At 44.9% G+C, this 120,307-nt stretch overlaps 2 protein-coding genes and 2 non-coding genes across 5 annotated transcripts; all 4 read right to left on the bottom strand.

Annotated features, from left to right (window-relative positions):
* Positions 1 to 26,202: 26,202 nt before the first annotated feature.
* On the bottom strand, positions 26,203 to 42,666 carry RABGGTB (Rab geranylgeranyltransferase subunit beta). Of its 2 annotated transcripts, XM_006130410.5 has the most exons (9): positions 42,397 to 42,663; positions 40,507 to 40,614; positions 37,988 to 38,185; positions 33,562 to 33,667; positions 32,097 to 32,149; positions 31,852 to 31,962; positions 30,854 to 30,979; positions 29,933 to 30,082; positions 26,203 to 27,637 (listed from the first exon to the last, which is right to left on the bottom strand). In XM_006130410.5, exons 1-9 carry the CDS (start codon positions 42,397 to 42,399, stop codon positions 27,497 to 27,499), a joined length of 996 nt encoding a protein of 331 aa, XP_006130472.1. In that variant the 5' UTR covers positions 42,400 to 42,663; the 3' UTR covers positions 26,203 to 27,496. The 2 variants fall into 2 exon arrangements, with proteins under 2 accessions (XP_006130472.1, XP_089636592.1); XM_089780466.1 differs by lacking the exon at positions 30,854 to 30,979 and having other exon boundaries at positions 42,397 to 42,666.
* On the bottom strand, positions 35,993 to 36,075 carry LOC112546978 (small nucleolar RNA SNORD45). Its single transcript, XR_003090714.1, has one exon. It is a non-coding gene; the product is annotated as a small nucleolar RNA SNORD45 (small nucleolar RNA).
* LOC112546979 (small nucleolar RNA SNORD45) lies at positions 40,249 to 40,329 on the bottom strand. The gene has a single exon (XR_003090715.1). It is a non-coding gene; the product is annotated as a small nucleolar RNA SNORD45 (small nucleolar RNA).
* An 8,171-nt stretch (positions 42,667 to 50,837) lies between the features above and the next one.
* On the bottom strand, positions 50,838 to 104,095 carry ACADM (acyl-CoA dehydrogenase medium chain). Its single transcript, XM_075936274.2, has 12 exons — positions 103,940 to 104,095; positions 96,576 to 96,675; positions 87,719 to 87,816; positions 87,545 to 87,614; positions 82,161 to 82,261; positions 81,995 to 82,075; positions 77,743 to 77,873; positions 74,923 to 75,031; positions 74,043 to 74,183; positions 73,844 to 73,939; positions 71,316 to 71,564; positions 50,838 to 51,458 (listed from the first exon to the last, which is right to left on the bottom strand). The coding sequence occupies exons 1-12, from the start codon at positions 103,961 to 103,963 to the stop codon at positions 51,387 to 51,389; spliced, it is 1,272 nt and encodes a 423-aa protein (XP_075792389.2). The 5' UTR covers positions 103,964 to 104,095; the 3' UTR covers positions 50,838 to 51,386.
* Positions 104,096 to 120,307: the final 16,212 nt, after the last annotated feature.

Here is a 120,307-nt window from a genome sequence, read left to right as displayed (position 1 = left end):
GGTTGAGGTGAGTGAAACTAATGTAGCAACTTTCATTGAAATACTCTAATGGTGGCCATAGGCTCGAATGGTGTATGGATTAGGGCTCGTAGTACATTTTTAGATCCCAGGCTGGGACTTGTATTTTAAGAGGCAGAAACGTGTTCTGGATGCCCTTTAGGAATCATTTAGTTGTGAGGTGGAGCAAAGACTGATTTGTCCTCGACAGGTTGGTAAAATGCAGTTATGGCTGTGAAGTGTACTGTTAAGAGGGATTTAACAGTGGTAGAAATGTACTGCACGGACTGACATTCAAAATGGAGTTCAGGTGCATGCTGGGACTTTCAAAATGGAATCCAACAGACTGTAAATACTTTTGCCACCAAAACTCCATTTTGCACACGGCACCTGTCTCTGCACCCCGCACCACACCTCTGCACACTGCACCATGCCCTGCTTTGCACACGAGACCAAAAGAAGTTCTGCCTTGATTTCTATAAAGCATCAAAGCTTGAGGAACTCTGGTCGGCAGTTTTCCCCTACCATCTGGAGAAGGAGGAGTCGAGACACAGAGGTGACTGTGGCGAAGGCCCCATCCAACTTATCCTGTCCGGTTCCCCGCCTGCCTGCCGTCCTCAGGGTGCTCTGGCCCACACTGTGGTGAAAGCCCAGTTAGTGAGCCTTAGCTACCTGTGTTCCTGACCAACACCACTGGGATCACCTGAGATCACACAGAGCCGTCATCATCATCTGTGGCGAAAGCCCTCCTGATCTTCAGTTGAACCGCTCGTACCACCACTCAGTTGTGCAAGCAGAGGCCAACACCATCGGATGCCTCATCTTCACAGAGGACGCTTCAGTGTTCCTCCCGACAGCTATTGCAGCTGAAGGGGTCGTAGGTCCTGAACTTCAGCTGCCTCTGACAGACTGAGTATTTCCATCACTCATTATTATCTCTGTCTTTTCTTTTACTTTCAGAGGGTGAGGGGTTGGTTATTCTTTTAAGTGTTGTGTTCTGTGCTTTATTATCTGTTGTATACAATACAGTTTAGTGATTTTTCAAACTTACAATCAGAGTCTGTGTTTATTAACATCTGAGAGATCCGCTGGTGACAGATACAGTGGATTCCAGGCTGGATCTACTTCTGGGACAAAGGCATTTACCACTTAGTCAGAAGGCCCCAGTCTAAATTGTTTACTAGTGTGCCTTTGCTGATAACAGTACCTTTAACGAGTTAAGGGAAAAGCCCGTATGTTTTAGATGTAAGAGGTACTCTAGTATATCAGCCAGAGGAATTGTGAATGGATCTGCCAATCTCTGGTTCACCCAGGAAGAGAATCTTCGTCACTTATATGGGTAAGATTTTCTCGTTGTGACTTATTAAGATCTGTCTGACCTGATCCATAAATGTTGATTCTATTGAGGAGAACCAGTGAGGAGCCAAGCTCAGAGGCGAAGAATGTGGGGAGAAGGGTGCTGGACGAGACCCTGTTGCTGAGTCAGGAGATGAGAGACTATCGGAAGCTGCCATGGAGACGTGAAGTAGGTAAGTATACCATGTCTGACAAGGCCACGCTGGAGCAATGAGAATTACTGATGCAGTCCCCACACTTATTTTGTAGACCACTTGGTGAAGTAGGGTTGGCTGGAATGCATAGAGGAGGGGTGCATTCCAAGATATTGTAAATGCGTCCCCCAGAGAGTGTAGTCCAATGCCCACACGAGAACAGTATTTGTTTGAAGAAGTTGCAAACAAGTCGATCTTTGGGAATCCCCAGTGTGAGAAAATCGTGTGGAGTATGCCATCGTCCAATTCCCATTTATGGTTGAAAGTGAATTTCCTGCTGAGGGTGTCTACCGTAATATTGTCCTTGCCCAGTAGATAAGAGGCTTTTATGCGGACATTGTGATCTATGCACCTTTGCATAGGTGGAAGGATCTGGCTCCCACTTGCCTGTTTATGTAGTACATTGTGGTTTGATTGTCCATAAAAATTTGTACTGTTTTGCCCTGTATCTGTTGCAGTAAGTTCTAGCAGGCAAACCGTACAGCCCTGCGTTCCAACACATTGATGTGGAGGGAGTGCTTATGGGACTGCCATCATCCTTGGACTGTGAGCGGGGCTGAATGCACTTCCCACCCTAAGAGGGAAGCGTCCATTATGATTGCAATCGTCAGGGGACTTCCTGCGGAAGGGTACCCCAGCACTCACGTTTTTTTGATCTGCCCATCACTGTAATGAGCTCTTGATCCTGTATGGGAGCGATATCAGCTTGCTTATACTGGTGTAATGGGTTCTGTACATCGTTCTGAGCCATTGCTGCATCAGTCTCATATGCAGTCTGGTGTGCGACACCACTGCTGTGGCCGCTGCTATGTGACCTAGAAGCTGTGGGCAAGTTCTTACAGGAACTTGAGGGCTGGATTGCAGCACTTCAGTGAGGTGCTTGATCATTTGAAAGCGGTGGTACGAGAGAGAGGCCGTTGCCTGGGTGCAGTCGAGATAGGCTCCTATAAACTCTATGGTCTGAGCTGGTTGGAGCTTGCATTTGGCTAGGTTGATTTGGAGTCCCAGAGTCTGGAATAAGGACATGGCCTGGGAGACTGCCTTGAGGGCCTTCTGGCAGGTGGGCATTCTGATGAGGCAGTCATCAAGGTAGGGGAATATAGGTAGGCCTCGGTCACAGAGGTGGGCTACCACTACTGTGTGAGTTTTGAGAAGACCCTTGGGGCTGTGGCAAGTCCAAAGGGCAGCACTGTGTATTGGAAATGTGCTGTGCCCAGTGTAAACCTCAGGTATTTGCGATGCGCAGGATGCATGGATACGTGAAAATAAATGTCCTGGAGGTCGAGCGTCGATAGCTATTCCCCTTCAGTTAGGGCTGGTATTATGGTATCTAAAGTCACCATCTTGAAGTACTGAATGTGGAGGTTGAGTTTCCTGAAATCGAGAATTGCTTCCTGAGTTTTTTGTTGTGAGGAAATAGCAGGAGGAACTGAGGTACCAGTTCTGTGGCACAAAGGTGGAGAAGATGGTTGATCTCATGGAGTAGAACGCTCTCGTGAGATGGATCCCTGAAGAGGAACTGGGAGAGAGGGTAGGTGGAAGGAATATTGGTAAAAGGAACACAGTATCCTGCTCTTATGACTTCTGGCACCCACTTGTCGGTCATGATGACTGATCATTGGTGGAAGAAGGGTAGGAGACGTTGGCAGAAAAGTAGGTAGGCCTGGGGTTTTCCATGCAAAGGGGTGTTATCGGACTCTCGACTTGACCTTCAAAATATTTGCCTGGAGGTAGATGGCTGAGACGTGGCTGACTGGTCCACGGTCTATCTGCATTTGGTTTGATGTTGTCTCCTCCTGTTGTCAAAGTGCCTCTGAGGCTGATTGAAAGGAGAGGATTTGTATCTCTGATTAAAGTATCTGTTTTATTTGTGCTTTGCTGCATGCACATGGATCCCAAGGGTTTTCAACATTGTTCTGGAATCATTGAGCAAATGGAGGAATGCATCGGTTGTGTCCATAAACAGCTTAGATCCCTGGAAGGGGAGATCCTCTATTGTGGCCTGTACCTCCTATAGAGAACCTGACAGATGAAGCCAGGAGGACCTGCTCATCACAATAGCTGTCGCAATGGACCGTGAGGCTGTGTCAGATGTGTCGCGGGCAATTTGAAGGGCCATGCAGGAGATCAACATTCCCTCATTTATATTAGCAGAGAACTGTTGTTTCTTATCCTCTGACAAGTTATCAGTAAAAAGCGATAGCTGTTCAAAGATGTGGTGGGCTTATTTAGTCAACCTGTCTGTATAATTCAATATATGAAGTTGAAAGAGAAGCTGAGAAATAAGCCTTTCTTCCATAAGATCTAACCACTTCCACTCTTTGTTATACTGGGTAGTGCGTGTTGAGCTGTTTGCCCTTTTGGAATTGACAGTGTCCTTCACTATAGAGTTGGGGGAAGAATGAGAAAAGAGAAAGTCTGCATCTTGCCGCACCACATAATATTTGTGGTCATATCTCTTGCAGACTGGTAGAAACATGACTGGCATCTGCCATATAAACTTGGCAGGATTCATAAGGACAGGCTCCATGGGCAAAGCCAATTTGGAGGTTGGTGTGCCTTGGAGTATGCTGGTCAGTTTGTGTTGGGTCTCGGGGAGGCTGACCAGGGAGACCTCAATGACATCAGCTACTCATTTAAAGAGTTCTTGAAAAGAACAGAAATCATCACCCACCGTAGAAAGCGGAGGCGTAAGGGTGTAGTCAGGAGAGGAGGAGGATATGTGGATTGAAGGGTGAAAGGAGCCTGATGGTTCCTCATCACTGGAAGCCATCTCCTTCTCCTCTTGGTAGAGCAACCTATCAATGGGTGGCAGGGATGATGCTCTGGAAGCAGGGGCCGTTGTCATGAGCTGTTGACCCTGTAACTGGTGTTGAACCTGATATGGTGCCCAGGGGTCCCAATAAGGCCAGTTATGGGTAAGAGGCATGGGAGAGGGTAGCTATTGTAGAAGTTTTTGCTGAGACCCTGGCAGTGTTGGTGGTTGAGGCTGTTTCAGGGAAGAATGTTTTGGAGAATGGGTACCGACCACAGAGTCTTCTTCATCATCACTCAACAAAGGCGGTGCCAAATGTGGAGTAAGCGAGCATAGGAAGCTGCCCGGTGCAGGGGTGTCGTCGGTGCCGAATAATGGTGTTGTGGGCACCAAGGATATCCTGAGCTCTTCCTCCATGGAGAATGGTGCTGGCCCTGGTGTATGCGGTGCCGGGGAAAGCGAGGGTGGAACTATGGCTACAGTCTGCAGCGCCGATGGTACCAAGTGAGAGAGTGTCGGTACTGCATGCTTGTGGCTCCTTGGTGCCAGAGGTGGCATGGGTGCTGACAGTACTGTGTGCGACTTCGCCTTCTTTGGTGCCAGTGGTGCCACGGTTGTAGCTGGCTTGATTTTTTCCTTTCTTGGTGCTGACATATGCAACGGCGGTGCTGATGGCGCAGATTTTGCCTTGGCCTTGCCTGAAGGCTTGGAAGGCTCATGTAGGTCCTTTGATCCTCTGGAACCATTGGTACCTGCCAGTCCAGGAGCCTCCATGTCTGGAACCCTGGTAGGCATTGGAGCAGAGGACAGTTTAGGCACTTGCTCCCGTTTTTTTGAGGGAGAGTCATCTTTGCTGGAGGAATGGGATCTTTTCCTATTTGGACCAGAGGAGTAGTCTCCTTAAGGAGACTCTGACCAACATTGACTTTTCAGACATGGTGTTAGAGGGACTCTAATGTTATAATGTTGATCTGTTCATAATGGTTATAATGAAATTGTTGTGTACAGTATTTGGGCAAGGTGCACACTTAAAATGGCGATTGTCATCAGTGACTGGAAAACAAAATTGAGATTATCATCAGAACTCTGTGGAAAGATTTGGACTTGTTTCCTGCCTGAAGTCTGCGCTCATTACCAACTTATGCACATGGCACGCAAAAGCTGTGCACAAGGCACAAAGAGGCTTGCACCAGGCATGCAGATCCTACAAAAGCACTGCACCCCAAAGGAGGGTGTGGTCAGTGTTCTGTCTGTGTCTGTGAGGACAGTGTGTGTCAGAGAGGGAGCGTCTACGCCATTGAGGGCCCACTTCCCTGTATCAAAGGATCAGGATCGAATGATGGTTACCCTTCAAGAGTAGCGTTCCAGCCTGACTGCACCACAGAGGGAAAAGGCATAGGGATCATTCACAACTGCGGTGGGTTCCCACACCACGCTGCGTCAAAGGCTCGGCACTGGTGATCTGGGGTACACCAAGCAGAAGTGTTTGATCTCTCCCTGCCTTGCACCATAACATTGACATCATCCCTGGAACTCCGTTGTGGTGAAGGCCCAACAAGAATCGTACCAGAACTGTACCACCATTCACCATCAGCCTTGGCTCCTGTGGCAACAGCCTAGGATTCCACTGAAGGCAATTGATCCATCTGCGAGGGATCACTTGTGGTTCCTCTCTGAGGGCTAACTTGAGCCCAAGGTTGCAAGCACCAATACGACCCTCGGTGACACAGAGACTTTTGTAACATATAAATACCTTACCTGTATTGGGGATCTTTCTATCTTTCTTCTCTTCTGTTTTGGGGTGGGAGTTGTATTTGTTGGTTGTTCTTATTCTTGTTCATGCACTTGTCAATTTAAATTCTTACAATATATTATTTAACTTTAATCTGGACTCTAAGCGTGTTTCTTTTGGGGAAAAATCACCAGTGATCAGATACGGTATCAGGGGCCTCCCTTCTGGTAACCAGAGCATTTAACATCATCAATCAGATCCCTTATCCTAAATTCTAAATTAATTCAAAAGATTCTGCTTCTTACTGAGACTCTGGGGTAACAATGGCCAGGGGTGACGGTTGGCGTGGGGGAGATGAATGCAATGGATTTGAAGCCAGTCTCACCCTGTTTGCTAGTGAGAGAAGTTTCAGTTGGAGCTCCCATGCCTTCCTTGTGTGAGCTGTCTGCAGTGCTCGCACTGTGCTGTGCCTGACTGAGGCAGTGCATGCACTTGAAGTGACCATCGGAGACAGGGATAGAAAGCCTGCAGGAGAGGAAGCGTTTGAAACCTGGGGAGCCAGGCATCCCAAGGATAGTAGGACTGTTAGACAAAAACATCGTGGTCTAACATTTTTTAAAAATACGTATAGAAAAAGAAAAGAAATCTTAATTCTAACGGTAACTACCAACAGAACTAACTGTAACTGGAACAATATTGAAATAGTAAGCAAATAAGGAGAGCACTGCAGTTCTGACTCACGTCGACGGCAGTAGAAAAGAAACTGAAGAGATGGCTGCCGCACATACGTGGCACACCGGAGAGCACTGCTACTGTCTAGATGCGTAATGGCGCCGCAAGACCTAAGGTGGAGCACCCATAGGGACACTCTTTGAAGAAGAACAGCTATTTAACATGCAGCTCTTTAGTTTAGGCTTCAGTGAGTATATAGTGAGGAAACCAAAGAAAGGCGCACTCAGTGATTGTGATAACTAGCATGCGAATCACACTTGTATCTGTGCCAAGCAAGACATTTTCTAAGATCATAGTCTAGCGTATATCAGAGGCTGTTAATAGTGTTTTTGTAAAAGAGCAAGCTGGTCTGCAGAAAGGGTGTGGATGCACAGACCATATTTTTATATTTGGTTAATACCACCAGCCACGACAAACGGAACAGAATCAGTAAAACCAGGAATACCTTCATGTGTTTAAATACAGTCTGGAAATCATAAACATAAAACACTAAAACTAAAGATTTAACAGAGCTGTGTACTTTCAGCATTAGAATGTATGATATATCCAAACTGTTTTCATTCCATACAATGAAATCCTCTGTATCTTTTGACGCAAAACAATTTCAGACCAAGATCTATTGACAGAGTGCAGCCAAGAAGATAGAGCACCATCATTGTCAGGAGATGTATTGGCCTTTGAATAGAAACTGATTCCATCACCAAAGCTGCAATAAGATGGACATCTGAAGGCGATAAAAAATGAGGCCACCAAAAAACACGGTGAAAAGCTGTGGACGCTGAGCCAAAAAACTTGGAGTACAGCTGAACCATTGAAACACTTGACAGAAAAAAACAGGAGTCAAGGAGTTTAATTGCTGCTCTAAATGCCAGAAGTATAATTTGAACATGATGATGATTATGATGATCTTCAATCTAGCTGACAAAGGTATAACACCACCCAATGGCAGAAAATTAAAGCTAGGCAAAATTAGATTGGATATAAGGTGTAAACTATGGACAGTGAGAATAATTAACAACTGGAACAATTTACCAAGAGCCATGGTGGATCATCCGTCAATAACAATTTTTAAATCAAGACTAGCTGTTTTTGTGAAAGGTACACTTTAGGAGTTATTCTGGGGAAGTTCAGTGTCCTGTGCTATACAGAAGGTTAGACTAAATTATTACAGAAGGCCCTTCTGACCTTGAATTCTGTCTGACATTCCTGCCTTGCTGCCACAGCTCTTCTCCCATGGTGTCTGTGCCCCCAGGCTTCGTTATTGACCTCCGAGGAGGGAAATGGCCTTTTCCCCTCTCAGCCTCCCATTTGCAGACTTCTGGGGTCAACCAGCTAGCCTGTTCCCCATCTGCTTTCTACAACAGGCCCTAAGGAGAGGCTACTGCTGCCCCAGTGAAACTAGTCCATCTGATTCTCACAGTGAATGAGGGACTCACTTGAGACAGGCAGTCTGTACTCCAGGAGATCTCTTTATGCCCAAGGAAATTCTGTGCCAAAAAATTGAAAATCCCCCTCCCCTCCAGTAGTTTAAACCCCTGCAAATTTTAATTATGGAGACTCAAGCATGACAGTAGGAGCAGAGGCCACTGGCTGCATGCAGGGGAGATATCATCCTGCATCCCCCATCCCCTACTTGAGACAGGGATTTGGCAGTAAGCTTGCACCCAGTCCTAACACATAACTGGGGGCTCTGTCCCTCTTATTATAAGGGGATCCAGATGTGAGGTGAGATGGTTCTGTGTGGGGCAATCTGAGTGCTGGAAGTTCTGTGGGGGATCTAGATGGACAGGGGCTCATTAGTGGGGTGGGTGATAATTACTGGGACAATGGGACTCTGCAGTGGGATCCAGGTGAAGGTGCTTTGGGCTCAGCAGTGGAGGTTTAGTGTGGGGAGGATGAGACTCAGGGAGGAGACTGGCTCAGTGGTAGGTCTGGGTGTGTCTGGTTCAAGATCAGAGAGGCAGCAGCATGGGCTAGCAGGGGGCTCCACGGGACTGGGGCTGGAAGTGCAGTTCCACCCCCGGGGACTATTGAATAGTCATGTAACCGCTAAAACTTGATGTGGTTACATGACTATTCAGTTACATGCTGTCTAACATCCCTAGAGTTAAGGACCCAAGCAACACTGGGTAAATCTTCTAGTTATTTACCAAGTAAAGAAATTAGGAGTGTTGCTTTAAGCACAGTATTACATCATGGGTTGCACAGTAGTACCTCTAATGGGGTAGTACCTCTAAAGGAGGACTTGTTGCACTTCTTCAGGAGTGGCCCATCCTTTATTGATTTTTACTGGCACACAGCTTTCACCTGTGGCTCCACGTAGTTGCTTTGCATGTGGCAATGGCCACGCCCCGGGCAACAGCGTTGACAGGCCAGCTAAACCAGGTGAGGGTAGCCAATGAGTCTGAAACCCTTGGTGAGTTAGGGACTTGCTTATCCCAACATGCGAAAACTTCTTTGGTGGATCAGATGGAGAAAATCCTTATGATTCAACGGCTGAGAAGGCATTGCAGCAGCGCACTATGGAGTGCATAGGGCATGCCAGAGCATTTAAGGTTACATGACCATCCAATGTAGCCGAGGTAGTTTCCAGAAGTAGCGATTTTTTCGTGCCACTGGATTCCAACTTCTGAGGCCGAGAGAGTGGGATCGTCTCTGTGCAAAGGCTTTCCCACTATAATATTTTTCATGCACAGGTTATGTTGTGCAAAAAAAAAAAAAAGAAGAAGTTGGTGATGGGAACATCCGTACGCTCATGGACAGTGAGGACACAGTAAGACCTCATCGGAGAACAGCCCTAATTGCTAAAGAGCTTTCACGCTATGGTATTATTATCGCTGCCTTGAGTGAAACCAGGCTTGCTAAAGAAGGATTTCTCATTGAACTAGCTAGTGGTTATATCTTCTTCTGGAAAGGGAAAGCGCAGAATGAGGATAGAATCCATGGAGTCGGCCTGGCTGTCAAGACTAGTCTGATGAAACAACTTTCAGACCTGCCTGTCGGTATCAATGAGAGGCTCATGAAGCTACGCCTAACCCTTAGTCACAAGCGGTATGCAATAGTCATCAGTGCATACGCTTCCACCATGAACAGCACAGAGGAGACAATTGAGCAGTTTTACATCGACCTCAGTTCCATTCTGTGCTCAGTGCCAGCCAACGACAAGTTAATCTTGTTGGGAGACTTCAATGCCCGAGTTGGCTGCGACCACAGTCGATGGGAGGGAGTGTTAGGCAAACATGGCATTGGCAAGATGAACAGCAACGGCTTATTGCTGCTGAGCTAATGTGCAGAACATGACCTCCTCATCACGAACACAGTGTTCAGGATGGCAAACAAATACAAGACTACCTGGATGCACCCTAGATCTAAACAATGGCACATGATAGATTATGTCATTGTTTGTCAGCATAATATTCGGGATGTCCTTATCACCAGAGCCATGCGAGGAGCAGAGTACTGGACTGACCATAGGCTTGTCCGCACCATTTTCAAAATACACATCGCTCAGCATCACCCAAAGCGCCCAAAGCTCATCCGAACAGCCTTTAACATTGCCAGACTCCAGCAGCCTTCTCATCTGCACAAGTTCCAGTCAAGCCTTGATGAAAAGTTGACTGCCAAGGGACCATTGACTAGAGGTCCAATTCAGAAGTGGAGCCAGTTTAGAGAAATGGTGTTGGAAACTGCGAAGTCAGTGCTTGGTCCCAAGAAATGCAGTCATCAAGACTGGTTTGATGAGAACAACAGAGCTATTGAGGACCTGCTTGCCAAGAAGAACAAGGCATTTATGGAGTGGCAGAATGACCCAGGCTCCATCTTTAAGAAAGTCAGGTTTAAGTTCCTCCAGGCCCAGGCTCAGCAAGAAATCCGCAAAATGCACAATCAGTGATGGGAGAAGAAAGCTGAAGAGGTACAACACTGCTGACTTAAACAACCCAAGGGAGTTCTTCAGCTCCATCAACTCAGTCTTTGGTCCTTCCAAGTCTGGCTCTGCCCTCTTATTGTCTGCAGATAGAGCCACGTTGATCTATTAATGCCAGGGATAAGGTCTCAGACACTTCGCCAAAGGATTAATGCCCACAAAACAGATATCAGACAAGATCACAAAGAAAAAACAGTTTCTTGCCATTTTAACCAGAAAGGACACTCTCTCAATGACTTAACCACCTGCATTCTGCTACAAAGACCTTTTACATCTGCACTTGAAAGGGAATCCTCTGAACTGTCATTCATGTTAAAATTCGACACTCTCCAAAGAGGATTGAACAAACACTTGAACTATCTTACACATTATCAAGATAGCTTTCCCAATTATCACCTCTAACACCATTAACTCACAAACATCCCACTCTCCCCACCTCTAATATCGTCAATTCACAGACACTTATCTTCCTTCCTCCCCCCCCTGCATCTCCCTCCTGTTCTGAAATGTGATTTGTCCTTTTCATATGTGTTCATTTTTTTAATTGTATCCTTTGGTATATATGGTTGTGACTATTTTCTTCCACTATTTGATCTGAGGAAGTGGGTCTGGCCCACGAAAGCTCATCATCTAATAAACCATCTTGTTAGTCTTTAAAGTGCTACATTGTCCTGCATTTTGCTTCAGGGATAAGGCTGGCATTAATAACCGATGGAAAGAGTATTTCAGTCAACTTCTGAATCGTGCATCATCAGTCGATCAGTCAGCACTGGAACAGATCCCTCAGAAGCCAGCTCTTGAAGATGTGGGAGGTCCTCCATTTATTGATGAAGTTATAACAGCCATCAGGCAGATGAGTTGCGGCAAGGCATCCGGCAAGGATGGAATTCCCACAGAACTGTTCAAGGCATTTAATGAGGAGTCACTTAAGGTTTTTCATAATGTCTTGACCAGTATTTGGAAAGAGGAAGAAATGCCATCTGACCTCCATGATGCCATGATAGTTGCTCTGTACAAGAATAAGGGTGCAAGAGCCAACTGTGGGAAGTACAGAGGTATCTCGCTGCTTTCCCTTGCTGGGAAAATCTTCACCTGCATTATCCTGAACAGGCTGATTTCGACAGTTTCAGAAGTGATTCTTCCTGAGTCACAACGTAGCTTCCACCCTATTCACAGTAATGTCAATATGATCTTCGTAATGAGACAAGTGCAAGAGAAGTACCTTGAGCAGAATATGACCCTCTACTCTGTCTTCATTGATCTGACTAAGGTATTTAACACCGTTAACAGAGATGCATTGTGGATCATCCTAGGGAAGCTGGGTTGCCCACCAAAGTTCATCCTCACTCATCAAGCTGTTTCACGACAATATGACAGGAGAGGTACTCTTGGATGATGTGCCATCTGAGAAATTTAACATCTCCAATGGTATGAAACAGGGTTGCGTACTCACCCTGGTGCTTTTTAACCTGTTCCTTACTCAAGTCCTCATGCATACTGTCAGAGTTCTAGATCTTGGTATTTACATCAGATACCGTTCGGATGGTTCACTGTTTGATTTGAGATGCCTTACTGCAAAGACCAAGACACTGGCGAGGCTTATCACCGAAACACTGTTTGCTGATGACTGTGCCCTTATGGCACACCAAGAGAACCATCTGTAGACCATCATTGACAGGTTCTCTGAAGCATCCAAACTGTTCGGTCTTGCACTTAGCCTCGGAAAGACAGAAGTCCTCTTCTAGCCTGCACCAAACAGTGATCCTCCATCACCAAACAGTGATCCTCCATCACCAAACAGTGATCCTTACTATCAATGGCACACAACTGAAGGTAGTGGACAGCTTTAAGTACCTGGGCAGCACAATATCAAGTGATGGATCACTTGACAAAGAGATTACAGCTAGGATCCAGAAAGCCAGTCAGGCACTTGGGAGACTGCGTGTTAAAGTTCTCCAGCACAAAGATATTCGCCTTTCAACTAAACTCAAGGTATATAATGCCATGGTCCTCACCTCTCTCCTGTATGGCTATGAAACATGGACCCTGTACTGTAGGCAGATGGAGCAATTTCACAAGTGGATGGAGCAGTTTCACATGCGCTCCCTACAATCAATCATGCGAGCACGCTGGCAGGACCGAATTACTAACCAAGAAGTGCTTGATAGAGCTATTTCCACTAACATCGAAGCCAAGATCCTACAGACCCAGCTTAGATGGTCTGGCCATGTTTTCCGCATGGACAAAAGCAGGATCCCGAGACAGCTGTTCTACGGGGAGCTGGTACATGGCAGTCGCAAACAGAGATGCCCAAAGAAGAGATATAAGGACAACCCAAAGACCAACTTGCAGTGGACAGGCCTTCAACCTCAACAATTTGAACTAGCTGCTGCAGCTGGGATTAATTGGCATTCCCTTACGAGGAAAGCAGTGACAAAGTTTGAGGACAACCGTCGCCAGCGCCTCACAGCTGCATGTGAAAGACGACATAGACCTACGTTCTCTCCTGTTCTGACAATCGGCATCCCATGCCCTATGTGTACCGCATGTGTGCTTCGACCTTTGGGATCCAGAGCCACATGCGTTTCCACAAATGAAATGCATAGCATGTCTTCCTCAGCTCCCAAGAGACAACCAACAACAACATCATTACCATTAAAATGTTTCATCCTTTTTAAATGTTTTCCTCTATTCACCTCCAATATAAAGTGTAATAACAAGGAACAATATCAAGATTACATTAGCCTTCTAAAGATTATAATTTGATGAGGCAAGGTTCTCTGAACTCTAATTATGTATTACCTAGTATCCTCTGAGGAATTAAAAATACTATTTTATGGGACTTTAAAAAGATGTGAGCTCCCCCTGCTGTCTTTACAGCAACAAATAACTTAAAGAACTGTGTGTTGGCATACACAAACAAGTAAATCTATGCTATTATCTACTTGTAAATGAAAATTATATAGTGGAAAACAAAAAATAAATTCAAACAAAACACTTGTCATTTTACTTTAGTTAAAAGAGTAGAATGATTTCTAACACTATATTTGTGCAATTGCTTATCTGAAATAAATTAACTGCAATTCATATTGCTGTTATGAATTAGTTTTGTTTTATGACAGGGGCACAGTGTAGCCCAAATATATAAAAAATGCTTTTTCTCTTACCTGCAACACCCACAACCCTGTTGGCACTCAGAACAACAGTGACCTGAAATGAAGTCTGAATTATTTGTACCCTTAGCACCATTTTATATATATATATATATATATATATATATATATATATATATATATATATATATATATATATTATAGTAGCACTCACAAATTTGATCAGAATTAAGGTCCCCTTGTACTATGTACATCCTATGCCCCGATCCTGCAATTCTGCAAAGACTTTCATATAATGTATACTTAACTTCAAGCATTGCTATAATGTTCAACTGAAATCAGTGGAGCTACTACCAGTACATATAAAGTATGCAAGAAAAATCTGTGAAAGCAGTGGGGAGAAGGAGACAAAGTCATGGCCACTACCCTGAAAAAATTACAATTTAAGGTAACAACCAGTTTATGAAGAACAGAGGTGTGTGTATAAATACTCACACCTCTGTTCTTCATAAACTGCTTGTCACCTTAAATACACACTCAGTTTTCATATACCATTTGCTATGTAGTTTTAGTTTTGAAAATGTCGCTTCCTCCAATTTCTCTCACCCTATCTCCCAGTCTAGTTATTGATGTTGGCTAATCTTTCTCAAAAGTTGTCTCTCATGCTCAAGTCTGAAGCAATGGGTAGGGTAATAGATATTACTGCACATACCTTCTCCCACCATGAATGTCCTGTCTTTCACCCTTCCCAAAAATTACATTTACATTAGAAATAATGGACTGTGGATGATTTGGAAGAAAAAGCTTAGTAGCTTTGTTTGGTGTGGAGTGGCAGTGTTGGCAAATAGCCAGCAAGGCACAAGTCTGCTGTAGTACATGTTTATAGCCAACTATTATTCAAAGTAAAAATCAACTCAAAATTCAGAGGTAACCTTTTATAAGAACCATTTTGATAAGCAACGTTTCTGCTACATTTTTTATTGCCTAAACTTAGCTTTGTGTCTTTTATAAGAGACAAATATATTTTATATCTTGTACAGTGACCAAAGTATCCCTGTAAAGGAGGGCTATGTAGCTATTAAGATGGCATAATAGAGCACTGTCATAGGAAATGCTGATAGGGACTGATGGAAGTGAATAAAGGCATAGTGGTCCATTTTAGAGGAAATATTGTAATTTTGAAGACAATAAAAATCAGATATTATAGGAAATAAATCATAAAAGAAAAACATTTATCCACTCATCTTTGTCATCTTCTAACCAAAGTGCAAGCATACAGAGCTTTATTACTGGTAATTGTCACCTACGTACCTTCCATACTGTGACGGGGCATCCCCGTCCTGCACGATGCCTCCGGCCGAGCAGGTGCTGTTCGGCACTGAAGGGGGAGCAGTCCGGCGGTGCGCGGCATGCTCCGGGGCCGCGCCGTGGAGAGCTGAGCCGGCCGGCGCACTGGCGGCAGTCAGGGAGCGGCGGAGCAAGTGCGGGGACAGCGCGGAAAGGTCCCGCCCTCCCCCGAACATCCGGCGCGCTGAAGATCGGCGGAAGGACGTTGGCCCCGCCCCCTCCCGACAGGTGACATGCAAGGGCGGTGGGACGTTTTAAAACGCCGCCGCCATAGTTGGGGAGGGGAGGGGAGAGAAGGAAGGGGGGAGGCTCGGAGAAAGGAGCTCCCCGCAGACGGCCGAGCCGGGAGGGCCGTTGTAGGACCGGGGGATTGTGGCGTGCTATTCCTCTGGCTGGAGGTGAGCCCGTCGGCAGTCTGGCCGTGAAAGGGAAGGTGAGCCTCCCCGCGGCAGGATACCGGGGTGGGGTAAAGGAAGCAGCCCAGGGCAGAACCCTCGCGGGTTGGTGGTCTGACGCGTTACAGCAGGAAGCCCCGTCAGCCGGGGCGGGTCTGAACCGACTCATACCCTTAGGGCCCTGGGCTGGGGCCCGTGAGTGAGGGCGGGTCCGGGCCCCGCTTTTCCCCCGCCCCACCGGCTTGACGGGGGAATCCTGGTGGTAGTTGGGTAACTGGGGGCCGCTGATGACCCCGAGGCGTACTTGACAGCCTTTGAGCGGGTCGTCACCGCAGCCAGGTGGCCGGAGACCCATTGGGCCACGATCTTGGCCCCTTATCTGACCGGACCAGCACTATTAGCGTACCGAAGATGAGTGACCGGGATGCACTACATTATTACAAACTGAAAGAGGCAATCTTAGACTAGATGGGCATTACGCCTGACACATACCGGCAGAAGTTTAGAGCTGAGCACTATAGCTCGGGTACCCGGCCACGGGTCATCGCCCAGTGGTTGAAGGAGGCGGCCTAGAGGTGGTTAGATCCTGAACAACGTACCGGACCGCAGGTGGCCGAGTTAGTGGTGCTGGAGCAGTTCATGAACATCTTGCCCAGCGCTGGGTACGTCGGCATCACCCCTCCACACTGAGTGAGGCGGTCGAACTCATGAATGATTATGAAGCCGCCGAGGGGGTAGAGATGGTGAGCTGGATGAACAGACCACCCCCTCCCAAGAAAGGAGAGTTGGGGAGAAGCCCTCACGCTAAGGGAAGTCCAGAAAAAGGTGACAGATGGGGGCCTGGAAGAGGGGCAACACAGAGACCCTTAGCACCTGCCTGGTTCCTCCCATCCAGGGAGGTACCTCGAGACGCACCGGGCCGCCTACCTGACACCGGGCACAACCCCCTTAAGGCTGGGCCGCCCCGGGGACCCTGCTTTCAGTGTGGACAAGAGGGTCATCTCATTAAGGACTGCCCCTTCATGGATTGTTCCTACGCTCAGGCGTTATTGGGGGCCGGGGAGTAAACTGAAGAGGCCGAAGGTAAGATAATGCGGCCCGTAGTGATCGGAGGCAAGCAGGTGGTGGCACTCCTTGACTCGGGGTGTAGCCAGACCATAGTACGGGTGGACTTGATCCCCCCGTGCAAGTGCAGTGCGTCCATGGAGACCTGCACCAATATGCCACCACCTGGGTCCAGATCAAGGAGGACGACCGAGACAGTTGGTGCTATGTAGTAATAGCCCCCCAGCTCGTGTATCCAGCTTTGCTGGGCCGCGACTGGACGGGGTTCCGTAGGGCCGTAGGCGATTGGCAAGCCAGGGGGCCCACCCAGGGGATGGGTGACCAGTTAGGAGCATTAGGAGAACCTCCAAGGGGTGTAGCCCCACCGATCCCCCAAGGCGAAGATCCTGGCTTAGGGGAACGCCTCCCCCTGGAACTAGAGGATGGTGACTTTCTCCAGGAGCAAAGGGAAGACCCCACGCTGAGGCATGCCTGGCGCATGGCGTGGGAGGGCGGCGAGCAGGAGGGGACTCCAGTGGGAGGCCCCGCAGGCCCTCGCTTTGAGGTACATTCCGACCACCTATATAGGATTGATAAGGGAGGGGAGGAACGAACGGAGACCCGACAGCTCCTCATACCACGGCGGTACCATCGCCGCCTTATGGAGGTGGCACATGCCAACCCCTGGTCAGGACACTTAAGATATGAAAAGACGGTAAAGCGGTTGTTACAACGCTTTTATTGGCCCGGGGTGTACCAGGAGGTGCAAGACTTTTGCAGGTCATGTCCAGACTGTCAGAAGGCAGCGCCACGCGGTATACCCATAGCCCCCCTCATTCCCCTACTGATAATAGAGGTGCCGTTCGAACGAATAGCAATGGACATAATAGGGCCGCTAGAAAAATCAAGAACAGGCTACCGGTACATTTTGGTTGTATTAGATTATGCCACCCGTTATCCGGAGGCGGTTCCCCTCCGGAACACGAACGCCTCCTCCATAGCGACAGAGCTCGTGAAAATGTTTGCCCCCGTCGGCCTGCCGAAGGAAATACTCACCGACCTAGGTACGAACTTTACGTCCCGTTTAATGGGGGAACTGTGCCGTCTATTGCGGATCAAAAGGTTGCAAACTTCAGTGTACCATCCGCAAACCGACGGACTAGTCAAACGATTTAATCGGACACTTAAGGGCATGATACGGCAGTTCACAGAACAAGACCCCGGGGAGTGGGATGCCCTTTTACCAGCACTATTGTTCCAGTACAAGAAGCCCCCCAAGCATCTACGGGGTTCTCGCCTTTTGAACTATTATATGGGCGACAGCCCCGGGGAATCCTGGACGTGATCAAGGAGAGTTGGGAGGCTCAAGAGACCAGGGTAAGGGGCTTGGTGCAGTACATACTGAGATTACGGCAGAGGCTACGCACACTGGCAGACGTGGCTAAGGCCAACCTAGAAATGGCCCAGGAATCCCAGGCGCAATATTATAATTGAGGAGCGCGCCTGAGGGTTTTCGAACTAGGGCAGCGGGTATTATTGTTACTCCCAACTCCGGGTTCGAAACTGTTAGCGAAGTGGCAGGGGCCCTTCGAGGTGGTGAAGCGCGTAGGGGAAGTGGATTATGAAGTATAACTGTCGGGACGAGCTAGATACACTAAAATATATCATGTCAACTTACTGAAGGCCTGGAAGGAACATGAAGCATTATTTGTAAACCCTCTTCCCCCCGACCCCAAGCTGGGCCCAGGGGAGGAAAGCCGACCCACCCCGGGGACCTTGCAGATGGGAATCGACCTATCCCAGGAGCAGTGCACAGAGCTAGAGGACATACTACGACGCTTTCCTGATGAGTTGACGGAAGAGCCGGGACGGACCATGTTGGCCTATCACCACATCGAATCTGAACCTCGAAGGAAGGTACATGACCCGGTTCGGCCCCTTCCCCGTAAAATGTGGGAAACAGTGCAAGAAGAATTGCAGAAAATGATACACTGGGGGGTAGGGGAGGAATCATACAGTGAATGGCGAAGCCCTATAGTCCTGGTGCCGAAACCAGATGGCTCGATGTGGTTTTGTATCGATTTTCGTAAAGTAAATGCACTTTCTCGATTTGATGCTTATCCAATGCCGAGGGTGGACGAGTTTCTAGATCGATTGGGCAGGGCACGCTATCTGTCCACCCTAGACCTGACGCGCAGTTACTGGCAGATCCCCTTGTCACCAACGTCCCGGGAGAAGACAGCCTTTATCCGTATGCCATTCGGTCTCCATGGAGCCGCTGCCACCTTCCAGATACTGATGGACCAGGTGCTGAAAGACCACGGCCAATACGCCGCAGCATATATCGATGACATCGTCATCTACAGCAGGTCCTGGGCCAAGCACCTGCAGCACATTTCCACCATACTGCAGGAACTACGGGAGTCAGGGCTTACAGCGAACCCCAGGAAGTGCCATTTTGGGGAAAAGGAAGTGACTTACTTGGGCTACACCGTGGGCCGAGGCCAGCTTCGACCCCTTGTAGAGAAAGTTGAAGCACTGAGGAAATACCAACCGCTCAGGACCAAGAGGCAGGTCCGCCAGTTCTTGGGACTAGCCGGCAACTATCGCCGTCTTGTCCCCAACTTTGCAGCAATAGCAGCTCCCTTAACGGACTTAACTCGGGCAGCCATGCCCCAGAAGGTAAGGTGGACCCCCGAATGCGAGGAGGCCTTTCAACGGTTAAAAGACTGTCTGAGTCAGGCCCCAATACTAGCACAGCCCGACTTTGATCGCCCCTTCTCTGTCCACACGGACGCCTCTGAGAGTGGAATAGGGGCCGTCCTATCACAGGGAGACGGGGTGGAGGAACACCCGGTCGTGTATGTTAGCCGCAAGTTATTCCCACGAGAACGCCGATACTCAACAACAGAAAAAGAGGCATTGGCCGTAAAATGGGCTATTGACCTGCTGCGATATTATCTTTTAGGTAATCGTTTCAGGGTGATAACAGACCATGCCCTGCTGCGATGGCTACAGACGATGAAAGACTCAAACGCAAGGGTAATGCGCTGGTACTTAGCCTTGCAGCCCTACGCGTTTGACATAGCCCACAGGGCCGGCACAAACCACCAAAATGCAGACTTTTTCTCAAGGCAGTATGAAGGAAAGGAAAACAAGGAACAAAGAGAGGTGACTGATTTAAAGGGGGGTGTGTGACGGGGCATCCCCGCCCCACACGATGCCTCCTGCCAAGCAGGTGGTGTTCGGCGCCGAGGGGGGAGCAGTCCGGCGGTGCGTGGCATGCTGAGCCGGCCGGCGCACGGGCGGCAGTCAGGGAGCGGCGGGGCAAGCGAAGATAGGTCCCACCCTACCCCGAACGTCCAGCGCGCAGAGGATCGGCGGAAGGACGTCGGCCCCACCCCCTCCCGACAGGTGACGTGCAAGGGTGGCGGGACGTTTTAAAATGCTGCCGCCATAGTTGGGTAGGGGAGGGGAGAGAAGGAAGGGGGGAGGCTTGGAGAGAGTTCCCCGCAGATGGCCAAGCAGGACCAGGGGATTGTGGAGTGCTATTCCTCTGGCTGGAAGTAAGCCTGTTGGCAGTCTGGCCGCAAAAGGGAAGGTGAGCCTCCCCGCAGCAGGATGCCGGGGCGGGGTAAAGGAAGCAGCCCAGGGCAGAACCCTCGCAGGTTGGTGGGCTGACGCGTTACGGCAGGAAACCCCGTCAGCCAGGGCGGGTCTGAACCGACCCGTACCCTTAGGGCCCTGGGCTGGGGCCCATGAGTGAGGGCGGTTCTGGGCCCCACTTTTCCCCCGCCCCGCCGTCTTGACAGGGGACTCCTGGTGGTAGTTGAGTAACTGGTCGCAATAGAACTTTCGCTGCGTCAGAGCGGGGGTCTGTATAGCCGCCAGAACGGCCCACGGTTAAGAACTTATAGGACACGGGTGTAGGGTGGTGACTTTGGGGGCAGGCAACCCCGATGATGATGGGGCTGTAACCCTGAGGGGGAGCCCGCACCCTGACACATTCACAGAACTCCATTGATTTCATTAGCAGTTTACAATACCAAAATAAAGCAGGAAAAAGCTCATAAAATTTCTCAATGTACATGGAGGTTTATATGTACACTTCCATTGATTCTATCTGACCCCCAAAAGGTAAATTCTTTATTCTGCTTTATAAAATGTGTTTAAATGTTGATTGGATTGTCATTCAAATACAGAAACTATCTTAATGCTGCTTTGAGCTAGTCAGTGCAATTTTGAACATTAGCATATTTTACAGCATGTAACTATAGCTTTGTACAATACCTGGTATAGTAGGCTCCTGGTCCTCAGCTGGGATCCTAGTGTTACCAAAGGAAATGAAGGAGGAAGAGAATGAAAGGCTTATAAGCTTATCACCCTTTGGTGAGCAGACCCAAACCCATTCTCCTCTATTCACGGTCTATTACTTGTGGATTGCTTAATGTAGTCCCTCTCCTCTATATGCATTTGAAATAATGAGACACAAGCAACAGGGTAAAACACGTAGTCTTATTGAAGGGTTAGTTACAACAATAGGAGTAAAGGGAAACTAAACCAAATGTTACAGTAACAGTAGTCATGTGGAACAGTGACAGACAATGCGGTGTGAAGCTGAGACCCCATGCACTTCAGTCCCTACCAACATAACAGTAAGTTACCCCAATACAGAAACTGAGGAGTCTCACACTGTCTAATCTGGACACAGAACCTCATAGTTACAGATGCAGATAAGTGGCTGGTGATGACGGTTTTGTTGATTAAATGGATACAGACCCACACACTGCTTTCTCTAGGGTGGACACCATAATAGTGTACTGCCTGGCATCCTTATAAAGCCTCTGAGGCTTTAAAACCTGGGGCGATGGAATGTTTGTGTAGTAAAGACAGGAAAATCTATCCTGAACCACGTTCCCAACTGCCAGTTGCAGAGAGTGTTCTAAGATGGAGTTCATGGTCAGTTCAGGGACTCCATGTAGGGGAAGTACAGTTTTGACTATTACCGGTAATAAACATACTAACACTGACTAAACACATTTCTTAACCATACATACTAGTTAACCATATTAAAAACAAACATCAGGCACCATACAAAGTAAGTGCAGTATTTTTCAAGTAAATAGAACAAAGACATGTATTTTTCAAAAAATTTCTTTGCTTATTCAACATTTGTTTCCTTTTCTCTCATATCCTTATATCTTTTTCATTAAGGACCCATTCTAGATAAAATTAACCTCTAGACAAGTTCTTTAGAGAAAAGTTGCTACAGTAAAACGCCAATAGTCCAGCATCTGATGGTCCGGCACCATCAGGAACCCGGAAGTGCTCTGGGCAGCCGGACCATTGGAGCTGCTCTGCCCCCAGGTTCCCCGATTCAGCCACTGCTAAAACTGACCAGCGGCTGAATTGGGGACACCTAGGGCAGAGCAGCTGGGGCACTGCCGGGTTGGTCCCATAGCGCTGCCCCTCGGGGCTGCAGGACCCAACCCGGCAGCACCCCAGGTGTCCGATTCAGCAGCTACTGAAACTGACCAGCGGCTGACTCCAGGAAGCCCGAGGCAGAATTGCTCTTCCCTTGGCTTCCTGGAATCAGCCCCTGATCAGTTTCAGCAGCGGCTGACTTGGGTACACCTGGGACAGAGCAGCTGGGGCGCTGCTGGGTTGGTCTGGTAGTTTTGGCACTACCAGACCAACCCAGCAGTGCCCCAGCTGCTCTGCCCCAGGTGTCCTGATTCAGCCGCTGCTGAAACTGACTAGCGGCTGACTCCAGGAATCCCTGGGCAGAGCAGCTCTGCCTCGGGCTTCCTGGAGTCAGCCCCTGATCAGTATCAGCAGCGGCTGACTTGGGGACACCTGGGGCAGAGCAGTTGGGGTGCTGCCGGGTTGGTCCAGTAGCGCCGAGAAGTGGTGCTGCGGGACCAACCTGGCAGCACCCCAGCTGCTCTGTCCCAGGTGTCCCCAAGAGCAGCTGGGGGGTGCTGCCGGGTTGGTCTCGCCGTGCCAAGGGTGGGCGCTACCGGACCAACCCGGCAGCACTCCAGCTGCTCAGCTGCAGGCATCCCAGATTCAGCTGCTGCAGAAACTGACCAGCAGCAGCTGAATCAGGGACGCCTGGGGCAGAGCCGGACTATCGGAAGGGGGGGGGCTATGAGGGGCTGGGGTGTCACCCCCCCCACCCCAGACTTCTCATAGCCCCCCCCCTTCTGATATTCTGGCACCCCCTGGGTCCTAAAGATGCCAGATTATCTGAAGTTTACTGTATTTGTCCTGGTAGACACACTAGGTTATCATAAAAGCATTCCACTGTCACTCCCTTTTAGAGTCAGATTATGTGCCATATATCATATATGGACCAAGCTCTTAGGATGACACCTAAAAACTCTAAGGCTATGTCTACACTGCCCCTCTTATGCTAAAACATATGCAAATGAGGTGAAGCATGGAATATCATACCTCATTTGCATAATTAATGAGGCTCCACTTTTGCACCAAAAGGAGCCATCTACATAGCTTCTTTTTGCCCAAAAAACCCCTTGAACAAGAGCCTTTATTCCAGAAAAAAATTCAAAACGGTTCTTGCGCAAGAGAGGAGTTTTGCACAAAAATGGAGCCTAATTATGCAAATGAGGCAGAATGATAGTCCATGCTTCCTCATTTGCATATGTTTTTGCACAAGATAGGGGCAGCGTAGAAATAATCCACATTCTAACGGGTACATTTTTCAATGACACACAAACAGCCAACAGCACATGGCTTTAAATACCCGGGCTATGTCTACACTCGCAGCATCTTGCACAAGTGTTCTTGTGCAAGAAGTCTTGCTCAAGAAAATGTCCACACTGCCATGTGCGATCTGTGCTTTTGCACAAGCGCGCCCATGGCAGTGTGGACACTTTCTTATGCAAGAAAGCTCTGATGGCCATTTTAGCCATAGGGGTTTCTTGCACAAGAAATCCCTGCTGAGCGTCCACACTGCCCTCTTGCTCAAGAGCTCCTGCGCAAGAGGGCTTACACCTGTCAAAAAAGAATGTAGCTCTAGTGCAAGGAGCCCTCTCTTACCACACCGTACTGTAAATTTACTTGCACAAGAGCAGGCAGGCAGTGTGGATGCTCTGCAGATTCTTGCGCAAGAACGTAGACATAGCAGATATCAGCATCACTGCAGTGAGGACCGAAGAAAAGTGAATCACAACAAGTGCTGGTCTTTCTGCAATTGTGTGTAAGACTGTGCTCTTCCTTCCAAGGAAAACCAAGGGAAGAGGGCCCTACCTCTCATGTGAGCTTAAAAACTGACACACTCAATTCACATTTAAGCAGGACAAGAAACAGACAGTTCATTGCTAGACATCAACTGTAGGAAATTAGGAAATGAAAACAACTGAATGCCTGATTTTTCCTCTTCTTGGCCAGCAATATCTCTGCATTGGGGAACGATACTCCTGGAGAGGTCTCTAGCTTCAGAGGGAACAAAAGGGGCACTCAAGTCATCCATCCTATCATTTACCCCCAGCATTTGGCAGACAAATGCTAAGTCAGTGAGTGATCTCCAACCTTTTTAAATTCAAAAAAGTGATCTCGTGCTTAAGTGCAATCCAGGATCTACCTCAAACCCAAAAAACCTTGCCCTACCTCCTTTGTGCCCCTTGTCCAAGGCCCTGTACCTGCTTACTCCTTCCTCCCTTTCATCATGCAGGAGCACAGTTGGAGATGCAGGCTCTGGTCTTGGGTTAAGGGATTTGGAGTGTGAGGGGCTCTGAGCTGAACCTGGGATTGGGGTGCAGGAAGTTCAGGGTATAGGCTCTGTAAGGGAGTTTGGGTCTGGGGGGGACTAAGGGCTAGGGCAGGGGCTTTGGAGTGCAGGAAGGGATTTATGACTGGGGCAGGGGTTCCAGATGCAGGCTCCAGCTAGACATTGTTTACCACAGGTGGTGCAGTGGGGCTAAGGCAGGCTCACCCCTGCTCTGGCCCTGCACCACTCTCAAAAGCAGCCAGTAAACTCTCTCCATCCAAAGCCCTGTTGTGCTCCCTTCCATTCTATGGAGATAGACTGCAGGGTAAGAGAGGGGGCACCCTGACATCAGCAACACCCCCTTTTCCCTGCCCAGCAAGCAGGGGTAGGAGGAACAGCTCCAAGGCAAAGGGCAGATGGTACAAAGCAGTCAGGGGAGGGGCAGCTGAAGTGCCAGCATTTGATAGCCTCTGGGCCAAACCAGTCAGGATCACCTGTCCAGAGGCTCCAAAAACTACCAGTGGATCCTAATCTACTAGTTAGTGACTGCTGTGCCAAGAACACTCTTTACATGGGGTTGTATCCTCATCCGTCTTGGGTAATAACCATCAATCTAGCTATCTTACATGAACATGTTGAATTATCTTTTTGAATTCCATTATAGTTTGTCTTCACAACATCTCCTATGGGGAGATATTCAAATAGCCCATCTGAAAAATTAGTCCAGAGAGCAACAGGTTGTCTATATAAAGCAAAGCCCCTAATATCAGGATGTTCCTGATAATATCTGACCACCTTTATCCCTAGGCAATGGGTTTCACAGATTGACTGTGTTGTAGGACTGCCTATTAATTTCATTTAGTGACTCTTAGTTCTTGCATTATAAATACTTTCTCCACACCAGTCATGTTATAGAGCTATCATAGCACTGAACTATAATCCCAGTCTTTTTAATCTTCTCATAATGAAGCTGTTCCATAATCATTTTTGCCCTTTAATTCCAATACTCCTTTTTTGAGATGGGGCAACTGGTATTCAAAGCATAGACATTTTTCTGTGTTATCCTTTGCCTAGCACTGACTGTCACTGCAGATGTTTTGAGAGAACAATTCACAATGACTCCAAGATAATTTTGACAGGTAACAGCTACTTAGCTTCCATTTTGTATCCATAGCCATTTATTAACCTTTAATTCCATTTGTCTGTTTTGGCTCAGTCACCCACTTCTATGAAATTTATAGCTCCTCAGCTTTATATTCCACTATCTTGAGCAATTTTCACCAGTTTATCCTTATTTTCTAAATCATTTATCAATACATTGATCACTACTGGTCCCAGTACAGGAACACCACTGTTGACCATTCATTCTTATCCTGTATTTCCCATTTTCAATAATTACCAATCCACAGGGCTCGACAAATTAGTCAATCTACTTGCCCGGGGCAAGTAGATTTTAAGGCGGCACCGCACCGCAATCAGCACATGCGCAGCGCTCCAAACTGCACAGCTAGCGAGCAGGGCTCGCCCCCGCTTGTAAAGCCCTGCCGATCCATAAGAGGACCTTATCACAAAATTGTTACTACAATTTTATGACATTACTAGCTATTGCTGCAATAAATGATTGTTTTTTCAATATATGCACTGAATAATACTTCAGTATGAAGCTGTGTAAAAATATCAAATTATAAAAACAAAAGCCTATAAAAATGTAATAAAGGATGTCTACATGAAAAGGCAAGCTGTCATAGCACTAGTATCTTACTGTAATTCCATAAATTAAGCTGAAAATTCTCAACGTTTAAGATAAAATGAGGTAGTTAATGACAACAATACATTCTACATTGAGACTAAGTAACTTCCATATGTTAAAGGATGACTAATTTTCTTCACTATATGCTTTATTTATGGAAGATTTTCATTCCATTTATATATAAATTCATATTTACAGTGATATACATTGCTTGACTACAATACAGTACCAACATCTTTAAAAAACCATATAATATTGTTGAAATGGAAGACAAGAAAATATTTAAGCAGTAACTAATATGAACACTAGTTTGCTTTGTGCATCTTTTTCTAACAGCAGCCTCATCTAAAAGAACTGTCAATTTAGAAAAAGTTCTTTAAAAGACAAAAACCCTTTAAAAGAAAAAAAATAACCTTAAAATAGGCCAACTGAAACAAGGATTAGTGCTCTGCATTAATCATTCTGTTAAAAAAAGGATCTACTTTGAAAAAATGTTAGGACATCTTTAATTATAAATAAGCAGGGAACTGTTCAAGATCATTCAAAGAGAAAAAATAACCTTTAATATGGTCCAACTGGAATCTCTAATCTTTCTCAATAATAACATGGTCAGACACAAACACAATGTTATGGGATGTAAAATGGAGGCACTTTTAAGTGCTCCAATGAAGACAAAAGGATTTCATCCTTCAGGAAAAGAAAAGAAAATCACAGCTAGTTTTTATTCTTGATTCTGTTTTCTTTTGCAACTATATTCTAAAGTGCTACTGAAATAGGAATTCAAACCAAAGGCAAATTTTCAATTAGCAGCACATTTAGCAAGTCATAATACAGTAGTGATCTGTAGAATGCAAGTCTTATACACTCAGTACAAATTATATTGTATTTCTAGTACAAAAAGGTTCTCTTTCAATAAAGGACTTTACTGGAGGTAACAACTGTTGTATTTGCTGATAACAAAAACCTTGATGCTGTTATCAATTGCTACAAGGAGAAAAATCGTCAGTTATGGATAAAAGTGATGGTATATCCTAACAGGACATTAAAAAGCTGAGAAATATATTTAGAATACTTTGTGAACATTTGTGTATTTACAATCGATGCTCAGGGCAATTCACTGTACAATGTTTTACAACAGACGTAGGAAATAACAAAATTCAAGCCATTCAAGTACTCTGCTACTGTGACTATGTACACTAACACAACTAGTTTATGAGTCCACAGGTCTACATTATTAGACAGATAAAAATGTTTCTTCATCTGTTATAGAACCTGCAGCACATGTAACATCCATATAATTTATTTAAACAAGTCATTTTGACAATCTAGACAGTGACAACATTTACTGTACAGCGATTTTTTACTGTACTGCTGTAAACACATTTAAAGCAGCAGATCATAGCAATCTTTTGCTTCTGTAAAATTTAGCTCACGAGTTCAGGCTGTACATTTATTCTTCGAAGGACATCTTCAGGCATACAAAAAACAGGACTGACAGGCTTAATTTGTTCTTCTCCTAACAATGATAGCCCAGCAATTCCAAATAAGGTGTGAAAAGGGTCCACCTGGGAAAAAATTAAACACTAGTTTATACACATTGACAACTATAACTCTTTGGATGAATTTACAGTGAGATGACTGAGTTGCTAGAAGGGACTGAGAAAGCTCAATGGTTGTCGATTTAATTTCAGACAATGCAGGTATGCTAATTCCTGGTTTTTAAGTATTCATTTATTTACTTCTAATATTTTAAAGTTTCACAGGTTACATCTGATTATCTAAAACCAGTTCTGCCATAAATGTATTTTTCACTCAACATTATATTTCTTTTTGGCAATCTCTGAACATAGAACAGTGCTAAAAAGGTCTTAGAGGGAGCCAAAGTAACATGATACACAACTGGACGGAAGAAAAAAAAAAATCATTCTCCAAGATTCAGAGGTTCCTTCATGAGATTAGAAATTTCCCAGAAGGCAGCTATGCAGCTTGCATATCCCTACACAAACACAGAACACTAATTACTATGCCTCTTGTGATTTAGCTTGCATCCTCCAGGATCTACTCCACCCCATCCATCCCTCACTCCCCACATCTTCACTCACTTTCACCAGACTAGGACAGTGGGTTGGGGTTCAGGAGGGGGTGCAGGCTCTAGGTTGAGCCTGAGGCAATTGGGGTTGAGGTACAGGCTCTGGAGGGAATGTGAATGTAGGAAGGGTTTCTGGGAGGGGGTATAGTGCTGGTGTGCAGGCTCCTGCTGGACAGCAAGGATGCCTGCCCCTATCCAGGGGCTGTAAGGGAATGCTGGCTGCTTCCAGGTGTAGCAGGCGGACCAGAGCAGGCAGGGAGTCTGCCTTAGCAGCAGTTCCACTCCACCACCGGAAATTGCAACTAACTGGAACAGTCTCTATAACTGAATAGTCAATTGCGATGAACCTGTTTGACCACTGCCCTATAGATATTGCTTTAACTTGCAAGGAGCTAACCAGGTACACCAACACAAGATGATACTCTCTTTTTGAGCTGGGGGAAAAAAGGCTAAGAAAAGCAATAGTTGAGAATCCCAGCTGAAATGGCTACATAGACAGGAAAACCGGTTTGTAGCTAGTCAATCCCACTTATAAATACATTGTAAAAACTTCTGGCCCCTACATCTAATTGCAACTGCTTATTAAAAGATTTATACCTACTGGCTGGATTGACACACAAAGGCTGGAGTTGGGAGGCTGTTGCCAAGACAACTCATGAGCTCAGAGCCATAAGATGCCACTGATTCTTGGACAGCAGGAAAGGACTTGAGGACTGGTAAGCTCCAAAGTTTACAAGAGGATCAAAACAGTGCTATTTTATTTTTTAACATAAGAAGTATTATGTTTAGGTTATTTTATTTTTTTAAAAGAAAGATGGGCCCAACTCACTGAACCTAGAGATGATTTTAATGACTGAAATCCTAATTCTCACAGTAACTTGCCACAACATTGTGTTTTATGGGGCTGTGTCTAAACAGCAGCGTTATTTCAGAATAACTTATGTTATTCTGAAATAACAGAGTCTGCATCTGTACTACAAGCAGTTATTTTGACAATGTTGAAATAGCAGCGAGCCGGAGGACTTTTTACTCCAACACCTGTACCCCTCATTTTACAAGTAAGGGAAGTTGGAGGAAGAGTGCTCCAACTCAGACTTCCTACTGTGTAGACAATTCCAAAAGTCGAAATAAGCTACACAACTTGAGCTATGTCAAATTGACATAGCTCAAGTTGCATTGCTTATTTCAGCTTTAACCCTGCTGTGTAGATGTGCCAAATGACTAGATTGCAGTCTGACCTGCAATAGGACCTTAAATGAATTTTGAGAAATCTTAAATGCTGTATTTTAGCCTTCCATTTTCATGTAACTCACTTTCATCTTTGCTATATTCTAAGCTATATATCCAGGTAATATATTTTTAATGTTTTCTAACACCACTTTGAACTCAGCAAACCCACAAATGTATCTGGACAAAGTCTATTTAAAGGAAACAGGTTAGCTTTTACTTCTCTTTTTACTGTTACATTGAAATGTAACAGTCAGCTGCAAGGCAGCCTACAATCTATTAGCCTGTTGCTTTCCAACATTTTTTTCCCCGGCCTTCTTCTGAGGCTTTAAACAGGGAAAGGCTTCTGAATTATCAGCATGGGATGGAGTTAGAAGGCTCACATGCTCCCTCAAGGACACAGATATGCTACGGTAGCATTTACCCTGTTCACACTCACACTAGCTGCATTTGGTTTCATTTGAGATTATATAATAAAGCCTTTCACAAACCTATAAATCTTAAATTTCAACGTTAAATGTACATGTTATTGAAATGAACTTGCCATATCTCCGGGTCTGTCTGCAAATCCACCAGTCTCCTCATCCTGGCAAGCCAAGATAAAACAGCGCAATTTCTCTCGATCAATCCAATGCAGTCTACCAATTATCTTCAGGGATGCTAACACCCACCATGAATAACATACATCTGGTAACTGGCAAATATATAAGCATTAACATTTGTTTAATATCAGGGTTGCCATAATAATAGTGGGTTTCATGAAACCACCAGCCACATCAAGATGTCACTGATTGCACTGTTCCTTGTGAAGAAAACAATTCCTCCACACATCTTAGGCACAGATAGCCATTCCTCCTCCTGTCTCGCGGCCGCAGCAGCAGAATCACAAGTGTGCTCCTGCTTTTGAGAACTTGTCTGAAGAAGAGACTAATTTAAATGGTATTTTCATTTTTATGGCTAAGGCGGCCATGAGAGTTTGTGGGCAGTATCAACTAATTTCAGTCTAAAATTTGAAAGCATTTGTCTGCTGTATCCATGAAAAAACTAGTGATAGCTAAGAAGACTCCACTTGCAAGTCAATCATTCCAGATTACATTATTCAGTTGTTGGACACCCAATACATGAATCCCACAAAAAGAATATCCAAAGTATTTTTCTGTTAAATAATGAATGAACGTTTTAAAATCTTGTAATACAGTATGCCTAAATCACCACACTATATTTAGGCCTGATTCAGCAAGCTATTTTGAGGCCTCAATCTATGTTGAGAACATTGAATCTTCCTGATCAAAAGCCCATATTGGATGTTACAGCAAGAGAATCAAGATTAAGAGTAAAAACACTTGAAAAGTTTTGCAACAGCATTTGAAAGGAGGTTCATACATTTTCCAGAAGTTAGAAAAATATTTCTGAATCAGAAATAAAAATAATCTACACTAAGTTTTTTAAAAAGTGAACCAAATACCTTCTCTGGTCTTCCATTGAGACCCCCAGAGGGTAACTGACGTTCACAAAGCCACCAGCCCAGCAAGTCAGCATTTATTTGGTGCAACTGGCCAGTTATAGCCAGAAATCCTGTGCAACAATAGATCTAAAATTACAGACATAAAGTTCATGTGTATTTAAGAACTAAATAGCATGTAACAGACTGTATGTAGAAAGATCATAAAACAGGATTCCATTTTCATGTCACGCTATTAGTTTAAATAAACCAATTAGAAGATTACGTTTTTAGTTTAAAGAGTGAACATACTGCTCCACTGTTATTTTTTCCATCTAATCTAAGGACAACTACATAAACTTTAATACAAAAATTAACTGTAATACTACTCAGTCAATAATGCAAGTATAAGTAATATTTAACTATCATACTCTAGTTGTGATTAAAAAGCAAAATGTTATTTGTAAAGTCCTAAAAGATCAGATGGAATTTAAAATATTTGAGGGGGACTGAACAACATGTAGGTTGTTTTTTCATAAATTAGATTTCTCTACGTAAAGTAAATCTTTCCAGATTATGATGCTCAGCACAATTATGGAATATGAACAGCTGATTATTATGATTAAATCTATAGTGAAATAATATACGTAAAGTTTCTAGAGCATGTCTCACAGGCCATCTTCCTTGGTATTTATCTATTTTGAATTAACTTCGTTTGTAGTCCTTTACCTTACCTCCAGCTAGTCTATCACCTTAAAAGGAATTCCACCAGAATTATCAAGATATTAATCACGTTATTTCTGCAACACACTTTACTGTAGATTCTACTAATCCAAGAGTCAATTCTTTTAAATTCCACCTGAACTTGAATTATAACTATAATTAAGCCAAGTGAGTATTTTGCGCCCTGAAGTTAAAATACTTGGTCAACATGCAAACCAATGAAAATTCAAAAAATTATGATAGAATTAATCTAACAGAGGAAAAAGTACAGGACTTAATTTCAATGTGCAAGTACTTACCTGCCCTGCATGTGATTCAGAACCTGGTCTACAACCAAATCCTCCATCGAAGTTCATACAGGACAAAACAAATTCGACTGCTTTTTCCACATCAATAACATCTAGCTTCCCCTGCAAGTCAGAAAAGTCACTTCAACATCTTTTATACCACCACCAAATAAATTACTGTAAGTATATCTACTATTGTATCATTTGTCTGCCAACTGCAGAAAGGTATTTATTATCCACCCTATCGCATAACTTACCAAAAGAGCAAGTGTTGCTGCAGCACAGAAAGAGAATCTTGTATCTATTTCTCCTACAAGGGCGGGGGGAGGGGAAGAGAGAAAAATAGTATAACTATAGAGATTATATATTTACACGTACAGTAAGATGACACATTCTATTACAAAATACAGTCACTAAACATGGGCGTTTTCCCAGAAAGTGATCACACTAAACAAATATTAAACGATTTATGTGTTTTTTGTATGCAATTACCAATCCTTTGATCACTTTGTGGTCAATCAGATGAATATCCATGTTTACTTCAGTTAATATTTTTCAGATTATAAAGAGCACTTAGCACAGTCTGTGCACTGAATGGAAAGAGAACTGGTTGATCAATGTTAACTCATTCACCATATTACCCACACTGCTCACTCTCAGCTCCTCAACATCATGATCTGAAGGCTACTCAGACTCAGAACTTTAGGCAAAGCAAAGTAAGCAGCAGTGAATCCTCAAGGAACACACTGACACCAGTCTCCACAATGCTCACAGTCCTCTGGTGTGAAGGCACAAAGAAAGATGGTCTCTTAGGCCAGGCTTACACTAGAAACCTTACAATTATAGTTTCATCAGTTAGAGGAGTGAATTTTAGGACATGTAGAGGCAAAAATGTCCTACTGTAAAAACAGTTATATTTTTAAACTGTCTGTATTATTCTGCTACGGGAACTGGTAGGTATACCCAGAAAAGCTGTTCATGCAATAGCAGGAGTTGCTAATAGGAATGTAAAATCCCAGTTAACCAGTTAAACATTTGGGCAGGCAGAGAGTAACTGGTTAACCTTTCACATCCCAAGTTGCTAAACCAGTAATCCCTTTTCCAACATAGATTAGGCCTTACTATTTAGAACGCAGGTCAACACTTTAAGCTGCACCTAGACACAAACAACGAATAAGTGTAGTGTTTGCAGAAGAGGTATAATATGCTTGTTGTAACTCCTATCATCAAGCAAGCAGGTAACCACATTCTGTACAAGCAATAACTTCTGAATTCTCAACAGTGGCCTCATTTGTAGTGCATGTCACTAATGCACTTGTATAAGTTTACATAAAGTGTGTGTCATATCCCTTCCTGTGTATTATTACTATAGTAATACAAGCAATGTACACCATAACTTAGAAATCACTAAATATTAAATGTGGTACAATTTGCTTTAGAATGAAATGGCAATCTCCATCACAATCACTTCTAAAAATTTTTGAATTTTCAGCAACTTCAATGAAGGTTGATCCATATTTGTTATTTAGTTCCATTTTTCTATGCTTTTCTAGATGACTAAATGTAATGACAGCTAGGCTGGCTCTTTCACACAGTCAGAAGCAAATAAATGCAATTAATGCATAATACACAAGTAAAAAAACATGGGGAGCAACTTGTTCTTAACAAGTTGCATGGCACGTGTCAACCCATTCAATGGATCTTGAAGATTAAAAAAGTTACCCCATTTGTCTCCAGCAAATGACCCGTCTTCTTTTTGCAGGCTCTTTACATAGTCAACAATTTTATTTACATCAACAACATGGAGACTATCATATAAAGTAAGAATCTGCAAAATAAGAACAAATCAATTACTATAAGGGCAAAGTTCCCCAGAATTTACCAGAGAAACAGAGCCCTAGTTTTCTTAAAGAACACAAAACTTTTGTTGTCCATGAACATAAATCACTAAGTTTTTCATTACCATGAAAACTCCAACCTACTTAACATAAGCTCATATCCTTAAAATGTTTTAATTTTCAAATTAAGATGAAGAGACCATGCATGGTCTCTTCATAGTCTGTTTCTCCCCTGGGCCTTAGATTCCCTACCCCTGTTTTAAATAGTAATTTGAGTGAGGCTGGCCTCATTGAACGTGATATTGATTTATTAAACTCAAAGATTTAGAAAGATTTGAGGGACATATTTTTACAAATGTAAATAAAATAAGTTATCACAACTTAAAGACTGTCAAACTTGAGAAGTATAGAGTCATCATCAATAAGCAGTGTATGCTTGGTAACAGTGACAAGAATTTTACACTATGAAATTTTAATTAAAATCATACTATAGGAAATAATGCAGGTGATTTTTTCTGTAAGGCTTTGTCTACACTGCGAGTTTTTGTGGCACAAAATATACTAATGAGGGATTTATTAGCATGAGTCGTGATATCAGCATATTTTTGGCCATTTCTTTTTGCTCAAGGGGGTTTTGCGCAAAAAGAAGTAGTGTAGCCGTTTCCGTTTTGTGCAAGATCCTTATGTCTGCCCTGGAGAGGCATAAGGATCTTGCTCAAAATGGGGGTTTTGCGCAAAACGGAAGTGGCTACATTGCCTTATAATCCTGCTTTAAAAAAAAAAAAAAAAAAGTCTTAGAAAAACCTTTAGGCTTTGTCTACACAGCAAGTAAATATGCTAATGAGACCCTCATCAACATGAGTCCCAATATCAATAGCATATTTTCTGCCATTTCTTTTTACATGAGGTTTTTGCGCAAAAAGAAGCAATGTAGCCGCTTCTGTTTTGCTCAAAACCCCTGTTTTGAGCAAGATCCTTATGCCGCTCCAGGACAGACATAAGGATCTTGTGCAAAACGGAAACGGCTACACTACTTCTTTTTGCGCAAAAACCCCTTGAGCAAAAAGAAATGGCCGAAAATATGCTATTGATATTGCGACTCATGCTAATGAGACCCTCATTAACATATTTACTGGCTGTGTAGACAAAGCCTAACGGTTTTTCTAAGATTTTTTTTTGAGCAGGATTATAAGGCAGTGCAAAGAGAAGAATTTCAACAAATCTAATCTTGGGTGAAAATGTATCTTTATATAATTATTGCAATTTAAATCCAATGCAGTTGCAGAAAACAAATTAGCAACTTCATAATTCCAGCTAGCGTTTGGAGTAATCTATATTTTGCAGTTTACAGCGTGTTGCAATATGCTTTTTTTAAATTAAAGAAAACAAGGGGGCCATGCCCCTTGCATGCTACACTTGCCAAACCACCACCACGCCCTTGTTGGGGGTAGGCAACCTCAGCTCTCACCAGTCACTGCCAGGCCGCGGCTATGCCCCCCCAGATCCTCTCTTCCTTCCTCCCTGCTGCTGGCAACCTGGGCCCTCTGCCCCTCCAACGCCCACAACCTAACCCAACCTCCCTCAGTGAGCCCAGCTCTCTCTCCCCAGCTGTGGGGTGGAGCGGGAGGGCACCCATGCAACAGCTAGGCACTGGAGAAAGGGGAGGGAGGAGGAGGAGGCAGGTGGGATGCAGAGTGACAATGACATCAATCTGTTGTCCCCCAAGAAAAGGTGTGGTTTTTTTTTTGAGAGAGAAACAGAACACAGGATGGAAATATTAATATTAAAATGTTGCAATTTTTTAAATAAAGATAGGAAGAACAGAAATTAAGCTTCACATGGTAACTTGCACTTATTTCATATTTTAGATTAGCACCTTAGAACTCTTAATATACAAAGCACATGAATACAATATATGCAAACAGGTTTAGCTTAACACAGATAAAAGAACCTTAGATAAGCATTTATGAACTTTACTTCAAATTTGCCAATTTAATTCTCAGTTTAGATTTTTATATTTAGGCTGCAATCTATTGTTTTACCACCTTGTCATAACATCAATATTAAGAACAGCTAGTTTACATAAATGGGAAGGATCTCAAGACTTATTCCCTCTCTACTGGGCTGGAAATTCCATTTACAAATATTTTGGCTAGCCAATGGGTCCAGAGTGTGTGGTAAACAATTAAGAGACTTTGAGAATAATTTTTTGCCCCGGACTTATGACAAGCAGAAAATGTAGATCTCTACTTAGACCGTAAAAATCCAAACAGTTGGGACTCACTCAACCTTAGAAGTGGACACAGCAATTTTCTCAGGTCTCAGAGTAATTCTAGAGCTAAAGCAATAATCATCAACTTTAGAATCAGGTAATACATGCCAAGACTCATCATTGGCCTGAGAAATTCCTAGCCTCATCTCTAAGTACCATATAGATTTACTCCATTACAACCTATACCACTAGTTCCCTATAAGTGTCTTTCATGCAACACAATGTGTAAGTGTCATTTACATACATATGGTCCCAGCTTGACCAACACTGTTTATATTAACTTCATCCAGTTATTTTTAGGATGTAAATATTGATCGAAACAGTTAGCCAGGTAAGTGATTAAAATTATATTATTTAACCGGTTAACTGCAGGTAGGAGAAGGGCAGCCTTGGGGGAGAGAGCTCACTGTTGCTGCGGCATGCATGTTGGCCTGGATCCACTGGGGCCAGGGTGACTCCAGCACTGCTGGGAGCTGGGTCCGGGATGGCCAGATCCAGGGCTGCTGCTGCTGCTGCTAGTAGCCAGGTAGGCTGGGGATACGGTTCAGTTGCAAGAACCAGGGTCACAGCCAAGTGTGGAGCTACAATGCAGCCAGGGCAGCTGGGGTGGGTGAGAACTGAGGCCATGGAGCAGCCAGGAATAGGGGCAGCTGGAGCTGCCAAGAACTGGGATCCATGCCAGGGCTGCTGTGGGTAGATTGTGCCTGCCATCCCGACCTCCTGGGGTTCCTGTCAGCAGCTGCATGGAACTGGCAGTCTGGTTAACCAGTTACCAAATAAGCATTCCAATAAGTGTAATGCGTATCAGGTAATGGGTCAATCTTTTACATCCCTAGTTTTTATAAGTGTTTACAGGACCTTAGAAAGAAGGCTGTACACTAGGGGCAGAGAACCCTTTTTGGGTGAGGGCTGCTGACCCACAAGGGGGGGAGGGAGAACCACTCTGGGGCCGCACACAAGATTAAAAAACAAAAATTCTCTCACTGATCCAGCTGAGAAGCAGAAAGACACTCCACACATTCCCCTCACACACCAGAGCTAGAAAGGCCCAGGCTAGTAGATTTTGCTCCAGTCCTGCGGTAGGAGGGGCTGGAGCACTAGCATGGGCACCCCTATGCCAGGGGAAGAGGAGCCCTGAACCTCAGGGGCCAGATCCAGGCAAGCCAGGGGTGGCTAAACTGCATTTGAGAGTTAGATACTGTTCTTTTACAGTTAAAGAGTGACTCTCACAGCTCCAGCCCATTGGGACTTGAGTGCCCTTCCCGATCTCCTGTAATCAGTTAAACATAATGTTTAACCAGGTAACCAATTAAACAGGTTTCACATCCCTAGGTAATGTTAGCTTCTAGTGAAGATGGTACAACTCAAAGGTTTGCCACCCTCCACTTCCAAAAAGCTTGAGTCACACCTCTTCAGACACATATGTCCCTTTTATCCAGCACAGCTTTTCCCTGCAGCTATTAGGTATCAGCTCTGTATGAAGAAGTAGTGGCAAATAACTTCTGCAGGGAGGAAGCTCTGCTTTAGCTCAGTAAGGAGAGGAAACAGCAAAAGCAGTAGCTCTCCCTGCAATTCCCAGCTGTTTGCCATTCACTCAGTTCCTAGCTTGCAAGTTTCAGCAGCTGCTGTACAGAAAGGTTCAGCAGCACCATGTGATCAAGCAGGGCAACAAACCCTGGTGAAAATGGGGAAGGGAATGTGACCCATGTATCCCCCTCACACATCACCTCTCGCTTCTGGCCAGTGGCGGGGGGACGACGTGTCTCAACCTTGCTGAGTGCACATGCTAAGGCTTATGGCTTCAGCACCACATGGCACATGTTTCCAGGGCTCAAGACTTCAGCAGGAGGGACAACTCATACAACTAAATATATAAGTTCAACAATTTTTCTAATGAACAAATCATGATACAATAAAGCATTTCAATGTGACAGCAGAAAAGTGAAATACCTTGGTGGTATCTAGAATAGTCCAAAGCATTTATTAAATCAAGCAGCTGTTTTCACGTACTTCCAATATTTTCTTTTCTCTTATTTACCTGGACAGCACTAAGGGTATATAAAAGGTGAGGATCATGACCTATACTGGCACTTATTCCCCCGCACTCATGTTGACAGGATTTGATGAATGCCAGAATTTCTTCTTTGCTCATTCGTTGCAGCTGTCCCATGAGATCCATTACTGTCAGTCCCCAGTAGACACCACTCATCCTCAGATATTCTGACATACAGTACTCCTAAACAGTATACAAAAAATTAACTCTTAAGCAAATACATATAAACATGAGGGCCCAGTATGGATATAAGAGCATGTAGCTGTATCGACAATAGTTCGCTTGTATCCGACTCATGATCTACATTTAACTTTTTATGTGTTTTTGTATCCAGACCATATCTCACTATTAAAGCCCTGCTTGAATACAAAAATGCAGACTCAGCATTGCTCAATGGTACTCAACACCTGAGCAGACATGCCCCTCAGCTTGTGAAACACAGAAGGGGGGGGGGGGGTGTTTCAGAGCCCAAGAAGGAAATCTACATTGCTATTTTAGCACCACAGTTCAAGCCTGAGTTTTAGACCAAGACTCAGACTTTCTGCCACAGATCTGTTTTTCTGAAATGCAGAGATATACCCTCAGGATTCAGGCTCTCCCGTTTTACAAAAGAAGTTTAGAAGCCCCAAGAGGCCTGGCTCTAGCCCCAACTCCAAATGTTTCCAGACCCCCAACTAGGGAGCCAACTGTATCAGGAGTCTGGGCAACTGGGATCCCCCACCTCTATGAAACTGACAAGAATCATGTTGAAGTCAGCAGCTGTTGGGGCCCACAGAGCAGAATTCATTTTCGTACTATGGACTGGTATTTTCCCAAAAGATTTTTCATAATTTCTGGCTCACCTAATATTTAAAAATGTTAAAGTTTTCCATTAATTGGAAATCCTCAGATATGGCAGGCTTTATCAGTACTCATTTGAAATACACTCAAATGGCAGTTAAAGATAGAATTATTTGATGTGGAGAAAGATGTTTCATTACTGTGTTAAGTCAGTGCCAGGCTTTCCACAATACTTTTATTAGGGATGTAAAATGTTAAATAAGTAACCATGTAATACTGAAAATATCAGCAGTTACACATGCTGCAGATAAGCTTTATACTTACGCTTTATACTGCAGAACCCGCAGTGAAACCCTCCGGGGGAGCTAGCCCCTGGCAACTCTGCTGCCAGGAAGCAGGCCTCTGGTGGCCCCACAGGGCTGGAGAACTGCTCTAGCCCCCGCATTTAACTGAAACTGGTAAGCATCCCACATTTTTATAGCTCTATTTCTTTTAACCTTTTTTTTTTTTTTTAAAGATGGTTACATGGAACTGTATTTGGAAATTTAAAGTGAAAGCCAGTCCCTAATGCCAAAGCGCCCAGTGACTTCACTGGGTCAAGAACTTTATTCATTAGTTGGGGATCTTGTTGGATGATGCACTAAGAGAAAGTATTTTCACTTTTCATGAGAGTGAGAAAACAGCAATCTGGGTTCTATGTCACCAGCAGATAATTGTTGCCTTCTCCCAAAAAATACCCCAAGAGGGTGAATGACCAGAGCCAACCATAACAATACTTTCTTTCATAAAACCTGATAGGATTAGTTGGCTAAGGTTCAAAGTTAACAAGGTAATATTTGCTAATTGGCTACAAAAAAATACATAGAAGAGACTGAGTCTCACCTGCCTTCTGTTATCTAGGGTCCTGTGGGAATCAGATACCGAAAGCAGCAGCACAAGACAGTGTCTTTTTGTCTGTATTTGGCAAGGATAACTACAACTTGGAGTCTGACAAACACCTCTGAAATTATCTGTAACTCTTTTACCTACTGATTAGTTTATTGTAATTTGGGATATAAAATCCTGGTTAATCAGTTAAATGTTATGTCACCTTTAATCGGTTAACTATTAATCAGAAATCCATGGGCGGGGGCCCACCCAGGCTGGAGTGGCCCCCACGCCTGCACCCCAGCCTGGCCTGCCCCATGCTGCTCCAGTCCGGCCTGGTCACTGGTGAACCAGTTACCAGCAAGCACCACTCAAAGGTGATGCTTACCGGTTAACAGGTTACAACCCTAATGGTAATACCCCAAATTTAGGGTTACATCTAAAATAATATATTTTCAAGTAGCATCTAGATTAAATCTAGTGATGCTGAAGTTTTCTATAGTAGGCAGAAATGTAACTATGAGACATGAAACCTATTGCCAAACATCAAGTATCACTGGAGCACAAATTCATTCTAATAAGGAAAAGATCTCATTTCCTAGGTCTCAGAGTAATTCTAGAGCTAAAGCATTTATCTTCAACTTGAGTCAGATAATACATGCCAAGTCTCATCATTGACCAAGGAAAACCACCATCTCCACCTCTCAGAACAGAATCTTTTCCTTTAGTAATTTCCTCTGCATTCAGAGAAGGAAAGAACTTCCTAACTCATCTGCCAACTTACTCCTACCAGTGCAAGAAATGGCAACACATCACTTATCAGAGTATCATCAACAGCAAAATAAGCCAGTACCTACATAATCATCTTTCTTTGCACCGTAAGAAGCTATGTAATCTGCATGTTTCTCCAAAAGCAATGTGCTTGGTGCATCAGGTTTGATAACAACATCCTTTTGTGGTGTTCCCTTGGGAAAAAAAAGTTTAATTTTTATTAACAATTTAAAGAAATCTCAGTATCTATTCTTTTAAAAACCTATTATTCTTACAAGCAATACTTAAGTTTACTCTAACAGATCAGAATGAACAATTGGGCTATGTCTAAACTACATTCCTCCTTTGAAAGAGGAATGTAAATGAGGCTGATCAAAAATTCAAATGAAGCACAGATTTACAAGTTTTGTGCTTCATTTGCATAACCACTTGAGAGCTCTTTCAAAAAAGAAACCGCAGTCTAGACGGGGTTCTTTCAGGGGAAAAAACCCTTTTTCAAAAGAACCCGAACATCTCCTTTTTCAGGAAAAGCGCTTAATTTGAATTTTCGAACGGCCTCATTTACATTCCTCTTTCGAAAGAGGAATGTAGTTTAGACATGCTCTTGTTTGGTTTGGATGTGCTCTTGTTTGCTTTGATCAGGTCATGAGGTGGGGCAAGCTTGAACTGGTGCATAAGCCAGGAGGCACCAGCATGCCCACAGCACACAGGGGATGAAGGGAAGATCCCAAGCCTCCTGGGCCAGATCAAGGCAAGTTAAGAGCCACATCTGGTCCACAGGCTCTGCCTGGCACGGAAAGGAAGAGGTTCTGCATACTGCAGGAAAGCCTCCCTTCCCACTCCTGCACCCTGTCTTCCAGACTCTGCCCCCTATTCCCCAGCACGCTCCTGCACCATCCGTCCTATCTAGACCCCACACTCTCATCCCTAGGCCATTCCTGCACCCCACCTCCCACTAGGGATGTAAGAGTTTAATTGTTTAACCTAAGCATCAGCTTGTAGGTTTCTGCTATGGTTAAACTCTTCTGGTGCTGCATGCTAGCTCCCAGAGTGCCAGATTGCAACCCTTGCTGTGGAATCTGCAGGCAGTTCTCGGAACAACGGGGGCACCTCTCCACCATCCTTCCCTCCATAAATCAGACCCCACCAAAAACAGTTAACTAACAGCTAGGATTTTTAATGGTTACACTGTTAGGGTTGTAAAAAATTATCTCATGCCCAAACCCTGCACCCTCACCCTATCTAGAGCCTGACGGGTGTCTTTTTTCTTGCTTCTCAGTTGGGAGCCACATACGTGAGGGTCCCCCCTTCTGTGCCCTCCAACTGATTTTTCTCTGGGTTAGTGACCCCCGACGGAATAAGAGTTCCCCATCCGTTTTAATCAGAAATCTAAGTCTGCTTTTATTCTCTCTCATAAAATCTCTACCTCATTTCACAAAGTCTACAAATAAAAACGTCGATAAGTTCACGTTTTCACTAACGCGGATAACTTCTAGGTTTGGTTAGTACTTGTTTAACCCCCACCCCCGGCCTAATGGCAATTCAAGTGGCGCTCTGCAGCGACCCGCCCGCACGTGGCTGGGCCTGCGCATCGTGCTCCCCGACTGCAGGCCCAGCCTGCTCCGCTCGCATTCCGCCTTCCCGCCCGCCAGCTCAGCGCCCCCTGGCCCCACCCCGAGCCCCAGACCAGGTCGCCTCCCTCCGCGCGACACCGGCATCGCCCGCCCCGCCGCCTGCAGACAATTCCCTCCCCCCGTCTCCAGCCCCATCGCACCCCCTCCCCCACTCGGGCACGTTTGGGCCGCGCCCGGCTGGCAGCTTGCGCCCCGTCCCGCGCTCCGCAACGAGCCAGGCGGTCCGGGAGAGACTGGATCGAAGCGAGCTCGCCAGGAGCAGGCCGGGGCCCCCTACTGGAAGGGGAGACCCGATCTAGCGGGAACGGGGCAGGGGACCCCTGGAGAAGCGCGAGCACCCACCATGTCAGCAGCCTCCGCCGAGCAACCGTCAGGCCTTGAAGTGAGATGGCTGAGGAGAGGGGGCGCCCGGCCGGCCTCTCAAGACCCCGGTATAGCTGTCCTCGGTGATGCCTGCAAGCCTGGTGATTCTTCAACAGGGCCCCAGCGAGTCAGGACTGGCCGGATCGGAGCACATGGGATGACCCGGCTACCCTTAGGTGTCCAGCGCGCTGCCTGGCCAATGGAGAGCGACCACGCGGAGTGCGTAAGGGCGCGCGCTCCTCCCAAGTCCGCAGCAATGGTAGGGATACAGCATGGGAGGCCCCGCCCACCTACCCCGCCCTGCCTGGGCGCGCGGGAGGCTGCCCAGGCCTCGCTCACCTCACACGCCGCAGGCCAACGCAGAGAGCTGAGCGGCCGCGTGCTCGCGTCCGTTAACCGCCCGCAGCGCCACCTAGTGAACCTGCTGCACCCCGCACCCCCAGTCCCTTCGCGCCCGGAGCGCAGCTTTGCCCTGCTGGCAGCGTGTGGGGGGAGTTGTGTCCCTTTCTGCAACACAAATATCTTCAGTTTTGAATCAGTGCTTCCCCCTCCACCCCCCGTTTACAAACACTGGGGCCCGCGGCCTGTCTGAGGCTGAGATGAGGCTTGCAGAAAAAAATGAAGCAGATTAATTGCAAGGGTGAGTTTAGAGCAATTTCAGGCTTGAAAGTGAATTCAGGTTTAGAGAGGGAATGGCTTTAAGTGCAATAGCCGTGCTGTATATAGCTCTACAGGTTAACCTGTGTTCTGGAAGAGTGCTTTGCTCATGGGCAACTTAATCCACTTTAAGCAAGAACAAAACACTCCAAGTCCAGGTGTATACAAGAAAAGCCTTCCTAACTATCTTGCAAAGTAGTGTAAACATCCACATTCCTGTGCAGAACAATTAAGCCAACATAACCTCATATCATACCTGCCAAGTGGTCTACAGCTATGCCAAACTACAGTCACTTACGCTACGTCTACACTGGCATGATTTTCCAGAAATGCTTTTAACTGAAAAGTTTTCCATTAAAAGCATTTTCGGAAAAGATCGTCTAGATTGGCAGGACACTTTTCCGCAAAAGCACTTTTTGCGGAAAAGCATCCGTGGCCAATCTAGATGCGCTTTTCCGCAAAAAAGCCCCGATCGCCATTTTCGCTATCGGGGCTTTTTTGCGGAAAAGAAATCTCTGCTGGCCTTTTTGCGCAAAAGTCTTTCAGAAAAAGACTTTTGCCTGAACGGGAGCAGCATAGTATTTCCGCAAAAAGAACTGATTTTTTACAGTAAGAAGTCAGTGCTTTTGCGGAAATTCAAGCGGCCAGTGTAGACAGCTGGCAAGTTTTTCCAGAAAAGCTGCTGATTTTCCGGAAGAACTGGCCAGTCTAGACACAGCCTTAATGATTTCACATTCAGAAGCTTAGAAAAAAGAATTTCCAGAGGCTCCCTTGAGTATTCTGCCTGTCAGGCCCTGTGAGTAAAGCATTCTTCAAAATAACAAACATTCCAGGAATTGAGTTCATCAGTTTCTGAAGTCTATCTTTACCAGGATTTAAGAAATTTAGCTACCAACTAGAAGAGCCAAATACCACCATGTAATTAGATCAAATAGCTCAATTCCAGTTTTTTAAATATTTATTTTCCATTATTTGTAACATCTGTACCTCTATTAGTACATGCAATAGATTTCCACTAGGACCTCTACAAAGCCAACAGTTCCTCTTGCGTTAGTACAATTCATTTGGGCAGCTGTATAGCAATCAAACACCTGTGCAGAAATATAAAATTACAAGTTTAATTTTGGAAGCTTAGGGTAAGGGGATCATAAAACAAAATGCCAGCTTGGAGGACCAATGGGAATCACTTTTTATGTGTGTGGGAGGTAGGAGGTGCCACAAATTATTCCAATCCTCAGACAGAAATGCCATATAAGGTGATATGTAATTATGTAGTCATGTTGGACCTAGGATATTAGGGAGACAAGGTCAGTGAGCTGAAACTTTTATTGGCCCAACTTCTGTAGGTCTGGAAAACGTATTCGATGTCATAGCTAAATTACTGCTAAGGAAATTCTGCCCCACTGTGCATGCCAGGATTCAGAGCCTGTGCAGAATTTTTTCCTCTCTACAGAAAATACCTTCTGATGGACAAGTTCTGCACGTGTGCTTTTTGCCCCTATAGTCAGCTCTGGCACTAGAATACAGAGCAGCTTCTGGGTGGGAGCAGTCACAGCTGAGATAGAAAAGGGAAGAAGTTGTTTTCCTCACATTGCTCTGGCTTTGAGTCAAAGTCGAGAGACATAGGATATGGAAGGTCGGACAGCATAGGTGACATGGGGTTGCTGGGGGGAGGCAGTCATATAGACAGGTTCAGAAGGGCTACTGGATGGGGGAAGAGATTGGATCGGGGCTGAATGGGAGTGGAGGTACAGCGACACATAGGGAAGAGGTATGGCTAAGTGCAAGTGCAGGGACATGTAGGGGAAGGAGGAGACTCTGGGGGTGCCTGAGGATGGGAGGAGGGGTGATGGTTGACAAGGGCAGTTGTGCCTGATTGAATGTGAGAGGCCAGAGGTCTGCCAGGATCTGTGTTGGGGGGAGACTCCAAGCATTCCCTGTGCCTCCCAAATCCCCCGCAAAAAAAAAAAAAAAAATCTGTTCCATACTTCTCTCAATCACATTCAACAAACCAAGTTCACACTTAGGTTCCTTCCCTAAAATTACTTCCCTCTCCCTCACCTCAATTACCCCTGACTCCCCCAAGCCTTTGCACTGCTTCTGATGGGGCTAGGAAGAAATATGTTTCTTTATTGCAGTTTAAATTAATTATTACTCAAAATATCTTTATTAATATGCCTACTACAGAATCTATTTGTACTGAATCTTTTTTGTCATCTGCATTGCTACAGACATACTTGCTGAAAAGTATTTTAAAATACATTACTGTACTAAAATAATTGAAACTAGTGTGATTATATTATTTTCACAAAATACACAATTTTAAAAGTTTGCACAGAATTTTTAACTTTTTGGCACAGAGTTCCCCCTAGTGTACTAAATACAAGGTAGAACAGATTGTTTATAAGTAGTTAACACATATTTCAGGGACCAGTTGAGATGAAGTGGCCCTTTAACACTCCTGGGGTGCTCTGTCCAGGGCTTCCCGGAGTCAGCCGCTGGTCAGTTTCAGCAGCAGCTGACTCGGGGAAGTCTGGGGCAGAGCAGCTGGGGTGCTGCCGGGTTGGTCCTGCAGCGCCGACTGGACCAACCTGGCAGCACCCCAGCTGCTCTGCCCCCACCTTCCCCGAGTCAGCCGCTGCTGAAACTGACCAGCGGCTGACTCCGGGAAGTTGGGGGCAGAGCAACTCCAATTGTCCAGCTGCCCGGAGCACTTCCAGGTTCCAGATGGTGCCGGACCATCAGGCGTGCTGGACCATTGGATGCTGGACCAGTGGAGTTTTACTGTATTTGCTTTTTTGACTGCCACTGCACACTGAGTGGATGTTTTCAGAGAACTATCCACGATGACGCCAAGATCTTTCTCTTGAGTAGTTGTAGCTAAATTAGTCCTTGTCATATTGTACGTATAGTTGGGATTTCCATAATTCATATACCAACATCTCATTTTACAGTATATTTCAGGGTTGGGAAATAATTTTTGCAGCTATTAACACCATTTAGCTTGATGGGATGATTTGTCTAGACTTCTGAGAGGTAAATCTACCAAATATATCATGGTTAGGAAAGCTGAGACTGATAAGGAGAGCAAGAGCTTGGAGGGTTAAAGTGGGGAGAATGGTCCTCCACAGCCATCACCTGATTTTCCTCTTCTTTAATTTATTTTGCTACCAACTTAAAAGTTGAATGAAGTCTCTGTAGAAGTGGTTCTCCTAAAAATAATAAAGGACATTTTTTGTTTTGTTGTTTAGTGGGTGGCAGTGATTTTGTTGGTTTTGTATTTTTCTTGAATTTTTTTTCTCTTTTTTTCTTCCACTCTCCACTTTTTCCTAGTACAGTAAAACTCCAATAGTCTGGCATCCAATAGTCCGGCACTCCTGATAGTCCGGCATCAAAATGGCAAGAGCCTAGTGAGTGAGCTTCGGCAAAAAATAAGTCACAAGGTAACAGCGGTAGCAGCTGAACTGAGCAAAAAGGGCAAAAAAGGCTTAAAAAACTAAAACATTACAGTATACTGTATACAGTATGTACAATAAAAAGGATTAAGAACACTTTATATGCTGTATATAATATATACAGTAGATATATAACCAGCTTATAGTATCTCCTGATAGTCCGGCATATTTGATAATCCAGCACCACCTAGGTCCCATAAATTCCAGATTATCGGAAATCTACTGTACTGTACTATTTTTGCCATTTCTCTTTTTGAGCATGTTCTATCCCCCAAAGAGGTTTTCTAAAAAAAGCTAATAGTCATCAGGTTCTGCATGCTTCTATTAACCTTAGGGTATATCTTCACTATGGGCTGGATCCACAGTCAGTGATCAATCCAGGGAGATCGATTTGTCATATCCAATATAAATATGATAAATCAGCCCCCAAGCACTTATCCATCAACCCTGGTACTCCAGGAAAAGTAAGCGGAGTCAATAGGAGAGAATGAGATGTTGACTTACCACTGTGAAGATACTGCGGTAAGTAGATCTAAGTACATCGACTTCAGCTACTTTATTCACATAGCTAAGGTTGTGTAATTTAGGTCAGTGGCCCACTGTAGTATAGACCAAGGCCTTAAAGTCAACATAGGAGAGAGGGGTAATAGTTCTCTGTATTTTGCCTTTCTTTAAATTATTCTTACAATTTCTGAAAACTGAGAACATTTTAATAAAATTCCAAGGATGCAGAAAGGTACAAAAATATACTCACTGTGGAGCAGTTCAACCATTGCCACATAGAGATGGACCCCAACTGTTACACTAAGGATCCTTTTATATTATTCTAGTAGTGTAAAGGGGCCTTAAAGTGGGCAGAAACAGGCCCCTGAGAATATCCCCTCTACAAAGGTCTCCCAGCTGCTATAGACTCACATAAGAGCTCTACATTGGGCTTGTTTCTAGCAATAATTAGAGAAGCTGGACTGGGAGTATGGCCAGAGCATGCTACACTGTAATTAGTCTCTCCTTCCTTAGGGCTATTGGAAGCTGTGGGAAACAGCACAAATTAGAGCAGCCTTTTAAGCAGGTAAGGCAAACTCCTTGTAGGATACCAAAAATGCAGGGAGCCCAACCCTCCCTTCAAATGCAATCAGAACTCCAAGTGGAATTTACTGCAGAGGCGTCCTAGCCCAATACACTGAATTGGTGCATTTGCTGATTACATTTTCTAAGGAGCAGTTCTGAGATCATGAATATTTCATATGCACACATGCAGCTGGTTTCAAGAATCTAGCTTTTGCAAATAAGTTTTATGTTATGATTTGTGAAAGCTAAAGGGTGAGGAATGAAAAGAAAAGCACAATGAAAGTAAGAAATTCTGTTTTGAGGCATCTTAAAGTGACTAAAATACAGAATGTGTTTCAAGAGAATACATTTGACATATTTTGTACCAGAGTTTTGCCTTCCTCTCACCCCTCATAAGCTCAACAATCTCAGAGATAGCATCACCAATGCAAGTGAGGGTAGTTTGGCTCTTTGGAGTCATTATATTTCCTATGCGACTAAGCCATGTTAGCGGAGAGTAACCATAACCTTAGTGATGGCATCAGGAAGTATTCTCTCTTTGAAAAGCCTACTGTGTCCGGATGTTGGTGTGACTTTGGAGCATGGCAAACAGTGGATTTTACTACTCTTTCTTGCACCACTCATAAAAGCTGAAAAGTGGGTGAAATCATTGCTGTAAGCAGGTGTAGCTGACCCCTTACCCTTGAGCTCCCTGGAAATGGAAGAAGGATTATGTTTCCTTCTTTTCAAGGATTTCAAGGTAAGGTCATATCCTTACCTACTGCATACATCCTAAATGGAAACTTTTGCTGGTATATATTTAAGCACATTTGATCCATAACATCTTTTAAAAATGTAAGGGCAAAAGCAAGGGTTACCAAAGACAAATGAGGAAGCCTAAAAGAGTGGAGTGAGTATCTTGATTGTTGTAGAACAAATCTTTTCCTTTAGTATCACAAATCTTTTCCACATATCACAAAGCACGTTAAGTTGGATATTGTCACTGCAATTTAGGCAAAAAATCAACACCATGTACACTCAACAATACCTCAAACAGGTCTCTACAAGCGTGAATCTTTAAATTAAGAAGAGAAAGTGTTGATCCTTATTTTTTTTCAAGTAGATCTGTGGGAGCTCTGTATTTAATTTGGACTGGGACAGTAACAGATAAAATATGCAGCTGTCAGATCTTTTCCTCAAGTGAATCCTGAGCAGCTGAAAACCCAGCATACATGTACAAAGTGAAATTGTGCAAGTGATACTTCAGAGCATGTTACAAGAAAAGTAGCCTAAATCCTGGATTTGTATAATTTATTTCAATAGGAGCAGAATCACAATATGAAAAATAAATTTCATGTGTGTTTTTTTTCAAGAATAGATGCCAAGTGCATGCATCATAGTGGTTATGCTTCTGCTTTCATATGCACAAGTACTTCTGTTTTCCTTCAGCAAGACTTACTTCTCTGAGACTACATTTTGCTAGTACAGGCAGTCCCTGGGTTACATGGATCCGACTTACATCGGATCCCTACTTACAAACGAGGTGAGGCAACCCCGCACTAGCTGCTTCCCCCCAGCAAACCAGGGAGATGCGAAGCTAGTGCCCCCCTCCCCAGCAGACAAGGGAGACAGAGAGCGGCTTTTCTCAGCAGACACCTCAGCTTGAGAATAAAGGACTGAGGGAAGTGAGGTGTGGGAGAATAAAACTGAGCTCTGGAGAAATGTTTGGCTAGAGTTTCCCTTACAATATGTACCAGTTCCGACTTACATACAAATTCAACTTAAGAACAAACCTACAGTCCCTATCTTGTACGTAACCCGGGGACTGCCTGTATTACCCCCCAAAAAAGTCTATGCCTTTTCAAACCTTAAATACTCATTTCAGTAAGTTTAGACAAATACCTCCCACTACAAAGTGATTTACCCTAAAGTAGGAAACAGTACAGGGAGAATAAAATGAAACAAATTTAGTTCTCAAGAAAGACTGATAGTTCTGGAAATGTACATAATACTTATTCAGGCTGGATACTAAATGCCTGAGGGCAAATATAGTCACAAAACATAGCATGGGCAGTATCAATGTAAGCTTCCTCTCTCAGATCACATTAAGTATCACTGCTAATTTGGAACAGGTGAGCTAGTCCCTCTATGAGCAAGATTCCCATTGCTAAGCTATTCAATGCTAGCCATGACTGAGATTGTCCACTGCCGTGGTGGTCTCTCTGACATGGATAATAACTAGGTAGGAAATGGACTATAATTATTAAGTTTCAGAGGGGTAGCTGTATTAGTCTTTCACTACAAATAATGAGAAGTCCTGTAGCACCTTAGAAATTAACAAAAATATATATAGTATCACGAGCTTTCATGGGCAAAACCCACTTCTTCAGATGAGCTGGAGTGGTGGGATTTGCCCACGAAAGCTCATGGTACTATATTATATATATATCTTTGTTAGTCTGTAAGGTGCCACAGGACTACTCACTGTTTATAATTATTAACTCATTTACAAAGACTAGATAATTCATTTTTGGTCAATTCTGAGTTGGGCCTGCTTTGAATACATAAGCTACTAAAGCTTGTTACATTTAAGTTATTGCCAGTCGCTTCCCATTGTTATACATTTTCTACTTTAGTTTATTAGAAGGAATTTAGTCCACATTTCAAAATAAAAATGAGTAATGTATCTCTGTTTCCTGAAGATAAGTAACTTTTTATTATTGTAATTCATCAATATGACTAACAAACAACTTTTCAATTATTTACTCTTAAACATTACAGGAAAAGCTTTGCATCATGTGATTTATTGCTTCTATCAATCACACTTGAGTTTGTGAGATAATATTTATCTTTTAATAGGGTTAGTATACCCAAAAATGTGGCACAATAACTTAGCTGATTCTGAATGTGTGCATTTCAAAAAAAAAAAAAAAAACTAAAACATAAAAAACTGAATAGCTATTTTTCAGTTTTTTTGCTCTAAAAAAATGTAGTTAGTGAAATTACTATTGCACATAGTTCCCAAAAGTTGTTCACAGCACTTGTCCATAGTTTTATTTCAGGAAGGAGAGGGAGAAGAAAATGGGTATTTTCTTTTAAAAATGTACACAGTATGGTAGTTTTGATTTCAGGTTAATAAGATTAAACGCAATACACAATTAAACCAAATTTCATGTTATGCTATGTTGTATACAAATATAGATTTTGTTCATACATGTAGAGACAATTTCCAGTCCTCATAAAATATGCAGCAGACCATGCTAAGGAAACAGAGTAATAGCTTTTTTATTAAAGGCTTTGATATTTTGTCTTTGCTTAGGACCCAGATCTGCTCCTTTTGAATTCAATGATGAGACTACAATGTATTCCAATGTGGATAAGTTTGGACTCTTATAAAGTTAGAAAGATTACTAGTATCCAAGAAAGTTTTCGGCATATTTGTCTTGATATGGATCATATCATCACAAACAATAAGGCAATCCCTGAGGTTTTATGACATTTACATGCTTAAAAGTTAAAGTGATTGACCAGTTTTATTTCGATGCTGAAGATCTTTGAAGAGAAAAATGTACTATTAAAAAAACAACTCAATACCATATTGGAGTCCAAAGACATGTTTTAGAAAATATCAAATTTGTATTTGGACAGAGGAGAAAAAGCATAAACGTAGTGTTTATGAAAGACATAATACAGAAGTGTGTGAATATAGTTTTTTAAACTGCATTTAAGAAAAAAGATTACAGCCTTCTTTTCCTTTATAAGGTCATTGACTGCCAACATCAATGCTTGATATCATTTTTAGAAATTTCCTTAACTTTTAAACTTGGCAACATGTTCACGTGCTATGATCAGCCTTTGGATCTGAGCTGTTCCTTCATAGATCTGAAAAGAATTATGATACCATTACATTATTGTGTTATGCTGTCAGTTTTAAAAAGTTCTTTATAAATATAACAAGATCAGTTCCAATTCAATATACAAAATTTACAAACAAGTTAAAAAGCTTTGCTCCTGTCTGAGACAACAAAACAGAGAGATAAGCAGAGCAAGGAGATAAAAGGCAACTAAAAACTACAGTAATGGGAGCTGAACAAGAGGCTAAACAGAAGGAATTATTTTCAACAGTATAGAAATACATTCCCCGTCTCTTGAGACATGATAGTCTAAATTAGATCAGAAAGACATGGAAGATAGTGGGTGGGAAAGACATCAAATACAGGAAAGGGGAATATAATCTGAGTTTAAAACCATACAGGACCATTAGATTATCTAGCCTGATCTTGTATGCATTACAGGCCATTTACATTTCACCCCTGTACTGAACCTCACAACATTAGTTTAACACATTTTAGTCCTCAGAAGATTAAACTATTCTGTGCCAAAGGAAGACAACAGAAGAGTCAAAGGTACTACCAAGGCTGCAGGAACCTACAATGGTAGGAACAGATTAGGTGAGATATGTTCAAATGATCCTAGCAGGAGATCCAATCCTCATGCTGCAGAGGAAGGTGAAAATCTTAAATAAAAGTTAGGCTTGTACAATTTTGTTTTCGAACAAGGAGGAGGAAAAAGATGACATGGTAAAATATTCACAGGTTATGTGAAGCAGTGTTGTTCTCTCCTTTCACAGTCACCTCCCTCCTTACTTTAACATCTTTTGCTGTTTCTCCGTGTTCTCATGTTTGTAGCGCCACCCTACCCCATTCAGTAACCAGTGTGCTTTCATCTAGCAGCACATATTTTTGTATCTTCTTGAGCACTGAGTTCTTCCTCTGTGGAAGAAACACTCCTTTGTTCTATTCTGTACTGGCAACAAAATTAAAACATTTACTATGATGATCTTTATCCTAGAATAGAAATCTGGATTTTGGCTTTTATCCTTGCTTTCAATACAAAAAGAAAAAGAGGCATGATAGGAGACAGGAAGTATGGCCAATGGTTAAAACACAGGACCGAATTAAGATTTAATTTCCTAACTCTTCTAAAGCTTTTATAAATTTGAACAAGGTCATACAGCCTAAGTTTCTCCAACTGCATAATAGGATAATTATCTTTGCCACCAGGTGTGTTAAGATTCTGAAAAGACAGGCAGTATATAACTGCCAAGCATTATCTGAGCAAGTCTTGTTAAGGATTCACAAGAAAGGGATCAGTAAATACCCCATCTTTGAAAACAAGTAAAACAAGCAACAAGCTTTTCTTCTGTACTTTAAACACAAAATCTATTTGTTTATGTTGTACAGAGGGAGCTCCTAAATAAGATCATAGTCACTTTTTACTTTTGTAATTGGGACTCAGCAGAGATTAAGGGGGGACATGATAGCAGTTTTCAGATATCTAAAAGGGTGTCATAAGGAGGAGGGAGAAAACTTGTTCATCTTGGCCTCTGAGGATAGAACAAGAAGCAATGCGCTTAAACTGCAGCAAGGGAGGTTTAGGTTGGACATTAGGAAAAAGTTCCTAACTGTCAGGGTGGTCAAACACTGGAACAAATTGCCCAGGGAGGTTGTGGAATCCCCATCTCTGGAGATATTTAAGAGTAGGTTAGATAAATGTCTATCAGGGATGGTCTAGACAGTATTTGTTCCTGCCATGAGGGCAGGGGACTGGACTCGATGACCTCTCGAGGTCCCTTCCAGTCCTAGTATTCTATGATTCTATGATTGAAAGGGGAACAGTTTATAGAAGAACACGTGAAGTACTACATGAAATAAATACAGAAATGGGACAACAGAACAGATGGAAAACTAAGTTTTTGCAGATGAAGCATATGGCCAAGAGCACATGCAATGATACAGTACAGCAGACAAAGTCCAAAAAGTAATCAAGGACAAAAGACATGAGATAGCATATATCAGAAATGGGAGGATGGCAGAAATCTGCAATAAAACTCTTTCAGAGGCTGGGATACTTACTTTAAAATAAGTATCTAAAACTCCGGTCATCTGAAGAAGTGGGCTGTGCCCATGAAAGCTCATGATACCACCTACATGTATTGTTAGTCTATAAAGTGCTACCAGACCATTTGTTGTTTTTTAAGTTTATCCTGTACAGACTAACTCAGCCACCCCTGAAGCTTTAAAGTTACAGTGGATGATAGGGATTTTAAGGACTAGTTGACTATCCGATAAGCAAATGCTTATCAGATAGTTGACAGGATAGTTGACTAGTCGCTCCCTCCTCCCCCTTGCTGCCTCTATCAGATAGAAGCAGCAAAATTGGGGAAGGAGGGGGGTACTTCAAAGCGGCAGTGCCACAAGGAACCCAGAATCCCGGGCTCCATGCGGCGCTACTGATTTGAAAAACTACAGCAGCATTAAAAAGGGGTAGTGCCGCACAGAGCCCAGGATCAGCAGTGCAGCGCTGCCCCTTGGAAACACCGCTGCAGCGTTTCAAAGGGGCAACACCACATGGAACTTGGGGTTAGCTGGAGAGTCCCTAGTTGATCCCGGGCTCCCCTCAACATTTCAAAGAAGCTTGGAGCCTGGGATCAGCTGGGGACTCCCCAGCTGATCTTGGACTCTGAGCAGCATGCCAGCTTTGAAATGTACAAGAGTCCCCAGCGGGGGCTCTTGTGCATTTCAAAGAGGAAGCACAGCATGAAGCCAGGTGCCAACACAGGATTCGGAGTTTCAAAGCAGAAGCACCAGTGTGGAGCCCAAAGTCAGCAGGACTTCCCGCTGGCCCTTGGCTCCACACAACATTCCAACTTTGAAACGCACAAGAACCCCTGCTGGGGATCATGTACATATCAAAGGTGGAACGCAGAAGTGCCTATTGACTAGTACTTGACTAGTAAATTAATCACTAGTTAACGTCCCCAGTGGATGAAACACAGTAAGGCATTTAAAGACTATTCACAGAGACACGAGGCATCTCTGTTGATAATCTCCATAAGCTTCCCAAAAGATGGGGAATAGAAACCAGAATCAGAGATGTGTGGTTATATCAAGGGTGGGCAAATATCGGCCCTTGTGGGTAGATGCTGATATATTTACCTGCATGGCCACAGGAACTGGCGATCACAGCTCCAGTTAGCTACAGATTGCTGTCCCCAGCCAATGGGAGTGGCAGGAAGCAGTACAGACTAGGACACCATTTCCCACTGCTCTCGGGCTGGGAACAGTGATCGGTAGCCAACGGGTGCTGTGATCACCAGTACCTGTGGCTGTGCAGGTAATTATAGCAGCGGTGGCCTTTCAGGGGCTAACCTTGGCAGACTGCCGCCCTGTTATTGCCCACGCCTGCGTTAATGGAATACTGAAGGCAATTAGAATCACTCTGAAACACACAACCAATGATCATTGTCTGAAGAATGTTAAGTCTTCAATCCAGATTCCAGAAGAATGTTGTAATCAATACAGAATATACATATTTTCTAAAAACATTTAATAATGAAGCACTGACACAAGGGTCAATAACAGAATAATAATCGAAACCACAAAAGAGGGACAGAAGGTGGGTCTCAGAATGCACATCTGCATCATGTTTCAATCTGTTATAGCACGTAAGAATTTCTCCTTTGGGAAGCTGCAGTTGGGTATTCCACCTGCAAGTGGTGGGTTCAAAGTCCATTCGAACAACGGACCACAGAACCATTTTTCCAAAGTAGTGACACAAGTGTAATGAATGTATTAAACCATGTGGCAGCCTTGCAAATATCCAATGCAGAGATATCGCTTGAGAATGCAATCTATATCAATAGTATTCTCAGGAGTTCACCACACATATAAGGAAGTAAATCCAAAGCAACAGGACTGATGCGTGGTGGACAGGAGGGGCCACACATCTCCCAATGACATGGGCAGGAGGGGGCCAAGGAGCAAATAGCAGGGTAACTACAGGGGTAGCTGCCCCTTCCACTCATCATCAGCGGGGTAAGTGGAGCCAGGCAACATGATGCTTTTCTCATTCTGCTGCTCTGGGGGAGGGGTGGGACCACCTTTGCATTTCCTGGCAGCAGCAGAGTGAAGTGGCTGCGAGAACAATGCACCTGGGGCTGCCTTGCTCTTCTTCCCCCACCGCTGCCAATGAGTGCAATTGGGGCAGGGGACCTGCTGCCAGCTCCAGCCCCACTAGTGACCCCGGCCATCTCGGTTGGGAAAAGAGGCAGAGTAGAGGCAGAGCAAGGGCAGAGGGGGTTTGTTCCAGCCCTTCCCTGGGGGAGAGGGAGAAGAATGTCACTTGGCCAGTGGCCAGCGTTCCCTCTCAGCTTTTCCATCCATAAGCGTAGTGAGTTTTGTCTTGTGAGCCAATATTGATGTCATGTGCGCTTGTTCAGATGTGTGCCCCACTGTGGCACCCATCAGTTACTATATATACTGTGTATGCTAGATGTGCAACAGGACAGAAGATGAGGCAGAAACTAATGCATCTGCACAGTAAGTGGGGCTTTCTTCCATAACAATTTATGCATTAGCTCCTGCCCCAGCTTCTGCTCTGTTACACAGCTAGCATTCTGTCTCCTCCTCCACCCCAACTACTCCCCCCGCCAGTCCCACAGCCCCAACTCCTTGTGACAGCAGCTGCCTGCCTGCCTCACAGCCCCAATCCCAGGTGGCAGCAGCCACCTGCCAGCCCCATGGCCCGATCTCCTGGTGGCAGCAGCCGCCCGCCAGCCCCAGGGCCCCATCTCCTGGTGGCAGCAACTCCCCGCCAGCCCCAAGGTCCCAACTCCCCGCAGCAGCAGCCTGCCAGCCCCACAGTTCCAATCCCAGGCAGCAGCTGCCTCCCAGCATGGCTTCAGTCCCAGCAGCAGCCAGAATAGCCACCTTCTGCTGCATTTGTGGCTCCGTCCCCGCCTTCGCCCACCACATAGCCCTGGCCATGGAAGCAGACACCCCACTCACCTTCCAGGTCCAGGAAGGTGAGTGCAGAGCTGCCCAGCAGCTAAGGAGGTGGGCGGGCTCAGAATTTTTTGTCTGCAGCCGCGCTCCTTAGAAGGAACACTGCCGGTGGCCTCCCTGGATCCCACCTAATCAGTTGCCTCTGCAAAGCAGTTTCATATGCAAGTCATGGTGTTGGAACTTATCCACTTTGAAATCATCTTCAAGGAAAATGCCTGCCCCTTCATATTGCCTGCAGACCACACAAAAACAGAGAAAACAAAGTCTGAAAGGATGTAGTCCCATCCAGATAAAAGGTCAGACAGTCTGATATCCAATGTGTGAAATCACTGTTCCTCTGGAGAGGAGTGCTGCTTAGGACAAACACACAAGCAAATGTACTGCCTAGTTTAAATGAAAAGAGACCAACTTGAGACACAGGGTATGTCTACACTTGCAGCCTATTTTGGAATAGGGCTGCAAATGTAGGCATTCGGATTGGCAAATCAAGCCCAGGATTTAAATATCCTGCGCTTGATTTGCATCTTCCCGTCCGGGCGCCATTTTTGAAATTTACAAGCCCGGAATAACTGCCTGCGTCTGTACACGGCAGTGAAATGTTCATTCGAAATAAAGCCCTATTTCGAACTATCTGTCAAACCTCATTGCAGGAGGAATAACAGGTAGTTCGAAATAAGGCTTTATTTCGAACGCCTGTTTCTCTGCCGCGTGTAGACGCAGGCAGTTATTCCGGGTTTGTAAATTTCAAAAATTGGCGCCCGACCAGGAAGATGCAGATCAAGCGTGGGATATTTAAATCCCGGACTTGATTTGCCATTCCGAATGCCTACATTTGCAGCCCTATTCCGAAATAGGCTGCAAGTGTAGACATACCCACAAATTTTGTGTGTAACCAAAATGTCACTGTCTTTGGAGACTTGCATGTAAGGCATCTCTGCAATTAAAAACAGACTCTGCCATCAATTCACATATTTTCCTTGCAGATGTTAATGTGTAATGAATGTATTAAACCATGTGGCAGCCTTGCAAATATCCAATGCAGAGATATCGCTTGAGAATGCAATCTATATCAATAGTATTCTCAGGAGTTCACCACACATATAAGGAAGCAAATCCAAAGCAACAGGACTGATGCGTGGTGGGCAGGAGGGGCCACACATCTCCCAATGACATGGGCAGGAGGGGGCCAAGGAGCAAATAGCAGGGTAACTACAGGGGTAGCTGCCCCTTCCACTCATCATCAGCGGAGTAAGTGGAGCCAGGCAACATGATGCTTTGCTCATTCTGCTGCTCTGGGGGAGGGGTGGGACCACCTTTGCATTTCCTGGCAGCAGCAGAGTGAAGTGGCTGCGAGAACAATGCACCTGGGGCTGCCTTGCTCTTCTTCCCCCACCGCTGCCAATGAGTGCAATTGGGGCAGGGGACCTGCTGCCAGCTCCAGCCCCACTAGTGACCCCGGCCATCTCGGTTGGGAAAAGAGGCAGAGTAGAGGCAGAGCAAGGGCAGAGGGGGTTTGTTCCAGCCCTTCCCTGGGGGAGAGGGAGAAGAATGTCACTTGGCCAGTGGCCAGCGTTCCCTCTCAGCTTTTCCATCCATAAGCGTAGTGAGTTTTGTCTTGTGAGCCAATATTGATGTCATGTGCGCTTGTTCAGATGTGTGCCCCACTGTGGCACCCATCAGTTACTATATATACTGTGTATGCTAGATGTGCAACAGGACAGAAGATGAGGCAGAAACTAATGCATCTGCACAGTAAGTGGGGCTTTCTTCCATAACAATTTATGCATTAGCTCCTGCCCCAGCTTCTGCTCTGTTACACAGCTAGCATTCTGTCTCCTCCTCCACCCCAACTACTCCCCCCGCCAGTCCCACAGCCCCAACTCCTTGTGACAGCAGCTGCCTGCCTGCCTCACAGCCCCAATCCCAGGTGGCAGCAGCCACCTGCCAGCCCCATGGCCCGATCTCCTGGTGGCAGCAGCCGCCCGCCAGCCCCAGGGCCCCATCTCCTGGTGGCAGCAACTCCCCGCCAGCCCCAAGGTCCCAACTCCCCGCAGCAGCAGCCTGCCAGCCCCACAGTTCCAATCCCAGGCAGCAGCTGCCTCCCAGCATGGCTTCAGTCCCAGCAGCAGCCAGAATAGCCACCTTCTGCTGCATTTGTGGCTCCGTCCCCGCCTTCGCCCACCACATAGCCCTGGCCATGGAAGCAGACACCCCACTCACCTTCCAGGTCCAGGAAGGTGAGTGCAGAGCTGCCCAGCAGCTAAGGAGGTGGGCGGGCTCAGAATTTTTTGTCTGCAGCCGCGCTCCTTAGAAGGAACACTGCCGGTGGCCTCCCTGGATCCCACCTAATCAGTTGCCTCTGCAAAGCAGTTTCATATGCAAGTCATGGTGTTGGAACTTATCCACTTTGAAATCATCTTCAAGGAAAATGCCTGCCCCTTCATATTGCCTGCAGACCACACAAAAACAGAGAAAACAAAGTCTGAAAGGATGTAGTCCCATCCAGATAAAAGGTCAGACAGTCTGATATCCAATGTGTGAAATCACTGTTCCTCTGGAGAGGAGTGCTGCTTAGGACAAACACACAAGCAAATGTACTGCCTAGTTTAAATGAAAAGAGACCAACTTGAGACACAGGGTATGTCTACACTTGCAGCCTATTTTGGAATAGGGCTGCAAATGTAGGCATTCGGATTGGCAAATCAAGCCCAGGATTTAAATATCCTGCGCTTGATTTGCATCTTCCCGTCCGGGCGCCATTTTTGAAATTTACAAGCCCGGAATAACTGCCTGCGTCTGTACACGGCAGTGAAATGTTCATTCGAAATAAAGCCCTATTTCGAACTATCTGTCAAACCTCATTGCAGGAGGAATAACAGGTAGTTCGAAATAAGGCTTTATTTCGAACGCCTGTTTCTCTGCCGCGTGTAGACGCAGGCAGTTATTCCGGGTTTGTAAATTTCAAAAATTGGCGCCCGACCAGGAAGATGCAGATCAAGCGTGGGATATTTAAATCCCGGACTTGATTTGCCATTCCGAATGCCTACATTTGCAGCCCTATTCCGAAATAGGCTGCAAGTGTAGACATACCCACAAATTTTGTGTGTAACCAAAATGTCACTGTCTTTGGAGACTTGCATGTAAGGCATCTCTGCAATTAAAAACAGACTCTGCCATCAATTCACATATTTTCCTTGCAGATGTTAATGTCATGACGAAAACAGTTTTTTGAGAGGACAGGGGGAAGATGCTGAAGGCTCGAACTGAGGTCCTGTAAGAGACACGAAAACCATGGTAACATTCCACAAGGAAACTGGAACCTGCGCTAGCAGGTGAATATGAAGTATTCCTTTAAAGAATCTTGCTGCTGTGGCTTTGGAAAACACTTATCTTCCATGAATGAGTGGCTGAAAGGCTGAGATCACTGCTAGGTGCACCCTTAACAAGCTAAGTATAAGCCCAACAACTAAAGACATAGTAAATAGTTCAAGATGTTTTGGACACTAGCTAGTGTCACCTGAACTCAGTACCAGTGGTCCGCTGGTTCCCGGCTCACACTCAGTCCTAGATGCTGCACCTCCGCTTTTTTAAATGTATTAAGAGCCTGCCAATTCTTAATACATATAAAAACCAGAAGCACAGTGTGGGGAGGGGAGGCCTAGCGTGAGCCAGGGTCATCCCTCCGCTGTGCTTCAGCCTTTTAAATGTTACTGGCTCTTAACACATTTAAAAAACAGAGCCGCAGCAGGGTTAGCTCCCAGGGCTGGAAGCTAACCCCTCTGTAGCTCCCCTGCTTATCCATTGCGAAGTCAATTAGTTGATTGAACTAAATTTAACATTCCTAACTGGGATACTCCACATTGCAAAGATGACTTGCAGAACATTAGACCTCTGAGACCATTCATGGTTCATGGAAAATTCCCGCTGAGATGTGCCACAAGATAATTTTGGACCTTGGCAAGTGATTGGCTAGCAGAGTCACAATAGGTGGTTGGGGGGCACCAATACAAAGCGTGTGGACTGATAAAGCCCTTTATTTGACTGCCTGTCCTTCTGGGATCGGTGACTCTTTCTGGGGTAATCAGACTGTCTAGAGCAGGGGCGGGCAAGATTCATCTTGCAGGCCACATCTGACACACCAAGCCATCAGATCCAGCTCACGGGCCCTCAGGTACACAGCTGCCACAGTCTTAAGTGGAGGGCTGCTCCATGTGGCTTTCTGCACTAGAGAGAGGGTAAAGCTTCATGTGATCTCCCCACCCAATCCTCATTTCCTATTGGCAGGAAACAACAGGCCAGTAGGAACTGACACCGACCTATCTCTGCGCTCCTATTGGCCAGAAACAACCAGCCAATAGGAGCTGAGAGATTGGCCTGGGTAAAGGGGCAGCACAAGCCTCTCCTCCCTCTCAGAGCAGAGAGCCACTCTGAGGGTGCTGTAGGGCTGCTGGACAGAAGACACTTAGGTAAGCACCTCTCAGTCAAAGCCTGCCTCTGGCATCTCTGCCCATCCTGGACCCCAACTCCCTTCCCAGGTGACCATCCAAACTCTCTGCACCCCCCTGCCCCAGGTCACAACTCCCTCCCAGACCCTGTATCCTCTCCTACATCCCTCCCCCAGGCCAGAATCCTCTACTGCACCCACACTCCCTCCCTGATCCTACCGCTCAATCCCCTGACCCAGGTCACAACCCCCTCCTTCACCTAAACTCCTTCTCAGACCCATCTCCTGCACCCCAGTCCCTTACCCTGTGATCCCTCTGCATTCAACCTCTATCCTAGACTCTGTAGCTCCTCTACAGAAAAGTATGGCTCTTGGCCACTTTCCAAAATCTTAGAGTAACCCCCCCATCAAAAATTATTGCCCCTCCCCTGGTCTAGAGGTAGCAAAATTTGCAGATGGTATTTACTGCTGTGGTTAACGAAGATGCACTTTTGCACTGTTGGTATATACATGCCTGAGGAACATGGAGTAGTCTCAGAATCCTTGAAGGAGGGCAAGATCTCATCCTTCTTGTATGAGAACACCACCCAGTCACAAAAAGATAAATTCTCGTTGGCCTGCTGCATGTCAGAAGCAATGCCTGAATTCTGTAGCCAGACATTCTTTTCACTGTTACCACCAGCCCATAATTCTGGCTGAAGCATCCATTATATCCAGCATAGACTGTAATGATATCTTGGCCACTAAACAGCTACCGTTGATTAAACACACAAAATTCTTTTCTAGAGGTTTCAGGCAGCTGGTCCACAAACTCAGGCACAGCTGTTCAATTTACAAAGCTGTACTTGGGCAACAATGCCTGCTGGGCTGCAATCCACATTTGCAGGGAGGAGGTGGTTTAAAGCTTCCTACCCACTAAATCCATCCTTTCGGAGCGCCTGTCCTTAACAGTGAACTTATACCTCCCCTTTCAGACTCCATTGTTCATGGCAGTTACAAATATGGAATTTGGGGCGGACAGGAGTGAAAACTCTCAAATCCCTGCACTAGGTCAAAACAGGCATTCCTCCATGTGCTTTGCAGTAGGTAGTACCAAAGTCAGGTTGCTCCAGAGAACCTTTACAGGCTCTAGGAGGGCATCATTATAGGGACACAATGTGCAGGGACTGTTGCTGTGAACTGCTCCCCCACACAACTGACAATCTTTAAACCCAGTGAGGGCATCTCTGGGGAATACTGAACTACATACAAGTAACACAAATGTAATTAACACGAATATGTTGGGTTAGTAATGGGAGATGTCAGGAAGAACAAACAGGAAAGAAAAAAAAAGCTCAAAATAAGTCACTGATTGGTAGGCAGTTTGTGGTTAAGAGACAATGCTAGACAGAGACCTGAGAATACAAGATCAAAGGCTCAATATCAGTTTATAAAAGGATCAAGGAGCTCTTTGGAGAAACCACTCTAATTTAGGCACTGACCTGTCTAGGTTATAAACAGAGGATGGTTATCTCAGGTAAGACAGTTATGTGGGTAAATTATAATTGGTTTTAAAATGCTCTCTGGTTACAGACTCCCAAAGAGAAAAACTGTTAAACCCAGTCCCACCTGCTGGGTAAACTAAGCTAATACACAGAGTATCAGAGTACAGTAGCGTAAGGCTTAGTCTACGAGTGGGAAAATAGTGGGATTACACCCAAGGAGAGTTAAAAGTGCCAGGTCTGACACCTGAAGGGGTACACTCAGAGACTAGAGGGGACTATGACAGAGCTTGAGGAGACTGTGCTTTTCTGTAGAGAAGGTAAAGAGCTGAAAGGAAGAATATTTTGTCTGAGACTTGTGTAATTGGGCTGGCGTTTCAGAACTATTTCATGTTTCCTTCCAATAGATGGTCTCATAACACTATCCATATCTTCACTGGCAAAGAAAGCAAACACCGGAGGCCCAATCCTTACCTGCTGGTGTGCACCACAGCTAAACATGAGGAATGCAAAGCCACAGTTGGTCTCGTCTTACCTTGAGCTGGTACTCTGGTGTGATTTAGAGACACTAAGGAGCTGATCTAATTCATGCCAGCTGCCAATTGACGTGAAAGACTGTTCGAGCAGCCTGAGGTCATAGGAAAACCCAAGCCACATAGCCTTTGTTTTAAATCTGCTTTTGTGCTGATGGAGGATACCACTGTGTAAGGTTGCCAGATGGCTGAAACAAAAATACCGAACACTCCCCCCCCCCCCCACAAAAAAAACGTGAAAAAAATTCTGTTGAAGAAAAAAAAAAGGGGAGGAGAGAGAGACCGAAGACTTAATTTTAAAAATTAAAATAAAATAGCATTAAAACATCATGTTCCTTTTAACAGTGAGTGCAGGGAACAGGGGAGCAGTTGAGCATTAAGGCCCAGGGGAGCCATTGCTTTTCCTTGATCATTTTGCTGGCAGCCATTTTGTACCGGCAGCCTTGCAGAACCAGATAAGCATGGGGTCTGGGGTCGAGGGGGGGGGGGAGGCCAGGCACTGAGTGTTTGTAGGGTTGTCAGGTGCCTGGCATTTTTGCCTCCTGGCGGGGGGGAGGGGGGGGGGAATCAGAAAATACCACACATCTCAGGTGTCTGGTATTCTCTGAATTTTTTTTACTGGGCAAGAGGCAAAAATACTGGACACCTGGCATCCCTACCACTGTGCCATGAAGCAGCCACATCATAGGAGAGAATCTGGACCATTACATTTGTTGTTTGAATAGTCCAAGACAGAATCTCCGTATTTAAAAAAAAAGTCTCAAAACACTAATCTCACTACCAGAATAACACTTGTTCAGAAGGATGTAGGCCTTGTCTAACAGCTGTAGATCAATGCTCTCTATTTTCTGGATAAGAGTTAATGCTACACACTTCATGGACTGGCAAATAATCATGACAGATAACTAGAGAGAACTGGTGGAGGAATACATTTGAGAGTCTAGGGCTACAGACATAAGTTGCCTTCTCCATTGTTTGTTTATGAGAAAATTGAATTGTCCAAGGAAAACTCACAAAATGGCTCTCAATCCAGGCCAAAGACTAAACACAAAGATGAAAGCCCTACATCTTTATTTTTTCCATAGATCAGAAAAAAATAATGAAGTAGAGGAAAAATTAAAGAGGCTTGATGTTAGGGGATGAGAGAATTAAGCAGCATTCTCCCTGAATACAAATCTTCAGGTTCTGCAGAGGGTATAGAAGTGGACTATACTATACAGAAAATAAGGTTGATGCTTCTGTTCTTTGTTCTTATACATAAAGAGGAAACCAGAACAGCTTCTGGACTATACTAATTAATGAGAATAATGAAAGAATTGTATACCATTCATGTGAACCAAAAACAAACAGGAGTGGCAAAAAAAAAATCCCATCAATGTCACAAAGTCACAGAACATGATTTCTTAATTCCATTTACACCATTAGGACTTGCCAACATTGTCACAGTTAAGCTGGATAAATATTCTGTGGCTTAGGAAGTGAATTGCATAGTAAAAAAATTAATTCCTTTTTAGAATTTACTTAGTTGCTCCTATTACTACATTTGATAGTATTAGGAACTCAAAAATTTACTCTGTGTTGCTTGGGTCCTTAACTCAAATAAGTTTTGGTTTTCTTCATTTAAGTCATTGTTTGGGAATGGGGATGAGGGGTTCGGTATGCAGACTACCCTGGGGAGAGAGGAACCCCAGTCACTTGGGCCAGGTGCAAAGCACCTCTCCATGATTGTTGTAGCTCCAGCGGGCACAGCTGGGATGGGATGGATGCATGTCCCTTGGCTGGCAGACAGACAGACAGATACACACAGACAAACACTCAAAAATGTATAGTGGATAAAGTACTGTACCCCCTGTATGTGCAAAGGAATTCTTCTACAATTAATCAGTGAGACGAGTAATTACTGAGACAGCCTCTGCTAAGCACTAGTACTGCAGCACTCTAAGCAACTGAAGTGGCTTTTTGTTGAAGTAATCATAAAATACATTTATTATGGGTTCCTCCTTTCTGTCTATGTGCAATTTAGTGAGTGGGTGAAGATTACCACCAGTATTGTACCAGAGGGCTGCTGTGGATCACCATAAGGAGGTCTAGAGAACATGACCTATGAAGTCAGGCTTCATGAACTGGGCTTGTTTAGTTTGGAAAAAAGAAGATTAAAAGGGGACATAATAGCAGTTTTCAAATATCTAAAAGGGTGTCACAAGGAGGAAGGAGAAAATTTGTTCCTCTTGGTTTCTGAGGACAGGACAAGGAGTAATGGGCTTAAAGTGCAGCAAGGGAGGTTTAGATTGGACATTAGGAAAAAATTCCTAACTGTCAGGGTGGCCAAATATTGGAATAAATTGCCAAGGAAGGTGGTGGAATCTCCCTCTCTGGAGATATTTAAGAACAGGTTAGATAGACATCTGTCAGGGATGGTGTAGATGGAGCTTGGTCCTGCCTTGAAGGCGGGGAGCTGGACTCGATGACCTCTCAAGGTCCCTTCCAGTCCTATCATTCTATGACTTAAAATAACCTGTATGTTTGATATTAACTGATTTGTATAATTTGAGTTTCCTTAAAAACTGTTTTAAGAATGAACAGATACACTGGACACCTGTTATACCAACAAAGTGCTACAGAGGTAGCCTTCCTTTTATCACACACAGCCCTTTATGTTGCTGCTTAGTTTAAGAGGTATCTGACATGGGCTGAGAATCATGTTTGATTAAAACAAATTCAGGCTGCTTTAAGTACTTGCGATGTAGCATGGGGTCAGGACAAAGCATGTTTAAGCCAAGTTTAAAAATGGTGTTTTAGCTTACACGTGGACTCACTGTGCCAACATTTCTGTGTTCCAACTTAAGAAAGCATTTCCAAATAAGAGCCATCTTTTTAAAAGAGACACCCCAGACCCAGAACAAAAATGTCCATATAATATGAATGTATTCTAAAAACTGAAAGCACAAGAAGTACATTTCTGAGGTCTCAGAGTAATTCTAAGAGCTAAAGAGTAGTGACAGTCATCAACTTTAGTTTCAGATAATACATCCTGAGGCTCATTATGGATTTAGGAGGCTACTTTGCCTTTCAAAGCCAAATTCCATTCCTCACTCCTTCAGTAGCCCAGAATTGCTTTTTCCAATCCATCACCCCTGCTCCCTCCATAATAAGAGCAAGGGAATGAATGAGGCACTACTACAACATGCTGCCTAATCTTTGCTAAAACATGATCAGTGATGGAGATAAGGAAGGTGCTGTGTTTTTGCATGGTGGGGGAGGATAAAGCAGAAGGATTTATGGGAACAGCAAGTCTGAAGCTGCCCCCTTGGCCAGTTACAAAGCTATCTCCTTCCCCTGTCCACCCAGGAGATGCATCATTTCTCCAGATGTGAAAAACAAAACCTGTACACAAAAAGCATGAGGTGGGCAAGAAGAAGGTAGCTTTTCAAATATTATTTAGTACAGGCCATCCTCGCTATAAGTCTAAGATACATTCCAAAAAACTTGGACTTACAGTGAAACAACTTAAAAATATGGATTTTTCCCTCCTAATGGTTGACTTCCATTTACACAATTTTTTTTGCGCGATTTAAGAGCAGGCAATGGAAGGCCTTATAACACATCAGTTCCTACAAGTGTCAATAACTTTAGTATGGAACAGATGTATACCAGAGTGACTTGATACAGGAGATAAGGAATCACCCCCTACAGCTGAGGAGTAGAAGCCTCGTACCTCTAAGACTAAGAGGTCTGCTGCTACCACTGCGAGGAGGAAACGTAGGATAGTGGTGATCAGAGTCTCTCTTCTGAGGAGGATGGAGGCTCCCATCTGTCTCCCTGACATGTCATCTTGCGAGGTATGCTGCCTGCCAGGGGCCGTATCCAAGATGTTATGGAGGCATTGTCAAGGATTATCTGGCCCTCTGACTACTACCCCATGCTACTCATCCATGTGGGCACTAATGATACTGCAAGATGTGACACTGAGCGGATCAAGAGTGAATACAGGGCTCTGGGAGCGCGGGTGAAGGAGTTTGGAGCATGGATATTATTCTCTTCAGTCCTTCCTGTCAAATATAGGGGCCTAGGCAGGGACAGGTGCATCCTGGAGGTGAATGTCTGGCTGCGAAGATGGTGTCGCCAGGAGGACTTTGGCCTTCTCGACCACGGGATGTTATTCCAAGAAGGACTGCTAAGCAAGGATAGGGTTCACCTTTCGAGGAAGGGGAAGACCTTATTTGGATGCAGACTGGCTAACCTAATGAGGAGGGCTTTAAAGTAGGTTCGATGGGGGCAGGTGACCAAAGCCCACAGGTCAGTGAAGAACATGGAGACCTGGGAGATGAGTCAGAAATGGGAGGAACCATGGGCTATAATAGCAGAGAAAAAGGAGGGTCAAGGCAACTCAAATCAGCATCTTAGATGCCTATATACAAATGCAAGAGGTATGAGTAATAAGCAGGGAGAACTTGAAGTGCTAATAAAAAACCACAACTGTGACATCATTGGTATCACAGAGACTTAGTGGGATAATACACACGATTGAAATATTGGTATAGAAGGGTACAGCATCCTCATGAAGGACAGGGAGGGGAAAAAAGGGAGGAGCTGTTGCCTTATATATTAAAAATGTATACACTTGGACTGAGGCAGAGATGGACATAGGAGAGTCTTTGGATTAGGTTAAAAGGGGTAAAAAAACAAGGGTGCGGTCATGCTAGGGATCCACTACAGACCATCTACCCAGATAGAAGAGGTGGATAATGCTTTTTTTAAACAACTAACAAAATCATCCAAAGTGCAGGATTTGGTGAGGATGGGGGACTTCAATTATCCAGACATTTGTTGGGAAAGTAATACAGAAGGGCACAGACTATCCAGTAATTTCTTGGACTGCACTGAAGACTTTATTTCAGAAGGTTGAAAAAACTACCGGAGGGAAGCTGTTCTAGATTTGATTTTAACAAATAGGGAGGAACTGGTTGAGAATTTGAAAATGGAAGGCAGCTTGGGTGAAAGGGATCATGAAATCATCGAGTTCATGATTCTAAGAAATGGTAGAAGGGAGAACAGCAAAACAGAGACAATGGATTTCACAAAGGCAGATTTTAATAAACTCAGAGAGCTGGTAGGTAAGGTCCCATGGGAAGCAAGACTAAGGGGAAAAACAACTGAAGAGAGTTGGCAGTTTTTCAAAAGGACATTATTAAGGTCCCAAAAGCAAGCTATTCCACTACAGAGGAAAGATAGAAAGTATAGCAAAAGATCACAGCATAACCAGGAGATCTTGCATGATCTAAAAATCAAAAAGGAGTCATAAAAAGTGGAAACTAGGACAAATGACAAAGGATGAATATAAGCAAACAATACAGGTATGCAGGGGCAAAATTAGAAAGGCAAAGGCATGAAAAGAACTCAAACTAGGTAAAGACAAAGGGAAACAAGACGACTTTATATATATATTAGAAGCAAGAAGACGACCAAGGACAGGATAGGCCCATTGCTCAGTGAGGAGGGAGAAACAAATACAGGAAACTTGGAAATGGCAGAGATGCTTAATGACTTCTTTGTTTCAGTCTTCTCCAAGAAGTCTGATGATGAAGGAATGCCTAACATAGTGAATGCTAGTGGGAACGGAGTAGGTTTAGAAGATAAATTTTTTAAAAAGAACAAGTTAAAAATCATTTAGAAAAGTTAGATGTCTGGAAGTCACCAGGGCCTGATGGAATGCATCCTAGAATACTCAAGGAGCGGATAGAAGAGGTATCTGAGCCTTCAGTTATAATCTTTGAAAAATCATGGGAGACAGGAGAGATTCCAGAAGACTAAAAAAGGGCAAATATAGTGCCCATATATAAAAAGGGAAATAAGAATAACCCAGGAAACTACAGACCAGTCAGTTTAATTTCTGTGCCAGGAAAGATAATGGAGCAAGTAAGAAATTTCTCTTCAAATATCTGGAAGATAATAAGGTGATAGGTAACCGCCAGCATGGATTTGTAAAGAACAAACCATGTTAAACCAATCTGATAGCTTTCTTTGATAGAATAATGAGTCTTGTGGATAAAGGAGAAGTGGTGGACGTAGTATAACTAGACATTAGTAAGGCATTTGATACAGTCTTGCATGATCTTATTAATAAACTAGGCAAATAACTTAGGCTGTGTCCAGACTCAGGGTTTTTTTCGGGAAAAGTAGCCTTTTTCCGAAAAAACTTCACCTGCGTCCAGACTCAAGCCACGTTCTTTCAAAATTATTTCGAAAGAACGCGGCTTTTCTTTCGATGGCGGTAAACCTCAATTTACGAGGAAGAACGCCTTCTTTCGAAAGTTCCTCTTTCGAAAGAAGGCGTTCTTCAATGTAAATAGGCCGTCTTCGAAAGAGAGCATCCAGACTCGCTGGGTGCTCTCTTTCGAAAAAGCGGATTTCTCTTTCGAAAGATCCACCTGCAGTCTAGACGCGATCTTTCGAAAGAGCCTCTTTCGAAAGAAGCCTGCAGTCTAGACACAGCCTTAGATGGGACTACTGTAAGGTGGATGCATAACTGGCTGGCTAACCATTCTCACAGAGTAATTATTAATGGTTCACAATCCTGCTGGAAGGGCATAACAAGTAGGGTTCTGCAGGAGTCTATTTTGGGACCGGTTCTGTTCAGTATCTTCATCTATGATTTAGATACTGGCATAGAGCAGTGATTCCCAACCTTTTTCCCATGGAGGAACCCCTAAAATAACTTTTCATATCCCGAGGAACCCCTACTTGTGAAAACGTTTGCTTGGCCAGAAAATGTTGACAGCGGGGAGCGCAATTCAATTACTGCTAATTATTTTCAAGAAAATTTATTTGTAAAGAGCTGTTTTATATGTGTCAGCTTACATTGTAAGAAAAAAAATGTTGCATTTTTCCTGCCTCACTCTCTCTTTCTCTTCTCCTCCTGCCTCTCACTCTCTCTCCTCCTCCTCCTGCCTCACTCTCTTTCTCTTCTCCTGCCTCTCCTGCCTCTCACTCGTGGAGCCCAAATGGTTGCTTACTCCCGCACAGTGGCTCAGTTGAGCTGCGCAGAAGTCCCCGCCTCTTGTGCCGCTTGCTCCCGCCCGGCTGAGCAGTGCAGAAGTCATCGGAGTGCCAGGGCGGGAGGCAAAGGGCGTGACAGACGCTCCAGGCCCTGCACAGCATTATTTATTCCACGATTTCTCATGGAACCCCTGATGATGGTCCACAGAACCCTGGCTGGGAAACACTGGCATAGAGAGTGCACTTATTAAGTTTGCAGATGATACCAAGCTGGGAGGGGTTGCAACCGCTTTGGAGGATAGTGTCATAATTCAAAATGATCTGGACAAACTGGAGAAACGGTCCACAGTAAATAGGATGAGGTTTAATAAGGACAAATGCAAAGTACTCCACTTAGGAAGGAACAATCCATTTCACACAAACAGAATGGGAAGCGACTGTCTAGAAAGGAGTACAGCTGGATCTAGGGGTCATAGTGGATTACAAGCTAAATATGAATCAATAGTGTGATGCAGTTGCAAAAAAAGCAAACATGATTCTGGGATGCATTAACAGGAGTGTTGTGAGCAAGACACAAAAAGTCATTCTTCTGTGCTACTCTGTGCTGATTAGGCCTCAATTGGAATTATGTATCCAGTTCTGGGCACCATATTTCATGAAAGATGTGGAGAAATTAGAGAAGATCCAAAGAAGATCAACAAGAATGATTAAAGGTCTAGGGAATATGACCTATGAAGGAAGACTGAAAGAACTGGGCTTGTTTAGTTTGGAAAGGAAAAGACAGAGAGGGGACATGATAGCGGTTTTCAGGTATCTAAAAGGATGTCACAAGGAGCAGGGAGAAAAATTGTTCTCCTTGGCCTCTGAGACTAGGACAAGAAGCAATTGGCTTAAACTGCAGCAAGGGAGGTTTAGGTTGGACATTAGGAAAAACTTCCTAACTGTCAGGGTGGTTAAACACTAGAATAAGTTGCCTAGAGAGGTTGTGGAATCTCCATCTCTGGAGATATTTAAGAGCAGGTTAGAGAGACATCTATCAGGGATGGTCTAGACCAGTGTTTCTTAAACTTTTTGAGACCACGGCACACCAAACAATATTTTTTTATGCGGAACACTTATGAAACTATTTTTCAAAAAAAAATTGTCAAGACAAAAAAAAAAGACAAAAACAAAAGTGGTCATAGCACACCTCTGAGTTGTTCACAGAACACCAGTGTTCCGCAGAACATAGTTTAAGAAACACTGGTCTGGATGGTACTGGGTCCTGCCATGAGGGCAGGGAACTGGACTTGATGACCTCTCGAGGGCCCTTCCAGTTCTAGTGTTCTATGATTCTATGACATATAGCAGGGGCGCCCTGTAGTCAAATTTAAAAGCAACCAACCACTAGCTCATTTTGAGACATAATGCAATCTCTATAGTAACATTTTTTTACTTACCTGATAGATTTTGGCATCTCTCATTAGTTTTTCTACAGGATATTCAGTATTAAACCCATTTCCTCCAAAAATCTGGACTGCATCTGAAGCTAGTTGGTTTGCAATGTCACCGGCAAATGCCTTTGCGATGGATGCAAAGTATGTATTTCTGCGACCAACATCAACCTCCCAAGCAGCCCTTTGGTAGGCCAGTCTAGCTAGTTCCACTTTCATTGCCATTTCAGCCAGCATGAAGGACACGGCTTGGTGCTATGATTGTTAAAATAAAAGGGGATTAATACTGCTTCGCTGGGATTTGAGAGAAAAAAAAGTAGTTTAATATTTGCAGGCATAGAGACACTCAGCTCCCAGTGGCTGCAGTTCACAGTACCAGGTCAACAGGAGTGGTGGGAAGTGGCGGTCAGCACGTCCCTTGGCCCACACTGCTTCCCACAGCTCCCATTGGCTGCGAACGGTGAACTGCAGCCAATGGGAGCAGAGAGGCTCCATGTCTGCAGATGCCTCAAGTATATACCAGCGGTTTGCCCTGCTGGGGTAGGAACTGACCATGCTGTGGAATTTGCTGTATTTTAAAAGCTGGAGTCAGAAGAAACACACAAAAGTTTTAGTAGATTTTTAAATGCAATCTAACCAAAACAAAAACAACTGTTACAATAACTGAACAAATATGTAGTCACATACCTTCAAAATTACAGTCCATGTTTTAACTTCTGATTAGGGTTGTCAATTGACATGCATTAATGCCTGCGATTAACGCAGTCCAGGATCAACGCATTATATTTTTTAACGCATTAATGCTGTGCTGCCCCTTTGAAGTGCCTCACAGCTGAGCCGGGGATCACCTTAGTGTGTCACCTGCTTTATCATTGTAAAATTATAATCGCTCTTTGTATATGTCAAAGAAGCCCTGCAGACTGGCATGTCTGGGGCGATAACAGGCTATATACATTTTATTAAAGTTTTCATTGATTCTATTATTTATTATATTTTCAGATTGGCTAGAGCATGGGTTCCCAAACTGGGGGGCATGCCCCCCTGGGGGGGACATGAAGATATTCCAGGGGGGGGGCGCGAGGCAACCCAGCTCCCCTCACCCCCCTGGTCAATTTCCCTCCTCTCAAGTTGTGCTGCTATTTTTGTTTTTTGGCCCCGGTCAGTTCCTTTTTTTTTTTTTGTGCTCAACAAGTTTTGCTGCTATTGGGGGAGAAGGGGACGTGAGGGTTTCTCAAAAATCAAAAAGGGGGCGTGATCCCGAAAAGTTTGGGAACCACTGGGCTAGAGACTTAGGAGGTCCAATGGTCAACATGCTTCAAGAGATCAAATTACACTGTAGAAGACTAACACCATTATCATAGTATTATCATTCATTGTAGTTTTCTGATTGTTTTGTAAGGTCTAGTATTTTGTGAAGTGGAAGTGTCAGATTTCATGTGGATACAATTTGAATAAAAATAAAATTTTATCACTTTTTTTAAAGAAGCGAGTCCTGAACTAACATTTCATCATCTACAACAGGGGTTAGCAAACTTTGGCTCCCAGACTGTTAGGATAAGCCACTGGTGTGGCAGGAAGTTTGTTTGCTTGCAGAGTCTGCAGACACAGAGCCCCTCAGCTCCTGTTGACTTCTGTTCATCATTTCCAGCCAATGGGAGCTGAAGGAAGCTACACGAGCCAAGGTACGTGCTGGCTGCCACTTCCTGCTGCTCCCTTTGGTCAGAAACAGAGAATCACAGACACTGAGAACTGCAGGATTCCATGTCTGCAGACACTCCAGGTAAACAAAACATAACAATGTGTCAGCGGTTTATGCTGACGAGCTAGGATAAGAAGTTTGCAAACTATCAATATTGAGTCAACTTATGAATGGGTCTTTGTGATATTTGCAATTTTTTTAAACTGGGGGGGGCAGCTTATGAACGAATGGGCTTATAATCACGTATATATACAGCAATTAAAAATTAAAAATCTATTCAATCACAAAACGTAGCTTTCAGCTGGTTTGTTAAGCTTCATTGTTAATGGGGTCTGTATGCTGTTTTATATCAAGAAAAGTTTATTATTGAGTCTTCTTTTCCCTGCTGCTCCCTGCCCAATAAGTAAGGAAACTGAAGTATTTGGTTGATGTAATTCAATCTCAGTACACTGCTTTCAAATGACCTACCATGAACCAACTCATTCTTTAAAATAGGGGAGGGGAACGTCAGGCAGAGGGAACGTCAGGCGTGTCTTTTTGCTTCTCAGTTGGGTGCCATTTCAGTGAGGATTTTTTGTGTGTGGCCCCTGACTGATTTTTCTGTGGGTCAGTGGCCCCTACCCAAAAAACAGTTCCCCATCCCTGCTTTAAAAGTTCCTGGAGTTAGTACCACGTTAGCTTTATTTATGATTTTATATGGAGCTCTCAAGTCTTAACTTCACATTTAAAAAGCAGAGTCAGGTAGAAGCATACTATAAAATAGTCATATGAAAATAGAATATCTTTAACAGCATATGCTACAAAACTATGACTTGTAACTTTCTACTTAACTTACTTCTACAATTGGTCTTCCAAAGGTTTTTCTCTCCAAAGCATACCTAGTAGCTTCATCCAATGCTCTCTGTGCTAGCCCAACAGCACCTGCTGCTACCTGTATAGTTCAAATACAGTACATATTAAAAATCAGAATTCTGTACTTTTACATTAAGTTCTTTTGCTCTTTTTAGAAAGAGCATCTTATTTCCGCTACTTACTGGTGGTCTGGTTTTATCAAAAGCTCCCATAGCAATTTTAAAGCCAACTCCCTCAGCACTGAGAACATTTTCTTTGGGTACTCTCACATCCTCAAAGACAATACCTCTTGTATCTGAGCAGCGCTGACCCATATTAATTTCCTGAAAAGGAAATTTATAAAAGGTATAACTAGAACATCCATGACATGACATGTAATTTACAGAGCTACAGCAGCATAAACAAGATCAAATCAAGCTTTTTATTTTACCATCCAGATGATCACTAGGGATGTAAGCAACTAGCCAGGTAGTCAACTATCTGATAAGCATAGGCTTATTGGGTAGTTGAGTGACTACTCCCCACCCTCCTGCCTCTGAAAGTAGAGTCACAGTGGTCCTGGAGCTGGCATGAGCTTGGACTGCTCAGTCCCGGCTTGCACTGGCCCCGCGAGCTAACCCTGCTGCAGCTCTTCACTTTAAAAGTAGTTTAAAATGCAGAGCCGCAGCGGCAGTAGCAAGTGCCCCCCTATTATCAACTAATCAAGAAATCGATGGAAATTCCATTGACTACTTGATTAGCCAGTTAACCATTACTTAACATCCCTAGTGACCATGCCTCACAGACTTGAAATAAACCCATAATACTAATATGATTGACTTAGCAAGTCACCACTAATTTTATTTCAAGCATCTTTCAAACAAGTCACAATATATAAACAGCAATGGGTACAGAAAAGTTTTCTTATGCTAGGCACAATTATGTTGTGTACCTAATATGTTAAAAAGCATTCAATTAATAGTATTTTCTTCTTTTACAAATCTACTTTTTTTTAGCAGCTCAGTGTCAATTCCTAGAGTCTTAACTAGCACTCTTATAAATATCTATCTATGTATACTCCACCTTTCTTCCGATATGAATTCCAGGGCTGTCTGCTTCCACAATAAATCCAGTAAAGGCTTTGCCTGCAGGGGCTTTTGGGTCAGGATTGGAACGAGCTAATAAAAAATACCTAGTGCAAACACACAGTAAACTTGTGTAAACTTGAGTGACTCAAACTGTTTTGAGGATTAAGAGATAAACAGAAACTCTTTTTTAAAGATAAATACTTCAATTAGGGATGTAATACTATAGTCAATTAACTGATTAACCTACAAGCAAAAGTTTATCAGTTAATGCTATAGACTACATTCACACTTCCCTCTCCCCCCCTCCACACACATCCTTGTCAGTAAATTTTTTAGCTAGCTGGCCAGCACCCTGGTTCAGTCCTGGCTTATGCCGAATCTGGGATTTACCACTGCTGCAGCTCTACATTTACAGAGTATTAGGAACCAGCTCAGCTCTGGCTTGTGCCAGGTCCGGGACCTACCCCTTGTCAGGGCTGATCCCCACTCTGGCACTCTGAGTGCAGAAAGTGTGGGCTCGCAAGCGAGATTAAAAACCTTGCGTCTAGGCAATGGCTACCAAAACTTCCCAGAGTAACAGATTCCCTGGCTCTGAGAAACAAAAGTTGCTACCATCAAGTGATTTTTTTTTAGCCCTAAAACCAGGGGTGAACACTTGAAACCAGCCCCAGGAGTACCCTAAGCTCTTTTTCTCCAAAAGAGCTTAAAAAAAGAAAAGAGAAAAACAAGCTGCAGTCTCTTGTAGCTGACACCTCAGTCGGAGGCATGCAGGTACACACAGAGAGACAGACCTTCCAGGACACAACAATCAAATCATCACCTTAAAAAAGTGATTTTTATTACAAAAAAAAAAAGATAAACTTTAGAAAGAATACTTGGTTGTTACATGTTACAGAGCAACTAAGGAAAACAAGTTAAAATGCAGAGAAAAGTCTCTGGAAACAAAGCTTAGAGGGTAAAGGGAGAGGGGAAGCATAGATTCACACAGAGCAGTTCAAACCAAACCACAAAATAAAACAGAAAATACCCTGAATGTTACTAGATCCCCCTTTTTTCCCCTTTTACTTGCTTCCAATCTCTTTGTTCAGTCCACTCCAATGCTCCGAATTCTTTGGAGGCATGGTAGTCCTGCTTGGGTTTAAATTATTCTGTATCTCTTAACTCCTGGTTTTTCTCTCCCATACAAACAAAGCAGGCAAGGACTCTATATCCAATTCAAATTTCAAAACTCTATCTGAATTGGTTCTCCCCGCATCATGGCCAACACCTTTGTTAGCTACCTAAATTTAACTCTTTAGTCACCAGGTGCTGATCAGCACTCCTCCTGTCCATTACACCCCCCGTTGTGGCTCTGCATTCACAGTGTATTAGGAGCCAGGTGGGCAGGCAGCCCAGCTCAGTTCCAGCTTGCACAGAGTCCAGGAGCTCAGAATCCCCTGGACAGGGGCTGCTGCCACCCTGAACTGCTACCTCTGTGTTAGGCAGCTAGTCTGTGAGGGGAGGCAGAAGCACACAGTGGTAGAGGGCTCCTTGGTAGTAGGGCCGGGGTGCACAGGCTGCTGGCCCCACTTCAGGGGACTCTAGAATACTCGAGTAACCGATAAGAATTCATGAAGTTAGACTATTCAATTAACCAATATTCAACATCCCTACCTTCCATATAATATTAACCATATCAAAAGATTCTAAGAAGTGGGCATTAAGTACTTTTCTTCAGGTAGATGACGTGAACAAGGACAGCCTGCTGTAAACTAGAAATATTTCTAACGAGCACTTCCAGTATGGCCATCACTGTGGTATCCAATCACTAACAAAATTACACAAAGACAAATAACTGATACAAAGGAGTTTTTTCTCATACTGCTATATGAGTTCATATTACATTATTTGGTAAACTTTAGGAATGTTATGAAAAGACTATCTCAGAGGTTGGCCATTTCATAGCAGATCAAGGATTAGGTAAACAGGTGATTGTGTGAAAACCTTTATTAGTATCATATGATCCCGTGAAGGGGATACATTTTATTTTTCTAAGCCTAAACTGCAGCTCATTTATAAAATAAAAATGTAACACATTTGAAAAAGTCACCCCAGTTGTATTCATTGATGAATAAAACAGATGTTATTAGATGGTCACACCTTAAAGATCCTGAACAATTAAACAGATTTATTTGAAGCAGGCTATACAAGATATCAACTAGGATAGAACGAGGGAACTGTACTTTTTAAAAAATGCTGAAAAAAGGCTTTTTCAGACTTCAGAGCAACATCATCTAAATTTTAGAATAGCTGGGAAGTATTCTCTTTACACACCACACAAATGTGAGATTTATAACCACTTATGTGGGAAAGGATAAGAGTCTGATAGCGGTATATGTGGCTAGAAGAAAGAAATAATTTCAATGACCATGTACACAATCAAGGCAGAGTAATGAATAATAAGGTAAGTTCTTTTGAGTACTGTGCAAATAAGTCACCCTCTGCATTTTTCCTCCCATTAAAAAGAGGTAGAATTGACTGGTTTTCAAATCATGCTGTTATCAAACACACTGTCAGTAGTTTTGTTATGTGGTTGTTTCCTTAGTAGATCCTGTGGGGCACTGAAGTGCATATTGTTAGCTGCAAAATTCTGTAGTGATATATTGATCACAGATAAAAATACAGTATAATGAACATGAAGATTTAGAAGAGAGAGCCATAAAAGAGAGCCTAATACCTATCTTAGAGAAAATTTTCTATTGTATATAAAACATGGTGAAGGGATGAACACACAGAAATTGAAATAGTAAAGCAAGTTAATAAGCAGTTATTATACCAGTTAGCTTTGCCACCATTGGTGATCCACATCTTTTGACCATTAATGATATATTCATCTCCTTTCTTCTCAGCTCTCGTTTTTATACCAGCCACATCAGAGCCTGCTCCAGGTTCTGTTACGCAGTAGGCCTAAAAGAAGAAGAAGAAGAAAAAAAGCAACACATCAAATAACAAAAATGTCACATCATTTAATGAAGAGGACTGCACAGACTATCACACTGTGTAGGTATCAAACTATTACTTATAATGGTCTTGAATTTTCCCCCTCACTTAATGTGTTTCCACAAACAAATTTAAAAAAGCCTTACAAAAATGTACATATAAAGCAAAAGTATGTTTAATAGGTTTAAATTTCCAGAATGAATTACTAAACATGGAAAATTCTGACTAGCAATACTGTGCAGTTTACTTTTTGAAGTAACAGAAAAGTAGTATATGATGTGAGTAGCAATTCAATTTTATTTTTAAAGTTTCCCCTATTATCTTTACATCCCTGATGAACCATAATTTTAACATTGATAATAATTCAGTCTGTGCACAGTAATGATGCCTTACTGGGAGATTGAATGAGATTAGTAGGAGCATTTCCTACATTAGTAGGAGCATTGCCAGCAGATCAAGAGAAGTGATTATTCCTCTCCATTTGGCAATGCTGAGGCCACATCCGGAGTACTGTGTCATTTTGGGGGGCCCACTACAGAAAGGATATCAACAAAATTGGAGAGTCCAGCAGAGAAGAATGAAACTGACTATAGGATGGGGCATAAATATGAGGTGAGGCTGAGGGAACTGGGCTTATTTAGTCTGCAGAAGAGAAGAACAAAGGGGGGGAAGGATCTGACAGCAGCCTTCAACTACCTGAAAGGAGAGTTCCAAAAAAGATTAAACCAAGCTATTCTCAGTGTTGGCAAACAACAGAAGCAGCAGCAATGGTCTCTAGTTGCAGTGGGATAGGTATAGGTTTGATATTTAAAAAAAAAAAACTAGTTTGTTATGAGGGTGGTGAAGCACTAGAATGGGTTGCCAAGGGAGGTGGTAGAATCTCCATCCTTAAAAACCTCTAAGGTCAGACTTGACAAAGGTCTGGCTGGGATGATTTAGTTGGAGTTGGTCCTGCTTTGAGCAAGGGGTTGGACTAGATGACTGCCGTAAGTCTCCAACCCTATTCTATAATTCTATGAAAATTGTGAGCAGAATACTAGACACTTCTCTTTTAAGACGCAACTTTGAATCCAGCCCAGCCTAGTGATCACTCCAAGTTTTAGTTGATATTCACATGCCCATAGAAAAAAATGTGGTCTAAATCCAGTAATGTAGGCAGTTGGGAACTAATAAAAATGGCACCTTGTTGGCATAAAACACATAGATTAAAAAGGAATGGATTTCTCTCTCACCTGTAGGATATGGTCCCTGCAGGATATGCCTAAATCACATTACTGATGGAACACAAGGAAGCCCTTTTCCGGAGGATCTCTTATTCCTACTTTCAAGTAGGAATAAAAGATCCTCCGGAAAAGATCCTTATTTTCCGGAGAATCACGTCTAGACTGGTGCTTTTCTCCGGCTTATCCCCAAGCCGGAAAAAAGCGGCAGCCATGTTAATGCAAATACCGCAGGGGATATTTAAATCCCCCGCGGATTTTGCTATTCCAAAGTGTCTAATCTGCATCCCTTTTCCGGACGTATCTGAGGTCAGGAATATAGGCTGTAGATTTATTATCAATGTGTTCATATTGGGAACAGCCTTTTACAAGTCTATCATGTTCAACAACCTTATTATATTTATTTTTAGCTGCTTAGTAATGCAGCCTTTATAGAAGTAAACATCTGAATCCTCACTAGCTTCTAGATACAGCAGCTATTGGAAGCTTATAGTACTTCAGATTGTTCTGATCCCCTTCAGGAGTTGGGCCATATTTTTCTTTTCTAAAATCTGCTTCCTCTTCTCAATAGAAAAATTACACTTTGTGACAGCTACTTTAGGATTTCTGGTTGATTGTTCTCAGTGTTTTTGTTTAAAAAAAAAAAAAATGGTGCCAGTACACCAGAGGAAAAGTTGTTGAGCTCTGACTGGAGATGCCAGTACTGCGTCTGAAGGTGCCGGTACTGTTTACCTTGCAGTACAAAAAAAATATCACTTGCATATGCTAATTGAATATGCTAATTGAACTTGCATATGCTAATTGAATGTGTTCCACTTACTGTCCCTCATCTTATAGTAAGTTGTAATGTCCAATTATATGTAAATACTTATTTGGATTAAGTACAAATCCCTTTACATTTTCTTCAGAAGAAGAATGCAAAAGAAGATATCATGGGCCAGAAGGATTCTACAAAACTAGATTGAGACTCAGGGTATGTCTACACTACAGCGCTAATTCGAACTAAGTTAGTTAATTAGTTAATTTGAACTAAGCTAATTCGAACTAACGGATCCAGACAAAAAAACTAGTTCGAATTAGCGTTTTGCTAATTCGAACTAGCATGTCCACATTAAGTGGACCCTGAACCGGGGTTAAGGATGGCCGGAAGCAGTGCCGGCAGGGCATCAGATGAGGACTTAGAGCGTGGACCTGCTGTCTCAGGCTAGCCGAGGGCTGTGCTTAAAGGGACCCGACCCCAACCCCAGACAGACAGTTCTCAGGGGTGCCCCGCTTGCAAAGCAGTCCTGGCTTGGAGTGCCCTGAGTGCCCACACTGGGCACATCACAGCACTCGGCCATCAGACCGGCTGCACTTGCCACAGGCTGCCATCTGGGGAGAGGGAGCAATTGGGGGGCTGCAGGAGAGATTCCACCCCCAGAAGCCTGCAGAGCCAGCCCAGTCCTCCCCATCAGGGGCTCGTACCCCATTCCTCCCTCACCTCCTTCCACTTACCCTTCCCTAGCCCCCCTTCCTGATATACAAAATAAAGAAAACGTGTGGTCAAAAATAGAATCTCCCTTTATTGAACAAAACTCGGGGAGACTGGGAAAAGGAGGTGGGAGAGGGGAAGAGAGAGGGTGGGAGAGGGGAGGGCAACTACAATGATCAGAGGTTTGGAATAGGTCCCATATGAAGAGAGGCTAAAGAGACTGGGACTTTTCAGTTTAGAAAAGAGGCGACTGAGGGGGGATAGGATAGAGGTCTATAAAAGCATGAGTGGGGTGGAGAGGGTGCATCCAGAAAAGTTCTTCATTAGTTCCCATAATAGAAGGACTAGAGGACACCAAAGGAAAGGAATGGGTAGCAGGCTTCAAACTAGTAACAGAAAGTTGTTCTTCACATAGCAAAGAGTCAACCTGTGGAACTCCTTGCTGCAGGAGGCTGTGAAGGCTACAACTAGAACAGAGTTTAAAGAGAAGTGAGATAAAGTGATGGAGGTTGGGTCCATGGAGTGCTATTAGCCAGGAGTTAGGAGTGGTTCCCTGCCCAAAGTTTGTGGAAGGCTGGACAGGGATGGCACAAGACAAATGGCTTGGTCACTGTCTTCGGTCCATCCCCTCCAGGGTCCCTAGGGTTGGCCGCTGTCGGCAGACAGGCTACTGGACTAGACGGACCTTTGGTCTGACACAGTACGGCCATTCTAAGCTCAGGGTCGGGGGTCTCAGTGGACCACCTTGATTTTCATGCACACCTGCTCCTGGGTGGCCAGGCTGGCAGCTCTCCTGCCCTAGATGGCCACTTTCCTGTGCCTAGTGCGAAGGTCGTGGACGAGGTCCACGATGTCTGCACTAGACCAGGCGGGTGCCCGCCTCTTGTGGTCCCGGCCAAGCTCCCGGGAGCCGCCAGCCTGGTCCCGGGAAGAGGGGGAGGGCTGGAGGGCATCGGGTGCCTGGCTTGAGCCGTGCCAGGTGCAGGGTCTGCTAGCCGGATGCTGGCAGGCTTGCACCTCGCACGGGCACCGTAGCCAGCCCGTGCCCCTTTAAAGGGTCCGGGGCCGGGAGGGGGGGCAATAGAGTTTTCCTGGTGTTGGCCAGAGTGGCCACCAGGGAAAGCGGGGGAGGGCTAGCCTCCCACTAGTTCAAATTAAGGGGCTACACACCCCTTAATTCGAACTAGTAAGTTCGAAATAGGCTTAGTCCTCGTAGAATGAGGTTTACCTAGTTCGAACTAGCAGAGCGCTAGTGTAGCGCCTATCAAAATTAATTCGAACTTACATTCGTTAGTTCGAATTAACTTTGTAGTGTAGACATACCCTCAGTGATTTAGGGCCAGATTCTGTGGCTGGTGTCTACTTGGTGTAGTAGGGGAAATGTCATTTACACTTACACACATCAATGGTTCCTCTGTCATTCTCCCCAAATATTTCTTCTGCTGTTGTTCATTTCCTGCAATGATGACTGGCATTTGCTGCAAAAGAAGATTTATTCTTTTAAAAATAATGAATAGTATTTTATAAACTCGTATCAAAAATAGAAAAAGAGACAAGACTTACTCCCAAGGAATTTGCTTCAATAGCGGTTTGGACCCCTGTACATCCATAAGCTAATTCTTCTGTAATAAGGCAAGCTTCAAAAGAGCCAAGGCCAAGTCCACCTACAATTAAATTGTTTATTTACCAAAAATAATTTACAACTAAAATATGCAACAATTCTTTACACAGACGAATTCGAGGAAAATATATCCCTTTGGATACATTTTATCTGAAGAGTCAATTCTCGGGCATGAGAATTTAGCGTGTTGTCAAATGAATAAGACTATTTAAAAAAATAAAATTTCACAACTCCAGAATTTGTGTGAGCAATCTGCTTGGCAAAGAAATAAGACAAGTGTTTTTTGCATGGAACTTTTTGTTAATAATACTCTTCTCTCTTCCTCTGCCTGCCCTTTACTGGACACTTTGTGACTCCAGATTCTAGCTGTTATCTGGTCAGCCAAGAATTTTCCAGGTGCAAAAGAGTTCTGAGCTGAAAAGCTATCAGTGTGGACTCCTTCACCTTAACCCTTCTGATCCAAATGTAAGGTATGTTTTCCAAATAGTCTCCAATTGGTGAACAATCCTTCTAAGGCATCCCTTAGGCTGTTCTAACTAGTGCCAGAGCATAGGCCAGGCAGACAGAGAAATTAGGAAATAATAATTAGATCCTTAACATTTCCCCTATTACACCAAGTAGACACCAGCCATAGCACAGAATCTGGCCCTATACCATTGAGTCTCAATCTAGCTTCAGTTTCCAGTCAGCCTGTGTAGTCCTTTAAAGCCAATGGAGGTTAGTGCCGCCTTCTGTGACTTCATGGCATTGTTAAAAATTTTTTCATTAATTCTATATCATATTTAAACACTGTAGTGAGATTTCTTCAGAAACACCCTAGTTAAAAAACACGAAGTTAACTGTGTAATCTCTTCTAAATCACACAACAAAAGAAAATATATTGGGAAGAGATGAGGTTCACCTGACATGCAAGGGGAAGACTATTTCCTAGTGAGGAGAGCTTTAAATGAGGTTAAAAATGGGCAAGTGACCAAAGCCCATAGATAGGCATAAAAGACAAGGTTTTGGAGAGTGGTGGGACATGGAAAATTAGTGTCAGGACACAGGAGCAACAAAAGAGAAATCGGGGGAACTGTTCAACATCTTGTTTCCATATATGCAAATGCAAGAAGTATGGGAATTATACATGAAGAACTGGAAATATTAGTATGTAAGCTATATTATGATTAAAGTGGAACCACAGATCAAAAATGTAGCGTGTTCTGAGATCCAGGAAGATAAAAAGGGGAAAATAGAGTCATGGTAGGCATCTAATATAGATCATCACATCAGGAAGAAGAGGAAGAGAAGGCATTTCAAACAAACAATAAAATAAGCAATAAGGGAATTTAACTTCCCAAAAATATTACAGCAAAGCAATTTCCAGTAAGTTCTTGGAATCTACAGGCAGTCCCCGGGTTACGTACAAAATAGGGACTGTAGGTTTGTTCTTAAGTTGAATCTGTATGTAAGTCGGAACTGGCGTCCAGATTCAGCCGCTGCTGAAACTGATCAGTTTCAACAGCGGCTGAATCTGGACGCCAGTTCTGACTTACATACAGATTCAACTTAAGAACCCCAGGCATCCCCAAGTCAGCTGCTGCTGAAACTGATCAGCGGCTGATTCCAGGAAGCCCGGGGCAGGGGCTTCCTGTAGTCAGGCGCTGGTCAGTTTCAGCAGCGGCTGACTTGGGGACGCCTGGGGCAGAGCAGCTGGGGTGCTGCTGGGTTGGTCCAGTAGCGCCGCCACTCCCGGCGCTACTGGATCAACCCAGCAGCACCCAAGCTGCTCTGCCCGAGGCGCTACGGGACCAACTGGCAGCGCTACGGGACCAACTGGCAGCACCAGAGCGGCGCTACGGGACCAACTGGCAGCGCCCTAGCTGCTGTACCACAGGTGTCCGGAGCAAAGCCACGGAGCACGGGGGCAGCGGGACAGCCCAGACACGTCTGGGCTGTCCGCTGTCCGCGTGCTCCGCGGCTTTGCTCTGCTTTGCCCCCCCCCCCCCGTCCCCCTGGTCTGCAGACCAGGGGGACAGGGAAGGGGGGGGCAAAGCAAGCCGCGGAGCACCCGGCCAGCTGACAGCCCAGACGCGTCTGGGCTGTCAGCTGGCAGCGCGCTCCGCGGCTTGGCTCTGGTTTGCCCCCCCCCCCCCTTTCTGGTCTGCAGACCAGGGGGACGGGGGGGACGGGGGGGCAAAGCAGAGCCAAGCCGGGGAGCGCGCGATCAGCTGACAGCCCAGACGCGTCTTGGCTGTCAGCTGATCGCTCCGCGGCTTGGCTCTGCTTTGCCCCCCCTCCCCCTGGTCTGCAGACCAGGGGGACGGGGGGGGGACGGGGGGGCAAAGCAGAGCCAAGCCACGGAGCGCGTGGGCAGCGGACAGCCCTGTCCACTGCCCACGTGTTCCGCCGCTTTGCTTCCTCCCCCTGGTCTGCTGGAGACCAGGGAGAGGAACAGCCCCGTTCGTAACTGCGGATCCGACATAAGTCGGATCCGCGTAACTCGGGGACTGCCTGTACTTGGGACTAGGGATGTTAGCATAGGTCATTTAAAATGATTAACCAATAAGCCTGAGTTTATCGGTTAATCTAAATGACTATATGCACACATACACACTCTCCTTGCTGCTTCTATATCATCTGTGGGATGCTGGTGCAGCCTCTGTCCGCAGGGAGCTTGGACCCCCCCATTTTAATAATATATAACCGCTAAAAATTATTGCAGCTATACAATTACTAAAATAAACAATATCCAACATCCCGACTGGGGACCATTTTTTGCTCCAGAAAGTGAAGGTAGTAAACATTTTAAAACTTGAGGGACGGAGGAATTGGTTGTGAATTGGAAAGTGAAAAGCAATGTGGACTTCCTGATTCTAAGTAAAAGAAGTGAGAGCAGAAAACTAAGGACAATGGACTTCAAAAAAGTAGGCAAACTCAGCGAACTGATTGGTAAGGTCTCATGGGAAGAAAATGTAAGGGATAAAGGCATTCAGGAGAACTTATAGTTTCTCAATGAGTCAATATTAAAAGCAAACTACAAACTATTCTGATGCAGAGGAGATAGGAAAAATAGTGTAAAGGCCTATCCATATGAGTATCAGAAGCTCTTCAATTACCTGAAAAATCAAAAAAGTACAAAAGAACAGCACAAGTATGAAGGACAAAAATCAGAAAGATTAAGGCATTAAACAAATCACATACCACAGGGGATATAAAAGGCAATAAGAAGAGGTTCTTTAAATAAATTTGGAGTCAAATTTTTCTTTGCCTATTTTTCTAAGTCCTCTAATTAACTGGGAAAGACAGCTAATAACTGATGACATCAAGAAGGCTGTGTTTAACCTTGTTAGTGAAGACTGACAAAAAACAGGCATCGATGTTATACTCAACACAATAATATTAAGAAGGACGAAGGAAAGCAGAGTAAACTGCAGGTTAATTTTTTTATAAATAAATTAGAAGTATTCAAGTCCACAGGATCTTATGAAATTCGCCCCAGGCTACCTAAAGAACTAGCTGAAGCAATCTCAGACCTAGTAAGCAATTATCATCAAGAACTCAAGAGGTTTGGAAAAAGCAAAACATAGCACCTATCTTTAAAAAGGAGAACAAAGATGACCCAGGAAATGATATACCCATCAGCCTAACTTCGAAACATGGAAAAATACCAGAACAAATTATTAAGTAATCAGTTTATATGCACTTACAGGATAACAGAGTTATAAGAAATAACTACCATTGATTTGTCACAACCAAATCTTGTCAAACCAAAGAAGGAAATTAGGTTGACAGGGTTACGGGCTTAGTAGATGAGGGGAAGCTGTAGAAATGGTATCTCTTGATTTTAGTAAAAGCTTCTGAGACATTTCCACATGACATTTTCATAGGCTAACTAAGCGAATATGCTCTAGACGAAATTACTATGCAACACTGGAATGAGTAGTACACTAGTAGGTTAGTGCAAAACTACTACATAAAGAGTAGTTAACAAGAGTTTGCAGTCAAACTGAGAGGACATATTTAGTGAAGTCCCATAAAGGTCAGTCCTGCATCTGATACAAACATGAAGCGTTCATAAAGGCCGAGTTATGAACGCGATCTGTGCTTACCAACAGCGCGGTTGCATGTAAATGAATGGAGTCCGACTTACGAACACTTCAAGTTATGACCAAGTGTTTGGTCCATAAGTCATTCATAAGTCGGGGACCGGCTGTATTCAATAGCCTCTATAATGACTTGAATAATGGCATGGAAGGAATGCTTACAAAATTTCCAATGACACAAAACTGAGAGGGGATGCAAGCACTTTGGAGGTCAGAATTAGAATTCAGAAGTGCCTTGAGTAATTAGAAAATTGGTCTGAGTCAACAGGATGAAATTCAATAAAGACAAGCACCAAGTACTTGGAAGGAAAATCGAATATACAACTACTATGCAAATCAAATGGGGAATACTTGGTTAGTTGACAGAACTACTAAAAAGGATCTGGGGGCTTCTAGTAGATCACAATTTGAATTTGAATCAACAATGTGATGCGACCTCAAAAAAAAGGGGGGCGGGGCTATCATAATAGTATCAACAGGCACACCTAATATGAAACATGGGCAGTAATTGCCCACTTCAGTCTGCATTGGTGAGGTCTACGTTGAAGTACTCTGCAAATCCTGGGTACCATAATTAGGAAAGAAACAGAAAAAAATAATAAAAGGCTTAGAACTTATCTATGAGGAAATGTTTAAAAAATTAGTACATTTAGTCTTGAGAAAAGACCTCAGTCTTCAAACTGTTACAGACTGTTATTAAGAAGACTGTTCTTTACTGCTCTCCACATCCACCCAAAGTAAGATGGAAAGTGATGGGCTTAATCTGCATTAAGCGAAATTAGGTCAGATATTAGGAAAAAACTTCTGTTATGTGTGTTGTTATAGGCTTCCAAAGCAGGTTATAGAATCCCATTCCTGGAGATTTTTAATAACAGATTGGACAAACTGTCACAGATATCTAATTTTATTTGGTGGAGTTGATGACTTTTCCATGTCCCTTCCTGCTCTACATTTCTGTGATTCTATGATAATGCAGTATGTCTTTTTCCAGTATAAGTCCATAGTCTTGTATATTAGTCAATGCCGTTGTACTTGTGTATTTTGTCTTTTAATATATACTATTTTAACCATGCACTGAACAAATCGGCCTACCCATTAAGTATACCTGTTATTGCTCTATATTTTCAAATTCTGAATAGTTTTAGTACCAGCTACATAACATTATCTTTTTTTTAAAGTCCTCCATAACATCCTTCTTCATTTGTTTTATTGTACAAGCTTTAAAAAACCTACTTACTCACCACAACTTTCTGGTATGTGTGAATTCATCAGACCAAGTTCCCATGCCCGTTTTATAAGGGGAACAGGATACTGAAATGAAAAGGACAAGTATTTACGACCTCAGTTAATCTCCACAAAACTGGAAAATGTTGAGTAGACACACCTATTTTCCTACAAAAATGTGGTAAACTTACCTCTCCAGATCTGTCATACTGTGCAGCAACAGGTATGATTTCCTCTCTAGCAAATTTACGAGCAGTAGCTTGAAACTCTTTCTGTTCATCACTGAGCTCTAGAAAAATAACACATTTTAGTCACAAATTCTACACTAAAATTAGTCTTGCTCCTTGTTAAAGTTAATGATCTGCTCCCACCAGATCCTCATTTGTCTCCCACCTAAGACCATATACAGGACCAAAAAGGCTCAGCCATCTCCTACTTACGAGTATAAATCTCTACTTTTCACCCCACATGCACTTACTTATTGAGGATTTAGTGATCTGCAAAACACTGAAAATGCCAATACAGGCGTAATGCTTCACAAGAGAACCAGAATTGTGAGGTACCTTGTCATCACCCACCATTAGTGTGAGAAAATCCTCTCTGTGCCTGCTCTAGGTCAGGTCCCTGATTCCCTCAGCTTCTGGCAACACAAACACTGCCTTACAGTTCTCTGAAGGCTTTGTACTCTCTGTACATACTACGGATAGTCTCATGCAACCCCTGAGTCTGTTGCATATCCTTCTAGCGTGCCTAGCTCCTTATCCACTGAACATTCACAGAACTCCCAGATGCTCTGCTTTCAAAATGACTAATACACACTAGCTCACTACAGGTTGGACCACCCTAATCCGGCACCTTGGGGACCTGACCAGCCCCAAACAAGGGAGTTTGCCAGACCAGGGGAGGTCAATTTTGGCCCCTCTGCTGATGAATTCTGGAGCTCTCCTGAGGCCCATCAACAAACCCAGCCAGGCTCCTCTCCAAACTCTGTGCTACCTCCCTCCCCAGCTCCACTGCCAGCCTGGCCCCTAAGTCTGGCTCCCCTCCTGACTGCTGGGTTCTCTGCCCCAGGGCCACTGGGCCAGCCAGGCTGCACTGCCGGGTCCAGTCCCAGCCGCTGGGTTCTATGTCCCCAGCAGGACTGCAATGTTGCCCAGCCACCAGGCTCCCTGATCCCAGTGGGGCTCTGATGCCAGGTTCAGCCCCAACTGACAGGCTCCATGCCCCCAGCAGGACTGTGGTGTCAGGTCCAGTCCCGGCCACTGGACTCAGTGCCCCTCGGGAGGATTCTGTTGCCCCATGGTGGGGCTGTGATGGTGGAGAAGGCCCCAGTCCTAGCTGTTGGGCTCTGCGCCTCCTGGCAGTGCTGCAATGCTGGGTTCAGCCCCAACTGTTGGGGCTGGCAGCAGAGCCTAACACCAGGCTCTCCAATCCTGTCCCAGCTGCCAGCCCCCCATCCCGTTCCTGGCTCCTGGCCCCTCAGCTCTCTGTTGCAGCAACATCTATGATCCTGCTGAACCACAGATGTTGCCAGACCAGAGAGAGTTGGTGAGTACTGGTCTTTTTGAAAGCAGAAACTGGGAGTTCTATGAATGTTCAGTGGATAAGGGGCTAGGCACACTAGAAGGATGTACAGCGGACTCAGGGGTTGGCGTGAGACTATCTGTAACAAGCATAAACTTACTGGATAGTTGACTAGTGATGTGACTAGCCACTTCCCCATTCTTGCTGCTTCTATCAGAGAGAGGCAGCAAGGGGGGGCAGCAGGAACTAGGGATGTTAAAGACTAGTTGACTATCGGATAAACATTTGCTTATCGGATAGTCTTTTGACTATTCAACTAGTCAACACGCTCCGCCCCTTGCTGCCTCTATGAGATAGAAGGGGGAAGAGGTACTTCAGAGTGGGAGCACCACACAGCTGATACCATGGATCAGCTGTGAGGCGGCTGCCCCTTTGAAACTGCTGCCTCCGTGTGTTTCAAAGGGGCAGTGGAGCCCGGGGTCAGCGGAGGACTGTGAGTTCCCCGCTGACCCCGGGCTCCATGGCTTTAAAATGCACATGAGCTGCATGCAGCCTGGAGTCAGCAGGACTTCTCACTTGCCCTGAGCTATACATGGAGTTCCACATTCCTCCTTTGAAATGTACAAGAACCCCAGCAGGAATTATTGCAGGAAGTACAGCAGGAATGTGGAAGTGTCTATCAACTAGTCGACGGAAATTCCATAACATCCTTAGCAGGAACTGGTACTAAGAGGAGCCGGCTCCCTCCAGCACCATCTCCGCAGGGGACAGGAAAGGTATAGGCACAGAAGGAAACCGCATGAGCAGGGACTGAAACAGTGTCTGCCTGTGCCAGTTCTGCTGCAATTCTGCCTTTGAAATGAGCCTGCTGGGGCTCTTGTACATTTCAAAGACTCAGGCACTGCAGGGAGCATGGGACCAGTCCACTGCTGTCCTGGCGCTCCCTGCTGGGCTTCCGCTTTTGCCAGGCTCTTGCTACAGTTCAAAGGCAGAGGTGCCCTTATCAACTAATTGAATAGTTGATAGAAATCCCATCTGATTTGATTAGTTAATAAATCTAAATTTAACATCCCTAGTACAGCGCTCTTTATATTATTTTTATCACAAATATATGCATTGCAAAAATGATAAAAATAGTACAGTAAACTTCTGATAATCCGGCACCTTTAGGACCCAAAGGTGCCGGATTATCAGATATGCCGGACTAACAGAAGGGGGGGCTATGAGGGGTCTGGAGTGGGGTGGGAGGGGATGCCACCCCAGACCCCTCATAGCCCCCCTTACGATAGTCCGGCTCTGCCCCAGGCATCCCTGATTCAGCTGCTGCTGGTCAGTTTCAGCAGCAGCTGAATCGGGGATGCCTGCAATAGAGCAGCTGGGGTGCTGCCGGGTTGGTCCCGCAGCGCCGAGGGGCGGCGCTACGGCACCAACCCAGCAGCACTCCAGCTGCTCTTGGGGATGCCTGGGGCAGAGCAGCTGGAGTGCTGCCGGGTTGGTCCCGCAGCGCCAAAGGACGGTGCTGCGGGACCAACCCGGCAGGACCCCAGCTGCTCTGCCCCTGGGGTCCCCGATTCAGCCACTGCTGAAACAGATCAGCGGCTGATTCCAGGAAGCCCAGGGCAGAGCAGCTCTGCCCGGGGCTTCCTGGAATCAGCCGCTGATCTGTTTCAGCAGCGGCTGACTTGGGGACCCCTGGGGCAGAGCAGCTGGGGTCCTGCCGGGTTGGTCCCACAGCGCCGAGGGGCGGCGCTACGAGACCAACTCTGCAGCACCCCAGCTGCTCTGCCCCAGGCGTCTGGATTCAGCCTGCTGGTGAAACTGACGCTGCTGGTTTTTTTATTTTCTCATGGTTTTATTTCCTTATTAATATTACTTATTATAAGAAGTTATAATAGGTTATAATAGTATTGTGTTAAAATAGTTTGCCTGTAACACAAGGAAGTTACAGACCACATCCTGTATGTTATGCTTAAGACAAAGTTAGCATACATTTATCTGGGACCTTTCACCCAAATAGCAAAGTTGGCCAACAGATATACGGAACCTTTCACCTAGAACAGTGATTATCCAACTTTTTGGCTGGTAGCCAACATGGCTCAATGCAAATCTTTCCGCGGACCACCAGCTGCTAATGGAAACTTGCCATTAATTAAATAATTATGCCCAAGCCCTTTTGCTATTGGTGAAGTTAGGGAGAATGGTTTAATTTAACCAGTAAGAAAGGAAATATTAATTGAAATTATTAAACAGAGTAAGCCCTTTAATTTTAATATGTTAGTGTATCAAACTACATTTTAAATGAAGTAAAATAATAATTCATGTCCAACAAAAAGGGTTTCAATATTGTCTATATTTATGGCAGAGGTGAGGGTTGGGCAGGGAGGAGAGGGGGAGGGAGAGAAGAGTGCTGGGAATCGTGCTAGTAAGAAGCAAACAAACAAAAAAAGTAAAAAAAACCTTCAACCATCACTAATGTGGCCCTCAACTGAGATCTCACTCCTCTGGCACTCCAGCCTCCTGGGGGAGATGGGGAGGGACAGAGAGACCTGAGGTTCAGGGCTTCCCAGAAGCCAGATTAATTCTTCTGGGGTTCAGGGGTTAGTGGATTTGTGGACATCCCTAGACTCTGGGGTGGGACCAAAAATGAAGTGTTCACTGTGCAGAACAGTACCGCCAGTAAGTGGAATAGGGAAGGGGGTGCAGGATCTGGGTGGGAAGTAAGGTGTGGGAGGGGGTGAGGTTTGGCCAGGAGGAGGGTACAGGAGTGGGCTGGGAGCAGGGTATCTAGCCAGGGGGGAAGGGGTGCAGGAATAGGGTGCAAGTAGGGTGTCTGGCCAGGTGGGAGGGTACAGGAGTAGGCTGGGGATAAGGTATCTGGCCAGAGAGAGGAGGAGAGTGCAGGAGCAAGGGAAGGTGCAGGAGCAGGTCAGGGGTAGGGTGTCTGGCCATGGGGGGAGATGGTGCAGCAGGAGGTGATGTGCGAGTGTGTTGGGGGTGCAAAGTCTGGGCTGAGGGAAGGGAGGCCCTGTTTCACTCCCAAGCACCATGTTCCAGGCACAGCCTCCCACTGCTTCCATTGGCCAGAATCCGGCCAATGGAAGCAGTGGGGAAAGCAGTGCTGTTCACAGAATCATAGAATTCTAGGGCTGGAAGAGAGCTCAGGAGGTCACTGAGTCAAGCCCCTTGCTCAAAGCAGGACCCGTCAGGAGAGAGGGAAGGGAAGTGGCCACGTGTGGAGCCACTTCTGGCCCCACTTCTTCCCCTTCTAGCCCCACTTCTTTCCGCACAAGCCAGTTCCAGCAGGGAGGTTTAGGGCTTTCTCCTCCCATCCCCCACAGTAAGCTAGCACTGGTGCTCCAATGTTGTGGAGGGGGTGGGGGGTCACGAGGTGGAATGCAAACAAGGGCTCCTGCTGCGGTGGGAACAGGGCCAGGGGGCTGAGTATGAGATGCAGACCACCTGCAAGGTGTCCGCAGACACCACTGACCTAGATGATGAGCTAAAGTGTAAGGTTTGACACACAATAATTTTATGTGATGTACTGGAGCAGGCTGACATAGGGACTTCCCTAAATTCATGCCCTTTTAAACTTAACAGGTACACCACAACATGGAAATACCTAAAATAATCAGTTAGGACAGAAATAACATGTGATATCTAACCACAAAAAGGGCAAGGTTACCAACTGACATACATGATAAGTTGAAATAATTGATATACTGACTTATAAGAAAAAGACACTTCAGCATTACTTGAGGTGAAAAAGTAAAAAGGAAAAAATCCCTTACTGAATATGCATCAAACATAACAGCGTCAGCATAACTTATCATAACAGTGGGATCTCAGCCTAGGAGCAGTAGGAGAAGGAGATGTAGTCCTTGGGAGATGCCAGAATGAAGGCTGCGGGTGATGATAGGGAACATGATGGTCAACACTTCAGGTTGTTCAATGGATGGTGGGAGTATATGGAAGTGCAGATGTACATTCTCTATCTTGTTAAGATGGGTTGTTTGTGATTGTACTGTGTGTATTAATAAACTATATTTGTAAATACACAAGAGTTCCTATAGTATGTGTTAAGGATGTTAAAAAACAAGTAATTTACTGGTTGAGAACTCATGGAATTTCCATCGACTAGTCAATAGGCACTTCTGGAGCTCTTGTACATTTCAAAGGAGGAATGCGGAACTCCAGGTGCAGCCCAGGACCAGTGGGAAGTCCCACTGACTCTAGGCTCCAGGAGGGTGCTTATAATTTGAAAAGCACAAGAGCCCCCAAAGGCTCTTGTGCATTTCAAAGCGTAAGCACCCGCGTGCAGCCCAGAGTCAGCGGGGGCACTTGTGCACTTCAAAGTGGAAGCACCCTCATGGACCCTGAGGTCAGCAGGGAACTCTGAGTCCTCCGCTGACCCTGGGCACCATGCCACACGGCACTTCCCCAGAACCCGGGGTCAGCTGAGGACACTACAGTAAAATTAAATGATGGCCACATTTCCACCACCCTATACCAGAAACCTACCAACAGTTGTACTTACCTACATGCCTCTAGTTTCTATCCAAGACACATTACCCAATCAGTTGTTTACAGCCAGGCCCTAAGATCCAACCAGATTTGCTCCAAACCCACAGACAGAGACAAACACCTACAGCATCTCTATCAGGCAGTCTTAAAACTTAAATACCTACTGGGGGAAGTGAAGAAACAGATTCACAGAGCCAAATGAGTACTCAGACAAGTAAATTAGCACCACTAGTCATCATCTATAGCCCCCAACTTACACCCTTCCAACACATCATTAACAATCTGCAACCTACCCTGGAAAATGATCCCTCATTCTCACAGGCTTTGGGGGAAAAGCCATCCTTGCCTACAGACAACCCCCTAATCTCAAATAAATTCTCTCCAGCAACACCTCAAACATACCAACCCAGGAACCCACCCCCCTGCAATAAACTCTGTTGCCAACTCTTTCCACACATTATATTATCAACACCATCACAGGACCTAACTACATTAGCCACATATCAGAGGCTCATACAACTGCACATCCACAAATGTGATATATGCCATCAAGTGCCAGCAATGCCTCTCTGCCGTGTATATTGGCCAAATAGGACACTCTCTACGACAAAGGATTAATGGACACAAAGCAGATATTTGAAACAGTAACACACAGAAACCTGATGGGGAACATTTTAACTTGCACTCATTAATAGATTTAAAAGTGGCTAGCCTCTTACGAAACAATTTCAGGAACCAACCAGAGAGAGAAACTGCAGAATTGGCCTTCATGGGCAAATCTGACAAATTTAGCCAGGGATTCAACAAAGACATTTCTTGGATGGGCCGTTATATTCAACACCTAAATAGGAGCCTTTAGCTATGATCTTTGAAAAATCATAGATGACAGGGGAGATTCCAGAAGACTGGAAAACGGCAAATATTGTGCCCATCTATAAAAAGGGGAATAAGAAGAACCCAGGAAACTACAGTTTAACGTCTGTCCCAGGGAAGATAATGGAGCAGGTAATTAAGGAAATCATATGCAAACACTTGGAAGGTAATAAAGTGATAGGGAATAGCCAGCATGAGTTTGTGAAGAACAAGTCATGCCAAACTATTCTGATAGCTTTCTTTGATAGGATAACGAGCCTTGTGGATAAGGGAGAAGCGGTGGATGTCATATACCTAGACTTTAGTAAGGCATTTGATACGGTCTCGCATGATATTCTTATTGATAAACTAGGCAAATATAACTTAGATAGGGCCACGATAAGGTGGGTGCATAATTGGCTGGATAACCGTAGTCAGAGAGTCGTTGTTAACGGTGCTAAATCCTGCTGGAAAGGGATAACAAGTGGAGTTCCGCAAGGGTCTGTTTTGGGACCCGTACTGTTCAATATCTTCATCAATGATGTAGATATTGGGATAGAGAGTACGCTTATTAAGTTTGCAGATGATACCAAACTGGGTGGGGTTGCAACTTCTTTGGAGGATAGGGACATAATTCAAAATGACCTTAGCAAGTTAGAGAAATGGTCAGAGGTAAACAGGATGAAGATTAATAAAGAGAAATGCAAAGTGCTCCACTTAGGAAGGAACAGTCAGTTCCATACATACAAGATGGGAAGTGACTGTCTAGGAAGAAGCATGGCGGAAAGGGATCTAGGGGTCATAGTGGACCACAAGTTGAATATGAGTCAACAGTGTGATGCTGTTGCAAAAAAAGCAAATATGATTCTAGGTTGTATCAACAGGTGTGTTGTAAGCAAAACTCGCGAAGTCATTCTGCCGCTCTACTCTGCACTAGTTAGGCCTCAGCTGGAGTACTGTGTCCAGTTCTGGGCGCCACATTTCAAGAAAGATGTGGAGAAATTGGAAAGGGTACAGAGAAGAGCGACAAGAATGATTAAAGGTCTAGAGAACATGACCTATGAAGCCAGGCTTCATGAACTGGGCTTGTTTAGTTTGGAAAAAAGAAGATTAAGGGGGGACATGATAGCGGTTTTCAAATATCTAAAAGGGTGTCACAAGGAGCAAGGAGAAAATTTGTTCCTCTTGGTTTCTGAGGACAGGACAAGGAGTAATGGGCTTAAAGTGCAGCAGGGGAGGTTTAGATTGGACATTAGGAAAAAATTCCTAACTGTCAGGGTGGTCAAATATTGGAATAAATTGCCAAGGGAGGTGGTGGAATCTCCCTCTCTGGAGATATTTAAGAACAGGTTTAGATAGACATCTGTCAGGGATGGTGTAAACGGAGCTTGGTCCTGCCTTGAGGGCAGGGGGCTGGACTCGATGGCCTCTCAAGGTCCCTTCCAGTCCTATGATTCTATGACATCAAAAGCTAAGTATCAGGCACTTACTGCCCACTCTATTAGGGTATTTTAAAATGGCGACCGGCCACGAATATGCTAATCAAGTACGGGATACTTAAATCCAGCCCTTGATTTGCAACTTCAGTAAGTTTCATTTGCCTCCCTAGTTCGAACTAGGGGGCAAGTGTAGACATACCCTTAGCCTCATTTAGAATGAACACTTTAATTGACAGGTTTTTTTCCCCTCTTCCCACTTTTTCTGTTTTATATTTGGGGACAGATATATGAGGATGGGCCAGCCCAGCACACCTCTGGTGGGGGAGGAGAGGCAGCACTTGGGGCTTCTCCAGGAGCTTGTGGTCTCAGCCAAGAGAGGGGGGCAGAAGGCCCACTGATTTCTGCTCTGCAGCCCCAAATTGCTGGTAGTAGGCCTTTTTTTAAATCAGACTTTACAAACACTTCACGGTTTTCTGACCTGACCAAGACAGGCATTTTGGATCTTAAATATTTTTAAAAGAAAGATATTGATTAATGAAAATAGGGCTTTCGTATCAAAATGTTTTCTCAGCCTGAATAACAGCATCATCCTGCATTGCAATGCTATGAAACACACTCTTAAGCTATTGAAGGACAGTTATTTTGTCCAGATTGTAACAATTTTAGATATAAACTACATAGCACCATTTCTTCGGACCCACAAAATACTTACCAAAACTAAAGCCAGTTCCACCAGATTTAATTTGATGTGATGCTTCAGCAGCTTGACTAGACTGTAATCTCCAGCAACAATGAGCAATGCCTCGAAATACCTGTTTAAAATAAAAAAAATATGAAATTTAACATGCCTACAATGCAAGGCTTCTTGGAGTCCTAAGAACTAATGGACTAGCTTATAACACATTAAAATGTAAATACTGACATACATTTGTCTTTCTAAACAAATACTGCATCAAATGTAATTATTTTTCAAGTTTTTTTAAAAAATGAAGGATGTTTTGGTTACTCTAGATCCCGATCCTGCAAAATATAGCACAAGGACAGACTGCTTGACAGCATAAAAGCCCAACATGGTGTCATGTGGATACTAAGGATGTTAAGAGGCAGGTAACTGGCTAGCTGTGTAATCAATACAATTTGTATCGACTACATGATTAGTTGATAAGGGAAGGTGCTCTGTCCCAGCTCGTGCCAGGTCCAGGAGCTACCCACACTGTGGCTTTGCAGTTTAAATGTAGTAGGAGCTGGATGGTCCAGGTCCAGCAGCCCCTGTCTGCAGGGGTCCCAGCTCCCTAATGGGACCCCCCCACCGACCAACAAGGCAGCAGCGTAGGTGGGGGATGTGGTACTGCTGAGACGGTGCTGGGGGGAACCGTCTTTTAAGCCAGCTCCCCCCTCCCACTATTGCTGCATTTGATAGAGGCAGCAAGTGGGGAGGAATGCAAATAGTCGACTTGACTACCTGATAAACCTAGGCTTATGGGGTAGTTGACTACTCAGCTAGTTGCTTACATCCCTAACGCGTACTGCAGTCCTGCTATGAGTTACCTGTTGCAGCACTGAGACTTTGAAAACGAAAAAAAAAAGCACTGATATTTTTTCTCCCCTTTTAAATTAACCTTTTACAACCTCAATGCCAATTTAATATTCTGCCTAGAAATCAGCATTTACCAGAATATCTTGTTTGAAAAATGAGAATTTCATGGAGCATACATTATTTTCTGATTGCTTTTTTTGTAATGAACTACTGCCTCAGATGACTTGTGATCCACAGTCACTTTGCTCCAGAAATTTGAGGCTAATAGGGAGGCAGCAGCCCATGGGGGCAGGTGGCTCTATGATGAAGAGGCAGCAGTGTGGAGGGTGATAGGATCAGGAGGGAACTGGTACACATGAGAGGCTGGCTTTAAAGCTCTGCGAGAACTAGCATGCATGGGGTGCCAGCTTAAAAGTCAGCACCAGCTCCCCCTCCACCCTACTTGTTGCTGCCTCTGATATTTTACAAGTGGCATGCATGTAGTTGTTTGGGTTAATCAATAAGCACAGGCTTACTGGTTAATCCTTTAAATGGCTATATGCTAACATTCCTACCACACACACAATTCAAAGAACAGAGCTAAGAAGGCCTCTTTCGTGTGTTAATTGTGTTGAAGTTGTGTTTCTTCTAACCTGCTTGCTAAGAGTTAAAATCACGGGGAGCTGAAATCACTTGAGACAGATGGGCAGAAGTCACAGCCAAGAAGGGGATGGCAGTGGATGGCGACTAAGAGCCAGCAGGGCAGTTGTGGGAAAGATGTGATGAATAGTCAACAGGGTGGCACTGGAATGATGCAACCAGCAACTAACAGAGCAGCAGAAACATGACAAATGTCAAGCAGGATGGCAGCAGAGAGGTATGAGGAGCGGCCAGAAGAGCAGCGGCAGAGAGTAGAAAGCAGGTAGATGGCAAATGACCAGCAGAGTAAGAAAGATACCTCTTGACTCCTCCCACTCAGGAAGGGAGGTGAACTCTGTAATGGCTCTTGACAAGGGCAGCAACTGTGAGTGGGGTGCAGAGAATACTTGAGAGCTCCAGAATTAATCAGCAGAGGAGCCAAAATTTACCTCCCCTGGTCTGGCAAACTCCCGTTTGGGGCCGGTCATGTCCCCAGTGTGCCGGATTAGGGTGGTCCAACCTGTAGTGAGCTGGTGTGTACTAGTCCTTTTGAAAGCAGAGCATCTGGGAGTTCTGTGAATGTTCAGTGGATAAGGGGCTCGGCACGCTAGAAGGATATGCAGCGGACTCAGGGTTGCATGTGAAGGGAATACTTAGATTGCTGAACATAAGAAAAGAAGAGGAAAAAGACCTCTATTTGGGGCAGGACTTTTACTTATGTTTTTGTTTATGAACTCTGTTTGTGGTGTTTTCCCAAATTAATGCCAAGTTACTTACCTCCCTCTTATTAAAAGTTTATTTTCTATGCTCAGAACCTGTGTTTGCAAGTGGGGAAGCACTGCTTCTCAGAGGCAACTGGGGTGGAGTGTGAATTTCCCAGGTTACTCAGGTTAATTCTGAGGGTTCAAGCTAGTTGTATTTTGGATGGATGGAGAGGAACCCCTGGATCAGGGGTCTCAAACTCCCAGTTCCGGGGTTATGTACAGCCCAAGCACTTCCCCAATCCCATTTGCAAAATAGTTTGAAAAAAGTTATTTAATGAGCCCTGCATAGCTCACGGCCCAGTGGTGGGAGGATGGGTGGGCGAACAGGGGGTGAACTCACCCAGCAGCACCTCATTTTTGTGCAATTCCCCTTTTTGAAATTAAATGCCAGGGTTCTGGACTGCTGAGGTGTTCTTCCCACCACAGGAATGTTAAATGTTGTTATATTATGGTCACAATTCCCAAGCGGTCCTGTAACGGTTATCTCCTGGACCTGATCCTGCGCTCCACTCAGGACTAAATCGAGAATTGCCTCTCCCCTTGTGGGTTCCTGCACCAGCTGCTCTAAGGAGCAGTCATTGAGAAATTTTCTCTCTGCTTCTCTTCCTGAGGTGACATGTATCCAGTCAATACGGGGATAATTAAAATCCCCCATTATTATAGAGTTCTTTATTTTGGTAGCCTCTCTAATCTCCCTCAGCATTTCAATGTCAGTATCACCATCCTGGTCAGGTGGTCGGTAATATAATCCCTACTGCTAATTTCTTATTATTGGAGCATGGAATTACTATCCATAGCAATTCTATGAAACATGTTGACTCATTTAATATTTTTATTTCATTTGATTCTACATTATCTTTCACATACAGTGCCACCCCACCACTCACCCGGCCTGCTCTATCCTTTCGATATATTTTATATCCTGGTATGATTGTGTCCCACAGATTTTCCTCATTCCACCAGGATTCAGTGATGCCTATTATGTCAATCTCCTCCTTTAATACAAGGTACTCTACTTCACCCATCTTATTAGTCAGACTCCTAGCATTTGTGTAGAAGCACTTTAAAAATTTGCCACTGCTTATTTGTCTGCCCTTCCCTGATGCATTGGATTCCTTTATATGCGGTTGTATGTCTGCTCTGGCCCATGGTTTGTCCTCTCCCCTCCTCTCTTTCTGACTATAGCACAGAGATGCCCTTCCTCCCCAGAGCACTGCCAGAGGGGCTAGCTGCTGGCCCACCAAAAGCATTTGAGGATTGGCACTGGCCCCAAGGTAAAATTGAGTTTGAGACCCCTTTCCTAGATATTGAGCCTGGCACTAGCTGCTGATGATTCCACCTGGCGGAGGGGTTAGAGGTATATTTAAGGATATACTTCCTTGTAATATATTTTCAAAAATGCAAAGCTTTGTTCTCTTATTAACGATCACTTCTGTTTAGCCTGAAGCAAAAGCTATGTTAATGTATTATTTTTCCTTCCAGGTATTTAGTCTCTTGGATCCTACTAGCATTTCTCAGACTAGAAGAAGAGTCCCAAGTTTGTGTAACACATATGGATAAATACCAAGCAAAAGACAGCAACAGGATTTTGGAAGGTTAGCACCTGAATTGTTCAAATATTAATCTGTCCAGGAAGACTGACGCACGCACAAACAGAAAAGGGAAGTAACTCTTTGGGGTTAGCATTTCTTTCATCTCTAATGCCCTCCTTCATGAGGCTTAGCTTTAGAAAGCACTAAAAGCTACACTTCAGAGAAGAGCAAGAGGCCAGCTGAGTGAAGTTTTCTTGCAGGATTTAGAGCCAAGTATAGAGGGAGAAAAGAATGGCTTGGTTAAACAGCAGTGTAAATTCTATTTGGATGGCACATACATACAAGTCCCCAACATAAGCTCCAGCTCTGTCCTCCTCCTCCTCACAACTCAGGGATGATTCAGTGGGCCCCAGCATCTTCCATGTCTATGTTCCCCTCCACAGTTTGGGTATGTCTAGACTACATGGCTCCGTCAACGGAGCCATGTAGATGAGTTTACTAGACATAGCAAAATGAAGCAGAGATTTAAATAATCGCCGCTTCATTTACATAAAAATGGCTGCCACACTGTGCCAACGATCAGCTGATCGGCACAGCTGGGCAGTCTAGATTCTCCGCGGTCAACAAGGGAAGCCTTTGTCGACTGCTCCGGTATGCCTCGTGAAACCCAACCCTAACCCTAACCCATCAATGGAGCCATGTAGTCTAGACATACTCTTTGTGCCCTATATCCAGAGGTGAAAGTAAGTGGATGCGTCCTGGTGCACAATTCCAGCAATAGCTGGCTAAACTGTAGCAAGAGCTGATAGGGCACCAGGAACTATCTATAAGACAGGGGTGGGGAACTTCTGGCCCACGGGCAGTAGGCAGCCTGCTAAACAATTTAATCTGGCCCTTGGGGGGTCCTGCAGCTGTAAAATGCTGAGTGGGCTCCCTGGGCCACTTTAAAAACTTCCTCCAGCCTCCCCTGCAGCACAGCCAGATACTTCAGGTTCCTCTTGTGCATGTGGGAGAGGCATGAGCAGGAGATCTGGTGGGAGAAGCGTCACATGCTGGGTGGCAGTGAAAAAGAGGCTGGAGCTGCTTCCCAGGCTCAGGGGGCTGCAGAGGCTGCCAGCAAAATTCCTTTTGCTGTGAGCAAACATGTGGAACCAGAGGTCTGTTCCCAGAGTGGGAGGGAAGGGAAACCTGAGCCCCTTCCCTGCATGGGGCACCTTTCGGGAAGAAGGGGAGGCCACAGGGGGACCAGCTTCTCCCCCCACTTACCTGAATAGGCTGGTTGGCTGGTCTCTGGCAGACTTTGTAGCATGGAGACTCTAATTGACTATTTCTTTCCCTTTTTTCCCCCCTCTTTTCTCCTCTGCCATCCCCTATTTATTTCAAAACTGGAACTTTAATAACTCCACTCATCTGAAGAAGTAGGTTATACCCACAAAAGCTCAGGATACCATCTATGGCTACGTCTAGATTACATCCCTCTGTCAACAGAGAGATGTTGAAAGTGCAAATGAAGCGGGGATTTAAATATCCTGCACTTCATTTCCATAATCGCATCATTGCTGCTCTTTCAAACAAGTGCCATTTTGAAAGTAAAACTGCGGTCTAGACGTGGTTCTTTCAAAAACGGCAGGCTTTTTTGAAACCTCATTTCTTTAGGTTTATGGCAGGGGTGTCCAAACTTTTTTCAAAGAGGGCCAGATGTGATGAAGTGAACATGCGTGAGGGCCGACCATTTTGCCTGACATTCTTTGAACCATTAAAATTAAATGCAAATTAACTATTTTATGCAAAGCTTATTGCAAACGGCATACTTTTCATTTCGTCACATGGATGACAAATCTAAACAGGTGTTAAATCACTCTGCCTTTCATATCTGGATATGGAGCACAAAGAGTAAGTGGATGCAAAAATCCAGGAAGCTGAAATATGTCAGGAACATTGTAAAGTACATTACATATTATTGGTAATAAAGGTTGTCTGTCAACTTTTAAGTTCAAAAAATATGAACAGGAACATAACACCAAATATACATGTTGTGTCCAAATATATTTATAACTGATTTAGACCAACTGACATTAACTGAGATTTTACAATGTATTCATCTCAATACATATGGATTCGTTGGGGGCCATAAAAGATAGATATTGCCAAATTACCTGTGGGGCCGTATTAAACCGGAACACGGGCCGCAATTGGCCCGCGGGCCGGACTTTGGATATGCCTGGTTTATGGGGTCTTTCGAAAAAAGCCTGCTGCTTTTGAAAGAACAGCGTGTAGACCGCAGTTTTACTTTCGAAATGGCGCATATTCGAAAGAGCACCATGACATGATTATGCAAATGAAGCACACGATATTTAAATACCGGCTTCATTTTCACTTTCAAAGTGCCTCATTTACATCCCTCTGTAAACAGAGTGATGTAATCTAATCAGAGCTTACATGTTTTATTAGTCTTTAAGGTGCTGCAAGATTATTTGTTATTTTTAAAGTTTTTGGAATCTTGACAGTTAAGGAGGCATGCAGGACTGGAGAGAAGGGGGGAGGGGAAGGTGAATCCCTGCCGGCCCCTTCCCTGTATGTGTGCCTTTAGGGAGGAAGGGGTGGCCACTTCTGGGCAAGCCCCAGAACTCCTTCCCTGCAATAGGTTGGCTGCAGCAAAGAGCAGTGTCTGGTAACCCTAGCTAGCCACACACTGCCAGCAATTCCTTCTTAACGAAATCTGGTCATCTGATGAATGCTCAGGATCCACTACATGTTTTGTTAGTGTGTAGGATGAATGTAAAAAACACCAAGGCATGCGGGACTTGGGGGAAGGGGGGATCCCTTGCAAGAATGGGAGGGAAGGGAAGCCCTTCCCCCCCACTTCCCTACATGAGATGCCTTTAGGGAGGAAGGGGTGGTCACAGTTAGGCAAGCTCCAGAACCCCTTCCCTCAGGTGGCCACAGCTAGGCAAGCCCCAGAGGCTTTGCTCTGGCTGGGACATCTGCAAGGGTTTTAAAAACATTTTTAGAACAGCGTTTTAGCACGTCCCGGCGTTCTGTGCAATGTGTGTGTGAGGGCGCGCTCTTTGGGTGGGGGGGTCCCACTTTTGTGCGACCCCTGACTGGTATCTCTGTGGGTTAGCAGCCCCTGACCCGTCAAAGGTTCCCCACCCCTGCTGAAAGAAAAGTTAAGTGACTTTCACCGCTGCCTATATCCAGGGTCTCCCTTCCCTCAGCCCCGGTGGCTCTTCTGCCCCAGACTCCATCCCTCCCTGCCCCCGCCTAGGCGCCAGAGCTTTTCCTCCCCTTCCCCATTTCTTTGAAGCCGAGGCTCTCATCGCCGTCACCTGCACCCCCCCCCCCCCCCGCGAGCCACAACGCACATTTGCAAGGCCCCCGCCCCACACTTCAGGCTCCGGCCCTTGCACCTCCCCTCGGAACCGACCCGTGTCCGCTTCCGCATGAGCCTGGGTGCTCTCCACAAGCCCCCAGTGCCTGGCCCGCCGGTTCCCCTCAGCCGCCCCTCTCCGCGGCCGGGGCGACCCACGTCCCGCCCCGCGCCGCCCCTTGCGGCCAGGGCCCGCTCCCCGCCGCCCGGCCTGTTTCTCTTTCCCCGCGCGCCCACCCAACTCCTGCTCCTCACCCGGGCGACCCTGAGCACCGACATCTTGACGGGCGCTGCCCCCGAGCTCTGACCCCGCGGCGGGCGAGAGGCGGTGGCCGAGGGGAGCCGCCTCCCGCGGGCGGGGCCGCAGAGCCTGGGGCGGCCCCAGCCAGCCGCCGGGCGGGGCTGACAGGCCGGGCGAGTTGAACGTGTGGGGGCGGGTTCAAAGTGCGCGACCAAGGCCGGGGGGCAGCCAGGCTCGCCCCGGGGGGCTGCAGCGTGGATGAGAGGAGCGAACTTGGGTGGGGAGAGAGACTGAGCTTAGGTCTGGGCTAAGGCTGAACCCCATCTCTGCCCCTCCGTGTGAGCCGGCTTGGGGGGGGGGGAGACCTTTACGGGGGTGGGCAGCTGGGCTGAGCCCCAATTCCACCCGTCCTAGGCGAGCCATGTTGCGCGGGCAGGGCTGAGCCTTCCCTCCAACCTTTGCCCCGCAAGCCAGGTTCTGGAGCGGTGTGAACCCCTCTCTGAATCGTCGTCCTCCCCCCATGAAACAGGTTCTGGAGGGGCTTACCTTTTCGGAGGGGGGTCTGGGTCCCTCTACCCCCATTGAGCCAAGACAGCCCTGCTTGTTGGAGTGGAGAAGCTTAGAACAGGAATGCACTGGGGGCATAGCCTATCAGCTCTATACAAATGGCTCACAGGAATCAGATCATCTTGTATATTACCTACAATTAATACAAACTCTCTGGACTCCTAAGAAGGGTTATTGGGGTTTCCAATAAAAATGCACAATAACCACTTTCAGAAGAAAGTGCATAGTTAAGTCAATTTCTGTATCACTGGTGAAATCTAAAAGTAATGTACCAAATAACCTGTGTTCTGCCATTTTTTTTGCATAAATATTAGACAGGATCCTCATTTTTAAAGTTAATTTGAAGACATATGCTGGAGAACCATATATACAGTATTACTTTAATGGACAGATGTTTTAAATTTCATGATGGCTTTGAGTTTAATAAGCCATATAACTATAGTAGTGTTAACAAGTCAATTTTAGGTAACAGCTTTGTGTGGCCCTCACATATCAGTTTTTTCCTGTGATGTTTCCTTCCTATTGGAATCTTTTCTGTGTTATTTCTTAGAATATGTTCTTACTGACTACACAAACAAGAGCTGATTCTGCTCTCACACAGGCTTTACATGAATATTTCCTTTCACTTTATTGAGGTCACTCCTGATTTGCATCAATATAACTGAAATCAAAATCAGGTCCATAGTCTCAAACAACTAATCTATAACTACTTTTGATAAATGAAGTATGGTCGTAGACATGAGGGTCCTAGGATATTAGAGAGAGAAGGTGAGTAAGATACTTTCTTTCATGGGGCTAACTTCTGCTGGTGAGACAGCCACACTTTCAAACCACAAAGAGCTCTTTTTTAAGAAGCTTCCCTCTCTCACCAGTTTCCTTTTGAGAGAGCGTCCATGCAGTCTGGATGCTTTCTTGCGCAAAAGTGCATTGCTTTGTCAATGCGCTTTTGCAGTGTGGATGCTCAAGAAGTCTGTTGTGTAGACATAGCCACAGTGAATTTATCCTCATAACACCCCTGTAATATAGGGAATTATTATCATCCTCATTTACAGTTTTGGTACACTGGCACAGAAAAATTAATGGCCTAATTTTGATAGCTTTACAATGGCACTGGAACAATTTTTAGGGTGGGGGAGCTGAGTTTACATCTGTTTGTGTCCCTCCGATGATTTACAATGCTCACGTGGCGGTGCTTCCAAGGGGCAGCGCTGTATGGAGCCCGGGGTCAGCTGGGAACTCCAACTGATTCCAGGCTCCATGCAGTGCTGCCCCATTGAAATGCCACTGTGGTGTTTCAAAGGGGAGTTGCACATGATTAATTACATGATTAATCATTATTATTTTTTTTAATCACATGATTAATCGCAATTAAGATTTTTAATCTCTTGACAGCCCTAGTATTTAGGCACCTAATTTCAACTGAAAGCAATAGGAAGGTAGGTGCCTAAATATTTTTGTGAATCCCACGCTAAGTAGCTTTATCTTGAGAGAAATTAAATGACACGCGCAGCATGAGTTAATTGTCTTCTTTAACAGAGCATGGCCCGATGAAATTGTAGAAAGCTACTATATGCATAACAAAAAAAAAGTTATTCAAAAAGTGATAGTACAATCCCAGTTTTCATAATCTGGTCCTGCATCTTGCAGGCTTTTTAAAAATCTTATATTTACTTACAGTTTGACACAAAAGGGCATTACAAGAAGTAGAGAGAAAATTTATTTTTTTGCCCTCTGATGACAGGAGAAGAAGCAATGGATTTGCTCTGCAGCATGGGAAGTTTTTTAGACATTAGGGAAAACTTTCTGTCGGAGTGGTTAAGTTCTGAGATAAATTGCCTAGGGAGGTTGTGGAATCTCCATCAGTAGAGATATTTAAAAGCAGGTTAGACAAACATCTGTCAGGGTTGATCTAGATCGTGCTTTGTCCTGCCATGAGTGCAGGGGACTAGATTTGATGGCATTTCAAGATTCCTTCCAGGTCTAGTTAAGGATGTTAAAATGTGTTTATGTTTGTAAATGTGCAACTGCTGAAATATTCAGTGGTTACATATTTACATGGGGAGGGATGCAGTGAGAGGTGGCTTAAAAGCTGTTGCTCACAGGGAGCTGTATCAGAGGCAAAAGCACAGGGGTAGGTAGCTCTGTGGGAGCCAGCACTCATGGGGAGCTGGCTTTTAAGTTGACTCCCTGTGAACACCAGCTCCTGCTTTCCCCCACACTATGCAGCTGCCTCTTTGTGAGGCAGCAGTGGGGGTGGGAGTAGCAGCTCTGTGGGAGCCGATGTGTGGAGAGCTGTCTTAAAAGCTTCCACCTGCCCCCTCTGCACTGTTGCCTCTGATACGTGTGAGGAGTAGTGAGGGCAGTGATGTGATGGTTTTGGTAACATAGGTTCCCTTGTGCCAGTCACCAGTGTCCTGATCATGCCACTGAGCCTGCCTATTTGCCCTCTGGGGCTCCCCACTACCCTGTCCTGCTGGGCCAGAAACTCTGGTCAACCCTAGCCAATGCACCCCACCAGCAGAGCAATACAGACACTGACCCAGCTCAGCTCTGGGAGGGCTTAGCTACAGGGCCTACACAGTATCCAGGAACAAAACCCTCAACAGGGACCAAAACATCAAACAAATCTGTCTTATTCTGAATACAAATTTTAAACAGAGAAAGCTCATAAGATGAAAGGGAAATATGCACAGCTGTGCCTCCCCTCCTCCTCTGGCAACAATTATTTACACTGGGCTTGATAATAAACAAAAATGTTTTATTAAGTATAAAATGTAAGAGTTAAGTGATTGCAATTGAAAACAGATCAAAGTGAATTACTAAGCCAAAATAAACAAAACATGCCAATTAAGTCTCACTAAGAAACTTGTTACTTGCAAATTCTTACCCTAATAGTAGTCCTAATCATCTTTTTCACAAGCTAGGCATCCTCATAGTTTGGGCATAATCTGAGGTGTTGATAGAGGAGGTCTCCTATCATCTGACAACTGCCTATTGTTTGCTTTCCCAGCTTTATATCCCGTTTGTGCAATGCAGGAATTCTTTGTGTTCATTTCAAACTTGTCTCATCTTGCATAGAAAAGTACAAGATCCAAAATGGGTTCCAGCATCAGGTGGCCTTGCCACAGGTCTTGCCTGGACCCACCACAGTTTAGGCTTATAGGAAAAACATAGCCATTCAGAGATCATTGGTTTGAGTACTGAGCCATTATGTTTCTAGAATATTACTAATGACCCTCATTAGCACATATAAAATTATAAACAAATTCACACTTCATATTTCTAACTTCACATGCAAGACTACATACATATTTCTAACTTCACATATATGCACAGAAATAGAATATACACATTCAACAAATTGTAACTTTAAAAATGATATGTTACATGATGCATTTTGCCTAAAGCATCTTTGAGGTATGCATATTCATAAGCCAATTTTCATAAAGCTTTGGTGGGCATGACAGATGTATTATTGTTTCATGTTCTCTAAAGGCAGGACAAGAAGTTGTGGGCTTAATCTGCAGCATTGGAGCTTGAGGTTAGATACTAGGAAATCCCTTCTAACTATAAATGTTGTTTAGCTCTGTGTGACGGGCCGACTGAGGCAAGGGGGAGAGATGGTGCCGCACCAGGGAATTGCAGCGGGTGTGCCGGACCGGCAGGAGCTGACGCAGAGCCCGGTGGGGGGCCCTCTGCACACCAGACATGGGGGCGGGGCGGGGCGGTGCTGTGCTGGGGAGTGGTGGCCGGGACGCTGAGGCAGCCGGGGCTGGCACCGAACCCGGCAGTGCTCGGACAGCCCCGCCGGTCCGGAGGGGGCCCAGGCCGCGCCGGGAGAAGGCAGCCGTCAGCCACAGAGGCAGGACTGCTGGCGGACTGCCACATCACAGGGCGGGTGGAGCTCCAACCCCCGGACTCAGTGTCCCCGAACGGGGGGACACTGAGGGGGCGGGGCAACGTCCTGTGCCGTACCAGGATGGGCCAGTTGAAAAGGCCGGAAGGAGGAAGCAGCAGGACGACTCACACGGCTGGAGTCGCCAGGCGCCCCAGGGAGCACGCTTTACTCCTTCCAGGTGGAGGAACAGAGGGAGTCACCCGGAGGGACAGTGCCCTAAGCCAGGATCGAGGAGGGACGACGGAGCAGTAAGCAAGGCAGACCCCGCTGGAAGGCCCGGTGAACAAGAGGGGGATAGGAAGGAGCCCGGGGCAGAGCACTTCTGGCGCCCGTAGGCTGACGTGCTTCGGGGAGAAATCCTGTCAGTTGGGTAGGGGTTTAATGCCCCAAACCCTTAGGGCCCCAGACTGGGACCCAGTGGAGAGGGCGGGCCCAGGTTCCCCTAACCCCCGCCCCCGCCTTTGTATTGGCCTTGTCCGTATACTTGGACCCCACTAGGGGTTTGCCTCAGTGTTAGTGTGAGATAGGAAAGAGGGGCCCTGTTAGATCCTAAAGTGCCCTGGGTGGTGGGCTCGCAGGGCCCTGTCCTCTAGGAGGGGCCAGGGCTCACGCCTGCAAACCCACCACTTGACCAAACTTAACCGTCTGGAACCATCACACTCTGGAATAGTCTTCTAAGGAAGGTTATGGAATCCCCATAATTTGCGGTTTTTAAAAGAGCATGTTGAATAAACACCTGTCAGGGATGGCCAAGTCAGTGGTGGGCAATAAGCTGGATGTGACTTGCTAGGACTAGCCCTTGGTGGTTTGCCAGTGCCTTATTTACCTGCATCTCCACAGGTCCTCTCTGCTTTAGGCTCCCATTGGTCGCAGTTTGCGGTTGCTGGCCAACAGTAGCTGTAGAATGCAGTGTCTCAGTCCGCATTATTTCTCGCAGCTCCCATTGGCCAGGAATGGTTATCCATGGCAAACAGGAGCTTCAAGTGGCTGTACCTTTGGAGGTGCAGGTAAATAAAGTGCCGGCGGCCCACTAGCCCTGGTGAACTGCGTTGTCTACTACTCGGGTAGGTTTACTTGACTTTACTTCAGCATGGGGATGAAATTCATTACATCTGAAGGCCCCTTCCAGTGCTACATGTCCATGACTTTATGAATAGCAGGCATCAGCAATAGCTGGGAGGGAGATCAGCAGAAGTTCCCAATCAAGGCAGTAGCAGGAGGTAAAGGCAATTTAAAACTGAGACACTAATCCTCCACAGCCCCAAAAAATTGCTTTCCCACTGCTACTCCTCGTGTCTCCTAGTAAGTGGCAGTGTAGGGTGTTCTATGTCAGACTTCTCCTAAGCCTGAGACTTTCTCAAGACCCTGAGACTCTCAAACTTTGAGGCCCCCAGTAACCGGAGCAGCTTGTTCATCTTGTATACTGCAGACTGTGTTGGAATTGCAAGCTATCACTTTAAGAGTTTCCTCATCCTGCAATCAAAGTCAGCCTGGAATGAGCTAGTCTACAACAAGATTGGGTGAATTACAACTCTCCGCCTTAGGTAGCAGCCTGCTTTGTCTCTCTTGGGTTTGGTTACTGACTGAGTGCTATTCTTCTGGGCTACGTCTACACTGGCACCCTTTTCCGGAAATGCTTAAAACGGAACAGTTTTCCGTTATAAGTATTTCCGGAAAAAGCGCATCTACATTGGCAGGATGCTTTTCCGGAAAAGCACTTTTTCCAGAAAAACGTCCATGGCCAATGTAGACGCGCTTTTCTGCAAAAAAGCCCCGATCGTCATTTTCGCGATCGGGGCTTTTTTGCGGAAAAGACTACTGTGCTGTCTACACTGGCCCTTTTCCGGAACAGTTTTTCCGGAAAAGGACTTTTGCCCGAACGGGAGCAGCATCGTTTTTCCGGAAAAACACTGACGATTTTACAGTAGATCGTCATTGCTTTTCCGGAAAAGCAAGCGGCCAGTGTAGACAGCTGGCAAGTTATTCCAGAAAAGCGACTGCTTTTCCGGAATAAGTGGCCCAGTGTAGACACAGCCCTGGATTATGAGAGTCCAAGTAGTGTTATACTTCACCCTTGCAATAAGATAATTTTTTATTTTTATACAACTTCTCAGTATGCCTACCATGAACATGAACATTCACATGATAAGTGAACATACAAAGAATTTTCTACATCTCTGTTGGGCAGGGCTGGGGAATTTCCAATCTGGGGTCCTACTAAAATCATCATAGGAGAGAGAAAGACAATCTCTTTCTCTCTTTCCTTCTGCCTGAGCATTCCTGCTACCTAACCCTTTGCTAATAAGATTACAGCAATTTTACTTATTATTCCTCCTGTGAGAATTTTTCTTCTGCAGTATAGGTTATATATTGCTTAGCCCAGTCCATTAATATAATATAAGATCCTATTTCATACTAATGATTAGGAGAGCCACTAATTATTGCTAAATTGTGTAAATTAGCAAGTAAACACAGTAAAAAAGATAATGCTTTGAAAAATATACTCAGTTCTTTTATTTTGATAGTTGCAGTCTAGGCCTAATTCTGTATGTTAATATTCCATAGTATGTTATAGAAGAACTAAGTACTTATTATTATTATTATTTATTACCAGTAAATGTACTGCAGTATATTTTTATTTAAGTCTTACCAATATTGGATCTTACTACAACATTTGCTATGACATTTTTATTAGAAGGGGAAGTGTCATCCAGTCTTATGTGTGGTCATGTAGTGCAGAATAGTGAGGCTCTAATGCAAAAATAAATACATTTTGTAGCTCTGGTATCCTGAAGTCAAAACCTACAGACCAGGAAACTTCAGTATAGGGCAACCTAACAAGCGTGGCAGTTTCCCTTTCATAAAATTAAAGAATGTATTTTTATAAAAAGTATTAATCACTAAATGTTCTATCACAGCAATGACTATAGATAAGGCTGAAACAGAATCTCAATGGCTGTTTTCAGACCCTTGCAACTTTTTAAAAAACAGTATTTTCTTTAACTGGATAACAGTTCAAAAGTGATATATGTATTTTGGAAAGTTTAGGAAAAATGCATACATGTCTTTTTTTATGTGAAAATTATACACTGTTCAGTTATAAGCATTTTCAGATATTTGTTTTGTGTTTGGATAACTCAGACATTGCTTTCTTTCAAAATTTCAGTAAGGACCAACAGTTGTGCCTTCTTGTTGTTAGAAAGTGTAGCCAGCCAGAGTAAGTCTAAGGTCCGACACTGGGTTCCCAAAGTACAAAATACTCCACACAGGTATCTGTCAAACACAAGTAGTTTATTTCCTGACAGCTAACAGCTGTGCCCCATAAATGGAACAATATAACAAAGAAGCAGCATATCTTATGTCCCTTCCTGCAAGCCTGGAACCCCGGGTAGGCTGCGGACAAAGTGGGAGGGAGGTTATCTCAGCTTCCGAGGCGCCGGTACCCAAAGCCCATCGGTGAGGTTCGATTTGCTAGGCTCTGAGGCACCCTTAAATACAGTTTTCCTGCCATGTTTGGCAGTTTGGAAATTTCCAGGGGTTACTCATTATGTGCTGATGTAGGGCTTAGCTGTTAGTTATCGATCTGGTTCTGTTCTAGTTCTACTTGTTCTTTGGCCCTGTTTACATGAACAGTATGTTAGGATAAACAGAATTGTTTATGCGTTCTCACCCTTAACTACAATTCGTTCTTGCTACAATGGTTTATGTTCCCAAAGACTTGCTTCTGGCTCATCAGTTATAAGGAAAAGGGAAAAGGGGGGGAAAGAACGTAGGCCTCACCACCCTTAAACTAGCACATACAAAGTTCTTCTGCAACTGACCACTACAGAAATCCACATTTGTTCAAAGTCTTGGAGATTTGTTTAGATAGGACACTGTGCATGCATAAACACAAAACTGAGTTTTTTGCCCTAAGTTCAGAAAAAAATATTGCAGTATGTTTATTTGAATAGCTATTATTTACCTTTGAGAGTAATGGATAGTAATGGGGACAAATTTAAAAACATTCATATTGGGTTTATAGAAAAACTCATACAATTAAATATATTCATCATGCATTCCTGGTGCACTCAAAACTTCCACTGACTCCTCCCTGGGAATTTTTTATGTACAAAATATAGGATTAAGCCACGAATTTCAGACTTTTAATGACACATGTAATGGCATTTAGCACTCCTTTAGTATGTGCCTATTGAGATTTCAAAACACTTTATATATTTAAGAAATTTAACCTCACGTAAGCATTAATGTTGACCTAAGTGATTTTCCAAAGTTAATTCAGAAATTCACTGATAGGTCCAGGAAAACTACTTATGACTCATGCTTCAGAGATATGACTAGCAAATCTTAATTTGTTTTAAAAGATTATTTATTCCCCTCTATGTTATCTGATTGGTAGGTTCAAATTTAACATCTGAAGATTTTTTTTTAGAAACAGTTTAGTTGGGCTTTTATTTGCTCAGTGAGTGAAATAGGCAGATTAGAGATATAAAAACACCAAACAAAACAAAATAGTTCACTGTGGGCAAAGACACTGCCTACCACGGTGTTTAGACAGCATCTGTGATGTTGTGGGTCCTAATTGAACCTAGATGATAATATTAAAATATTTGCTACATTGTGCATTTTAGCAGCTGAGAAAAACTTCCAGAACTGCTGCTCTTGTTCTCTTTCTTCCTGGGAGAGCCATATTTTAAATATTTAACAGAGCTGCTTAGTTTCAATGACAGCCTCTACTTGTCAAAAATACTTCACAGAGTAGCTCAGAAGCTAGAACAGTAACTTAATAAAACATATTTTATAGTTAGAGCTGCTGGGTGGGTTAGGAAAAATTACTTACAACTCTAATATTCAGAACTACTAAGAACCTTTAAAAGGAACTCTTCATATTACCACTCACATGTTTGAGTTGAGTAACGTGAAAAATACAGTGTACAGTGAAAGAGAGAGCATATATATATATATGTGTGTATATTTTCAGTGGCCAGTCTTTTTGTACTGCAGAAACGAGACATTTGAATTTTGCATCAAACTTGAATTTTGCCAGTGCCTTATTTACCTGCATCTCCACAGGTCCTCTCTGCTTTAGGCTCCCATTGGCCGCAGTTTGCGGTTGCTGGCCAAACTGAATAAAAGTTTAATTTATTTCTAAACAGTTGTTTAAAACTTTTTTTAATTGCCTGATTTAAGAATGAGACAACAAAACCATGCCGAAATAAATAGTTGCTCTGGGGGGAGATACAGCTGAGGAAAGAGATGGTACGGTGTAAGTATGAGGGAGTGGAGAAAGGAGGTCCCAGTGTCCCAGTGGTTAAAGACCAGCTAGCCCCATCCCACTGTATCTGCAACCAATGCCAAGCCTGAAGGGAGGAGAAAAGAAAAGTTGACTCAGTTTGGGACTGACTAGCAAGGAGGCATGAGATCACTTCAGCGGTTTAAGGACACGAACCAGAGCCTGTCCACTCAGCAGCCATGGGGGCAAGTAAGCTCCCACCCCACACGTCTCAGAAAAGAGGGGAACTTACTGAGAAGCTGCGATTAAGGGGGAATCTGGATTCTTGGGACTTGAACAGAGAGCAGCCTGGAGGACTTGAACAGAGAGCAGCCTGGAGTTCCTGGAACAGGGGGACAATTCCCCCCCTCTTTCCTGCCTACTTACTCACTGCAGTCTAGCTGGTAGGCTATTCAGCCACCAGAGATCTGACCGCAATTGGTGGAGAATGCAGGTATAGCCCCAGCCCTGCCAGAAGGATTCAACAAAGGAAAATAAAAAGATAAGCAGGGGTGAGCCCTGCCCATGAATAAATATGGAACCGCTGCTGAAATGGGTGGCTGAACAAAATGCCCCGAGCAGGAGCAGCAACAGCAGCAACTCTTACAACAAATGGCCCAGCAACAGCTAATTGGTGAATTAGCATCCCAACAATAGCAGCTCCTATCAAGCTTGCCAAAATGGGGCCTGATGATTATCCAAATGTGTTTTTGGAAATTCAAGCAGGTGGCCATGGTTGCCCAGTGGGTTCAAGAACAATATGTGGCCATGCTGACCCCACATCTGACTGGAGTAGCATACCATGCACTAGACCCCCCTTATGGCTCAGGACTATGCCCAGATCAAGGCAGCAATCCTTGATGCCCTAGACATCTTGGAAGAGACGTTCAAATAATGCTTCTGGGGGAAACGGTACCCAGTGGAGCCCAACCCTGCCTCATCACTCAAAAGCTGTGCAACGCCTGCTGGAGATGTCTGAAGCCAGAGACAAATACAAGGACACAAGTACCCAGATTCCCTCTGGGGGAAGGAATGGGTTGTACAGCATCTCCCTACTAGTGTGGCCACTGCCATCTAACTGATGGAGAGCTACCTGGCAGCCAGGTCCCCAGGGATGACACCCCCTTCAATCCCAAGGGTGACCATGAGCACCATGGCCCTGATGGATGGAGCTACTCAAGGTCCCCAGGGTCAGGGAGCATGCTCTCCCCTTCCCTGGCCCCCGTAGGGCTCAAGGGTTATGGGGTACCCACATGCTCCAACTCCATAACCAAGACCATCTCCCCACCTCACCATTTGGGAGACTATGGCTTCACCAGAGACTAAGCCAGGGCTCCAACTTACACCAGGATTTGGGAAAGCCCACTGCAACTCATCCTCCCGGGCACCCAGAGAAGACACCACTGGTGCCACCCAAGATCAGGACTGGTGTTTTGTGTGTGGTGGCTTGGGGCACTGGTCCAGGGATTGCCCCTACATGAAATGCAACTTCGGGAAGCTTTAGGCCCTGCATGCATGAGCACACCATCAGGACCCAGCAAAGCTGACCATCCCACTGTGGATAAATGGGACAGAAGCAGATGGACTGATTGATTCTGGATGTGCTCAGATCCTGGTATGGCATGCTCTGGTGTCTAACTCTGGCCCTCCTCAGGGCACCATTATGCTGGAGTGTGTGTGCATGGAGACTTGAAGGCCTATCCCTATAATCAAGTGACCTTAAAGATAGGAATGTGCAGAGCCCCTGGTCCCTACCCTTGCCTATCCAGTGATCCTGGGCAGGACTGGGGCTGTTTTGGAGAACTGCTGACCAAACTGGTGGGGATTCCCTTCGGAGGATCTCCACCCTCTGCCTTTAGAAGCAGATTGATTGAAAGCAGCGACTCTTGCTGGTGTAGGGGAAGTTGCAGATCCTGGGGAGGGAGCCTCCCAATGCTCAGCACCAGCCAAGATGAATGAGGCCCCCAGCCAAATGGAGGAGGAGCCAGCCCTGCTACCTGACTTAGTGATCCTGACTCATCTCTCAGACTTTATGGGAGAGCAACGAGTAGATGCCCAAGAAGTTTAAGAGGCAACCCAAAGCTGTGCTGTTATGCTCCATGAGTGCCAAGAGTGTGATGACTGGGATATCTTAACAGTGAATGGAGTGAATGGAGAGATCACTGACCCCCATCAAGTAGGAAGGTTCCTCCATTTTAAGATTCAGGGAAGCCATCTATACTGGGTAGACAAGGATCCAGAAATGGAAGAGATTTGCCACCAGCTCTTAGAGCAGTGATCTCCAACATTTTTAAACACAAGATCACTTTTTCAGTTTAAGTGCAGTGCTAGATCTACCTCAAACTTCAATACTCTTGCCCCACTTCCTCCCACCCCTTCTTCGAGGCCCCACCCCTTCTTCGAGGCCCCACCCCTTCGAGGTCTCACCCTGCTCTCTCCATTTCCCTACCTCCCCCATCCTCACTCACTTTCACCAGGCTGGGGTAGGGGGTGGGAAGCAGGCTCTGGTCTTAGGCCAAGGGGTTCAGAGTATGGGAGGGGCTCCAGACTTAGCCCAGGGTGGGGAATTGGGGTCCAGGAGGGGTTTCAAGATGCAGGAGGACTCATGTCTGGGGCAGGAGGTTCAGGGCTGGGACGGGGTTCAGGATGCGGGAGGCTCTGGCTGGGCACCGTTTAACTGAGATGGCTTCCGGGTGGTGGAGCAGTGGGGTTAAGGCAGGCTTACTCCTGCCCTGGTCCTGCGCCATTCCTGAAAGCAGCTGGCATGTAAAGCAGTGGCTCCATGGCACCATGTGCTGCCCCTCATCTACAAGTACTGAGCCCACAGCTCCTACTGGCTGCGGTTCTCTGTTATTGATCAATGGGAACTGGTGTGTCTGTAGGAGTGGTGTCTGTAGGCAAGAACAACATGTGGAGACCCCCTGCTCTGCCTTTCTCAGGGGCTGCAGGGAGATGTCTTTTAGGAGCAGCAGTTACCACAGGGATAATTACTCCAGCCACAATAGGTTAGGCATTTAGAACTCACTCCTCAAAGAATTAAATTTAAGCGTAAGAGAGAAATGAAAATTATGAAATACACAGACCAGTCAAAAACCTAAAATAACCCATTTGCAAGCAGTAAAAGAAGTAACAACAACCCCGCACATATGTGTTGGGTTGGGAGATGAGAGTGTAGGACAGTTTGTGTTTGTGAGAATGACAGAGATTGGCATTGCTAAGCTCCCTCCATCCCCTTCTCTCTGTGTGGAGATAGGGTACAGAAGTAAGGCTGGCTTGAGCCATTCCTGCACCCCGGGCAGTGGGCACACAATGCATGTGTGGCTCCGCCCCGGGCGCACGGCACATGCGCAGCCCCACCCCTCGGCGCACTGCGCACCTTACAGCTGCAATCAGGCGCCGCGTGCCCAGGGCCAGGGGCTGCACAGCACCCCTTAGAGCTGCCATCATGCGCCATGCGTCCGGGGCCAGGGGCTCTGCGGCGCCTGATGGCAGCTGTAAGGGGCACCGTGCGGCCCCCGGCCCTAGGCACGTAGCACCTGATGGCAGCTCTAAGGAGCACCGCACGACTGGGCGCTCGGCACCCCTTACAGCTGCCATCAGGCGCCCCCCATAGGTTTGCGCCCTGGGCACCTGCCCAGCTAGCCCCCACCCTTAATCTGGCCCTGTACAGAAGTGAGGGTATGAGGGACACTCTGACATCAGAGCCCTGCCTCTTCTCCCTGTCACACAAGCTTGCCCTGCTGCACAGCAAGCAGGAGGCTTCTAGGGGGGCAGCTCCAAGGCAGAGGACAGAAGCAATATGACAGTGGGTGGAGGGGCAACTGAAGTACCAGCTCTTGATAGCTTCCCAGCCAAACCAGTCAGGATCACCTGTCAGAGGCTCTAAGATCTACTGGTAGATCCTGATCTACTAGTTGGTGACCACTTAGAGCCTCAGTCTTACCAGAGGGCGACTGGCCCATGCCATACACATCACTGGGCACAGGGAGTAGGAAAAGACACTGGCACAGATTTTGGCCCACTTCTTCTGGCCAGAGATTCCACAGGAAGGTGGCAAACTTTTGCACCTCCTGCCCAGAGCGTCAGCTCATCACCCCCAGCCAGTGGCAAAAGTCTTGGTGATTCCCCTCCCACTCATGAATATACTCTTTGAGCGGATTGGAGTTGACATAGTTGTCAACATGGAGAAGAGTGCTGCTGGATACTGGTTCATCCTTCCCATAGTAGATTATACTATTTGTAGTATACTATGCTATTTCTACGTGCCCAAGAAGTTTAAGAGGCAACCCAAAAGTGTGCTGTTATGCTCCATGAGTGCCAACAGTGTGAAGACTGGGATATCTTAATAGACCAGGGAACAAACCTTATGTCCCAGATGGTGAAGCAGCTCTTCCAATTACTGAAAATCAAAATTCCCTGAATATGTTTACTATCCCCAAATGGGTGCTCTAGTAGAATGCTTTAATAGAACCCTAAAAGCCATGCTCTGTAAATTCATGCTGACTGATGTGCATCACTGGGACCAGCTTTCTCATGTTCGCAATCCAGGAGGTTCCCCAGACCTCCATAGGTTTCTTACCTTTTGAACTTTTGTATGAGAGGCAACCCCAAGGGATTTTGAACCTAGTTCGAGACACATGGGAGGAACAACCGTCCTGAGCCAACTATGTAGTGCAGTATGTACTAAACCTACAAGACAGATTCAAAGCATTAGGCACATTTGCTCAAGAGAACTTCCTATGTGCCCAAGAAGCCCAAGAGGCAACCTATAACAAATGGGCAAGAGTTCATGAGTTCCAGGTTGGGGTTGGGTCCTACCGCTGCTTACCAGTTCAGATTCAAAACTCCTAGCTCACTGATAAGGGCCTTATGAGGTGATCTCGTGGGTGAGTCCTGTAAACTGTGAGTCCTGTAAACTGTGAGATACATCAGCCTGACAAATGTAAAATTTGACAGATCTACCTACAGGTCCCAGGAAGGTTTACTAATAACCTCCTGCTCTCCAGAACTGGAACTGGGCTCTCAGTCAGCTGAAGCTTCAAAACTGGGGAAAGTCCATATTGGATACAATCTTATTTCTGAACAGAAATGTCAGGTGCAATGACTGATTGCTACCTTCTTATCTGTTCGATCAAACCAGGCCAAATGAACCTTGTGGTACATCGCATCCAGATGGAACTGGGGGTTAGGGTTTGGGAAAACCCTTGGACCCTTTCCCAGAAGCTGAGAGAAACTGAGACAGAAACTTCAGTTGATGCTGGTGTTGGGGGTCCTTCAGTGACTGGAAAAGTCAAGTGGGTCTAGTTCTCAAACCCAATGAGCATCCAGTTTTGCATTGATTTCCATAAGGTGAACACGGTGTCAAAATTTGATGCGTACTTGATGCCCAGGTAGATGAGTTGCTTGATCAGCTCTGGACTTAATCAAAGGGTAATGTCAGATCCGCCTCACACCCAAGTCCAAGAAGACAGCATTGTCCATCTCTTTCAGACTCTTCCAGTTCTGAACCACATTCTTTGGGTTGCACAGTGTCCTGGCCACGTTCCAGCAGCTAATGGACCGTGTTCTTTTCCCCGATAGCTAATGTACCACTGTTTATTTGAATGACATCTCTCCATCAAATAAACGCATCTCCCTATAGCTGCCACTGGGAGACCCACCTACATGCGCTGTACTGCAGTCACTCAAAGAGGCCTGCCTGATGGAAAACTCTGCTAAATGCCACTTTGGGAGGGATGAAGCCACTTACCTTGGGTACACGTTAGGGAAGGCCATCATTAGACCCCTGACTGGAAAGTTCCAAGACCTCCAGTGATGTGCTCCTCCATCTTAAAAAAAACAAGTAAGATAGGAGCATTGGTGTGCACCGACATAAGTTGGCTCTCCTCCTCATGCCTAGACCACTGGTCAATGGATTAGCATGAGCAACTGAGCTGGTAATTATATCCCGTCTATAGAACTGTGTGTATGAAAGTGTGTACATGCAGGGCTGGCCCACAACATTTTGGCACCTGAGGCGGGGAGCTCAAATGACGCCCCCATGCCACCTTTTCTCCTGCCCGCCTGTTATGTCTCTTGTGCCCTTCTTCCTCCAGCACAGCACTCCACCACCTCTGTGCATCTAGAGCAGAGAAAATTCATATGCACCAGCAGCAGACACAATTTTCTGCACTCTGGGTCCTAGTGGCACCTCCTCTCCCTCTCTTACGGTATGTCTACACTACCCCGCTAGTTCGAACTAGCGGGGTAATGTATGCATACCGAACTTGCTAATGAAGCCCGGGATTTGAATTTCCCGGACTTCATTAGCATAAAGCCGGCGCCGCCATTTTTAAAAGCCAGCTAGTGCGAACCCCGTGCCGCGTTCCACGAGGAGTACAGATAGTTCGGAATGGCTACATAGTTCGAACTATCTAGCCCGTACCGCGTGTAGCCGCGCGGCACGGGGTTCGCACTAGCCAGCTTTTAAAAATGGCGGCGCGGCTTTATGCTAATGAAGCCCGGGAAATTCAAATCCCGGGCTTCATTAGCAAGTTCGGTATGCATACATTACCCCGCTAGTTCGAACTAGCGGGGTAGTGTAGACATACCCTTAGTCTGGCACCTGACGCAGCTGCCTCAGTTCGCCTCATGGTAAGGCCAGCC

Source organism: Pelodiscus sinensis, chromosome 9 (assembly GCF_052426305.1).
Source record: "Pelodiscus sinensis isolate ZL-2025 chromosome 9, ASM5242630v1, whole genome shotgun sequence".
NCBI classification, from domain to species: Eukaryota; Metazoa; Chordata; order Testudines; family Trionychidae; genus Pelodiscus; species Pelodiscus sinensis.
The sequence above is the reverse complement of the archived record's forward strand: the minus strand, read 5'-3'. Positions and strand labels throughout refer to the sequence as shown.

What these genes read in the sequence shown, in the direction of transcription:
- RABGGTB (XM_006130410.5), bottom strand. An exon ending in CAGCAACACTTGCTCTTTTG is followed by an intron (nt 31,963 to 32,096) that starts GTAAGTTATGCG and finishes TCTGACTTGCAG; the next exon opens with GGGAAGCTAGATGTTATTGA. An exon ending in TCAATGGAAGACCAGAGAAG is followed by an intron (nt 30,083 to 30,853) that starts GTATTTGGTTCA and finishes TATATTTGCCAG; the next exon opens with TTACCAGATGTATGTTATTC.
- ACADM (XM_075936274.2), bottom strand. Translation starts at nt 103,963, where the DNA reads ATGTCGGTGCTCAGGGTCGCCCGG. An exon ending in CGGTGCTCAGGGTCGCCCGG is followed by an intron (nt 96,676 to 103,939) that starts GTGAGGAGCAGG and finishes TATTTTAAACAG; the next exon opens with GTATTTCGAGGCATTGCTCA. An exon ending in GAATTCATATCGGAAGAAAG is followed by an intron (nt 74,184 to 74,922) that starts GTGGAGTATACA and finishes TTTCCTTTTCAG; the next exon opens with GAAATTAATATGGGTCAGCG.